Source organism: Diplotaxodon limnothrissa, linkage group LG10, assembly GCF_057381915.1.
Source record: "Diplotaxodon limnothrissa isolate DT_005_m linkage group LG10, D_limnothrissa_male_GT1.1, whole genome shotgun sequence".
Lineage (NCBI taxonomy): Eukaryota > Metazoa > Chordata > Actinopteri > Cichliformes > Cichlidae > Diplotaxodon > Diplotaxodon limnothrissa.
The window spans coordinates 15,166,810-15,310,988 of record NC_140605.1 but is presented as its reverse complement, the minus strand read 5'-3'; the positions used below and the strand labels follow the sequence as shown (position 1 = coordinate 15,310,988).

Below are 144,179 nucleotides of genomic sequence, written 5' to 3'. Positions count from 1 at the left end.
TATCTGCCTTTTAGTGTATAGTTATCCTTTGTTTCCTTAAGAGCAAAGATTATTTTCAGCTTTAACACTTTCCCCCATATAGACAGCGTTTTACAGCCCTCAGTGTCACCTTAATGACAAGTTTTGTCATTTATATCAATGAAGAAGTGGTTAAAACAGGCTGCAGGGTTTTATAAGCGTTTCCCTAGTAAGTCGATCCCCCTGACTAATTTCCGATGCAACCCAGGTTGTTTTGTTGTGGGAGCAGGGCCGAAACCACTCAGTTAAGAAACAGGAGTCGCCTGTCAAGTTCAAATGTTCTTGTGGCTAAGCTAAATTAGCATTTTTCCTTCTTTTCTATATTGGCAGGGTTTAATGAGTTCATCCTAAACACTTGCCTGCAATAGATAAAAGGTATACTGTCAGAAAATAAATGTGCACTAGATCATTCCTGAATGTAAAATCCTCAAGATTTAAGAGCCTGAGGATTATTACCAAACACTAACACCTAATATTATTCTAAAAAAAATCTAATTATTAAATAAATAATTCAAAGCTGTTTTTTTTTTAGTTTTCTTTGAAAATATATTTGCTGTTCATTTAAAAAAAAAAATCTTAAAAGCTACCTTCAAATGTGAATGAAAGCACTGCAAGGGGGCATTATCTTCCTGCAGTTCTCCATTTGAGTGAACAGACCGTCACCGAACAGCCATATTACTCTCTGACAAGGAATCGACATTACAGGGGTTGTCAGGACAACCAGCCATGATTCACAGAGCCACAGATAGGCCTCCACCTTGAGCTAAAAGCACTAGCCATGAGACTGAGCAGATGCTGTGCCAGTCAGCCAATCACAGGTGAGATAGAGGAAAAGGATGACATCATAGGCAAATTAGGGCAACTGCAGCGACAGTTTTGGTTGTCGTGTTCGCCTGCTTTTGAACTCAGAGACTCCGGTTTCACTACCTGCAAGTGTTTGGTGGATTTATCTCAAATTTCAAGGTGTAGGGGAACAAACAAACTAAATGAATGTTGGTAAATATTAATATAAAAAAAACAAACACTGTTATGTTAATTTGTCATTAAAACATGTTCTCAGTTACATTAAAATAGATATGATAAGAGCACTAACCACAAAAGCAACTTTATATATAAACATTGATACAGAAAATTAAATGTTATTTTGTTTTTTTTTGTTTTTTTAAAAAAACATGGGGAACATGCAAAGTAGGTAGTTTATCCTTGCATAGCAACAGCAACTAATTTGTTAAATAAGCAATATAAAGAAAACCCATTAGGCTGAAAGTAGCAGTAGTTGTAGTATATAATAATCAATCCATCTATCTTCTTCCGCTTTGTCCGAGGCTGGGTCGCGGGGGCATCAGCCCAAGCAGAGAAGGCCAGACCTCCCTCTCCCCAGCCACCTCCTCCAGCTTATCCGGGGGAACACCAAGGCGTTCCCAGGCCAGCCGAGAGATATAATCTCTCCAGCGTGTCCTGGGTCTGCCCCTGGGGCCTCCTTCCAGTGGGACGTGCCCGGAACACCTCACCCAGGAGGCGCCCAGGAGGCATCCTTGTCAAATGCCCGAACCACCTCAGCTGGCTCCTTTCGATGTGGAGGAGCAGTGGCTCTACTCTGAGCCCCTCCCAGATGGCTGAACTTCTCACCCTAGCTCTAAGGGAGAGGCCAGCCACCCTTCGGAGGAAGCTCATTTCCGCCACTTGTATCCGTTCTTTTGGTCACTACCCACAGCTCGTGGCCATAGGTGAGGGTAGGGACGTAGATCGACCGGTAAATTGAGAGCTCTATTATAATAATAATAATAATAATAATGATAATAAAAATGTTTGGATGCATTTGTTTTCTTTTTACAATTAACTGTAAAGTCTCTACTTTTCTTGCAAATTAATTCTCTCTGACTTTGATGCTATTCTAGCAGAAATGTTTGAGAGGCTTTGCCAGTTCTGATTGTTTATATGAACTCACCTGTGTTAAGCTGTTCTGTTCTTATTAAATCTGATGTTTTTTGAAGTTACAGCGGCATGTACTCACAGCTCAGGTTAGCATCGTGTTTAGTGTCTTCCGTGTTTGCAACAGAAACAGTCTTGAGCTTAATGTGCAGCATAATGCCATCCTCCCATCATACTCCCTCTGCAGCTTTGAGCTGTTAACCAGAAAACCAACTGTGTCTGCCTGTTGTCTTTCCCCTCCCCTGGACCAGCTGCCTGCATTAATATTCAACCCCTCAGCCAATCAGCAAACCAGGGTGGATGACATCATGGGCTAGGGAACAGTGAGCAGCCAGTGAAGCATCCAGCCTGCCGAACAAGCTTGCTTTTAGGGTCAGGAACTGGTCTGACAAGAGAATGGCAATCCTGCCTTTAAACTGTCATTAGGACTGTACGGTCAGCGATGAATCTACCACTACTCCGGGCCCAAAGGCGTAACCTGAGCAAGAGAATGTGAAGACATATTTCAGGTAATTCCCTCTCTGTGTGTGCAATAAGGGATGTGGAAGGGGGAGGCAGAGGAAGGAGGAGAGGAGGAGGGGGCTGTGTATGTAGGGGTGCTTTGTAGCCTTTTTTTCTTCCTCCACTCTGCATTCTGCCCTGCTAAGGAGGCAGCTGTTTCATCAGCAGTCTCTCAGTGAGGGCGAGATGGAAATGGATGCCTGCATCAGATGGCACGGGCATGTTTTATATCATTATATACCATCCTGTGCATCACATTGTTTCTGTGTATACTCCCTTTTGCCTCACAAATAGCATCTTTATTGAAGGAGGGGTGCAAAAATCAATGGTGGCATTTGTACAGGCCTTGTGGGTTTGTGTGTGTGTGTGTGTGTGTGTGTGTGTGTGTGTGTGTGTGTGTGTGTGTGTGTGTGTGTGTGTGTGTGTGTCAGTCCTGGAGAAATGCAGCAGCTGCAGCGGCAACACTGAAACAAAAAAGAAGCAACGCTATTTTGGGTCTGTAAACCCGCGGCTTATGGATGGATGTGAGCTGTATATGCTTCGGAGGGTACGTGGGTGTGTGTGTGTGTGTGTGTGTGGGGTGGGGGGGGATGGATGGTTAATATGCTGATGGATGCTCTTTTGTTATCTCTGCACCGCCTCACGTATGGCCTCTCTAGAGTGGGCTTCAAGAAGAAATGAGTTGTATTTCCATTTGTGCCTTTCAGTGATCTCTCACCCACACAGCGGTGAAGTGCCTCCGCTTCCTCGCTTTAACATGGATGTGTGTAGCAGCTTCATGGCGGCTGTGGTGACAGGGAGATATACAACATCTGGTCACCTGACTTCACTGGGGATCGGAGTGGGGGTGGGGGCCGGTGCTGTGAAAGCTGAGCTATTCTACCTCAGATTCTTCTACAGCTCTCGGTGGTAGAGGATGATGGAAGAATTGGCCACAGTACAAAGCTGAATGTGTGCCTCTCCATCACCTGCTCCGATTTTAATTTTGCTGTCCCGGCCAATGTAGAGGAAGGACAGATTCCTCTCCCAGGAAGCACAGTCATCCCTTGAGAAGCAGGGCCTGATGGGAGACCTGTTGTCTGGCTTTAGTGTGAAAGAGGAAGATGTTAGGGAGTCATATCAGTGATTTAGGGAGGGTGAGATGATTATAAAGTGGATTGGGGGAGGGGTTACTGAAGCTGTTGCTCGCTATGAACATTGGCCTTTTACATTGAGATCGATGTCTTGCATGCCCTTTCACACTAATCCTCCTGTCCACACTTCAAGCAAATATGACTGCATTTCAAGCAGTTAAACTACATCTTTTACTACATTTTTGCATTAAAATATTTAAGGTGTCTACTATATAAACTCCTCAACACCAAGGCAGAACCATTGGCTTTTTTCCCCCCATCACAATTTATCTAATATACGCCTAGAACTCTCTGGTTGGTCTATTAAATATTTTTTCTTCCCAGTGTAGCACATCACCCAGCTCCAAGCTTTCCAGAAAAACGGCCGGATACAGAGTGGTAATCCAATGCAGCGTCACAATCAGAAGGCGGCGAGACAATCAGGTTTTGCTATACCATCAGAGTAGAAGTGTTTAATATTTATGCATCCCTCTGTCGAACTGATCTGCGAAGCTGTCGCTGGAAAATTCGTCTCCACTGATCTCTTGGCTGTGCTTCACACCAGTCTTAGATGCTCTGCTTCACATGCCACATTGCATTATATATTCATCGCACCGTTATCGACACAGGTCTATTACACGCAAATGGGCAATTAATAGCTCTCCATTTTGTATCTGTGCGTGTAGCTGTTTACCATCAACAGAGCGCGTTCTTACCTGTATGAGCTTTTTTCTGTGAGTTGGTTACGCACCTCTTATATAAAATAGATATCTCCACTCAAAGTGTTATACTCTTGAATTTTCTGACGAGTGCAAAGTATGCTCAGTTTAACTGAAAATCTAAGTGAAATTATAGACTCGGGCATATGTTTGTTATGTAAACATGCACTCTGCTGGCAAAATGGAAGCATATTGTGGCTTGACTTTAATGCAAATGATTTCCCCACTTGTGACCAACTGACCACTGTGTAACTTTAGTACTTTTCTTTTACTTGTGATGTTCATTGATTCATCTGCCCAGGCCCGAGTAGCCAAAATAATGCAGTGTTTTTATTTAATGTGATCTTATCAATAACACAATAGGAGCAGCACTTCATTAGTGTACTGAAATGATCCTTTATTTAAAAAAAACATAACTATGGCAGCCAGTTTGTTTCCATGTGTATTATGTGCTCTTCTGGGTTTCCCCATGTTTTCCATTGCTCAGTGTAACCCAACACACTCGGCTTCTCTTACCTCACCTCAGCTAACAAAAGCAGTAGACACAGAACCTCATCTTGGCCTGTAGCCTGCTAACTGGCCTGCCTGAAATATGATAGCAGGACACACACACACACACACACACACACACACACACAAAACACATACAACTAAGCCTCCATCTGTTGAGGGCTTAGTCTGAATGAGTTATTCTGCTATTGTTAAGTGAAGTTATCGTTTGGGACTCATGCTGAAAGTGTACTGGCCCTGTGTGTGTATACATGCGTGTGTGTGCTTAAGGGTATAGATGTTGAGAGTGGAGTACTGGTCTTATGGTAGGTGTGTCAGAGCTACAGTCTGTGTTGTGGATTAGCATGTTGGATTGCAAGCCATCTGGCCATTTTGTCTCCGAAAGGGGAGGGGAGTAAGCAGGAGAGATGGATGGAGAGAGACAGAGGAAACACTCACACACTGACACATTGACACAGCTCCCTGTGTAATCTCCCTACTTGATGTCTGTTGCTACTTAGACAAATATACAAGCAAGCTTATTCTATCTGTTTATGTGTTGTTTGTCTGGCTGCGTTCATTAAAAAAAAAGATATTGCCTGCAGTTTATAATGTTTCAAATACACACCGCAAATGTAGCCTCATGATAGATATTTCAGATGTATTTAAGTTCTAATGCCTTAACAGTAAGATGGATATTCCAGATGGATGCCGGCTGTGGAGAATATAGGGATCAAATTTTGCAGGGGGAGTGAGAGGGTTGGGGGTGGGTTAACAGATTAAAAAGTTTCTCTTTGTCATGGGTTTGCAGAGAGTTGGAGAAGTGAGTGAGCTTGAATAAGTCTGAAGATGAACAGATAGAAAAATATTAAAGGCCATCAAGTAGGAATAGTTTCCAGAGAACGAAAGGACTCTAGATGATCTGCAGATACTGTGACCACAAGGTGACTGTTTAATCTCCTCTTTTATAAGATGTAACTCCCTGATCGTTTGAAATTCACTTTTCAGACCTTTTCTTATTATTATTCTGGTTGTATGTGCTTTGCTTCTTAATGAGAGAACTTCACAGTTGCTCCATCTTTCATGATTGTATATCAAAGATTCTTAGTGTGTTTGGAAAACATCTGGAGAGCCAAAGAAAATTCAGGGCAGAGTTTTAATGGAAAAAGTTTTGCTTTTGTCCATATGATCTTAGCTTTGTGTCTTCAGGTAGAGGAGACCTTGGAGCAGTGTTGACGCACTGCTTTGCCTCCAGATGAACTACTAGTGCTTCAGTTTGTGGTCTCAGTTGCATCGAAGTAGAGTGAGCGTGTCTCAGCTGATTCTCTTGTTGACACAAATATTAGTCCCATGCTAGTGTTTGCCTATGCAAAACCACAATGTAGCTCTGTGCACTTAGCAGGGGAAAGGTTATTAAAGTAGAGCACAGTCGGCTGTAGTGAGAGAACAGTAAGGCTATGCGATGAACAAACAGAACACACCACAAAGCTTTTTAACGCTTCGCACAGTTTCAGGGGAAACTATTTAGTGACCTTGAATACTTTGCTGGAATAAAAAAAAAAAAGAAAGCACTTGGGGAGACTGTTTCCACTCTTTCCTTCAGTCATTACAATTGGTACATCTTAGCCCTTTCAGTGGTACTCGGAGCAGGTGCACCAGCTGGCTTAGGAGGGAAATCATGCCCCTTTCTGCCTCCAGATGGCCCTCGGAAAAGCTCATCCATCCCACAATAGTGGATAAAACCCTGTGGTACCTTTTTTTTAAAACCTGACAATAATAAAACATGTGATGCTCACCTGTACTTAGACATGCTATGGGTTGTATAGAAAGTCAGGTCAGCAGTCTTTGAAGAAAGAAATGAAAGTATAGTTTGATTCTAAACTGAGACAAATTACCTGTTAGTCATGAGACTTTTTACCTGTAATAAGCCTGTAAAATGAAAAACTAGGTGTGTGAATGCTGCCTCTTGTTATTCTTTTTGGAATTCATGTTGAGGTTATAATTTACATTTAAAGATTCATGAATTTCATATAAATAAAACAGTGGATTACAACCATGTGCTCTGTTCAAGGATTTGAGGGTTTCCTACCTCAACCTCATACCAATTTGTAAAATGTTTTAGACATCTTGAGTATTTTGCAGTTTATACATTTAAGAACATAACAAATCAAGATTTTTGTTTAAATCTGTCGTATTGCTTTTACAGTAAAACATTTTCTCAGGTTGATCTGATATACTTCTATTAAGGATGAACATATTATACTGGGCATTTGAAGGTTTTCTTTTACTTTTATGGAAATCATCATCTTGGTTTTCTGAGAGCAGATGTAACCATAATTAGAAAAGGGGATGGAGTGCTAAGTTAGCAGCTAACCTTTACATGCTTGGTTAAATAACTGCATCTATAACCTTGACTGGACCTCACAGTAAGCCATAATATTTGTTTAATAATCATGTTTAAAATGCTGGATTAACAGATCCAGTTCACTGACTCAAATTAGTGGAGGTAAGACAGGTGCCCACATCAGTGTCCCCATTCAACCAATGTAGCCAAGCCCCAAATTTAAATCTTAACCTTCTGTCTGTTTTATTGTTGTTGGATTTTTTTGTATCAGGCCATTCCCGTAGTTTTGTCATTTTTAACAAAAGAAAGTATTAGGATTTGTTATTGAATTGCAGTGGGCTTCAAGTGGTTGCTGGATATACTGCACTTTTAGCACATGCTTAATCTTTCAGCCCTGGAGTGTACTACTAAGTGTGAAGTAATCACTCAGTTGAAGATCAAAAGACCTGGACTGGAACCTCTCAAAAGAGATGCTCTCCGCCCTTGTCCCATTCAACTCTGGAAAAATTTGTTCATGGAGAGAACATGATCTCACCTGGATGCCATCCAATTGCCAGCTGTACTGGGCAAGTTTGAGCTAAATGGTTCCTGTAGCCAGGTGAACTTTCTATTCTCGTACTACTAGCAGAATTGAGCTGAGGTTTTACTAGTAATTTTTCTCTAGCAGATTTATAAATTAGTCTGGAACACAGTTCTTCTATCAATATTCCTTCTTACTCCCACTGTAGATACATCAGACCAATAAGCAGAAGCATTTGAGTTTGATTTTTCTGTCAGTGTAAAGAAACTGATCCAAAGTTAACCGATGGATTTGGAGCAAACATTAAAAACAGTTGCCTATTGAAGCAGGATTTGCTTGCTTCGATGTAACCTCATGGTTAATCAATAACGATAAAGGTCTTAAATGTCGATTTTCAGTCATCAGAAACTCGTCTATTGCTAAGCTAAGTCTATTCTCTAAGTGAGGCTCATGCATCAAAGAAAAGCAGACTCTGACCACAACACAATTTTACCTGGAGGTGGGCTGTCAGGATGGGCTAAGAGAGGCTTTTTTGAATATGAGGAATGAGGAAGCTCATCCTGTTAGGGAAAGTATTGATCAGTTTGCTCTGTTATGTCATAAATGCCCATAAATAAACTACTAGTCATAGAAATGTGCTTTGAATACAGTTAGAATTTTCTGTCAGGAAGGAATTATCACATGTTAACAATGCTGCTTAGCTCATTTATACTGCTGGCAGTTCAGATCTGATAGAAATTTACCACCTGACAGGATAAACTGCTTCAATTAAAAAGTACTTCTGTTCCAGCTCATACAGAGAGAGCCACTCAAACTGTCATAACACACAGGGAACGGTAATTTTGTCAGCTCTGGCTGTTCACTAGTACTCGTAACTATAGTTTATTCAATTATTTTAGAAAGTGTCTTCTAACCTAATATTTTTTGCAATATTTACACAAAAATCTACAGCCAATGAGAAAAGCAGCACTGCAGGTTTAAGACATGACATGGTGTGTGTGTGTGTGTGTGTGTGTGTGTGTGTGTGTGTGTGTGTGTGTGTGTGTGTGTGTGTGTGTGCATACACACACTTGAGGGAACAGCACTCGAGCAGGTTCGCCAGAACTAAATATTAAATGACAGAGTGAGCTCTCAAGCCTCCCCAGCAGGGGAATTTGGGAAAGGATGGTGCTCAGTAAAATGAGAGTCATGCTGGAGTGTAGACTGTGGGGGTAAAATGAGCCTGCAGTTTCTGCTTTGTTTTAAATATGAGGATCGGTGTACCCAAATCTGTCAGGAGAGATTTGGTAATACCACTGAATCCTTTGAATGCGAGGGAATAAATTGGCTACTGAAGAGAAAATAAGGCAGGTTATATCATCGTGCCTTTGCAATCTAATCAGTGTTGTGCTAATTGGAATCAATGTATTGGACAAGATCAATGTAAAACTTAACAGCCAAGCAAAAGGGTTCATTGCAGTAATCTAATTTAGCAGCATAGGTGAGAATATTGTGCAATATTTCTTCAGTGTACAAATATAAGCACCTCAAAACTGAGTGATTTTATCTTCTTAGTTTTTATCTAAATGGTTTAGCTACTGGAACGCTTAATTTATTCTTGTCATTTGCAAAAAGTCAGATATGTATGATACGCATACTGTCCAATTTACATTAATTTAATTAATAGTGATTTAATTTACACTGATTAGATACAGTTTCAGTTCAAAGTTGGGAATCCTTTGGAAATTTTTACATTTCTGCCTAAATGTGACACAAACCGTGAACATAACTTTCATATATTGGAAAAGTAGCAAAACAACCCAACTAAACTGTGGTGGGGCGTGGTCTGCGGTGCCGTGCAGGGAGGGCTCATGCACCTGCGCGGCATCCCCAATTACGCCCACCGACCTACATAATTGTGTTGTTGTGTGTTAGTTTTTTGTGGTGTGATTTGCAGCTGACAGCCGAGAGCTGCAGCTAGAATAAATAGAATGGCTCTAACACCGAATCTGTGGTCCTGCCGTGTCTCAGTCACGCCACATAAACAAATGAAATGCGAGTAGAAACAAAGCAAGTAAACGTCAACTGTTGACCGTTAGTTTGATGGTAAAAGTAGAATCAGGTGTTAGGGTGCTGCCTGTTTTTAAATTAAAACAAACATGTATCTAAGTCTGATCTTCAAAACAATCAAAGGAATAAATCATGGCATCAACAAGTGAGATTTATTGATTTTCATCAGTCTGAACGGGGTTACTTAATAAAACAAGACCAGTCACATTTCGTGTGACCTTGACATTGATCAGATTTTCACCAAAATTAATCAGCTCAAGCTGTTATTAATATCTGCCGTCACACAAAATTTGAACTTGATATCTTGAAAACTGTGGATGCTAAACTGCTAACAAACAGACAGAGAGACAAACATATTGCATGCTCCCTCCCTTCGGGGAGAGAAAAAACATTTGGAGCAAGGTTATTATAGTTAACTGAAAGCTAAAACTTGATGTGAAAAAAACATTTGAACTCACTAAAATAAAAATTAAAACTGCTTTCAAACTCAAGACCACTGTTACCCTCCACAGGAGTGGTTTAATTTAAGAAACCGTGGGTAATCTTTAAGCAACTAAAAGCCTCTCTCAAGTTAGCTAATGGTCATATTTGAGTCCACTATGATGAGAAGACTGGATTAAATGGTATATCTGACAGGGTTGCAAGGAGAAAACCCAGAACTTCACTAAAGGAACAGTGGTTTTCATCTTCTGTCTGTTAAAGATCACATGAGAAAGCCAGAAACATATTGGAAAGCCTTTGTCGACAGATGGGAACGAAAGGAAAACGTTGCATTTCCTGCAAAAGAACCTCAACCTTGGTGGTGTTAGTGACATGGGTTGGGTCTGATTTTACTGCATCTGGGTCAACGTGGTTTGGATTGTTCCTAAAGAGGAATACGTGAAATTCTTGTTCTTCTACCAATAGATATATTGTGAGAGGAACCTGAAGGGAAGAGTTCATGTCAGGAAAACCCCAAACATCCCAAATTTGAATGCGCCCGAGCATTAGAACAGGATACAGTTCCTGGAAGCCAAAGTGCAAGGCTGCATTTAGTTTAACTGCACAATAGGACATACAGTACTCGACATACTAAAGAGCTATTCTTTTTCTGTACATACATATGTATATAAGTAGCATTTCCCACAATTGATAAATGACCGGGTGTAATATTTTCATTTAATTTGTTTAATATTTATAATTTCTTTCCTATACATGTGGTTTTGTAGACTATGATCGGATGAAACAAGATCATACTCTGGCTCGTGTCTAATAATAGGTCAGTGATCAGAGATATTTCCAAACTGTGCTGTGCATTTTAAAAAAAGAAGAAGAAGGGAACAGAGAGCTCTATTACAAACACTGGATTGAAGTAAAACACCACGTTCTGTCTTAGAAAAGCTACTTGGATAGAAAAATATACTGTATGTGCATCAGCTGTGTTTCAGACCTCAGATCTCTGTGTTAATGGACATTTGAAGTGCTATTTCAAAGTGTATTTGAAAGCTGTTTCATTCATTTACTTTTTCCTTTGATATTGTGTAATCATGCTCTAGTTGGCATATTATGAGCGGGTATAAGCCTTTTTACTCACACGATTAAAAGATGTTCATAGCTTTCCCCCAAGGCGCGTGTATCCCCTAAAAATAGATGTTTTTTTTGTTTGTTCCAGTGAAACATGTGATTCTTTTTACCCTGGAAAAATAAACAAATGAAAGAAGTCTCACTCTTTGTGCAGGGAGGCATACTTTTGAATATGTTGTAAACCTGTCATCAGGCTCTTGATCAGGTATGGTTATTATATTATGGAACTTATATTAACTGTATTGGCATGACTATTAGAAGTGTGACAACATCTTTCTACATACAGCCAAACTTCCCCCACTGAAACATGAAACGAGGAATAAATTTGCACACCTCTGTCTCACCTGCCACCTGTTACAATAAAAGTGTGTGAGGCAGCTGTGACTTGTCCCTTTCATGAACCAGACGTTGGAGCTGTATGCAAAGCAGAGTTACAGAGTGTTGCAGTAGAAGCTTTAAACCAAAGAAGTGAAGCTTCATTTGACAAAAGTTGAAATGTCAGAATTTCTTTTGTGACTCGGGAATCAAGTCGCTGTCATGAGTTTTAGATGTGCTTTTGATGCTTTTACTTTTTCTTTTAAATGTTGAACAGTATTACATTAAATTGTAAAATTCACTTTACTAATGCAGAACAATAGAAAGTAAGAGCTGTAGTTTGAACATTTGCGAGCTTTAGAGGTGCTTGTGTGCGCATTTTGTTACTTTTAAGAGAGTGCACCCACTATCAATTCCAAGGTTTTACATATCACACATCATATATCCATTTTAATACAACCATGTCATTCTAAATTCAGTAAAAAGCCAAAATGCTGAAACGGTGTGTGCAAAAAATCAATAAATGGAACAAAAAAGAATATTTACCTTTACTGTTTCAGATGTCACCACTTATATTCTCTGTTTGATTTCACCAAACATGATACTGTGCTATATCCAAACATCTCGTGCCAGCTCTCAAGCACGGTGGTGAAGCAGTGATGATTTGAGCTTGTTTTGTAGCCACACGGTACCTTGGATGATCTGATATCCTCGTGTTGGTGTTGTTCCCAGACCATCATGAAAATGTTGTTCCAGGTTCAACATTGCAAGTGACCAATCACATTTTTGTGACGTTATTCTTTTGCGCACCAAGCCATTCATGCATTTATGAAATTCCAATGTTGCAAGGACAATATCAATTCTGCTTACTGTTTATTAAAGGGTTACGGTTAGGGTCAGGGTCCGTTGATCGGCGGACAGAGGCGGTTTCACGCAGCTTTATTACAGTTTTTTGTTTTACGCCGGTTTTTCCCGAAGTCGCAAAAGTATGACGTCACAACATTCTGATTGGTCACTTGCAATGTTGATCCTGGAACAACATTTAGTATGATGATCTGGGAACAACACCAACACGAGGATATCAGATCAACCCGGTACCTTGCAGTCACTGAGTCCATGAACACTTTTTACCAAAGTATTCTAGAGCCTTACAGCTAAAACTTAGCTCGAGTTGAGTCATAACATAGGCCAGTGATCCCTCAAACACTAGCAACTGTACAAAATGATGGCTGAAAAGGAAAAGAATCAAAGTGGACCGGTCAAAATCTAAACCTCAACCTGATTGAAATGCTCCCTTAATAGAGCTATGTATAAGCACGTGCCTGTAAACCTTAATGAACAAAATTCCCTTTTTTTCAAAGACTGGTTCTGCAAGCAAGGTTTAGAAGAGTGTGCTTACACACATCATTTCAAGTTGCGTTTACCTTATTTTAAGACCTGGTTAGGATGGGATCATTTGTTAGGTCCTGATATGTAAAACCTTTGAACTGACAGATGCCGTACTGTGTTTTTACCATGACTGTAGCTGTGTGCCTTTGCTTCCTGTGCTTATGTTGAGATAAACAATCTGCTGACTGCATTATCACATGTCCCTGTTCAGACATAGGAGTGGCACCAAGCTTCTCATCTGTCTGCAACAAACTGTCAGAAAGTGTTAATGTGGATGACAATCCAAGAACTGCCAAAAATAGGTTTTTAACTGTCAGTGTCAGTGCCTGAAGAAATAAGGATTTTCTGACTTACCTATTTACTGAAATATTGTACACCAAGTTTCAAAGCATAGTCACAGCCTTGTATTGATAAATGAAAACAGCCATTAATTTAGTTTGACCACGAGTCCTCTTTAACAGACATGAATGTCAGACATCGCTTCCCCTGCCCCCCAGTTGAAATGCAAGGGGATGACATATGGAAGCGGGCTACATGACTGCGGGTTTTCTTCTGATCTTGAGGGTCCAGCCACGGGGGAGACGGGCATTTGTGTAGTTACATGTTGACAGCTGTTATTGTGTGACACTGTGTGCGTCTGTAAAGTGAAATTTATCTGACCCTGTGTTTATAAAATGCAGAGTAAAAGTTCTGTACAGATGGAGCAAATAACAATGATGATGTGCAGCTTCGAAGTATCCCTCCTTCCTCCTTATCTTTTGACCGTCCTCAAGCTGTCTATCCCATCCCAAGTAATCAGCATCCTTCATAGAAGGACAGCCGAAGCCAAGTCAACCAGAGAGCGTGTCCTAATCAGGGGCATGGAGAGCTGAGCTTATGGAGCCCTCCCCCCACTGTGGGGCCATTACTGGGCTGCCATGGGCTCAAGATTAGAGCCTCTTCCTGTGGTTAGCCATTCAAATTCAGCATTAATGTTTGAAAGAGCAAGGAAAATGCCTACTCTTCATGGATATATCAATATTTTATAGAAGAGAAATGTGAAAACATCTCCAGTAATGTCTGTGCGGGTTTAGTGTTTTATCTTATTTCTTTTTAGGAGGCTTGCACATTTGTATATCGCTGTCAAAATGTCACATTTTTCTAAAGCAAGTCAAAAAGGATGACGCTGGGGGTGTAACTTCTGTCAAATTAACACGTCATGGATCATTGTTACAGCTGCACTTCTCCTCTTCTGCATTTTGACTCAATTAAAAGTGAAACGATGGAAATCTGTCTTACAATCCTTTTTTCCCCGTTGCTGGTGTAGTCCAGCCTCGTACCAGTAAATTCAGTATCGGTAAAAGTCATTTGTACACTTGATGTATAAGAGACTGGGCTGTGTGTGTTTCAGAAATAGTAGCTGCTTGTTTCAGGGACAGTGTACTTACTGACTGCTTGCCTGCCTGTCAGTCTGCACAGTAAATAGGTCAGTGTTTTATGTGAGTGAAGAATCGGTAATGTCTGGGCCTTCATGAATCTGCCATCTTTAGCCGTTCAGCAGAACTGCCGGCAGGAAGGTGATAAGCTAAACAGCCATACAGCATTAGAGACCACATTTAGATTTGTAATATCTAACTGTGATGCTGCTGCTGCTGTTTTTGTTTGTTGTGCTCACTCACGACTGCCTGTCATTAAAATAAACAGAAGCATCCCGAAGAGGGTTTTGGGGATTTTTTTTTTAGCCATCATTCAGCCACGTTGCTTTCTGAGGACAGTTCTTTCCTAACGTTATCATATTTATGAGCACTTCAATGTTTTTATATAAGTGGTGTGTGCTCTCGAGGAGGACACGAGTATTGATGAAGCAAAGGAGCCCTTTCAGACAGGTACTCGTTTCTAATAATCTGACAATATGTCAGCTTCACGTGTGACCGTGCACCTCTGAAAATTTGCCACAGTAAACCCACTTTTACTTTTGTGACATCACTCTGCCCAAACTGCTCGCAGAAGTTCCTTTAAATTGGTTTATTATTGTGTGCTGGAAAAAGTCTGAACAGATTCATCAGCTGTTCCGTAAATTGTCATCATCAGAGTGCAGACGACCCCGCTCATGTGCGTTTTAGTCGTCAGAGACACACCGACCTCTCCAAAGCCACCTAACTCCATCCATATATGTTGCTTTCTCCCACTCGCTCTAAAGCTTCACATCTATTACAGTGACATATTTTTTTTAACTAAACCTTTACATTACAGCAGGTATGTGACGGGTCAGGCTAATGAGACATAAGTAGTGACTGCAATCTGAAATTGGACAAAACATTAAAAGGAATAAGTCAGTGTATTGCTTCCAGCTGTTTCTATAAATATGCATTCCTGTGACTGTGTGTCATCCATGCTGATGATCAAAGTAACTATTAAAATAGTTTCACCAACACTTTTTTATATCACTGATGGGGACTGTGTAGGGTGTACCCAGCCTCTCGCCCTCTGACAGCTGGGATAGGCTCCATCCGCAGCCTGCCACTGTGAATTGCATAAGCGGATGGATGAGTTGTTGGGTAGAAGTCCATGTAACTGTATGTATTGTGAGCCCAATGCATCACGCATGCGTCATGGCTCCTTACTCCTCTGTTTAATAACAGAATGGCTATTAGAAGCCAACAGTTTTACAAATCCATGTCTGAAAAGGGGGAACAACTAACCCGACTAAACCTCAAGAACTCATTAGTTTTATATTTGAAAAGTTCAAACTCTCCTGTCGTTGTTTGATGTTGTAACCACCGATTCTTCCCTCCATGTTTTCAGACCAGATATTGACTCGACAGATTAGAGCCCCATCGCTGTTGGCAGGTCTCGCTTGTTTAATGCGCACGTTACTGAATCCACTTCTGTGCGTGACAGTAAAAGCAGTGTGACTTCTATCGAAGCAAAACTGATAGCAAAAAAAAAATGATGTTAACGGATTAACAGAGGCTTTAGTCGCAGCTGTGTGAGTCTTAACAGGACAGGGATGTTTGTGTTTTTGCAATGATCCATAGACAAGGTAGACAGACAGCTTGGATGCCACTTTGTGACACTAAATCACTTATAGTGCTGCACTTTTTCACCGATTATAAAAAATTATACCCCGTGAACTCTCTTAATAGGATAGATGACAGACAGTCAGCCGGTCTGGTTATGGATCATTTAGAAACGATCAGTAACTGTGATTGAGAAGCAAAGAAAAGGATATGAGGAGGAAAAAATCAAAAGCTTAAATAAAAGTTTAGATGTCAAGTTCAACAGTATTTCCACACTCGCTGTAAGCCTGGTGCCACAGTATTAAGCCATAAAGCTTAATAATCCCTGCGATCCTTCAGCTAAATTTGGCTGATTGTGTCAGATTGCATACAAAGGTTACCAAACCTTGTCTTCCTTATTGCCTGGACAGCCGTGCTGTATACACGCCCTGTTTCTTTAATGTGTCCACATTGTGAATTTCCTCTGTAAATAGCAGAGTTTTGTTGGGTTTTGTTGTCAGTGACACGCCCAAACTCCAACCTAAGCAAACCTGTTTTTTGTTGTCGTCTGGAGTCTCGCATGGAAAGCGCCAGCATAGTGCTCCCCCACCAGCAATATATCTCATAAGATCTTTGAAATGCGGTATTAAAATAATAGCAACGACATAGTGGCGTTTTAAAATCATAGTATGTCTCTGGAGCTGACTGGTTATTCAAAAATAGTCGGTGCCTTCTAGCTAAGCCAGATCAAAATCTAATTTCAGTTAACCGTGCTGTCAGGAGTGAGTCACTTTTTTTTTTTTTTTTTTTAACAGATCATTCTTGGGAAAGGGTGATTTAAAGGTTTCTCAGGGATTCAACTGATGTAACCTCTGTTAAAGGAAGATGCTGCAATATTATTTTTATCCCTATCTTCCAGTGGTGGAACGCTTCTTGTTTTCAGTTCTTGTTCATGTTCATGTTTTACATTTCAACTCTACATTCATCTACAGCGAGCTGGGCTGCTATTGAATGCCAGCAGTGCGCATGGGCTGATATTCGCCAAATAATTTCCGGCAGTCGTTGTTGAATAGTTAATCTAATTGAAAAGATCGCAGTGCGAGCTATCACGTCACTAGCAGAGGAGAATACCAAATGCTGTCTAATTAATTAGACATAAAGATTATGTTGGCAGCTTTTATCTCAGATCCATGTTTAATCTCCAAGCTTTTATTTAATGTAATATAAACTTTCACATATTTTGTAGTTTGTTTCTTACGAGTCATAAACTCAATTCCTTACACATTAAAGCATATTGGTAATGTTATGCAACGGAAGAACATGTTTAATGTTTAAATGGAATAATGAAATCTGTTTACTGAATCCGTTGGATGTTTACATTCAATCAGCAGTTAACAGGGAAACAGTTAATGATGATGTTGTTTTTGTGGGGTTTTTTGTTCTTAATCTGACATGTTTCTGAGGTAGTTACTGCACAGTTAAATAAACAAACAATGAGCATGTTTTGAGAAGCCTTGATTTGTGGTTCTGGTGTCCTGCCCAAACAGGTTTATGATGAAATGACACATTACTGACAAATCCCTTTCACAACAAGACAAGAATTTGAGGCAGCAGATGGAGATAGCCAGAGGTATTGTGTAATAACGCTGGTAACTGTCAAAATCTGATGAAACGGTGGCTTCTTATCATGTCGCATCGTTCCACTAATCAAGTTCTTTTATTCCAAACCAGTTCTTTTGGGACGTTAGGGAAGAGTGCAGCGTGATCTATCAAACTGTGCCTAGTGGAGGAGGAGATGGTTAAGTACAATTGTAAAGGCCACCACGAAGGCACGTGTGTGATTCGTCAAAGGCAAGGCTCGCTGTGTAAAAGCTTGAGAGCGTGTCTTTGTTCGCTTATGTAGGTCTCAAGCAAGGGGGCGGCCCACATGGATGGCCCGCTTTCTGGGATGCCTGTGCTGCACATCACATGATGGGCTTGGCCTCAGGGTGCGGCACTCAAGGAGTCTAAGATGTGTAGATGCAATGGGTAGATGGAAGATTAGAGCATGAGTGATGGAAATATTTACTCTTGCCAGATTCTCTGAGAATCAGTTCTTGGTTGTTGAGTCAACCTTTAAATCTAAATTAGATTTAAATCTGCCGTGCAAAATATCAGCCGTGTCCACATAGGAAGAATTAAGTGTACTAGTACTGTTACTTATATTTAACCAGGAAGTACTCCTGAAATCAAATCTCTTTTACAAGGGAGAAAATCAGAAACATAATCAGAATCCTTAAGGAAATTATATGGTTACAGTTGCTCCAAGACAATAAGGACAGTAACAGACTGAACTAAATGAAATAATACAATAGATTACAAAGCTACAAAATATAAGAAATAGCTGTAATATATAGAAATAGAACTTTTAAATATCAAGAAACATTGTGACTCCTTAAACCCTCAAGAAATTAATCAATTAGTTTTAATAATTATTACCTTATCCATCACTTGAAGGGCTGATGGTTTGGTCCCGCAATCACTCCACATACCGAAGTTCTGCTTACCAAGACACTGAAACTCCTGATGGCTGTTGGACTTCTTGCATGGCAGCTTAGCTGTTACTATAACACTATAGCACTGTAAAGTGCTTTAAGTACCACTGAGGTAGAAAAATGTAAGTGCACACCATTTGCATGAACATATTAATATAAAATACCACTGTGGATTGTTTTTTTTACTGTGGCTTTTCTACTGTAAAACTGCCCCTTAAACTCCATGGCTTGCTCCTGACCTTAATAAAGATCAATCAGGCATAGCTTCTTCATGAAGTCATGCGCAGCCACAATCCTGGCAGATCAGCTGATCTCACTGCCAGTCCATATTAGATGGGGTGTGAGCCGATGGCCTACACGACCTACAATTTTAGCCTGTCCACGGGTGCTGTGCATCAGCAAACCGCTTTGCAACCCACCAGCTCCTTCTTTTCATGTTGTATCTGACTTACTCATTGTCATTACTCATTGGTGTTACTGATACCTGCTCCCTTTTACACAGCAGGTCTTGGTGAACCAGAACACCTAATATGTACTACAAATGGAAATAATGCTTTTGTGTATAAAAAATGGTATTCCTCAGTTTAGCAAACTTAACATTGTTGTGTATTATGCATAGGGCTAAGTGCAAGTGAAATTCAAAGCTAAGATCAGTGCAGAGGGTTTTTGTAGCTTTCATCACCTGCTGCTGTTTGAGTTCTTACTGATCTATACATAGACTTTTTCACACTGAGCTCCTACACCTCTCTCCTTCTCTCTTTCCCAGGGCATTGTGAGTGCTACTAAAGATGTCTGATAGTGTTGATATTGAAGAGAAACCACCAGCCCCCCCCTTGAGAATGAACAGTAGTTCCCGAGACTCTTCATCAGTGAATCACGCATCCAAACCGCTTCCAATGGCTCCTGAAGAGAAAAACAAGAAGGTCCGCCTGCGTTCCATCTTCCCCGGGGGAGACAAGAGTGAGTATCCTTCTCAACATGTCGCCTTCAGGCTCAGCAGCACATTGGATCACATGGTTTACTTGTTTCCTGTGTGTAAAGAAAAAAAATAGATGTTATAAATGAGCTTGTAAGCAGATTTTTGTCAATTTCCTTTAGCAAACAAGAAGAAAGAGAAGGAACGTCCTGAGATATCCCTACCCTCAGACTTCGAACACACCATTCATGTTGGCTTTGATGCTGTAACAGGAGAATTCACAGTGAGTATCGCTTTCACCCGATGATCAGGCATATAAATGAGGACAGATGTGCTTCTAAAATTCACCTCTCATTTGAAAGCAAACTTACAGGCACACATTTCAAAATTCACATTTCCCTAAATTGATAGAGTCAGCTAGTAATTAAATTTCCTCCACATAGGTTTGGTAATACAAGTGACCCGAATGACAATCACTCGAACCTATCAAGTGAAACCTGCACTTGATTCCTTCAGTGTTTCCTGGTAAATTACATTTTAGGTCCAGGTAATGTCTTTGGCATTACCTAGTTTGTGATTCAGTAGAGCAGTTCCAGCACAGATTTTTAAATGCAAAGGTAATTATTCTAATTATTTAAAGCTTTACAGATGTATGAATACAATTTACTACTCTGTGGTGAATTTTGAACAGTAAAAACTACAGTCTTGGGTAAAACTAAGTTCACCACATTATTCAATAACTCGGGGAACCACCTGTAATAGCAATAATGTGAAGTAATTGTATGTCTCTCACATCATTGTGGGGGAATTTTGGCCCACTCTCCTTTATGTTCCTTCATTTTACTGAAGTTTGCGAGCATTTAATTAAACGCAGCTCTATTAAGGTTCTGCAAAAGCATTTTATTCAGGTTGAAGTCTAGACTTTGACTTGGCCACTGCGACACCTTTTTTAATTTTTTATTTTTCAGCCATTCTCTTGTAGATTCATTGCTGTGCTTGGGATCATTATAAGATAAGATAAGATAAGATAAGATAACTCTTTATTGTCATTGCACAGTCATACATAGTACAGTAGTACAATGAAATTGGAAAAACTGTCCTACGTCGGCACTACATATAACACAACACGACACGATATGACACATCACAACGTAACAAACAACACAACACAGTATATTAACTTAGTATAAAAAAGAAGAATAAGTGTATGTGTATTGCACACTGTTATTATTGCACATTAATTATTATTGCACCTTGTTATAAATATAAATATTATTGTTATCGTTTTAAACATTGTTACCTCCCCCTAAAAAGTCCAGGGAGGTATCCAGTCAGGTCAGCTATTTACATTGATCAGGGCTATTGCCCTGTTGTAAAAGCTGTCCTTGAGTCTATTTGTTCGGGACCTCAGCAGCCTGAACCTCCTGCCAGACGGCAGCAGCTTAAACACCCGGTGTCCTGGGTGTGTGCAGTCCCGTAGGATGCTGCGTGCCCTCTTGAGACAGCGAGTGCTGTACAGGTCCTTCAGGGAGGGAAGAGGGAAGAGGATGTCCAATGATTTTTTGGGCCATGTTGATGACCCTCTGGAGTGCCTTTCTGTGTGCTGTGGTGCAGCTGGAGAACCACACACCGATGCAATATGTCAGCACACTTGTCCTGTGCCATGACCCAGTTTCTGTCAGACAGCCTCACATTTGACTCTAGAATATTTTTTGCTATACCAGAGAAGTTTTTAGTCGAATTAATGACTACAAAACAAGCCCCAAATGTGGTGCTGTGCATTATGGCCAGGCATCTCCACGTTGGTTTCCCTTGTCCAAAGGACATTGTTCCCAAAGTCTTGTACTTTGTAAACCTAAACTATCCCGCCGTGTTCTTATTAAAGAGAAAAGGATTTCTCCTGGCAACCTTTCCAAACAAGCCATACTTGTTCAGTCTTTTTCTGATTGTACTGTCATAAACTTTAACATTTAACATGCTGAGGCCTGTAGAGTCTAAGATCTAGCTCTTAATTTTTTGTATGGTCTGACCTTGGGATGAATTTGCCAAATTGTGGGGCTGTGTTAACACACATTTGAATGCTCCAGACCAGCAAACTGCTAAAACTTGTGTTTTTTTATAGATGTGCTCACACTGGCTGATAACCAGCTCATCAAGTGCACTTTATTAGCAGCACCTGGCTGCATAACAGTTCTTTTGGAAGCAGTAAGGGTGTACTTATTTTTTCACAGGACCATGCGGACTCCTGTGTGTACAACAGTTGTTTTTATTGCACTCTTTGCATTTGGTTAGCATCCTTGGTGAGATTCTCGTTAATGGGAAAAGTATTAAAAAGATGCAGTAAACGATAAAAACAACATATTAACATATTCGTACACCCACTCACTCATAATAACAGAGATACATATATTGAACCTAGACTAGTTTGACAGTGCTGGGAATAAACTACTAATGCAAAGTCTAGTCTAGTCTGTCCTATACTAAAAAATAATTGTAGGAAGTTTGCGTCTTATCATCACAACCCTATAAAAACGTCCTTACACTAAGGATTACATATTCGGGACTATTTGACTACCAAATGTGCAGCACAGGACCAGTAACAAATAGTTCCTTGTTCATTTAAAAGCTATGTGCCTGTGACACACAGAGCTCTTTTAAGAGTTTTGAAGCAGCCACTTTTACTTGTTTCAGGGTTTTCAGGGAGAATAAAGTACATCGCTCTCGATTTTTCCCTTGATCTCCCTCCAAGTATGATTTCTTTTTTTTAACCTCCATTGCCAGCCTTTTTTCCTCCAGCAGCTGATTTGCTTTTAATAGTAAAAATGTGCATGAGTTTACAAAGCTGGCATGAAAGAAAGCCATTGTTGACGGATATTCACTTCCCATTAAAGATAAAAAAGAATTGTCTCAAAAGATTATTTTATGCTCCGAGTAAAGAAAGCAATAATGCTTTTATACTAACCAATTAAATACAAGGATAAAGCTAGCGGCTTTCTTTTAAAATTCATTTCTTATAAAAAGCTAATCAATTTTTGTTGTTGACTGGCAATATAAAGAATATTTATTTACATGGAATATTAAGGATCTTTTTATTTAATCGATGTGTTTCAAATTGTTGATCACTGAGCTTTAGTGATCAAATATACCATGACGTTAAAAAATGTGAGAAAAGCCTACATAAACATTTTGTGTTTCTCTCAGACACAGATTGATCCTTTTGTCTCGAGATGCTTTAACCTGTGGCCTCTGTCTCTTTGTAAAGGGCATCCCAGAGCAGTGGGCACGGCTCTTACAGACCTCGAACATCACCAAGCTGGAGCAGAAGAAGAACCCGCAGGCCGTGTTGGACGTCTTGAAGTTTTATGACTCCAAAGAGACCGTCAACAACCAGAAGTACATGAGCTTCACTTCAGGAGGTAATCTCACCTAAATACTCATGGAAAATGTCAGTTAGCAATATAAAAGGCTAAAAGATCTGCATCTAATACAAAAGATTTTCAGTATGTTGTTTTAAAAAAAATGTCTTCTTTTCATTTCAGACAAGTCAGCACATGGGTACATAGCAGCAAACACTCTGGTGAGTTCTTGTAAACCTTCTTTGGTCACTGTTTGTGGTTTTCTATGACTAAATAATTTATTTAGAAATCATAATCTAACAGAGTTTATGCCAGTTGCTCTCTTCATATCCCTGGACTTATTACGATGGTATATCAAATCTCTGACCCATAGCCAGAGCCACGATCTCTGCAACATTTTATTGCTTTCAAAAATGTCTGATTAATGGATGCAGGCAAATAAATTCTTATAACTTATCGAACAGTGTAATCATTTAACAGGTAAGTTGCAATATTAGGTGGTTTATTTCTTTGTCCTGATGCTCAGAGTATTAATGTGCCTCTCCACCTACACCCCAGTAAATCTTCATCACTTCACCCTCGCTGTCTCTTTCTGGGATTTTCTAGAATAGACCGTGTTACTTTAAGGCACGTTCTCTTCACACAGCCTTCTCGCTCTAATGGACAGAGTGTGCGTGTTCCCCTCTGGAGGCTTACTGCCATCACTATGTGGCATAATTCCCTGATTTTTGCATACATGACAAACACTCTTGCAGCTCCCGCATAGAAACGATGGCTGCTGCGAGAGCCACCACTGAGCTTTGTTTATTTTTCCAATCGACTTAACCAGATTTTGAAATAGACGGAGCTTCAACTGCATCTAGAAGGACTCCCGCTGTGCTGACCTCATTCCTGACTTTGACCAGAGCAATCTATGCTTTCTGCACGCTGGGTGAAGAAGTGGAATCCGAGTCTGTTTAGTAGGATTTGCTGCCCCGGGCAAACTACGCTGGGATCTCTTCATGCAAAGCTATTGCTTGATACAGCTGTATGCCTGTGAAGGGCAAATGGGTGTGGCAGTCCATCTAAAAGATTGTGTGAGTGAGCACAGTAAGGCTATTCTAAAGCATCTCAATCTTGGACCGTCACAGTGCTCAACAGCATGCAGAGGTGACTCAGCTATCGGTCATAGTGCCAATTTTAAGTCTTAAGGAAACAGAATTACAGGAACGTTGCCAAAAACTCCTCTATTGAAGAAAGTCCTCATCAGCTACAGTACCTCATATTATTTCAACATCACTTTATGCAGAAAAATATGTGAAAACTAATGTTTTGTTTGCTGTAAGCAGCTCTGTCTACAGCCAGAAGCGACCATGTTTAAATGGGTGCACTGCACAGATACAGATGCCTCTAATTACTGTGAAGTAATCTCTAATAAAATGACTAACTGCACATTGCTACAACAGCCTTTGTCTCCATCTAACTGTCAGTCAAAGCAGCTGCACTCCTAACTTTGGGCGTAAACAAAAATCCAGCTTCTTTTTTTGTACCAGGTTGTAAACATAATTATTTCTGCTGTAATGTTGAGCATTTTAATGTGGAAGTGTGCAGCAATTTACTTTGCAGCCTCAAGTGGTGATTAGAGAAACTGCAGCTTTTGCTATGTTGGTTTCATATTTTAGCACGTAGAGGTTGCTACCCATAATAATAATAATAATAATAATAAAATAAAATAAAAACCCTATTCAATGTCTATATCTAAGATTTTCATTTGAGCTCTTTGAACTTCAGTTTGAGCCCGCGGTGTCTGCCTGACCTTGACTTTCGCTCAGCATACATATATAGCTGCATATTTTGGCAGTACAGACATCGTGCTGCATCCAAATCCAAGATTTGGTCAGGCAGAAATTCACGAGGAATTTAAAGTGCCAAACGTTATCCCCAGAGTCCTCCTTTATGAGACATTAGATACACCCCAGAGATTATTTTGGCAGCAATGATTACTTTGTGCTTTTTTTTAATTGTTAATAGAAATTACATTAGTGAAATGAAACAGTCAAAATAATTTGACACATTCTCAGGAGACATTGCCTGTCCTCAGTTTTCTTGGCTCTTAATTGTTGCTTTAAGTGATTCATGTTTGGGTTTTCCTTCTTTATTGGAGCTTTTTAGGAATCTCTCCCAGTTAGCCAACCGTTGAGTCATATGGTATAAGGCCACTTCACCTTAGCTTCCTTTTATTACGAGTTTGTCAACAAATACCTGTCGCTAAACCGCTGTTCGTGTTACTACATTCATAACAGGAGCGTGGGTTATATCTCACATTGCACTGGCTGTTTTCATCACTTGTGTATTGATGTTGTTACTGTAACGTCTGATACTTTGAAATCCAGCATGGTTGGTGCATGGGTCTTTTTTTTTTTTTTTTTAAATGAGAAGAATAATATTTCATGCAGTTTGGTTGTGCTCACACAAAACGTGCATTCTGTGGATGGTTAATTGAGAGAAGAGTTTCCCAGAGGCTTTGATTTTTATCAGCAGCGAGTAGTGATTATGCTCGAGTATCTACAACAGTTACAAACTCCATCGACATTCCTGGCTGCCAGCTAGTGCAACATGACTGCGAAAAGTACTAGTCGTTTACTTAAACACAGTACTCTCGGGTTTCAAAGTAAATATAGTGGAAAGACATATTTTTGACACATCACTCTGCCTTGTGTGTGTGCGTGTGCTTGACTAGACTGGGTGTCATTCAGCTGCGATCTCATTTTAGTTGAAAAGGTTGGTTCATCACAGAATCAGACATTAGGCGCATACATGCATCTGCTCAGGATAATGTTATTGTCAGTACTGTAGTGTCCAAATATGATGGTTATATAACATAAAAAATAATAATAAAAAGACAAAGATTGTTCAGGACTTCAGTGCCATGGACAGGTCTCAGGTGACGTAGTATATCTCTATCATGTCCTTTCCTCTTGCTGGCTGTGGGATATAATGCACGGACATGACGTCCACCTCTGCCCCCTCCACCCTCTCCTAAAGTTCACATAGTCTTACACATGTGTGGGTTTGTTTTGAGTAAATCCTCCCATTTTCAACCTTCACATTCAGAACCGGCTGCTGTCATCTGGGCCTCCTGTCAGCCTTAGAACCTGCAGCGCATTATTTGACAAGGTAACTCCTCCATATTACTATCCACATGACTTATCTCTGCATTGGCCTTGAAGCTAAATTCAACTATTTGACCTCCTACTATTGACTATGCCATCTGGCTAATGCAAAATGCACACAATATTTCATTATGAAAGCATCATCACTCTCTGCACTGAGATTTCACGGGGGATTGATTGGATCTTTTTGTTTTTGATGTTCCAGATATATTTGTCATCTACCACAAAGAGCATCTGTTAATTCTTTTTTGACTGGATCGTGTAGCAGAGCAGTGGCGCATGCCACAGAGGGTTGTGATGACTGTCAAACTGCATGTATGAGCTCATACTCCTGAAAATTTAATCCAGTAATTTGCCTGTAACTTCATCACCATTGTAGACATTACCGCATGGCTCCCTTGCTGGCTAACTGCTTACAATTAGACAGACAGCCTTTCCTGTACTGCAGTCTTGGCCCAGCCCACTTTGGAGCAGGTCAGAGGCCCAGTATGTCTGAACGAAGGACTGAGACTTTTCCCTCAGCCAGACCCTTTCCCTTTAATCACTAGAACTAAGCTGCACTGCTTCATTTATGCATGACAAGACTTGAAATAGATGAAGTGTTTCCATTCCATAAGAGGAAGATGATCCAAGGCAAGTAGAGTTTTGGATTAGAGGGGGAAAAGGCTGAGCATTAGACATAATAAATATGTCTGGGGCTTATTAATCACACTTGTTAAAAGGTAACTCCCACATCAACGGTATGTCTGCAGCTCACCACCATGCTGCACACTGCTGCAGTATGCTATCTCTTACAGTCAAATATTTAACAGTTTGTTACTTAAAAAATTCATTCTCATGGCACACCTTACCAGTCCCCACAACTCCAAATGCTTCTGATAAACTGCACTGGATGCCACCTCACTCTTCTCTCTTTAGCTCACACCTGACTTATTCTTTCCTTTGCTATTAACTTTTTTTTTTCTGACAATTAATCCTGATTTGTTTTTGCTGCTTTCATGTGAGTGACACTGAAAATTGTTTTGGCTTCATGCTAATCGCAAGCTAACTTAAAATCAGTTTTGAATGCTATCTTTATTAGTCTCGGCGTACTTTTGGCCTTTAGTAATCTGATTATGTATGTATGTTGCACAGAATCATTTTGAACCTGAACTGGCCAAGAATCAGATCCTGCACTTTGGCTGGTTTGGGGTCTACAGACTGTTCACAAATAGCAGTAACAAAGAAAAACTGTAAAAGGAAAAAACAATGGATACGTTTAAGAATCTGCACTTTTCTTTTCATTCTCTTACTTTCATTCACTGGCACATACATCTACATACATCCACACTGACTTCTAACTCTACCCTCCAGGGTGCCAAAACATCAACAACAGAACCCCCGATTGCTCCGCCTGTGTCAGAGGAGGAGGATGAGGAGGAAGAGGAGGAGGAAGAAGAAGAAGACGAAGAGGACGACGACGATGAACTGCCCCCAGTCATTGCCCCTCGACCGGAACACACCAAATCTGTTAGTTGGCATCGTGCGCTTTGCAGAATTGTTGCGCTGTGATACCTCTGCAACTCCTTTGATATCTTGCCTCTCTTGCAGATCTATACGCGCTCCGTCATGGATCCACCAAAGCCTCCCACCCCCGTGAAAGAGGTGCTGACTCCACCGGAGTCACAGGTCCAGCCGGAGAACACGCCCAACACAATGTATCGCCATACCGACCGGCAGAAGAAAAAGTCCAAAATGACGGACGAGGAGATTCTGGAGAGACTCAGTATGTACAGTTACAGCTCCATGTTCTTACGCTCTGCCCTCTCCACACTTCTGTGGATAAATTTAGGAAAGACAGCCTCATCTATTTGCCCAAAATCAGTCGCATTCAATGTCATTGTCAAGCACAAAAATATAAAATATAAACTCCTTTGAGGTTAAAATCTGTATATTCATTATAACAACTCTGAGGATGTGACCATTTGTGTTCGGCACTAGCTAATGCTCTGATGTGTATCTGTGTCGATTTGTGTCAGTGTGTGTGGCCTGAGCTGTGCGCTGTACTGATTTAAAAAGAGAGGCTGAATGTTTGGTTTCCAGTAGCTGTTTTCCATATATTACATCTAGTACACAACCTCTATATTTGGTAGAATAATTCAAAAGAACATGGAATAGTGGATTTCTCCCATCTCTGCAATGCAACTTTAGCTGAAATACCCAGAAAGCTCTGTGTATTAGATGTGAGTGTACATAAGCTCTCTGTGCAGGGTCTGCCTGAAATGAAAGGCCATAAAAACATTTCCTTTTTTTCTTTTTTGTGTGCCTGTGTGTGTTTGGATGAAGCGTCTCCTGACAGCGTGCACTGACACACACAGTACAGGACAATCATTATATATCTGCTTTCTCTCTGTCTCAGGGAGTATTGTGAGTGTGGGGGATCCCAAAAAGAAGTACACACGCTTCGAGAAAATAGGACAAGGGTAAGTCTTTCCATGATCATCAACCAGCCGTCACAGTTACTGAAATAGAGCAATTTCAGGAACAGCCAGCCTCTGCAGGAGATGGGGAGCTGTAGTGACCACTTCAGGGGGGCAGAGGCAGAGGGGAACTTGGCTGAATTACTGGAAGAAAAATAAGTAGAGAGGAAATGAAAACTCTATCCCGAAAAGGCCAAGAGCCAGATTAGCTCTGCCATTTTGTGTCTCTCCCTTTATCTCTCCTTGTCTTTTGTTCTTTTTAACACTGTGGCTTTCTGTCACTCTCCCTGTACATATGCACAGATAAAAGTGGTGTTGCTGTTATCGGCTCTGACGCGCTCACCTTTTCCATATTGGATCAGGAAGCTTTTATTTAAACAGTAGATGATTGTATATTTATTCTTTGTCAGGCTGACTTATTATTCAGAGTTGTACAGGTGTAGCTGACAGCAAGAGACAGAGGGGGAAAAACAAAGCCTCAATTCACAGTGGAGGTTTTTTCTTGTATTACAAGTTATGCTTCCTAATAAGGACAGATTGGCTGCATACCATTCCTTTGAGCAGCTATTGGAAGCAAGTGTGTGTGCTTGTCATTGCTAAGGTTTAAATTAGGAAATCTAGCTCATTAAGAAGAAGAAAAAAAAACATCTCTGGCATGAAGTGTGGACTTTTCCCCCTCTATGTTAATTCACAATTTCATAACATCATTAGAATACAACTTAATTTGAGACTTCTCTCCATATCAAAAGAAAAGGAAAAGGGAAATTTGGTCATATTAACACACTACAGTTAGCATCTGCTCATGCAACAGTGCAAAGGTCCAGGAGATAGTGACTCTGAACATGAGATCAGTCTGATGTAATGCAAGTAAAACCTGATTTATATAAGTCTGCCCTCGGGGCTTCTTTGTCACACCTCATATTTTAATCCTGAAGGTCTCTGAATAATGTAAAAAGTCACCACTATTTGCAGTGCTGGTGTAATTTTGATCTTGTGTTTTGCAGAGCGTCCGGGACTGTGTACACTGCCATCGATATAGCAACCGGCCAAGAGGTATAACAGACTGTAAACTGCTCAAAAAATGTAAAGGAACTCTTTATAATCAGAGTACAGCATCAACCCCCAAAACAGGAATCGTTTTACAGGTGGAGGCCACTGACATTTTTCCCTCCTCGTCTTTTCTAACGTTTTTTTTCCCACTAGTGTTGCATTTAGAATGAAGTGATACCTGAACCCTTCATAGGTTGCACGGGTAATCCCCCAGGATGACACATCAGTATGTGCTATTAACAGTCTTAAGAGCATGGAGGAGATTCCTGGACATAGGCAGTTCCAGGATGTAGGCGAGCTGGACAGGGCCGTAGATAGTCCCAAACCTAACAGCTGGACCGGTATCTGCTCCTTTGAGCAAGGAGGAACAGGATGAGCACTGCCAGATCTACAAAATGACCTCCAAAAGGATGCTAGCGTGAATGTCTCTGACCAAAACAATCAGAAACAGACCATATTGTCAGACCCTATGCTGGTGCAGTGGGTCCTGGTTGCCTCCTGGTGCACGACAAAACCCAGCAAGAGTATGCAGGCAATACCTAGATGAATGATCCCACGTTTGCCTGACCTAAATCCAATTGAACACCTCTGGGATGTTATGTTTCAGCCCATTCAATGCTGCCAGGTTGTACCTCAGACTCAGTGATGCCTTGGTCCAGATCTGGGAGATCTCCCGGGACACCTTCGTCTCATTAGGAGTATGCCCCAGTGTTGTCAGGCATGCATACATGCACGTGGGGGGCACACAAACTGTTGAGTAGCATTTTGAGTTTCTGCAGTGACAGTTCAGCAGAATAGATTAGCCTGCCGCATCAGTGTTTCACTTTGATTTTCAGGATCTTTGATTTCAGCCGTCTTTAAGTTGATAATTTCCATTTCCGTCAAACGATGCGGCATCCTTATCCAGCAAGACGTTTTGTTTTTGAAATGTTCCTTTCATTTTTTGAGGAGTTTATTTAACAACATTAACATTCTGTATATTGTTTCTTTTTCCTTACCGAGCCATCGGGGAACTTATTGTACACCCAGTATATCTTGTCTGTTTTCTCAGGTGGCCATTAAGCAGATGAACTTGCAGCAGCAGCCCAAGAAAGAGTTGATCATCAATGAGATCTTGGTGATGAGGGAAAACAAAAACTCCAACATAGTGAACTACCTTGACAGGTTTGATTTCACCTGTAGAGTCACAGAAATAAGTAGAAAGATTTATGCTTCTGTGTTAAATCTACACCGTAGGTGTAATGAGTTAATTATGGTAATTAATTATAGTTGTTAATTTCTTCATTGGACACAGTTAAAGCTTGATGAGCTGAAGAGTCGTAGTGGAGATTTTTTCTTCTTATTCCAGCCTCACGTTCTATGCAGTCACCTGCTTACTACATATATGTTGCTAGTTCCAATAACCAAACATTACACTACAATTTAATATGGATTTACTGTTATTACTTAAGTTTGCAAGTAAACTTACCCAGTGTATAAATATAACTTTGCCAGTAGCAGCTGATCTGTGATCAGAACAAAGTTGATGCAGTTGACTGTAGAGTGATTTTGGCCTAGTGTGTATTATAGTTACCTTAATGACATTGAAAAATCCTCTCAGCCTTCTTTTCTTCCTCATCTCCTCCTCTTTCTTGCTGTTCTTCTTCTAATGGTGGTCTCATTTCATCTTAAGACATTACTGACACCTAGTGTTGTAAAACCGTATAAGCATTCAGCAAGGGCACTCAGCTCATGCAGCTTTCGAGCATCTGTTCCACTCGGCTCCTTTTTTCTTTTGCTTTATGTCCCTTTGTCCACAGCTAGCGGTAACGTGCTTTAGCTCTTGCTTCTTGTCATAGACTGCTCTGTCATCTCATTTTCTGGGCAAGGCTTGAGACTCGATTTGCCAAAGAAATATTAAATATGTGTTTCTCACTTTCTCTTTTATTAGTTACCTGGTAGGAGATGAGCTTTGGGTGGTGATGGAGTATTTGGCTGGAGGCTCGCTGACAGATGTAGTGACTGAGACCTGCATGGACGAAGGCCAGATTGCAGCAGTCTGCAGAGAGGTAAGAAGCCAAGTTTAGATCAGCAGTACTGCCAGATGACCCTAATATTAAGGTGGACTCATGTAGACAAGTTTACGCATTTTACCCAGCCTAGAGAAAAGGACCGTCTACGTCTAAATTTTTCCTGAACACGGACTTTCTTTCGTAGGTGAAGTTAGTAATGGGTTTTTTTTCTCTTCAGTGTCTGCAAGCTTTGGACTTTCTACACTCCAATCAAGTTATCCATAGAGATATAAAAAGTGACAACATCCTCTTAGGGATGGATGGATCCGTGAAGCTGAGTAAGCATTTATTCATTTTATTCAATAAACTTTGGCTTTGGTGAGGAGTATGATCAGGTTTAGAGACACTGTGTTGTGTTAAATGAAAGACTGCTGGGATCAAATAAAAAGAATAGAAATGCACGACTCAATGTTAAAACACCCTTGCGTCTCTCTGTCTCCCTCTCTCTCACTTCCTGCAGCCGACTTCGGCTTCTGCGCTCAGATCACTCCCGAGCAAAACAAGCGCAGCACGATGGTGGGAACGCCCTACTGGATGGCACCAGAGGTGGTGACTCGGAAAGCGTACGGCCCGAAAGTGGACATCTGGTCTCTGGGAATCATGGCGATAGAGATGGTGGAGGGAGAACCACCTTATCTGAATGAGAATCCACTCAGGGTAAGAGACAAAGCACAGCCACAACACGGAGGCTCAGTAGCCGTCTATGGTTCTTACAGTTTACGTGGAGATAAAATATTCGTATGTCTTTTTTCTGCGGTCCTTGCATGTTTGACTGCGATCATCTTTCCAGGCGCTCTACCTGATCGCAACCAACGGGACTCCAGAGCTGCAGAATCCAGAGAGACTATCATCTGTGTTCAGAGACTTCCTCAACCGCTGTCTGGAGATGGATGTGGACCGCAGAGGTTCTGCCAAGGAGTTGCTCCAGGTAAAAACAGAGACTTGAGAAATAAACAGTATGTAGACACGCTACCATCTGCTGCACTTTGACGAATATATCCAACTATGTGAGTGATGTGGTGTAAACGAGCCATAATTCTTACTACTGCACAAAACCAAATTGAGCTCAAAGTGTTGCATTTTGGCGTTCATCATCTTGTTCTTTTAACAAAATTATCTTTTTGGATAGGCAGGTCATGTACTAGGTTATCAACTTTTGTTAGTTACCCTGGAAACTGGATAATGATTCTTGGATAATGATAATAATAATTTCTCTCACCCCAACCGGTCGCAGCATATGGCTGCCCCTCCCTGAGCCTGGTTCTGCCGGAGGTTTCTTCCTGTTAAAAGGGAGTTTTTCCTTCCCACTGTCGCCGAAGTGCTTGCTCATAGGGGGTCATATGATTGTTGGGTTTTTTTCCTCTGAATGTATTATTGCAGGGTCTACCTTACAATATAAAGTGCCTTGAGGCAACTGTTGTTGTAATTTGGCGCTATATAAACAAAACTGAATTGAATAGAATAATATGATTCTAAGCGTACTATATTAAATCTACTCTTATGCTTGTTTTAATAATCATAACTGTATTTTTATGATATTGCAACACTCTTTGGATTCATAGGTACATTTTAAAAAATGATTTTTTGCATTTTCAGCATTCTTTCCTCAAGTTGGCGAAGCCTCTATCCAGCCTGACGCCCCTGATTGTAGCTGCAAAGGAAGCCATAAAGAACAGCAGTCGCTAAGGATGTGCTCTCTGTCCGCACCCGAGGCTGGAGCCCCGCCTGCGATGAGTGCTTTCATCACATCCAGGGGCTTGGGTGTATGGGTGTATGGGGGGCGGGTGACGTGACAGTGACAGCACAAGGAGGGGTTTGTGTGACTTACAGTGACAGCACAAGGACAAAAGACCCCCAGGCCTCAAATGTAGGATGGACATCTGGCCTTGCAGCGTCTCGGCCCATGCTGCTGAAAAGACCTTGTCTCCCCGTTTACTCCTCCAGCACTCTGTACATGTAGAGCAGTCTATCACAAGTGTGTGTGAGTGTGTGGGTGTGTTGGCCTGCGTGCGCGTATACAAACTGTGCACATTTCTTTGTGTCGTACGTCCTGTTTGGGAGGCGGTTGCGTCCCAAACCGAAAAAAAAAAACCATGAGAAAATTGAAAAGAAAGCGTGCTCATTTTCAAGAAGAGGCTCCAAGAGCGACGAGGAGAGACAAAAAAAACTAAACTTGAAGAGCCTGAATTTCCTTCCCTGGCAAGCTTTAGGCTTGATTATCCCTCCTCCAGTCCTTCCCTTCATGGTGCACCATCGGGCCACACCTGCACCTGCAGGGACTGGCTGATGTGAGAGCGTGATTCTGGACCCAGCCTTTGCCTGCATGACTACGGCTCTGTGGAAAAAACATAGCTACTCCTCTGCAGACTGTCACATCTCAAGGTGGAATATTTTTGCATTTTCTGTGTGTCTGTGTGTGTGTTTGTAAATGCGTGTAGTAGGGGTGCCACTACAGGGGAAAAAGTCAGGAATAATTTCACATGACCTATGCCAGCTTTAAACACCCTTTATTAATCCATTTCATATCGGTGAAGAGTTGGAGTTGGCGACGGTTGCCTGAAGTTTTGGCTGTTTCCTGTTGCAGACACACATGATCACTGATGCCAGAGCCAGAGCTGTGTGCTTGAGATGTTTATATTATGGAGATCTGTCATTTACTCATCCTAGAAGATGGTCATCTACAGTAAGTTGGAGGTCCAGCACCACACTCAATCACACCCAAGGATGCCCCAAGAATCACAGTGTCCTTAGTCAAAATACACCCAACAAACAAATGCTGTGAACAAAAAATATCTTTATCCAATTGAAACTGACAAACACGACATAAAGGGAAAGTACTTCAAATGCATGTGTTGTGTCCAATGAGCCACTGACCACCAGCTGCCCCTCCTTCCTTCCCTCCTTCCTTCCGTCCTTCCTTCTTCCTTTTTGTACTTATGATGCTGCTCATTCATTCTTTTTTCCCCCCTCATTTAATTGGATGTTATGCAAATTCTTTCCGTGATATTTACATTTTATCACCTTGTGGGTGTGCGTCAGATCAAAAAGAGGGGGATGTTATCAAGGGAGTGAAGCAGGAAGCAGGGAGTGCCATTTTACGATTGTACCTTGCCCTATAGCGCTGAAAACCCTAGCCGAGGTTCACATTGATCGCCATCATTCCTTCCATACTGGGTTTGCTTAAACTCACTCCTCTGTACAGAAGTTTAGATTTTGTGTCTGTATTTGCTGCCTTCATTGGACATTTCCCATGTAGCATCTCCCCCCCCCCCCCGTGTGTGTGTGCGTGCGTGAGTGTGTGTGTGTTAGGGGGCTACCTCAATCTGCACTAGAAGATGCCTCACTCGTGTTGTCCACCTTGACTTTGAGGTGCAGGGTAGCTGCTTAGTCATATTGTACCTCCACTGTCCAGCGCAGAAGATGGAGTGACGTGAGACAGGAGGAAGCAACAGAATCCATGCATGTAAAACAAACTATACACTGTATGTCATCTTCAGATAGGTTAAGATTGTTAGGATATGTATGTATGTATGTAAATACGACGGGAACCCCCACTTTTTTTTCATAACTATGTAACTTAAAATGACAATATTCAGGTTGCTCTGTGGTATGTATCAATAATTGTTTTGCACCCTGGAAATAGAAGAGAAAAAAAGAGAGAAAAGCAAACACACAAACGCCGTCTCTGCACTCCTGGATCCACCTCTCCTGTTTGGGCTTTATAGGACACTCCTTCATCCGGACAGAGAGCCGATGAATGCAGCACTCTGTGTGCGGGCCCACACAGTCTGTCCTGAATACCACTGCTGAGTGTTTGTGCGTGTGCGTGTGTGTGCGTGTGTGAGTGCGCGTGGTAGGTGTGGGTGGCCTGTTAGGAAGCTTCGCCAGCCCTGGGACATCTGGCCTCTGCCCCATGTACAGGTCTGAACTATGAGCACAAAGGTGAATTTCGGGATGAGAGACACCGCCGACGTGCCCCCTTTTCTGTGGTTGCTCCTGTACATTCCTATCTTCTGAATGTGTAAACCTGTACACGTGGTGTGAAAATTCCTCTATTAATGTCTATCAAGAGAATGGAACAAAGACAAAAAATGTTACTTTTTAAATTATTATCTTTATTATTATTATGATTATTATTACTACTACTCTTATTATTGTCTAGCTTTGTAAAACTGCTGATCCATCTGGCATACCTCAGCAGGCCTTCCCCCATCTTTGGAAAAGGACAAATGAGTGAAGGGGAAATGAGGTTTTGGATAAACTATTTTTAATTGTGGTTGAAGCAATAGACTTTTTGAACTTTGAATTGTGCATGGCTGTGTCTTGAGTGTCCAAAAAACAAAAAAAAAAACTGAAGGAAAAAAAACCAACAAAATATTGCAGTTTGGGAACTGGACTGAAATAAAAAGAGGAAGAAAACCAGAGTCGTAGCAGTGTTTGGTCTTAGGATTTCTTTTAATTTTTGTTCCATTGAGGATTTTCTTAGTACTCATGAGAACGAACCATGATTGTAAACTGCTGGAGGAAAGAAACAGAAGAGGAATGCATACGTGTAACACCAGGTGTAGCATGTAACACGTTACTCTGCAAAAAGGCGACTGTACAGGCCGCGATCTTGGTAACTGTGAGGCCTGAAGGACAAATACTGCCATGTTTCTCACAGTGTCGTATCAGAATAATCGGGGTTACAAACACATCAAAATAAAAACTTTATATATAAATTATAAAAGCATGAATTAAAAAAAAAAGATCAAAAGTAACGAAAAGGGAGAGATTTTCAGTTTGTCCCATAATTCCCTGCTCACATAAATTCACCTTCATACAAATGCATCCCGCTGCTGGTTTTGATGCTTGTCAAATAAGTCAAAGCTGAGAAAGGATTCAGCCCTCTCTCCGGTCATATGGCAGTCAGCTGAACCGAGGTGACGATCCTTAGGCCGATGGTGCCGGGCATCTGCCGTCCTTGATCTGTGAGCTGAAGCCTCTGAGGTTCGGTGGGGTCGTTCACTGACCCGGACAACACGACTTGGCCCATAAATTCATCCTTCACTGCGTTGCTGTTCCACACCTGAGGAGAAACAGTCAGTTTGAAATATATTTATCTCCACACTCTAAAATGTAATGGCAAAACAAATGTTTTCACTCATTAAACAGATTAGGAATTTAAGATTTGCACACGCAGGATGAGACTTGGTCCAATATGCAAATTAGGCTAGTGGTGTAAAAAAAATGTATTGTTGTTGTTTTGGCTTTTATGAGCAGAGACGGCACTTAGTTTACATTTGATGCAGAATTGTGTGTAAGACTTCAGGTAAATTGAAAGTTTATTCACTGTTAAAAGCTGGGAAATTTGTTTTCTTATGCTCTTGAAACCTTTTACAAACTCTTTAATGAAAACTTTACAGTCTTTGAGATTAAAATAACGCTGATCTCTGAAAAGCACACATGTCTGAGAGACATAGTTTCAACCGGACAGAGGTGAGAAATCCCTTTGCTCCACCAGTCACTGAGAATAATTCCATTAAGCAGGACTAATGAGATAGACTGCATATTACCTGCACAGTTATGGGCTTGCTCAGCTTTTTCCTGTAGAAAACACCACTAGTTGCAAACTCTGGGTTTAAGGTGTCCTTGTGGATGGTGGATTTGACTGACTTGCCCTCACATGATATGATCACGTAGGGGTCTGCACCTGCGTGAAAGAGAACCAGATTTGGTGGATTAAAGACTCATCACGCTGAACAGAAGTGTTATAGCAGGAAGTTTAACTTGTGGAAAGTCTTCTAACCTCCTGTGCGGTCCTGATTCTGCAGCCCCTCAGCTGAATGTACATAGACATGAGTCACAGCTTGTGGGTAACCAATGATTGAACTCCAGCATTTTACCTGAGGCTTGTCCACTGTCAGCTCCCTGTGAGAGTAGAGAAGAGTTAAGAGTTGGCAATGTGGCCTTGTTCTTACTAGAGGCAAACTGAAAGAGTGGAACAGTAACATTACACCTATGATTCATAGACAAGGCTGAGTGGATGACCTGTATTATTAATTTGTGACTATGAGTTGCTGTGCCAAAAAGAAACAAAACAAAATCTGGCAAAATAAAATATTTGGCCAAGAAAAGCAATAGAAGTTACTGTAAATCACATTTAAATGGTCCCTATTTCCCAAAACACTAATTTGAATGTTTTCTTGGACTAAAAACGTACAAACAGCTGCCATGTCAGTCACTTTCCCAGATAAGTGCGTTATTTTTGGAGTTATTGATATTACATTTTTGTCTGACAAACTCAGCTACACACTGTTGTTGGCTTGACCTCACATCTACGGCACTGTCCTACCTGCAGCCGGACTCCACATCAGTGAAAACCCGGAGCATGAAATCGCCCAGCGTAAAAGGCTGGAAGGTGGTGGGGAAGATGACATATCGGCCCTGAGTCAGACTGATCCTCATGAACACTGTCCGAGCATTGATGTAGGTTGACGTATTTACACACTTTTGGGTCAGGATGTCATGTAAACGGTACTTCCTGTTCAGCTCCACCTAGAAAAGAATTTGATATTTTGTGAGCATAATTTACCAAAATCCTGTGCAACACAGTTTGGAGCTACTTCAATAAATTTCAAAGGAAATGCGATTACAAGTGACACATGAAAATATCACCTAAGAAGCATATAGTACGCTCAAAATGAATGCAGCTTGACATACAGGGTGAGCTTGACTGCAAGCTTAGCTTGCAAAAACAATTGATCAAAATAATACGACGTAGCAAAAATATACAAGATTACATAAATTACGTCTACTATACAAACAAATCTGGGTAGCAGAATTTCATTTTTCCCTGTTTAATTTATAGCCATCTTACTTAAAGGTGACTTGAACTCTAATGAACTGCACTTTTTACTGCATGAAGGAGCAAAACCTTCCGCTCCACCGCAGTCAGCTGCATCAGTATAGCAGCAATCCGAAAAAGTACCTGGGCAGAAAAATGACTTTTAAACTGCATTTTGCTAATTTTGTACTTAATTAAACTACATTTGAATTCGTGCCAGAGTCAACGAATACATGTTCTTCTTGTTCATCATAAACTTTAATTGATGCCTTTAAACGGCGTAGTAAAGAGAAGTGGAAAAGAGTTTTCTGCCTCCTGGTGGCACAAAATAGAAACAATAATTGAATTTTAACACGCGCATTACTGTGTTGAAATTTTATGGTGCTGATATTCATTCCTGTCCAGAGTTTTGGCAGCACTTCTATCAGCGTGTTAATAGTGCACAGTGTGTGTCTGAACTTTGCCATGTCTCTGTCAACTAAAGTCTCATTACAGGAAATGGGCCGTCAGTTTTGTCACACTGGGTTTCATGGTCTCATTTAAAGGTGACAATCTAATCGCAACATGCAGGACAACATCAAGTTTTAAACCCGTTTCTGAAACACACCCCAGGTTGTAGTGATCGGCACTTATTGTATCTTGTGTCTGTTTCAGAACTCAGTGTATCCATGTATTTCATACTTTTCAGCTTTTTTTTGGCCTGGTTATGATTTAGCAGACATAACACGTGAGTCCTAAATAATCCCTGCACACTGCTGCACAAGAACACAGGCATCCGAGCCGTCTGAAATCATCACAAAGATTTGAGTTTGGTGTTCGGTTCCACGCTGCTTTTCAGCCTGAAGCAATCACAGAAAGTATGTGGTACCTTTTTGTGTTTAATCATTTATGGTTCAGGCTGCTGAAATGGTCTGTTTTGGTTCTGATAAAACACTCAAGGGGTGTAAGTTGTTGGAAAAAACAAACTTATCACTGTTTGGTCATTAAATGAGAAGAGAAAGTCAATTCAAGCCAGATTTTTTTGACCAAAGTGATGCAGGATGGGGTGAAAAGGCTTTGCTTTTGACCAAAATAAACTGAACTTTGATTAATGTTTTCATTCCAGACAAGAATAATGAGCCGTTCACTAAATGTGGGCCTGCACCGTATTATTATCCCTCATTTCTAGTCCTGCATATTGAGACAATTTGACACATTTTCTTTAGACTTTAAACATTTACAATAGCTGTGAAGCTGTGAAGAAAGTCCCCTCAAACTCAGCACACACAGCAGACATTATTCTGACAAATGAGTATGACATGTTTGGCTATATTTTAAGCATTTCACATCTCCCACAAACACAGTCTTTCCCACATATGGAAGGGTTACATGACACTGTGATACCTTAAAGATGCCAAAGCCAATGGTAAGGTTTTCTCCGTGACCTTGAGGTCTGTGGATTTTCATGTCTCTCTGTTGCAACGAGATGAGGACCTCATCAGTCTCCTTTGTCACATCAAATAAATACTGCAAAAGAAGTTGAAATGGAGTCATCACAGATGTGTACACATACATGAACAGAGGCGATGTAAGGAGAGAGGTCATCCAGAGCCTGCTGTACCTGTGGGTTCTGCAGGAATGTCCGTTTGTGGTTAGCACAGCCCCCACAGCGGTTTAGAAGTGGGTCAGCATTTTTGGACCAGCTGCCAAAGTGCACGTACTCATTCCAAGTCTTATGGACGCTAATCAATGAAGTATTTATGACACGGCACACGTCTGCATCAGTGAAGAACTTGCACCAGTCTGTAAATGACATCCTGAAGATTTGAACAGAATCTATTATTAAAATCTGGAAAAGTGGGATAAACTGTCCTGAAATAGTGCTGTGATTGAGGAAATTCATCACTTACCAGAACTCTCCATCATCTTCCACTGTGATGCCAAGCTTATGCCTCTCTGTGTCACCAACCTTTGCCCATTCCTCAGAACTGGCAAACAAGAATAAAGCAAGGAAGAATGTTTAATGCGCTTACAAACAGCGCACAGATCAAAAGACATTTTTTCATTTTTGGACAATTGCCTGTCTGAGCCAGTAGCAAAAGTTTCCACAGAGACTTTGTAACACTGAAAAAATAAAAATACCTGAAACTCCTTTTATAGATCTCTGTAAAAGTCTGTAAATAGTTCAATCTAAAATGCTGTAACATCCCCGAGTATTAGCCAACAACTTGCCCTAACATTAAATTACATTACAAATTTAATTTACAGACAGATGGAGGTTTTGCCATGAAGAAGTCATTATTTGGCATTATTAGGCTCAGTCATTGTAATTCATTATTATCAGGCTCTCCCAAAAACTCCCTAAAAATGCTTTAGTTGATCCAAAATGCTGCAGTGAGAGTACTGACACAGACTAGAAATAGAGAGTGTATTTGTCCCACATTGGCTTCTCTTCACTGGTTCTCTGTTAAATAAAGAATCAATTAATTCAATTAATTCAATTAATTAATCTTCTCCTGTTATACAAGGCTTGAATAATTATTCTCCATCTTATCCTAAAGACCTTGCATTAGTGTATACCCCATTAGAGCACTTTGCTTTCAGACTGGGGGCTTACTTGGGGTCTCTCAGGTATTTAAAAGTAAAATGGGAGGAGGAGCCTTCACGCCACTGTGGAACCAGCTCCCAGTTTGGACTCAAGAGACAGACACCCTCTCTACTTTTAAGATTAGTATTGAAACTTTCCTTTTTGATAAAGAATTGTTAGATTATTCTGTTATTATATGTTACCTTATATATGTAATCAAAGTAGTTGAATTAGAATACTGCTGTAGATCACATTATACCCTTTAATATAGAGTGTGTGAGCTGTATGTAGTTTAGTTCTCGTTATACTTTTGAGTTAACAGAACATATTCACATATTAGTTCATTAGATAAATGTGCATCACTCTGTATCCTTGATCTGCTGGGAATGTGTTACACTGTTTTCTTGACATGCTTAATTGTTGAATCATGAAGAGAAGGTTGTAAGCAGGTTGTCCCAAAGCAGGTTGTGAGCATTGATACACCGAGTATTGTCCCTCCTTCAGCCCAAAGATTCAAAGAATTGGGAGATTTCAACAGAATATAGATAAGGCTGGGTCTGACTGTTAGGGTCTTTATGGCTTCTTCATCTTCTGATGTAAAGTGCCTTGAGGCATCTGTTGTGATTTGCTACATAAATAAAATCAAATGTGATTGAACTATTTGAACCAACGAACCACGGCTCTGTTTTCCATATGAATCCAAAAAACACAAAAACAAGTTTGTAAGGCAGACAGCGTTCCATTTAAAAAGGCTTTTTTTGGCACAGTGTCTGCTGAAATCAGAACACATAGCAAAGACAAAATTAACTATAACAAGCTTCCTGCTCACCTGTCACTCCAGGCTCCTTTCCATTCAATCTTACCCCAGGGGTTTCTCATACGGATCAGAGGAATGGTTTCATTCTTGAAGTAGGCCAGCAGCCCATGACCCAAACGAACCCTCTTCACTGCAGTTACTGAGTACGCATGGCCTTTCACGAGCCCGTTTATCATCTTGAGCTCAATTTCATGAGGCTGTGCCTGTAATATTTTGCAAACAATTACTATCGGCATGTTTAAAGTGCTTAAAACACAAAGACGTGTATATTCAGAAACAGCACAGACCCTGATGGAGCAGCTTATGATTCCTCCTCGGTCGTACACCTTCAGCAGGTCATCAAAAAGCTTGTCTTGTTTTCCTTGGTCCTTATAAAATTGCCCTTCTTCTAGGCTGATGGCTTCAGATACAGCTCCACTGAAATCCACCACAGCATCACCAGTGTTTCCGCCCTCAAGGGACTGATAGCAGCCAGAGAGCCTGGGCACAGATGGTGTAAGAAATGCAGAAGTTTAGTTCAAAGCATTATAAATGCAGACGGGACCTAAAACTAAACCAAGTAAGAGTCTCCCCCCCAATCAGGCTATTTAAAGTATACTGACTTTGCATAGGCCTTTTCCAGCAGAGCACTCCAGAATTCGTTGGGGTCTTTCGAGTGGCAGTAGATGAGTTCTTCATTGATCGTAGGGAGTCGGTCATCGACCACCACGTCGATCCACTCACCAAAGATCCAGAACTGAAAGTGGAAGATTCCTGCGTAGTTCTCGGGGTGTTTGTCATCCCACTCCTGCTCCTTCCAGTCAGGAATCACCTGATTTGGCATGCGACATCACCCAAAATGAAATGTGCCCACAACAGATAGATTTGAACAAAATCACCAAAACATAAACATACTATAGTTTAGTATACACTATAACGAGTTCAACAAAACCCTTTAAATTACATCTTTGCTCATAAAGCGCTGAGTGCACGCAGAATTCAGACAAAAGATCTGCAGTTCTACACAGTATAGTGGAAGCATGCCTATTTAGTTCACATTATCTCATGACCAATAAATGCAGGTGTTGTAGTGTTTTATGTGTGTTATAAAATCAAACGTTTGCAGTGGATGGAACATACATAACGCTGTAATAAAGAATTGGCCATTAAGTTCTCTAGTTGTACCAACCCCAGGGATTTGAGAACATATAATGTGGAGTGGGTAAGACAAAATAAGTGACATAGAATGCATAGCTGACGTATCCTCACACTTTCAGTTTTTCTTCCTCTGCTCATTTCTTGCAACTAAAATGTGGAAAAAAGGTGAAAGATTTCTACAAAGGACTAAAACTTTTTGGTTGACATTTATTCTCCATCGCTAAGCCCCTCCAGTTCCTCTTCAGGTTTCCCTCTTTTCCCTCTTCTTCTTTGATTTGTATTTTATTTAAGAAAAAAAGATAAACCCAATACAGTCAAGTTTCACAGACAATTTTCTAAATAGCTGAATTTTGTATCTCTCAGGTTTCATAGTCCCTTTGCCCTTAGTTATTAGCAAAGTTACAGTACAATATAATATGTTTGTCTGCCAGATATATTGAATATATCCATGGGAGAACTTCCTTCCTGAAACGAATACCCTGCTGCTATAGTTACAGTATTTAAGTTTTATTAATGTACAGTTATCAACTTTAACGCACCAACTCCTCGACACCCACATTAAGAATAAAGCAACAAAGTTAACACACCTTCTGCCAGAGCTTTGGCTTCAAGGCCAGACAAGAGCAGGCTGCAACAAACCAGCAGTTTCCCACAACTCCCTGGTTCAAATCATGGGAGCTGATGCCCTCAACAAACAGATGAGGTTTTTTACTTATCTCCTACAACAGAGAAAATAACATGACAGACTGTTAAGACTTTAACAGTATTGAAAAAAAGTATAATTATAGGTTTAGTTTTTTCCTTTTCTTACATGCTGTCTTAAAAACAAACATGTGGCTTGATGGATATTAGCCTTGGCCACTTACCGCAGGTCGTTTCCACTTTACCCTACCAGGAGGTGGTTTGTTATAATAGAGTGAAGCGTTGGTGGCTGGAAACTCTGGATCCTCAAACAGCGTCTTGTTCCTGATGCAGTCATTCTTCAGGTCAGCGTAGTGCTGTTTTTTGTACGGCTTCACCGAGGAGACCATCGTGCTGAAGCCTCACAGCTGCAGATCGATGAGAGACACCAGACATTTTCAGACTATGTAAAGGAGGAGGTCCCAAAGCTGATCGCTATTGGGCAAATCCAGCTGAAACTGTTCTCGGAAATCTCAGCGTTGTTTCATTGCCAGATCATAGCAGACTGACCTTTGACCCAAAGTCCCTTGAGACAGTCTAGGTTTACTGATGAGCATACGATGTTTACATAGCAATATGCAACTTTCTTATTAACTATATTCTAAAACAGGAAATGAAAACTTTACAGTTAGAACACAGATTAAAAAAATGAAACATTTGATGTAAAGGGATTTTTAATCATCTGACGAGCTGCAGTTTTCTGATTGAATCAAGTGTTTTACACTGATTTAGATCCATCAATAGTGTTTGAAATCTTAAGAGAAAGTAAATAAAAATACATCACATATCATTCAAAGATCAACAGCAGTGACAATATTTGTGGCCAAAAGACTTTATGTAAACTGGCACGTATTGTGAGAATAATATTAATTATATTAAGGCTACATTTTACTTTGTGACAGAGGGAGTGATCATCATCACAGCTGTTTTCTCCAGGGAATGACTCTTGAACTCTTCGTCCCACTCATGTCAACTTCTGAGTGCTGTGTTTAGTCAGCATGAGCCAAAATAATTAGTTTTGATAAAGCTTGATATTTCATTTTTGCCAAGAATAACACACCACAGTGTACCAAATATCCTTTACTGGAAGCAACAAGCATTGAATTAAGAAACACTTTGTAACTGTTTCTTTATAAAATCAAACAAGTTAAAAAAAAACAGGGCAGGACAGGACAGGAAAAATGATTTAGAGTGTGCACAGATCTAGCAGACAGACAGAAAGAATCGAGCTAACTCCAAAACGTAAAGAATGAGAATTTTCAGATTTTTCTATAAAGTTCAAAATCATTACAGATAACTCATTGAAGACAAGAAAACATATCTGCACTATACCTCTCAGACGGCAGGTGTGCACCTATAACTTCCTGGTCAACAACAAGGAAGTTTCCAGGTGTTGTACTTGCCTGTGTCTGAGAGCCACACCCCGGTTGTTATTGTTCTTACTGCACTGGATCTTATCGCCTTGGCATTTTACTGTTTGACCCGAATACTTTGTGATGTCATGACTCCCAGATTTCTGAAATGGATGAATAAATCATTCTGTGTCTGTGGGTAAGGGAGTACACAGAGTTGTTGGTGAGTTTGTGCTTGTGTGACTGTTATCGGTTTGAGAGTTCTTGGCTAAAGCGCTCAGACAGGCTATTTTTGGTTGGTTATTCCATTTACTCTTTTTTTTTTTAAAGGAATATAAGTGTTTACGTGATGAAAACATTTGTTTCTCAACAGCACTTTGCAAGATTATGTCTCATACTGTCCTTTTAATCTGTATAATAAGTGAATGGCAGTTGACATTCCCCCCATATCCGGCATATCTGCCGGCACGTGACAGTGTTGTTAGAGATACAGTTCAGTGTTTTAGTTTCATACCACAAAACCCCCCCAAAAACTAAAGCATTTTATAGTCTGAGTTTATGCTGATTTGTGCCTGGGTAAATGTAATTATTATATTGTTATAAAAATTACTTTTAAATGGTATCAGTGTGTTACACAGTAAAAATGGCTGCTGGCCAAAACAAAGATAAATCTGAGCCATTCAGTAAAAAAAAAACAAAAAAAACAAAACAAAAAAAAAAAACCCAGATGCAGTAAATCCCATGAATCCACAGTAAACCACATATACTTGTTGAATGTTAAAACTGAAAGCACTTAAGTGCTTAAAATCTTAAGAGCAACACTCACCTGTCGTCTTGTCCTTGCAGTGATGGGCTCAAACACATCCAATCGTCCCGTGGGGGCTCCTGTGAGAGCTGTTTAAAGATCAGTCCCAAACTCGACACTGCAAGTTGTCCGGTCCTTTCATAAAGTGTGCAATCTGGTTTATCTTTTTTTCAGAACTAGATGCCGTTTCTTGAGTTTTAACTTGTAGCACCGAGCGCTTCCGTAAAGAGTAACACATAACACAGTGCCTGAGAACTGGTCTGACGAGCACCTCTGCAGCAGGAGGTGTTAGGCTGACATGGTGATTGGAAGGTGGGAGGGACGGTGGGAGACTGAAACTGAATACTTTCGGTACTACCACCCAGCCCCACTAAGGTGCAGCAAGTATGAACCTGCCCTGTTTTTTCCTTAAACATTAAAACTTAGATTTAACAAACATCCAAACACTGTGTCTCCGTGATGTAGTGTTGCATATCTCTGCTAAGAAACAAAAAAAACAACAACTTGCATTATTGTTCTTTAACTTTTACCATGTCTAATTGAATAAACATAACTAATAAGCCATATGTTATCCTTGCACTTTAAGTGAACTGTGGTAATAGGACAAACTGGCAGGCACTGAGTGTTCTGGGTTTAAAAAGCACAAGAAACACTTTGACTTCCCCTGACTGAGAAAAATCTTGAGTGGCTAAATCCAGGCTCGAAACTGAGGAAAAACTGAGCCAACATTAATAAGGTAAATCCACGAAGGAGTAAAGGAGACAGGCCAAAAAAGAAACTGAACAGATTTTCAAAATAACAATAAATCATCTGGATTAGCTGTGATATGAGAAAATACCAAACATGAGTTTCTGATGTGATAGATAACGAGAATGAGTGTATCAGTGAGCAGGGTGATATCTAGACACACACCATATGACATGAGATTGTTTGAAAAGAAGGAAACACTTCCTGTGGTAGAAACGGGGGGCCAGATCGACGCTGTCATAACTTAAATAGTGAAGATTTTAATGAGCGCCGTCTCATGGTTTCTTCAGTAAATGAGTCACGAGGTCAGCGCTGTCAAAGCCCTCTTCCTCGTGGGAATGTATAACCGTCAGATATAAACATTTGTTTGCCACAGAAAACACGCATGCGAGGGTGGAGTAATCACAGAAGTGTAGTTACATATCACCACTTAAAGGAGAGATTTAAATTGATCTGTTTTATCTACATCATATTTACATTGTGTCATAAAATTGGAAAAATAAAGCCAGTGAGAAATAATCCTTTCTGGAACGTTTTCACAGGTTCTGTGAAAACTTAAGTACACCCGATGACTCAGCAGCTTGTAGAACCACCTCAAGCAGGGATGGATGTGGAGCTTTACTAAATGACGTGTCCTTTGTGGTGTCACAGAGGATGATGTTATGCCAATTACAAACTAAGATGGACAAACCGTCACACCCTCTCCGTGACGTGCTGGACGGTCACAGGAGCACATTCTGCAAACGACTCATTCTATTGCAATGCACTACAGAAGCTTACAGGAAATCATTCCTACCTGTTATACAGCTCCCCCTCTAAGGTAGCTGCACTGTTTTTGCTTTCAGTATCTTGTATATATTGAAAGAGAAAATATATGGATATTGTGTGTTGTTCAACTTTGGAGCATTTATTTAGACACTTCCCCCCCCCCCCCCATCTTATATTTTAATTAAGTCTGTGTAACAAAGGGAATGATGGAAGGGATTAGTGATGTATTATTTTCTGTATGACTATCAGTCTCTAACGTCATCACAGTGACGTTAGAGACTTCACAACATTGCAGGACATCACTCTTAAGGTCCTGCTGCAGCATCTCAGTCTGCTGTGGCCTCAACTCTTTTCTGGGCTTCTTTTCTTTCTTTTTTTTAGCCATTCTGTTGTAGATTTGATCACTTCAAAATATCAACAAACAAAACCGGGGCTCCATACATACTTTGGTCTATAGTCACAGTCCTCTCAGGATGACTCTGACCTGCTGAAACGATCTCAAAACTGTAATAAAAGTACAAACGTGGCGCAAAGGTTTTTTTGAATTTTTGCCGAGTGCAATCATGTTCTCTTGAGAATGGCTCTTTTTACTTTAAACTTTACATTTACAAGCCTATTGCTGTGGCTCCAGAAGATATTTCAGTGTTTTACAGCTTCCAGTAATGTAATATTGTGAAGTCTGAAGAGTATCACAGCTGCTTAAACTATAAGAGCAGATTTTTGTGTCTTTACAAAAGCACTCACCATCAGCCCCACCCCCACAGTACATGCCATAAATAGTCATCCTTTTCGCAAACCAGGCACATATCTACATTTGAATTTCTTTACTAAGGAAGCTGCTTACAATAGAGGATTTCTTGTTTAGTCTGATCTGAACAATGAACAACCCCGATGGATCTTGTGACATTACGCAGTTTCACTTCTTTGGCAAGTTTTAGAGTCATTACACAAAAATCTTTTCTGCGGGTTTTACATTTTTAACATTCTTTTTAAGGAAAAAAAAGAACCTGTCAAACATTTACAGTCGTTTTAAAAGGTGAGATAGTGTAAATGATACGTTTCTGTTGATCTTCCTCCTCGTTCTGAAACATGCCCATTTAAAAGTCAGAGTGGAATTCAAATGTTTATTTTTGTGGGGTGCCTCTTGAATGAACCTTTAACTTCATTAGAGCAAACAACAGCCAGCAGATGGCAGGAGATTCATATGGCAACAAACGACAGCCAGCATCTCAGCAGGTTTTGTTAAAAATCTGTGTTTGTAGTGCCATTCTTGAGTCTTACAGAAGAGAGCGCCACTGTAGAGTCTTTGATGCTGGGAGGCGGCCACGTTCTCCAGCACAGCACAAAAAAAATTCTGTAGTCATGATCCAGACAGAAGCTGGTGTAATGGCTTTACATTAAAAACCTTTAATATTTAATATAGTTTTATAGTGTGGATTAAAAATTAAATGCACTTATGTGACTAAGCAATTATTGTACAGCACTATCATTAAATTCCATAGTTTAGATAGGCGTAAGGGTGAGTGGGTGTTGTTGCAAGTATAATGAATGCACAAACGGCGCTTGATGACAGTGACAATTATGGGGATATGTTTGTACCAACTGTGAAAATCTGAAGCAGTCACTTTTGCATAAATCCAGACTGTTTATTTATGGCCAGTATTTCAGAGTTATTAAAACCTGACATGCACTCCCTGGCCCATTTTCTTAGGCACATCTGTTCAATTGCTCCTTAAAGAAAATGTTGAATCAGCCAATCACATAGCAGTTCCTCAGAGCACACAGTCAAGATAACCTCCTGAAGTTCACACCAAGCATCAGAATTAAGGAAAAAGGGTCATTTAAGTGACTTTGAAGGTGGCTCAGTTTTTGATACCAGACAGGCTGTTCTGAGCATTTCGGAAACTGATCTACTGGGATTATCCTTCATAACAGTCTCTACGGTTTACAGATAATCATAAAACAAAAATATCCAGTGAGCAGCAGTTCTCTAGGCGACAATACCTCGTTGATGCCAGAAACCAGACTGCTTTGAGCTGACTGGAAGGTAAAAATAACTCTGGTAACTACTGGTTCCAACCAGGATGTATTCAGAAGAGCGTCTCTGAACACACCAAAAGCATCAGATGGTCTACAGCAGCAAAAGACCACACGGGCAACACTCTTAAGAACTGAAACTACAACAAAATTTGCACAGGCTCACCAAAACTGGACAACAGACTGGAAAATGTTGCCTGGTCTAATGAGTCTTTGCATTTGGATGGTGGGATCAGAATTTGGCATAAGCATAAAAACGTAGCCTTGTGTCAATGGTTCAAGCTTGTAGCATCAGTGTGGAGGATATTTTCTTGACGAACTCTTAAGTATTGTTTAATTGCCACAATCTACCCAAGTACTGTTGCTAACCATGTTCATCCCTTTATGATCACAGTTTGCCCATTTTCTGATGGTTGCTTTCCACAGGATAACACGCCAAACCTTTGAGATGTGGAAGAACGGGAGATGCACATCATAGACATGAAGCTGCAAATCTGCAGCAATTGTCAATATGGAACAAAATCTGATGACCAACTTGTTGGATCGGTACCATGGAGAACAAAGGGCAGCTCTGAAGGCAAAAGGAGCATTGAAGCCAGCGCTAGGAAGGTGTAACTAATGAAGTGGCCGGTTCTTTCTCCACAAATATTTGACTCTGTCCAGCTCACGAATTCTGAAAAATCTTGATGACTACAACACGTATACTAACTTGCCAGCCTGACACTACTGGCAGCTGATCAGCTGTTTGATATATTAGGGCACAGCTGACAATGAGAAAGGCATTTCTTGTTCCCATGGTGATGAAAATGCTTATGGAGAGGGATCCACAATGAGAACAATTACTATTTTTACATTAGTCCTTTATTTTTATGTCTCCCAGCACACACACACACTCCACTTTTCATATTTCCTATTAGTTTTCTGCTGTTACAGTAATAAAAAGAAACTCAACAACCAGAAAGGTGAAATACAATCGTTTTTAATTGCAAAAAGGATACCGGTTAATACATTGAATGAAGCACTGAAACAAGCCACTGTGACATTGCAAAATACCACTAAAAAGGACATTGTAAAATTTCAGAGAAACAAAATAAAGTCATTCATTCGATCAGAAAGGCATACATATGAAAGAGCGAACAGGAGGGGAGCATATTTACACCACGACCGAGAGTCCTGTGTCTCTACAAAACAAAGTGTGTTTGGAGGCCTCCTCATTTAAGACGTTTAAAAATGTTTTTACAAATGGCCGTTAACAAAGTACAAGCCTGTTATGTCCCAGTTTAACTTTCTATCAAAAGATGTTAATTTTAAAAAGAAAAAAAGAAGAAAGAAAAGACGGGGGGGGGAAAAAAAGGCACCATCCATCTTACATGGCGGCATCTGGTTTACACAAGTCAACCAAAGTACTGTGGTAAGCGTTTTGTATGCTGTAAGTATTAAGCTGCAGAAAACTCAAGCTGACGAGAACAGTATTAGCACGTTAAGTTTTACAGAACTAAGTGTTTGAGAAGACTGACAACAAACAGGGTCTTTTGTACAAAAAAAATTAAAAACAATTGGTGAAGTGAGGTGTCCCTGCTGTTGATTAGCTGATAATGTTACAGTAGCTGTTTTGCTGGTTTAACAGCGCTCCCTGCAGGAGAAAGAGTGTAGGACACAGCACCAGATAGTGTTGCTTTAGCCCATTACAAAGCTGCTATTTAAAGCTCATCTACAGGGCAGGCACCAAATCACTCCAAAGATGTGCAACTTTGGGAGTGCCGCTTTGTCACAATAGAATAACTACACGGAAATGTCGGGGTTTTGTTCGTTTGTTGTTAAGGTTATTTAAAAAAAAAAAAAAAAAAAAAAAAAGCCATGTACAGAAAGAAAAACCAAACTGATTTTTTTATTTTTAAAAACCATTCTCGATTCCAAATGCATAGATATTAATTTAAAAGAATGCTACATATGCAGCACGTCATCTGTATATTGAGAAATTGGTTGTAGTCACACCTTGTAATGCTGGCAAGTAGGCAGTAAAGTGTCTGTTGCTGTGGTGAATAAGTAGCTCCCTGCTTTGTGCTTCACCATAGTCCAATTTAGAGATTTCTCAGGCTCGATTCCCTGCAAAAATCTGAGAAAACCCCCTTTCAGTAGATTTGCTTGACATACGATGCGAGTCCAAGTGATAGAAAAAGGGAATATGGCGACAGAAATAAAAGATTGCACACAAAAGCTTGGGGGGGGGGGGGGGGGGGGGGGTGTTTAGAGCTCACGTGAGCAAGGAAAGCTAGGAAATAAGTCCTACACAAGTACCCTCAATATAAATTAAACTTTATAAAAATTTAAAACCCACACATCGATTTAGACAACTGTTATGTTTTCATCACTCCTCCCCTCTTAATTGGAGAACTATGCTGAGCCATGCAAGAAAAAGGGAGATATCCCACTACCGTTAGCGCCCTGATAAAACTAACCGCCTCAGATGAGCATGATTTAAGCATGACATATTTGGATGCTTTTCAAAAGTAACATGCATAAAACTCCAGGTGTGCTTCTTCCACAATATTTTTATTTTAAATTGCTTAAAATGAAATACTCCCACCTTTTTTTTTTGTTTGTTTTTTTTATTTCTTTTTTATTTTATAAGTCTTGGTCAAAAAAAAAAAAAAAAAAAAAAAAAAAAAGAATACTTTGGCTTTGAGACCTTTATTTTTATTTATCATTTCAAACTATAAAAATGTCACCACTACTTGCTGTGAAATCACTTCTAATAAGTACACTGTAAGATGTGATAAACTGGTTTTAAAAAGGGATTCTTCAGACTGTCGATAAAAACTGTATACTGGATGTGCATTGGCTTTTTTTCTTCCTTCAGAAGGGCCTGTTGGATCTTCCTTTGGTTGTTTTTATGCACAGTTAGGTCCTTCAAAACAACATCATGTGCTGCCGCTTGTGACAATCTAAAAAACACAGGGTGGGGGGGGGGGGGGTTGTTATGCAGCATGTAAAGCCTACTGTCTGTATAGAAGGTCAAAACAGAGGACCGGCCAACTTAAAGAGGCGTGGGATGCCTTTTCTTTACATAATCGTCCCTGCGCCTGATTGGATGAGATGAACAGCAATTAAAAAATGTGAGGTTGAGGGTTTTAGATCTTCGTTATTACATACATCAAGCCGGCAATATGAAATGTTATTAAGGAGGCGCAGTCAGGACTGCATCCCACACGTCCTCTGTCAAGGGGACTTCATTGTATTTTTTTGTCCCACTTTACTTTGACCGTACCCTGTATCATGTTAAGCGAATGCTAGACATTGTAGTGACATTACGGAAGCACAGCAATGGACATTGGGCGAGATGTTATGATGGATAGCTATACACAGTATTTACAGCAGGTTAGAAAGACTAAAACTGGCTTAACAGACTTCCTCTGACAAGAAACCTTTCACTTAGAGGGCAGAAGGACACGGAGGAACATCACAAATACGATAAGTGATACAAAAGTTTTGTCATTTCTGACCAACACCCCTAAAAATACCCATTTGCTGCTTGGAATTCTGTGACTGAAATGTTTAAAAGTTAGGGTGCGTCCTTTATCAAAAATGTATGTATTCAAAATGATTTTTTTCCCTTCAATAATGAAATCTGTATGACAGTGATCAGTGAGAACCTTTGAGAAACAGTGCCCATCCCACATAGAAAAAGCAAACCTGGAAAAAGTGAGCTGATTGTGAGAAGAAAAATGATTTCTCTGTTCTGTTTGTGCCATTCTCAAGCAGCAAATGGTGTCGTAGCCCTGTTGGCTAAGGCCTTTAAAAAAAGAGACAAAGAGTGGGTTATGCTAAACAGGTGGCACTGTGAGTGAAGGTGGAAAGCAGCAGAGGTATAAAACTTCTGTGTATCTGATCTCAAAGAAAAAAAAAAATAAAACTGGAGGGGAGGGTGGCAGCAGGAGCCAGGAGTCTACATTGATTCACCAAGAGAATCATCATCATCCAGAGATAGGGGCAGGTAGAGATCCTGCGGAGAACCAGAGGAGCACAATTACTTTTGTAAACTCAAACTAAAGAGCAAAAAAATAAATAAAACACAAAAAGACAACAGGCAACAAGATGAAAGGTCAGGAGAGGAGGAGAGGTTAGGGTACCTTCTGCTTGTTGTTGAGGCCTGGACTGGTAGGGGTGGAGGTGGGGGAATGCTTGGAAATCGGGGTGGACAGCTGGCTGCTGGAGGCTGTCCCGTTGGCTGGGAGAGCCAACGCAGAAGTAAAGAGTGGGGAGGAAGACAAAGAGGGATGAGGGAGGAGGAGAGGGGAAAGAAGTAGAAGAGGTAAAAATAGAGTGGATTAGAAAGTTTGCAAGAGAAGCAAAAAGGAGAGCAAGTCCTGAACTGTGGCCTCATTTGGCCGTGATGTACAGGGACCCTGCTGGTCCAGGTTTTAGGAGGCTGACAAGTTCTGTTTGTTAGGTGACGTTTTATTCACTCGCTCTGCGTCTCCGCGACGTTGCTAGGATTCTGTGTGTGGGGAACACCGTTTATATCTAAGAGCAGTGTGATGTGATGTAGCCGTGAGTGTTAAGTGGCTTGAAAGACTTTTTGTCTATAAGAGATGAAAAGAGCTTGAGCCAGATGGCCGGTCTAAGTTTAAGCCAGCGACTGTTGGAAACACAAGGTGGATAAAGCTTCATTGTAAAGCCGCTGGCTTCGTTTAAACACTCGGGCAGATCGACAGAAACCCCACAGCCAAACAGAGAAATCACAAGTCCCATTATCCTGGGCTCTTTAAATAAAATAACTGCACTCTCTGCTCAGTCTGTGTGGGAGAGCTGCTCGTGTTTAGATGTACTGATTTTTGAGACACTCAGCTGTGAAAAGGGCCAAAGACATCAAACGAACACAGAAAGTTGCCCGCACTGCCACGGTTTGGGTCTCAGATTTCTACATCTGGAATATTTATTCGGCTTCCGCAGAAAACCCCTCGCATTGTGTGGTTGTTTTGATTGCAAATTACTGCATGTCATTGTGTACTTTAACGCTGGCACAATGGCAAACGCACACTAATACAAACTGCTATTCAGTATGTCATGGTATGTGTGTTAAAAGAAGCAGAAAAAAAAAAAAGCAGAGATGTTGGTGGTAGAATAAACTAATCCTCCATTTCAAATGAATAAAAAAAGAGCAGTACTGGGATTTCTAAATACTGTAATACCTCAATACTGCCCAAGTCTGCTGTAAAAGAGCCGTATTAGGACACGAATTCTGTAAAGTGCGAGTCTTGCTATGATCACGCCGTTTTTAAAGTGTACAGATTCCCTAGTAAATCCCTGAGACTGTTCAATTTTTCATAACATTAAAACATCCGTTTCTATTAAGGATTCAAAGCATAACTCAAAACATTACTGTTGTTGGGTGGAAACACCCGTTTTATATGGTTGTTTTAGTTTAAAGGCTTTTTCATTTGAATATATTAAGGTGTTAAGACTTGTTATGCCATAGCAAACGGCATAAACGACAATCATTCCAAAGCATAGAAAATCTAATTTCATTAAACTCATCAGTACTATTGATTAACTGACATAAATATGCACTTCCTTTCATGCCTCACGGGAATTACAAATGTGCTTAATGGGTAAATAGTTTACTGCCTCCACACGATGCTGGCCCACCACCTGCTGTGTTGGAGTCCAGACATTTACCATTGGTGATCAATAAATATCCATGACAGCCAAATGACTGAGGAAACCTGTAGAGAGCAGGAGACCTCACCTATTATGTAATGCAGCAACAGTACATGAAGAAGAAGAAAAAAAAAGAAGGGGCAAGCACTCCATATTCCTCAAGTCGTTTTGTTTGCTCGTTTTAAATCATGCCGACGATTTTAATAAAAACTATTCAGCCGCTGAATGGTAAAGCTATGTAAACCCGGATGGTACGATTTTCCTCACATGAAACATTTAAGCGTGAACCAGCTGTAGAGCCTCCATGCTCTCTCGCCTCCTGGATGTTATTATTAAATGTTAAAAAGTGCTTGATCGTCAAACAAACAGCTCAAAGCTGTTTAAATTGGCTTTGTTTACTTTTCATGTTTTATTCATGCTTTTAAAGAAACTACAGCAGAAAGATTATACTAAAGCTCAGAAGACCCACAACAAAGAAAAGCTATTAACTATTTACTGCCTTTTAATCAAAATTACACAGAATAAAATTCAGGTAATATTTAAAGAAAAAAAAGGTGTGATTAATGATGTCATGGCATATTTTTCCTTTCAGATTAAGTCAAAGGTCAACATCAGTTACGTGAATCTGCTACAGTATCATCTTGTAGTTTCATTCACTTAAACAGAAAAGACCCTGTTTTAAATTTTACACCAGCTTTGATTTCTAAGGTGTGGTCGGCTGCTTTTAAAAAAGGGAAGGGCTAGAGTGTAGGTGAGATGTATCGGGCTCACTCGATTCAGCAGGAGACTTGCAGCGCTGGATTGGACCAGGACTCTTGGCTGAACCTCGCTGAGCTTTGGGTCCCTTCATCACTCTGCATTCTGTAAAGAGAGAGAAAATAAAAAGCACAAAGAAAGTAGTGAATAACATTTTTTCCCCTACCAACAGAATAATTGAGCTGCTCATACTCCCCAGTAGAAGGTTTTTCAAAATGTCTGAAATGAACCCACATGAACCCACCGTTCATGCCTCGAGTTCAACGTGTTCATTTCTGTTACGTCCTTTTTTTCCTCCAGCAGCTTTTTCCTTTGTTGCCAACCTCACATTTTAAAAATTGTGTGTAATCAATTATGATACATTTCTTCCCCCCCAACAACAATTTGGTGTTACAATAAACACAACATGCATGTAGGAATGTGCAGTCCATTCTGGGTCACTGTATTAATCAGGGTAGACAGACTCCAGACACTGCTACTCCTCCCGCTGCATCTTCCCCTCTGTTTGTACCGTCAGGCTCTCTTCCCTCCCTTCCTCCTCTCTTCCACTTTTGATGCTAATTATACTATCTGTCCTCCCTTCGTCTCCTGAGATCTCGCCACGTCTGTCTTGTCTCCTTCTCTCTCTCTCTCAACCTTCACACACCGTTGGGTACAGGCGCACATTCACGTGCTATTGTTTCCAAGGTGTGCCACCACGCATCTGACAGTACCTCAGACTAGCAGCTTGTCAAATCTTCTCAGTGGTCTCAAAGCAGAATAGAGTCTGTTAGAGTCCCTTTTGGCTTTTGTTAATGTTGCAACTGCATAAACAGACCTGCAGGTACTCATGCACTCCTTTCAGTCGGCATATTTATCATAAGGAGTGTGAAAAAATAAATAAAAATACTCGGGCGATATTAATCCATTTTGGTAGCAGTAATCATGTGATTGAATATATTTTTCCCATGTAGATCTTTCAAAGGTCATCTCCAGCCCAGAAAATGTTAAAGAAATATTTCATAGCATATTTGTCGTGTGTCTTTCTTGCCCGTACAGATTCTTAAATTTGAAAAAATGTCTGCTTGATCTCTATAATTTGTTATAGATACAGCCATCCATACCGTGATGAATCACAGAGAAGCCAGTCTCATCAACTCCACTGAAGCCAACTCAGAAATGCCTGCTTGAGCCACTCAGCCATTTTATTTAGCATTGGCCCCAAGATTATTATAGGCTGAATGAAATGATTTAGCTCGAGTTCAGTGGGGGGAGTACACAGTTAGAAAAAGAACGCAGATCATTATAAACTAACCGGCATCTCCATCCTGCCGAGAATCTTACAAGAAACGAAAAGAGACGAAGGTAACATAATGATGGTTATGAACCCTGCATCAGCACTGCGTTAACATAAAAAGGCAGACTGAATGTTTCGAGGAGAGCACATTAGGTGGAAGTAGGTTGTTAAAAATAGGGATTTCAAGTCTGCGGGGAGAAACTCAGAGGGTTGGCTTTATATTTTCTCTCCTTGACTTCTCAGCAGTATCACCACCAACAGATCAGCTGGCCTAAACCTGTCACAGGACAGATTAATGGCTCTTCTTTTTCCTGCCTTTTCCCATCCCTGCTGCCGGGTGCAGATAAGACTTCTCTCAGCCTCCTTTTTAGCCTCCCTCACACATATACAATTCCATCCACAGAGCATTGTACATGAATAAAACCTGATGAAAAGGATACATTTCTTCATCTCTGTAGACACACACACACCCCCCCAAACAGAGTACACTTTTTGGATGCTCATGTGCAGCGTTAATTCCATCTTGCACAACTTGCACAAGAACTCTAGAAATTGGTCATAAAATTGTGCAAATGAAGCCGTGCAGAGGATTCATGGACAAATATGTTAACGTCATTTGCAGTTACAGGTCATCTCTCTATACAGCTGATATTACTGCATGATAGTTCAGTCTCAATGTATTTTTTAATTTATATAGCACCAAATCATAACAGCAGTCGCTTCAAGGTGCTTTATCATGTAAACTAAATATTATAAAGTAGCCCTACAATACTAGAGGGAAAACCCCAACAATCCAATGATCCCATTTGAGCAAGCATTTGGCAACAGTGGGAAGGAAAAACTCCTTTTAACAGGAAGAAATCTCCACCAGAACCAGGCTCAGGGAGGGGCAGCCATCGGCCATGACTGGTCAGGGCTGAGGGGAGGAAGACAGGATATAAAAACACTGATCCAGCCCAAACTATAAGCCTTTATCAAAAGGAAGCCTAATCTTAAGAACAGAGAGCGTGTCTTGTCTCTTGAATCCAAAGTGGGAGCTGGTTCCACAGAAGAGGGGGCCTTAAATGGGAGGCAGAGCCTTCAGCCTTAACTTTTAAACACTAGAGAAACCACAAGTAAGCTTTCAGTCTGAGAGCAAAGTTCTCCAGTGGGATGATATGGTTCTATGAGGGCTTTAAGATAAGATGGGGGCTGATTAGCAAAGCCCTTACATGTCAGGAGCAGGATTTTAAACTTGAGTCTGGATAACTGATCACTACTGTGGCTTTTTTTTTTTTTAAAAAAAGGGAGATCATAAACTGTTCAACCCCTCCTCCGACAAGCTGCATTACAGTGTGTGGCTACTCGCTTAAGTTGATTCCATAATGGGATGCAAAACAGACCAATTCAATCATGCTTACTAACCATTCTCATCCAAAGAGAAGTCGTCCTGTGCGTAGCGGAATTTCTCTGGTCCGCATGCAATGAAGACGTCATCCTCGCCAAAGAAATCTTGGAGGCAGGTGACCTATTAAGACACAATACAGTAAATTTGAGAAACTGGAATATAAAATATAAAAGTAGAGTCTACTGGCTCTACCGTTTTACTACAAACATAAGAGGCTGTGGACTCAAATATCCCAAATTAATTCCACAATACCAAACCTGATATTGGAAAGCATGCAGGAACTATAAAATAAAGAAGGCATTAAAAACCTCACTTTGGGACCAAGTCCCAGATTCCAAGGTATAGTCAAAGTGTGCTGCTAATCCATGGGCTTTGGCTTTAATAACATTCCTCATGTGTATATGGTTAGGCCTTTGAAGAAAGCCTAGATATTTTCTACAATCTATGACAAGGACTAAGACTACCAAGATTCCAAGGCAGAAAAATAAAGCCAAAACCCTACATTGACCAGATGTCGATAGTTGTGGTTCCAAGTCATCAGGTACTATAGAAAGAGTACCCTCATGTATCTTTTATACCGTCCATGGTCGTGGCTGATTCGTGCCAGCCTGTCTAAAGAGTTTAAGTTGCTTTGATGTGGCCACAGACCAACTAATTTGTCCTGTCAGCCATCAGCCTTTTAAATAACTCAATGTGCTTTTAATGATGTTTATCTTATATCGTGCTTTGCTATATTGTTGCGCAATTACCATTGATGGTTGACCACATACAGGAGCTGTCAAGTGGGTGATACTGTCCTCTAGGAAAACACTGATTCGAACACACAGACAATAGAAAATACTTTACTGAACACACTCAGGCACAACAGTGCTTTGAGCTAAACTAAGAGCAGCTAGCATGCTAACCTAGTTAATTAGCAATAAAGGTACAGCAGAATGAGAAAGCATGGAGGCTCAGGCATTTAGCCCCTTTCATTGCACCAATGTGTTCAACTGAATATTGATCCACTGCCCATACATAAAATATAAAGACATTCTCAATTGTACTCCTGTTCCCTCCATTTATCCTGGAGTTAATAGGAGTACATGCCATAATGGCAATCCATCCAACATATTTAAAAAAAAAAAAAACAAAAAAAACCCCACACACAAATCTGTACCCGATTCTAGTGTCAAGGAAAGTTTCAGGGACCACCAAGTCCTTCATATTTTTCTTCTCCAAGGAGCAGAAATATCTGCACAAATCCAGCAGTTGCGGAGGTGTTTTAATCTGAATAAAAGACTGACGGATCTAGGTTAGGAGCATGTCACTAGCAAAAGTAACGTTTAAAAGGCCAACTGAAAATCAGAATCTTACTATAGAAGCTACGATTATGAGTTTGCCAAGAGGACTGCCAGCTCAAATGTCTATCACTGTATGTTAGATATGCTAAATGAAAACACACACACACACACACACACACACTCCGGTTTACGTGAATGAAATCACTAAATAAAAACTTCCGATCTTCAGGTTGTAGCAGACCTGTGTGTTTTGCTCGTCTTGTTTACATACCTTTAGATTCATGTAACAAAACATTAACACAAAAGGCACAAAAAACCCCAGACAGATGATAATGTTACACCTTTACTGTAATGTTTAAATGATTCGACTTCCTTCCCCGGGGTCTTTTCACTCTAAAGCAGCTGTTGACACAATATGGCTTACTGTATGGACAGATGTCTTTGTGCCACACCTTTTCCCCCGTTCTCCATTATACGGACTCTGTTACCAGCTCAGACACGCCTATTAAAGCCATTCAAGCTAAACACTGCTCTTCTTTCTTGTGCTGATGAGATCTGTTACAAAGCATATCAGTCAAATTTCCACTCTGCCTTTCAACACCTGTTGAAATCTCTTCCTTCTCGTTTAGAATTATAGGATCAAAGCACTACTACAAGTGAACTACAGATAACTTGCCCTTTATTTAAAGATGGAATTTGCTTTTTTTATTTAAAAGCACGTCAGTTTTCACCAACGCAAGACTGTTTAGAGATCCACATGCTGAAAAACAGCCCCATGTTGGGGCCCATGCCAGGGTCAAGATGCATCATGGGTTGCCACTGTGATACACATTCAAACTATGAGCTCTGGATAATTTGGGATCTCACCACCCCAGCAGCTGCAATGTTGGTTCTCTGTCCTGCTAGACAAGCTAAAAGTGTGTGGTGGTGACTTGTTGGCGTGGCATCCAACAGCTGTACCCTCCTCTGTGCCCCACAATATTTCCCCCCCCATCACAGGCCTTTCAGAGCCCTGCCGAGGTACAGAGATGGTGCTTCGACTCCAGGGATCAAAACCTAATTGGTTTTTCAGCTGGGGCTAATTTACAGGCTACACACTTGGGTTCTCTTTAGTGTTCGTTATCAGGAAATTGGATACATACATACTACTTTCATTAGGTTAAACTGTTGTATGGCAAGAAGGGCACCTGACAGTTAATCATAATATGGAAGCATTAGTAGGTGTTCTTTCTACCCTTAAGGCGAGTGGGTGGAGGAAAGGAGATGAAAATGGGCCGAAACAGCGTGGGTGGGTAGACGCTACTGCATGTTTTTAATAGCTTTAGGAACAGAGATGATTAAAGGGATAATGTTTTAATCCTATAGTCTGCTACTTTATTCTTTAACAGATCGCTACTTAAATTTAAGATTCTGGCTGCCTGGCACGCAAGACCACTTTAACTTCCAACAACATGTCTAATCTCTGATGGGAGAATTCAGTATGAATGCTTCAAAACAAAAGATACTGAATGGGATTAAACATTGAAATGTCTGAACAATTGTACCGCTGCAAAGAAATTTAACTCATACTGGCTTCCAAAGCTAAACTCCTCACCCGTTCTCTTATCAGAGGCTGAAAGGAAATTAGCCTTACGTTCAAGCTTCCATAGTAAAAAAAACACCCAAAAACCCACCAAATTTCCTATCAAGAGCTTTGGACTTTTAAATGGTTTTCAAAGTCCTAAATCCACATTGTATGATTACAGTGTCAAACTCTGCCCAAACCTCCATCTTGCGTCAAAGTCAGCAAGCCTGTTGTGTATTAATAGTGACTAACACGCCATAAAATTGGCCTGATAAGTTTGTACAGTTGGCAGAAATTTGTGAGGAAAAAACAAAACAAACAACTGCTCTGCATGTGATTAGATCAAATGTAAAATGTCAGAGTCCATTTAGAAACATGGCATGAATGAGGAAGGCACATGCCGGCTTGGGAGCGCTTAGGTTAGGAAGCATCCTCCCTCGATCTGAAAAGGTCAACCTCACCCATCTGGCAAAGGGGTCCGTGAGGAGGACAATGAGCCGACCTGATGCCATTTTACTTAAATGGATCAAAAGTGCTGTCATACTGCATTTATACATATTACGCTTGTACTGCACATGTCAGGGTGAGTGTACCCATCTCTGCATTTACTGGGATGATATGGGCGTATTTTTTCTGAAAAACTGGCTCTTTACAGACTCCAGGTGCCCTCCACCCTCTGTCCCACCAAGCCCATCCCTAATCTCTGCCTCACCAGCTGTCAGGTCCACATGACCCCCAGGAAAAAAGGGAAGAAAAAAAAACAAAACAAAAAAAAAAACCCCACCAGCAAGCATGTAGGGAACCTCCAATAACAGCAACTGAATTATTCAGAGTTTCTTTAACCCAACTTGGCAAGGGCAAACGCCCTTTAACTGGATGATGGTCTTCAGTTCCCCAATGCCAATTAAGAAGTGGGTGGAACCACGGTACTTAATTTCTGCAAAACAGAAACCTCCTGGGGTGAACAGTGGTTTTACCTCTCAGAGGTAATTTGAGAAATTTGGCTCCATATGTGCAGCACAATACGATCTCTATGAAACTATTTGGAAAAAGCACTGTAGGATAACCGTTTTAGCCATTGTCATAAAACACGACTGATATTAATAACATAGCAAAATAAGTGCTGTACTTGCACAGGATCAGAGCCACCCTTTACCACAACTGGAGGTAGTCTGTACCCTCAGCTTTCCAGCATATGGCATGCTACACATTCTTGTTTCAGGTGCAACTAAAATGCCTTTGTGCAAAGCAGCAGGGAGCATTTTCAAACAAAGCTATGCATCCTTTGTCTTCCCCCCCCCCCTTTTCTTTTAAGGACAGCTGGTTAATATTGACTTCAGCTCGGCCATTCAGCTGCAGTCTGAGCAGAAATGATTCACAAAGACTTGCATCCATCCATTTGTAAAAATAGTCACAATAATTCCTGTCAGTGCAAAAGTAAAGCTACTCAGTGCTGCATTCCAACAATTTCACTAACCACTACTCACCTTACGAACAGTAACGACTGAACATAAGCTTTAATGAGTCAACAGAAGGTTAAACACTGGAATAGAGTAGTGCGTAACTGATTACACACATCTGATGTGCTCTGCAAAGTATTCTCATATCAGCCTAAGGAGAGAAAAAAAAAAAAAAAAAAAGGGACCTTGCTTTTTTCAGCCTATGGGTAAAAACGCCCACAGTCTCTTCACTGAGCACACAGACCTGATCAATATCAGTACCTCTGCACTGAGTGGAATATTCCTCCAAAATACACACTCTCCAGTTTGTTCATTTCAGACAAGTATAAAAAAGCAGCACATCAGATTATCTTTTAGGACAGCAGCAGCTCAGGTACTGAGAATTTCAGGACAAATTTAGTAAATTGAAAAAGAAAAAAAAAAAAAAAAAAAAGAAGGGGGGGTGCATTTGGACATCAGTAATTGCTTTACAGGAAACTGCTACCAGTTGCCTTTCTGACCCATCTATGACCTTCATGCACCAGCGTACTGCTTGTGCGTTATCGTAGGTGCTCTGGATGCATTTGGAGCACAGATGAGCCAGTTAGTGCAGATATCTGCACAGTCATGGGGACCAGCTGGTGCCTGATGCCGTTTTAACCCCACCCCTCTCGACCCCACGGAAGCAGGCTTTCCATTTAGCTGACTGATGTGGCCTTAACATTATTAAACAGTGCTTCCTCCTCTTCTCCCCCAGGTCATGCTCACTTGTTGATGTGGTGCTCATTGCATGAAAGTGGGGCTGTTAGAAGCTTGTACATGTATGCTTATTCCCTCTATGTCTGCTTGCAGTGCTTCATCACGAGGGACCACGCCCCTCCGTCACCCTGCCTGTCTGCTTGACTCAGTTTAGCTGCATTTGCGTGCACGCAAATGCAGTGAGCTTTTGACGGATGAGGACTAGAGGGCAGGGCAGGTAAGACCCAGCGTAAAGAGCACACTCAGCGCATTACAACCATTGTCACAAACTGAATCCATCACGGTGGAGCTTATTGCCATGACAACTGCTTCTGCAGTATGGCAAAAGCAGACACTGCTAGAGCACTGATAACCAGGGAAAAGCAGGCTTTTCTTGCCCGGTAGCAGATGTATTTTAGTCGTTAAGAAGCTTTGAACCCGAGCATACATCCGTCTATTAATTCAGTGAATAATTTGTTACCATAGTTATTAACCGCTAAAGTGAACTGGAATCTTTTGTTCTCTGACAATAACAGCGCGACCTTGTGCCTGAAGCATCCATCCCCCCCTCCCCTCTGATTGTTTAACAAATTCATTTTAAATGTTAAAACAAAAAAAAAAGAAAAAAAACAAACAAAAAAAAAACATGAAATTACTGTCAATGCAAAAAGAAAAGCTGATTTTCTGCCTGTGACTGATTCGGTCATAAATGCAATGCAGCCTCAGAAAAGAGGATTTTTTTAATTGAATACTTCCTCAGTCACATCTTACTTTCTCTTAATCTCAAGCAAACCTTAAAAACTAAAGATCCCAACCCGAGTCTTAATATTAAACACTCAAATCTGTTAAAGCTCTCTGCTCTGCTCCAGACTTGTGATAATGCACCAGGACAAAACGACACAGCAGCACAATGCATCATCAAGACGTTTCACAAATGATATTTGATTATGGCGTCTGTTAGACGATAACCTTTTCTTAAGTGCAATTCAAATGAGCAAGCAGTGAATCTTAAATGCAAATCAGAGCCAGTCTCCTCTGCAGACACCTCTATCAAAGAGGAAAGAATACAAAATGGCTGCCAGCAATTAGATAGACGCTCTCCAACCTGATGTAGAAGCAGTGAGGGCAAATGAAGTAATGCACTTTTTTTCCCCCTCCATAGACTCAGGGAATAATTAGCCCCCCCATCAGTGCAAATAAAATGATTCTAATTTGCTGTAAGAATGGTAATCCTGAAGCCACTGGCCCCACCCTTCCTGATTGGGCTGCAAAGCAGCAGCATTTGAGGGAAAAATGGGAGTGATTTTGTTCACAGCACTTGCAAAGAGGGGCGAGCGGGCTGTCTGCAGAGTCCATTAAGGAAAAGAGGAACGTCAAAGCATGAAAAGCAGCCATTTTAAAAATGCCAGGAAGACAACCTGCAACGCCTTCTCAAATTTTGGGCACCAGCAGAGCTGATAAAAAAAAAAAAAAAAAAAAAAAAAAAACGCACATACATACACACACGCTAGAGTGTGCTCACACAAGTCACACCCAATGATGGAATGCAAGCAGGTAAAATAAACATGACATGTGGTCTTTTTTTTTTTAATATTTTCAATACTAAAGGGTTGCTTTGATAGTAAACTCTCACACCCACTACAGGATGTGGTATCTGACAGACCGGTCCACACCAGCTGGGCTCTCTTTGTGCCTGGGATGTGGTCTCCTAGCAACCAGTCCCAGCAGCTATCGCAGCGGAATGGGAAGAGGAGGATCGGCGCAGAGTCAGGGAGGGGTGGGCACTGCATCAATATTGCTTCTACCATATCACCTCCACCACAGAGCAGCTGCAATGTGCCTCTGCACACAAAGACGCCATAACGTGCACTGCGTTTCTCACATTTCTGTGCATTAATGTGAAACGGGGAGTCGCAGGCAGGAGCAACAGATCAGCAGACGTGAATTGTGAAAAAAAAAAAAGCTAGAGCTACCATGATGGCAGCACAATCAATATGCACTGATTGGAATGCCTGCAATATGATGGCTGTTGATGGTGTGACCACAATTCATTTATCATTACGCATGTGTGTGAGGGAAGAGGGGAGGGATAAGGTGATTTCCATCTCCAGCAGGAGCGGCCAGACTGCACCCAAGGGACAGAGCATTAAAATCAAATAGCCTCCCATCTATCATTTCAGAACACCTCCCCTCCTCCAAGACGCATCGCTTTCCAGCATTATTAATACAAAAAGAAAAAGGCAGTTCAACATGTAAGAGATACCCCAGTCAGTAATGCATTTGTAATCAATAAGACAGGAAAAGAGGGTTTGCGCCTAAGAATAGGCAAACATTTAACCATATCAAAGAGAGGATTGAGGAACAGATGCGCACACACACACACACACACGTGTTCCTCATCCCTGCATCTGCCAATTTGCAGCGCTTCACACTAGTCTGGAACTCACAGGTATACAGGAGTAACGTTATCATGAGAAAAGCAAGATCAGTTATACTATTACGGTTTAATAAAGTCAAAAAGATCACCTCTGCAGACAAATCTGAAAGCACAATCCTCTCCATAGCCAACCTTTTTTGTAATGCCACACACACACACCTTTACAGTGACATCTCTTGATATTAAGGAATTAGTTAAGTGCATCATCTCAAACCTTTCCACAGCCTTACAGCTGGGTGATGCTGTATGGTTGCGGCTGCGCTTTAAAAGTATCCCAATAAAGTGTGAGCATGAATAATATATTACCGGTATGTCCTTTTAGCTTAGCTGGTGTGTCGAGTAAACAATAGCATCCCCAGGGAACGACTTTTAGGCAATATTAAAATGTGCGTGTGGGCGTCTCATGCGGACATTTTTCTTGGTTTTAGGTAAATTCATATCGTTAAAAACGGCAGCTCGGTAAACTAGTATATATGTGAAATAGATAGACTTAAATATAATATTGGTACAGTGACCATGTCCCAGTCTAATGGATTCTCCCACAATCGGCAGCCAGTTGGGTTCAAGATCAACAAATGGCTGATAATTTTACCTGGTTTGACAAACTGAGCTAGTCATATAAAAAGACCAACATTGCAGACTTTGAGATGATAGACTAGTAATCCTGTTACTGTGCAGGTTTGTCTATACCTGCATTTTTACCCTACACATGTGCTGTAAGGGTAGAAATTTAACCAAACGGGTAAAATACAAAAATTCAGAAAATAAGGCAACCTCTTGGCCAGTAAGGATGTCAAGCATTTATCTTAAAATTAGAACAGATGAATGTCAGCACTTTCATTCTGGAATCATTCTTCCAAGCACGAGAGGATGTCTTGACTGGTTGTTCGAACAATGGTCATTCGGTGTCACAATGTTTGCCTCCGAATGGGAACAAAATGGCAACAATACAGGGCCGGGCCCTTTTTGCACACTATAGTGGGAAGACATCAGAACTCCGCAGGACTTTTAAGCTTTTCAAAGCCAGATGGGACTCAGAAATACCAGTGGCCTAAAACCAGCTGAGCAACAAAAGGTTGGCAGGCAAGACTCTAATGTCTCTGACCACAACACAGGTGACTAGGTAGCATCAGAGAAAAAAAGTCTGAAGACAAACTGCTGACAGCGAAGGTCATACAAAGGTTGTTCCCACAGACGCTTGGAGTTCTCATGGAGCGACTAAGTCATTGTTGGCTGAGGTTATGACAGAACAATAGGATTTTGTGGGCATCTTGTGTCACTTTTGAAAGTCATTGGAGTTAAAAGGAAACCACTGATGAGGCAACAAGATCGTTTTGTCTGGTTTTTTACATTTCTAAGCTAATTATTCTGCTTCCTGCTTTCTCTTGATCCCGTTCATCACTGCCTGTGTGGGGGCAGATGTATGAATGACACACTGTCCTCAATCCGACCACAAATTTTCCTATTGTGAGACTTCGTTTACATACAGTACTGTACTGCCTTTATTTCACTTATTTCTCAAACAGAGGGCTCTATCCCAAATTAAACAAATGCAGACATAGAACTCCATCCGCAGCATGGTTCATTTGAATTTTAGCAGGTTAGACATTTTCATATGCACATCACATGCTGTAAAGTCAGATTTTCAGCAGCACGTGTGAGCCAATAACTTTATATCACGGCGTAAAGTGACAATACCTGCTTGCCATCCAGAGTGTAGATCCTCTTAACCACGCCACTCTCCAGTTTAATGGCCTCCGTGATGTCAGTGAGCACCTGCTCAAAGGAGTGTGCGGTCTTCTTATTGAGCAGGAAGCGGACAGCTTTGCGTGGCTTCACGCCGCTACGCATGACCGTTACGAGCTTGGGTCGAATAAAGTCCTTGGTCTCCCTGGACTCACCGGCAGCCTTGGCAGCTAAGGACTGCATGTTCTTCTGGCTTGCTGAGGCCTTTACATTCACAGACCAGTTGGGGTTGACGTTCTTTGTGTAGTCAACTTTCTTGTAGAAGTTCTCTGATGCGCAAACATAGCTTTCCCCTGCAGAGTCAAAGAGAAATTGGGTTAGTGTGTCGTAACACGCATATTATTCAACTTTGGCACCTGAGAGTCCCGCAGCGTCTCTCTACTCAAAGATTTGAACCTTCAGGAACTTTCAAGACTAGTAGGAGGGAAGAAAAGGTTTTTAAAATGACTGAAAATCACTTTATAGACATTAGCATGGCTGCTGAGGTCTTGTTTGAAGTTCACAGACAGGCTTTGAACCACCAGGCTGCGTTGCCATGAATATTTGCAAAATTTGGATCACTGGATTGCCACAAACTTACCCCATTTTACTGAGATGGTAGCACCATTACGACAAATACCATTAGAATTAACCCCTCTCCACTCAGTATGGAAACAAACTTGTTTCATGCTTTACCACTTTGGATCAGTCCTTGCTTTGAAACCTGAGGTAATAAGATAAATGTAGACTGTTTAATAACCATGTGTCAATGATTGCTCTTCATATACCGAATGATTGCCACATTTTCCTAAAATATCTGCTGTATTCATCATCAGTTCATAGTTTTCACTGCAAGCTAGACTTTAAAGACAAAAGGCTGCTGGGGGACAGAGGGAGGGGAAGAAAAAAAAATCTGGCAAAAAGGAGGCAATCCAGAAGGCAACAATTAGGCCAAATGTGGAGAAATTGCAGAAGAGACAAGAGGAACAAAACGGGATTACACTGTGCAGAGGAGATTGAACAATTAATTATATCTCACAAAAGGAAGCACAATGAAATAGCCCCGCCACCCACAGTGCTAACTCTGCACCCCTGCTCGACACACATATACACAAAGATAATACACACACACACTCCTATCTTTCCTAAGCAGCTCAAGCGGCAGAGATGATCACCTCATTTTAGACAAATTAAGCTGCAGTTTATCTTCCAGCTTTACCCAAAACTCACCCTGTCTACCTCATCCCTCAGCAGCCTTAAAGGAATCTCGCAAAGTCAAGTCTGTGTGCGAGTGGAGAGAAAGAGGGGAGAAGAAAAAAAAAAAAAAAAAAATCTGGGATGTTTTACTTTCTAAATATTATACCTGAGAAACCCTCATTCAAAAAAAAGAAAGGGGGGGGGGGGGGGGGGGGGGAGACAGGACTGGGGTTTAAGCAGCATTTAACTAATATCGTTGCTCTCACTTCATCCATCTGACTTTCCCCCTTTTCAAATTGCATTATCCCTCTGACACATCCCATGTCGCAAATTCAGCTTCAGGCTGCTGCAAATAAGCGACAATTTGACTGGAACAGCAATTTGCGACAAGCAGGTCAACACATGGATCATCCGGTTTGATGTCGAGCGAAGATTTCCTTCAGTCACCATGTTTGGCAACTTTCACTACATAAATTTTTGGAGGCAAATGAATCACTTCTTGTCCTAGTCGGTGTTCTGGTGCCAAATGGAACAAGAGCAATCACGGTGGCAGCTGCTCTTAAGGGTGTCTACACTACTCCAGCTATCAGACAGAAATGCAAGCTGAACAGCTCCCCAGATTCTTACAGTAGCTATAATAATCGTGACTGCTGAATCAGAAAAATCCGAAAATCATAAAAAGGTGTAACTTCAATTTATTTGGATTTCTTCTCACTGTTGCTATGGGTACTGTGGGAAAGGTTTAATAAATATGCATAAAGAAATGTGGCTGGTGGTTTCTTCAATGATGAGATCCTAATGATTTCAATTAACAAACTGCTCTCTCATGCTGAGTGTAAAGATCCAACTTTAAAGTACAGAAGGAAGCCCTCTGAGAGTCTAAACTTAACACTGAATCCCATTAAGATCAAGACAGAAGACCCACTTTCAGCTTTATTAGCTGCAACAGGAATTCCCCAACAGCAAGATGCTAAAATACAATTTACATTTAAGAAATGAAAGAGCATGCATGTGGATGTTTAAAACAGATTGGCTCTCTCACTGCATTTCCCCATTTGTCTCGGTTTTTTTGCCTTTGTCAAAAGAAAAAAAAATGTTTTAAATGTTTTAAACAACTTCCGTCAAACAAAACTGCCCAACTACCAAAAAAGTAGACCGATGTCAGTCAACTGCATAAACACAACTCTTTAGCCTAGAATTTAATACATCATATGGGAGATTAGAGAAGTCTAGACTTGTAATCTCAAAAAACTGCAAGTTTTATGTTTCTTTCTAATACTTCTCAGCAAAGAAACTGGCGGGTATCTTGAGGGCCCACCTTTTCACAGCGGTTCTACCTTTACTAAAACCTTACAATGCACCAATATTTCATGGTGTTAAATCATACATTTGCTTGGTCCTGCTGGAACATTTTTACCTTCCTCTAGGTCATCCAAGGTTGTGATCTTGCGTGCACCATCAATAGTGAAGATGAAACGCACACCCTGTGGCAAATTGATGTGGTCGGACAGCGAGCGCGTCAAGTCGGCCAGGAGGGCATCAAAGGTGCGGAATCGGTCGTTGGCTACAGCGTACACGATGCCTTTGAAGAAGCGGTCTCCGTTGCGATAGAAGCGCACCTTTTTGGCTTTCTTCTCATTGGTGAGGGCCTGCAGAGTGCGTGTGCGGTAGAAGCTGCAATGGGCGCTGTGAGTAGGGCTGGGGAGTCCATTCATACGCCCGCCCCGCGGGGTACGAGAGGCCTTGTCTCGCTCATCAAAATGTCCAAAGTCTAGCTCCATGATGACTGAAAGTTATGGTGGTCGTGACAGATGTGTTGGGGTGGTGACCAGCTCCAGAGAGTCTAGGGAAAGAAGGAAACAAGTGCTTGTAATGTATCACCAGATACTGCAGTAGTATTAACGGTTAATGGTCGTATGTTCATGACATTTCACTCAGAGCAACATTTAATTCCATGATTGTGACTTATTCATAAATCTGCATCTAAATAAACCAAAATCCAGAGCTAGGTGAGGATTAGGCACAGGAATGAGATTAAGATGATTAGCCAATTGTATCGCTAATATTAAAACTGGAAACCAATAGTCATTGAAGTTAAATTTGTACAGTGCTGCCCTGGCACTGCCCGTTAATTGTTTGCTTCTAAGACAAGGAGTATGTGTCCACTCATGGCATCTGAGGAACTTAACACCCAGTGGATTCGCTATTTTTAATTCCCCTGATATTTATGCAGTATAAAACACGTATCCAATATAAAGTCAGTATAAAAACATGGACATGTTTTATAAGAAATTAAGAAAAGAAAAATATGCCGATCGGAATTCCACCAGGTGATAATTGTTGTTGCAAAAAGACTTGAGAAAACAGCTTTCTGACTTGACCTCCATCAACACTTTCCTATGAATTTATGGGTTAGACACTCATTTTGGGTCATACCAAATTAAAAAAAAGAAGAAAAGTCAAGTCAGTTTTTAAGAACCTTGGTCATACCATGTTTCAGACTTATGAAACCACACATTCTTCGTTAACAAGGCGGAAACAATAATGCTGAGGCTTCAAAATGGGATTTGAGAAATTAATGCATGACATCTTGGTAGTAACGTTCATGCCCCTGTATTTATCCCACTGTTAGCAGGGAGCACAGCTAACAGGCTAATGTTTGCCTCCGTTTTCTTCTCTCCTAGACTGTCCTCACATCAACTATTTCAATAAAGCTGCTCTCATTTAAATCATTTTCCTTTTTTGTAGTTAAACAACATAATGAGCATTACATCATTATGACACACGGAGCACATTCATGTTAACCAGCTGTCATTTATAAGCCATTTCCAAAGCTGGCACTGTGCGCAGCTAAAACCCTGATTTAATCATGATATCTAAAAGGAAAAACAAACAAACAATGCAAATAATTCAGAGACAGCTGCAGGTTATATTTACACAGAAAATAGTCACTCAGACACAGCAGCAACGGGACGCTTTCTCACATTCACTTAAATTAATTGCATAGCAGCCATATTGGTACTGCCTTGTTTTAGCCAAGGTATCCATGGCAACAGCCGGCACACCATTCTTCCTGAAAGAGGCGTGGCCAACCGGTGCATTTAAAGCTACACGTACTAAAACCGCTGGTCATCAATCCTGCATGTCAAACTAAAACTTTGTCACGCATGCATTAACATTTTAAAAATGATTTTTAAAATGTTAGTGCAGACTCTTTGAATTTCTACACATAAAATAGTATGACCCTAAAATACTCCAGATGCAGTGAGTGTGCAGCAGTACGTCTCACTGACTGTTACCACACTGCTTTATGTGGCATGTAGCACATGATAGCTCCCCCTCTTCTTCTGAAGTCCGCCTACAGACACCTCTGTGCAGCTGTCTCACTTGGCCAGATGAATCAGTAAGTGATGAATCAGTAAGCTAACCACTAACACAAAAGGTTTTGTAAATAATGATGATGTCAACTTGTATATTGTCCTATTAGATATCTGAGATATCAATGACATCAACGGAATCACAAGGAAATTATACGGCTCAACAACTCAAAAAAAAAAAGCTTATTCTATGGAGGTTGACTGCCCAAGGTTTTATAGCAAAAGTAGTAGTCTGCTAGTTAATCTTCCACCTGATGACCACAAATAAACTTGCCAAAGCCACAAAAACTCATTGAAGAGCATCTTCAAACTGATACTTTTTCAACAACTGACACACAGACACCCATCAAACGCCCACACCCATTCACATGAAAGGGGAAGTGCAAAGTTTAAAGCCCCGATCTATGAGCAATGTCTCCCCAATTTAAACTTTAAAGGAGAGTATTCTTTTTAAAAACATATTTGACGAGACCGAGCCGAATAGCACAAATGTGAAGTGTCACATTTCTGTCACTTCTACGGGCCCCGATATCCTCACAGGACTTGTCATTATTGACTGAAAGGTCACTGGTCTTTGAACACAACTCCACTCCGAGTGGCATTTTAACAACTCAAGATTTGACTTTGACATTTTTCAAGTCACTGAAGACAGAATTCATTTGGCATCTTCTGCCACTGAAAGTCAATCTTGCGCCGTAATATGAGGCGGAGGTCCTCCAAATCATCAGGGAGTGTTTCAGTGGATGTAGTGAGGATATGAAATTTTAGGTGTCATTGTTTTGCAAAATTCTCAAACTAAAACTAAGCTTTTCACTTCCTTCTTCACATGCGAGTCATCTGATGTACAAAAAAAAAAAAAAAAAAAAACACGGTTCGCTGCTTTCAGTAGACCCAACATGGTTATATGAAAATGAAGAAAGAAAGAAAGAAAGAAAAAAAAGGAAGCAGCTTGGAAAACAATAAAAATTTGAGGCCCCACCTTTTAACAACAAGCTGTTGTGCTGTGATATTCATTGCAAACATATATCCAGCCTTGGTGCTAATGTTAAGAAGGCCTAAACCAATTAGTCAAAACATGCACACAAACTGGTGAATGACACAATGTCACAGCCCATAATCCTCCACTATCCTGCCTCTTTTAGTACCACATGATTACAGCACTGTATATAGTATAACCATACTGACAAACGGGGGGTGGAAGAGATCACCACCCATCCATGTGGCAGGTCGACACCCCCCTTTCCCCACCAAGCATGCTAACCTTTGGCTGATCTGCTGACTGGTGTTTTATGATAAGCACACTGACAGGGGAGGGACTTCTGTGGACTGGGTGCTCCTTAGCTGACAAAGGCCAGGTTTCAAGCCCATCTGCTGCACTAATAAGCAGAGCGAGCAGTGACCCTTCCCCAGAAAAGCAACCACTAGGACAGTCCATTGTCTCAAACGGGGTGCCTGCCTTCAGAGTGACATCACCATCGCTGCTGCTCCTGCTGCAGCCGGCTCAGTCTCTTGCTCAAGTCCAGAAAATACATCCTCCCACAGCTTTTTAGTGTTAATCTGCACGGACACGACTGTTTAAAGATCACCTCTCTTTGTGGCTGACACACTTGACGTTATCAATCAATAAATCTGGTTAAAAATATGCGCGCTTTCCCCACTTCCAAATTAAGCGCAAACCTGGACATCAGGCAGCACTGCGGTATCATTGTGTGGTGTCATTGATATATTTGTCTGGTTCTGTGTTCCTGACTGAGCCACCCACACCCACACACACTCCTGACAAACCAGCACCACATTATGACTCTCCAGTCCGCGTCAGGAAAATTGATCTGCGTGCGGTATGTCTCACACCAACACACGGAAAGGTAGGTATTAAAAAAGAGAGAATGAAAAATAAGAGCCACGAAAGGAAAAGTTTCATGACACTACTCTTTTCATTTATGATGGATGGCGTGTGGCCACATGGCAGAGACAGCAGCTTAAAATGCAAGTTCTGCTTGAAATGAAAGGGGAGGGTTGGGCGTGTGAACGCCACAATCCACCTGCTCAAGCCTAAATCTAAAAAAAAAAAAAAGCCTGATATAATCCCCTTCCAAAATGCAAAAAAATAAAATAATACAGTGATATTCAAAGTTGCCCCCTGAGAGTCAAAATCACTGCAATGTAATATATACTTTCTTTAAAAATCACTGAAGTCTGCTGATTATCCCACCCAGTAGCGGACTCACCTGCGTCGCTGATTGCGGAGTGTGTGGGGGAGTGGATGTGAGTGTGTGAGTCGATGCTGCAGGATAGCGGCACGCCGTCTCTCCCCTCGCCTTTGTCTGTTTCCGTCTGAGTGCCGGAGTCACTCCTTGCTTGAATCGAGCAGCCACTGGGTCCTAAAGAGCAGTGGACCCGCCCACTGAGGAAAAAAACTGTAGGTGCCAGTCAGTGTGGGCTGGGGTGGAGCTCCCATCAGGGTCACCAAAGGTAGTTCTAACGAGCAAATGAGCAAGAATTAAAGGTGGGGATTATTTACAAGTCATGGTTGAAAGATGAAAGCGGCTTTTATCATGTGATGTGTGAGGCAGATCTTTCTGTTAAGATGGGAGAAGAAAACTTATTCTTTTTTATTTAATTTTTTCCTGTAAGAATTTCAGCTATTTGTTTTATTTTGAAGATTGTGGCTTTCTGTGAGTGAACTGTGAGAGCTGAAGCTAAGGCATCACGAGTGCGTCCCTTTCAGACAAACCACAGTCTGATGCCTTTGGTCTGGTGGAGCTCTTTGTCAGGAGCAGATAAAAGCTTGACTAACTCGCAGTGATTGTATTTGGCTTTTTGTGTGTGTGTGTGTCTTCTCCTAAAGGAGGATTTCATTGTCGGTGAACTGTATATTAGTATCCCAGAAGTTGATTAAACATCAAGACTGCCCATGTTCAAAAGGGCAGCTTGCATTCAGCCAACTTGCTTTCTTGCAGAACATGTGCATTGTGAACATTTCCCACAGCTTCAATGGAAGGTGATTGTTTTCTGACTTGAATTCTACTTTTCAGTTGCGTGTTTGCTCTAGTGGAAACAGGAAAAATAAAATACCTGATAATGGGTACGTTGACCCTAATGGAACAAAAGTTTGACTTTGCTTATGAGGCAGTTTGTGCGATGCAATGTTACACAGAAATCATGCTGTCAAACAAAGAGGAACTCGTGCTGCAGAAAGCAGTTACTATGCTGCTCGACAACAAAAAATAAATAAATAAATAAAAATTAAAGGAACACTTTGAAACCGCAGCTGATCTCAGTGGGAAAAATCATGCTGCATATCTGTAGTGATGTGTACTTGTTAATGTGTTAGGAATGAAAGGATGCCACGTGGTTTGATGGAAATGAAAATTATCAACCTACAGAGAGCTGATTTTAAAGACATTGCATAGAGCAGAAGGCGACTCCATATTGCAGAAATGTCATTGCAACAACTCAAAAATGGTACTCGGGAGTTTGTACGGCCTTCCTGACATTGTCATGTACGCATGCCTGGCAACATCATGCTCCTAAGTTCACAATGGATGGTATCCTAATCGATCTCCTCGTGGATCTGGATCAGGGCATCACTGAGCTCTAAGGTGCAACCTCTTGGCAAACTAACCATAACGTCCCAGAGGTGTTCTATTGGATTTAGGTCAGGTGAGCATGGAAACCAGTCAGTGGTGTCATTTCCTTCCTCCTCTAGAAACTGTCTGGATACTCTCACCACTTGAGGCCCTGCCTTTTTATGGACCAGGAGAAACCCAGAACTGACTGCACCATTGTAAAGTCTGAAAATAGGTCCAAGAATTTCATCCTGATGTTTAATTGCAGTCAGGATGCTGATGCCTAGCCTGTAGAGTTATGTGCATCCCTCTATGGATATGCATCCCCAGACCATCATTGACCTCCACCAAACCGGTCATGCTGAATGATGTTACAGGCGACATAGCGTTCTCCACAGCTTCTCTAGACCCTTTCACGTCTGTCACATGTGCTCAGGTTCACCCTGGTATTCTATAGCGAATTCCCATCAGGCTCCAACTTGCTGGGCTGTGAGCACAGGGAACACTAGTCAGCCTCTCAGGCCACCCTCGTGTAGTCTGTTTCTGATTGTTTGGTCAGTACATTCACACTAGCGGCCTGCTCGAGGTCATTTTGTATATCTGGCAATGCTCATCCTGTTTCTCTTTGCACAAAGGAAGAACAGTGGGCAAAGCCACTCTGTTTCACAACGATATTAGTTGGCAAGTAAACGGTTTTAACCCTTGTGGCTATGAAAGTTGCTATGATTTTATTTTTAAATCTTTGTGCCAGTTATGTTGGTGCCGTATCAATATCACTGAAAACTCTGTTGGCCTAGTAGAGGCTTCATAGCTAACACCATAAACAGGGGAAAGGTGAGCTGCAGCGCTTTAGAGTTGTCACTTAATACTCCCAACAGGAATAAATGTAATATCGAGCCAAACTTCACATAACAAATGTGCACCATTGTTCTGAAATTTATGGACCAGAGATGACTTCTGGGGCTCAAAAGTAGGCCACAAAACAAGCGTATAGAGTTCCACGAACGGCATTTTTCCAATAATGCCTGAACAGCATTAAATTTTTAACACCTCCAGGTTCGCTAAAAATCAGTCTGAGCGCTCCTACACCATATTTTCTTCTTTATGAGCCTAAATGTCTCAAAGTTCTGTTTTTCAAATCCTGTTCTACTCATGAGTTATCAAATCTTGGGTCATATTATTCCATTTTATAGTTTAAAAGGCAACTGAGTGCATTCTTTCAATCTAACTTGCACTGGATTTTGGATGTAGATAGAAAACGAGTCATAATCAGCTTAACATACTGTAGAGTACAGTCAAATTTTGTAGATTCTGACTCGATTAGACATTCATGTGCATGTTTGCATGTGGGAATTTAACTGCTCAAGGCATCAGGATGTTAATTAGGCCTGCAAATAAGGATGGCCTTTTTTATACTGTGGCAGCCATGTTCAAATTGATGCAAAAAAACACACTGTTAAGTATCCCACTGTGTTAAATGAAAAGACAAATGAATAACAGGTCTCTGTTTTTTTTAAAGAGCCAACAAAAGAAGTTGACTCTTCTCACAGCAGACTTCGGTGTCTTTGTCGTCTATTCCTCTCCCCTCAGGCAGAAAAAGCTTCACTTTAAAACTCAGCTGTTGTCACATTCTGGAGCCTCTCCTTTGCATGTCACACATAACTCTAATTCACTCTGATCACTGGCTGTGCCACACCTCCCTCAGTGAGCTCCCCAAGGGCTGTGGACCACTGCCTGCAGTCTGACAAAAGGGACAGAGGAGAAAGCGGCAGTGCAGGAGGTGGTTTATTCGGTTGTGGGCATATGGGGAGAAAGCAGATTTGGGGGTTTTGGCTCTCAGCTGGGTGCTGTGTCACACAGAGCCACATGCCAAAAGTGAACATGTACTCAGCGACTTTCCAAATCTGGTCACATAATTCCATTTTTTGGCTATTAAATCAATGTCTGTCTTTCTATCTGACTTGAATATTATTTTTTTTTAAATGGGCCCCAAAGTTATACTATGTTGGAAAAATTCCAGTTGATTTCTTCGTTTAGAGTCTGATTCACAAGGTTGCTCCATCGTCTTAATCTTACACTTGATTCCAGTGTTGAAGCTCAATAATTCACAAGTTAAATCAGTGGGTGGGAGAAACCACTCCTGCCTTGAATTATTTTTATTTCAGTGTGTCATCTTCAGCCATCACCTCATGTGGCGTCCCTCAGGGTTCAATACCTGGGCCCATTCTGTTCTCCCTTTACTCCTAATAGGTCATATGCAACTTACTAGCTGATTGGGAAGATCGAATTGAAAATCCCATCCAGTTATTTGTTTTTTGACAATCAAATCACTTTGGTTCCCTTTTCACTGCATTGTGTTAAGTGATGAAATGGCATCCATAAAAAAAGGATATATGGATGGCAACTAGAAAGTTCTGAAGGTCATTCTAGTTGGTCACCAGTGTAGTAAACAAATAACAAGGAAGAATTCAAGACTATATTTATCTCTTTACTATTTAACCACAGGTACAATTTCCGATATCTAATTTGTTTTTATACATCTACATGGTCACATTGAATTTTAGTGTGCTTATTTAGATATTTCTGGGTCAGCAAACATAGAGCAAAGCACACTGGCCAGAAGCACTCCTGTCCTTGCTGTCCTTATCACAAGGCTGAACGAGGTTGACTGCAGGATAAGCATAAGTGGTTCACAGCTGGTGTCTGGGGGAAACACGAGAGAAGGGCGGAGAAGGGCCGATGGCAAGGGTGGGGGTGTGTGGTGGTGATAGTGGGGGGGTTGCAACCATGACGACTGATGGAGGAGGAAGTAAACAGATGTCCACAAGCTGGCAGACCAGGCCCAAAGTGGTCAAGTCACTGAGAGACAGGTGGGTATCCAGAAAACACAGGGGGGCTACAGCTTGAGGGTGAATGCAGAATGCAGAACAGAAACAGTGTAGTGTCCAGGAATAAATCTGCCATCAAGCAACAACATAAACTAGACTCAGATCTTACTGTTACTGGATTTCTCTTTCATTTAGAAGAAATGCAGTATTCACTGACACCGCATGACTCCATCTGGTGTAACACACTACAGCAAAGTAATTACTGAGATGATCTCGAGTCAAAATTTTCACCCATCTGATGACAACCGATGACACTAATCAAGCAAAAACATCCTTCTTATCTTATTGATCCCATTTGTCCTCTCTCCACCTTTATTGTAGATTGATGTCTTGCAGTGATGCAACAGTGATGACAGTGCATTTCTCAGTTCAGCACATTTAACTAATCTATAACTTTCCTATTCATAAATCATTCACAGTGTTTTGCTGACTCACAGTAACAGACTTGACTATAGACTTGAAACTGGAAAGCCATCAGTTTAAATCCCCTGATAAGCTTCTAAATCTGAGTGCATAAAGTAAAGGAGACATGCTGTCGACTCCCTCAGCATTAACTGTCAACATGACCTTGAGCAAGGCACTTCAAACCCAGCTGCTCTGAAATGAACTGGATCTGACTGTGATGACAGAAAAGAAAAAGAAAAAAAAAGGAGGAAATGCAAGTTGAGGAGTTTGGGGTTCAGGGTACTTTTCAGGAAATCCTGCTGCTCTTATAGTTGTGATGGGCAGAAATCGTTAGTGTGCTGCCATGTGTCATTAGTCTTGAGATTTAACCAGGAGTGACAGTGATGAGTGAAATAGGAAAACAATCCAAAGGGGATGAATAATCCATGGGGGATTAGCCACAGGATAAACACCTGGACCTATAAATGAAGAACTTAGGCAGTTGAATGATGAATGAAAAATGCTGAAGGTAAAAAATCCCAGTCCTCATTTTGGTTGAAAGTGACAAATCTGAACAACTGTAGATTGAATTGCTACAAAAGTGTACATTCATGTTTCCAGGAGGATGAATCACTATGACACAGATGATCTCCTGACTTTTTCTATCCTTTTTTGTTTTTTAGATTTTAATTTTTAATTTTTTTTTTTTTGCTTCATCTCATTTGTTGCTGCATTATTTTAATCAAACATAATGAAAATCCTCTACACAATAAAGGAATAAACTAATGACTGTATCCGAGTTAAAATCCCTGACCCGTGACGATTTAAAGGGAAGTAATTTATACACATCTGCTTCCACGGTCTGACTCCAACAGGACTCCTGATGATTTAATGGTGGTGTTACGGTAAAGAGATGAGCAGGACGCACTTCTTTAGTAATGGCAGCATCATTAAACGAGACCTCGTCAGTTACCATAGAAGCTTATTCATACCCAGCAAAACTCTGAGAGGCTTATTCTGAGTCTAATCAGCTGCAGCCACTCCACGAAGACAGTGATGAGCAATAGAGGATGACATCATGGGACAAACAGTTAAAGAAGCATTTTTTTCCAAGACTCAAAGTCACTTTTAACATTGTTATGAATATAACTTATATAGCATGCTGAATGAGACATGGGTGTTCTTTTCTCCATGCTCTGTCTGCCCCTTTTCTAATTTTCATTTTATCTAAACATTTATTTATTAGATTTGTGTATTTTTATCATGGCTGTTGAACAGCCATGTGATGTGCATCCATGTTGTGGGAGTGTATATAATATACCTAAAGGTTTAAAACGGGATTTAGACCAAACAGACATTTTTTTTTATAGGTGGGTGGCTGGGTGGACAAGTTACAATTAGGGAGAGGATCCAAAAAAGAAATGCATGACCTGGATTCCCTTTATGCTCATTTAAATCACCATGTGGGGAGTCACCATTGTGCTGTCTCAAGTAGCTTTGTCTGCTCGGTAGATTTTCTAATGAGGGGCTTTTGGAGGAGGATGACAGAGCACTCTGCCTGTTCAGTCGGGGAGGAGGGGCGTTTAAAGGAAACGAGCAACGCTCTGTCCATGGATATGCCTAATACTAGATCCCCCCTACTCAGATGCCCTGCTGGCAGCTTGGCAGTGCCATTAGGACTGAGAAGGGTGGCATTAGTCTGAAACTCTCATTATGTCAGATACACTGAAAACCTGTAATCCAGGCAACAAATGATAGGGGTAGAATTAAACCCAAATGGGCAGGAAGGCAGCAGAGGTGTAATTCAAAGTACTCCGTTTTGTTTGTACTTTACACAAGGCAACTTTAGTTAGAGAAAAAAAATCATGTACTTAAAATATTTGTACATCCATTATGTCTTTTGTACAAAATAAATAATCAGGCTTGGATGTTGAAAGTGTGTAATGCATTTCTTCAAGTGGCAAAACTGTTAAAAACCAAAAATAATGATAATAATTATCATGATAATATATATACACAAATGTAATCAGTGCTGCAAGAAAACTATTTTTCTTGCAATTTTTCTCATGGAGCAGGTCACATTCAAGGTGGAAAAAAGAAAGAGGAAATGGAAGTATAAGCTGCCAAAGTAGGTCAAAACAACTGGTTTAGCACTGCTGATATCATGTGAGGCAGATGTTTGACAGTTTTTTGGTCAATAATTTGCTCAACCAAAACTGTGTGAAGGTCCAACAAAATTCAATCACATCTACTCCCTTTCCTTTTATCTTTTTTTGCATTTTTTGTGGAATCAAGTAAATCGGTCACTTTAACTTGCTATCTGCACCATGTAAGGATAGTAAGCATCTCTTGTTCTTGTTCTTGTTGGTGTGACAGTGGAAGCAGTTGTTAGAATAATTGCACCCTGCTCCAGCACTGTAACAGTGGCAATATGTGAAAACACTCTCACCTCCACTGTCTTACCTCCATCTTTAGACAAACTTTTGGAACTATTCAACTTATTAATTCCGAAAAACTTCCTGCAAGCACGGCCTCACCTTGGAGTTCATACCCTGCAGTTATGCAGTTCACCAGAAGATGGAAATATATCACAAGGCATATGGACTGAAGAAGAACCTCAACATGATCAGAGGAGCAATCCTTTTTCTTTCAGAGAAAATAAATGCCTCAGTAAAACAATATTGCCTTAAATACATCAAACATAATATCAAAAATAAATACAGGCATTAATTTCTAAAACCAAACACACACTGATATCTTTTACTGTTTAAATGTGTACTTATTTTTTGCATTGCATTGCATTCGTTTCTTTGTTTATTTGTGAGTGTGGGAGTTTTGTTCCTCTCTAATACTGTATAGTTAAATCTCATTTTACCCTTGTCATTTAATTTAAGGATTTATTAGGTGTTTGTTTTTTTAATCTGCTGCTGTTTATGGACGATATACAACGTATGCGTTTAGACATGGATCATTGAGGGATTGTTTTACAAAAGAGGTTAAAAAAATTTCAGAGAGCTCAGCCTACACACTGAGTGTTAGAAGAGGCCAAATCAGGATTAACAGAAAATACCAAGAAGCTGACAGTCAGTTCCTCTGTTGCACTGTCACAACAATTCCCAACAAACACAGGATTTCTGTGGTCAGCCTGTGCATAAAAATCCCTCTGTTGGTCTTTCTAAAATCAACAACACAAAGTGTATGAAAGTGGTGAGAGCAGAAATAGTTTTTGCTAGAGAATGTCGCATGTGTGCCCTCTGCTGGATTATTAAAACATCACAATATTTGCTTTGGTTTATGGGCGATGCCAAAAGGGGCAGCTCGCAATGTGATCTGAGGTACTTTCCATTCACGAAAGCTAATGCAGATATACACAAACATTTATAAAATAATAAAAATAATAAAAAAAACTATTTTAAATCCCAACTATTGTCTAAACTCAGGCGGAGGAAATCTCTGCATGTTTATCAGAATCTGCCCCTTTGAAGGTGTCATTGTGTTACTGTTTAGTCTGTTTAGTCACTCTATACACAAACCTACTTCATCCTACTGTGTTCACTGAGTTTAGCTGAGCTTTAATAATGTCGTTTCTTCCGCCTTGCTGTATAATATGTATAATGTGTTTTTCAGCATTTAAATCCTTCTATTGTGTACACAGAAGAAAATACTTTTTTCGACCACTGCTTTTGAGAATTTCTTTATTTTTACAAACTTGTTGGGCGCCTGACAACAAACCAATCCACAAAGATCTAAAACAAGTCTGAATACGATGACTTGCATTTCAAAATAAAAGCACAGACACTGACACTCGTGTATCTCAGGAGGAATACTATAGGATTTATGTACTGAGTTCACGAACTGACAAATAACAAATAACAGTTAAATGTGGTTTTGTCTTTGTGTGTCTGTTTATTTAGAGATTTTATTTTATTTTACTTAATTTTTTTCATAGCTAAAAAGACAAATAAATAAATGGCATTCCACTTTACACTGCAACCTTTTTTCTTTGCGATCATTTACACCAGGGATGCCAAAATTGTTTTAGATTGAGTCCATATGCAGCTAACTTTGATCTTACATGGGCCAGACCAGTAAAACTATGATAAATGTCTAAAATCACAGAAAAACATTTTGGTGATTCATTGCTTGGGCTGTTTCCATGAATTAATTCACAGAGAATATTCTTTACTATGAACTATAAAAGCAAAACAAATAGAAATTCAATTAAAAAAAATGTTAGAGTAGATAGTAGAAAACAATTTTTTTCGTCATTACTTGTTCATTACTTACTTTGTTTTTTAGTATGAATGGCAATGAGTTGGTGGAGTCTTTATTATATGTTTTTATATGTAAAACATACGAAAATTTAGTCAAAACTCCGGATGATCGGGCTGGAGTCTTTTCTGGGTCAAACATTAGGCCCTTGGCCTAATGTTTGACACCCCTAATTTATACAAAGAAAGTTAACAAAGCAGTAAATGTAACCTGAAAATAATAATGTAATGTTATCAATCACTATACCAAAAATACTGCCAATATAATATAATATAATATAATATAAACCCATAAAATGGATTATTTTGAAAAACTGATTCAACCGGATGTCTCCTGTTAAACTGTTCCAGCTGGACACGCGTGGAGCAGTGAGGGCTATGGTGGGAGAGGAAGCACGCAGACCTCCAGCGAGTTTAGTAACTGTGACCGACGTGCTGCCGTGTACCCTGTGAGGAGAAGATGTCCGTGAACGAGGTGTACGTATTCCGACCCTTCAAGCTCATCGCTCTGCTGTGCGTCTTCCTGGCGCTGTGTCTGGACGTGGTGGCTCTACTCAGTCCAGCCTGGGTCACCGCGGAGCATTTCTCCCTGTCTCTGTGGGAGTCATGCTCCCAATCGGTGGCTCGGCATCCCACGGACGAGCCCCAGTGGAGCTGCTTCTCCACCCTCACATCTGGTAGGAACAGTGTGTTTTGTTTGTTTAACAGTGCGCTGTTGCTCTTGGAGCCCGAATGCTGTTTTGTTTGTTGAAGAGGTTGAAAACCCACGACCAAGTTTTTTGTTGTTTACAGCTCAGATTTATCCTATAAACACGTTTTCGATCTGAAGGGTGGTTTTAGTGATGTGGTGTTTGTAATTATGTCATAGCGCACAGGATATATCCTGTTTTGAAATAAACAAAGAGGATACTGGACTGCGCAAACAGTCTGACTACAAGCTCTGACCACCATCCCCTGGGCAGACTTTGTTTTAGTTGGCTGCTGGTCAATAGATGAGGCATTCAGACTTCTCGCGCAGCTGATAAATTTCCTCTCTACATTCCAGATCGATGACGTGGTTTCACCGTGACAGCCTCACACACTCTCAGAAATAGGGGTACCAAAGTGTACCAAAAAGGGTACAAATGCTTGTCGCTGGGGGTGTTCCTTTTTGAAGGACATTTCTGTACCCTTTAGGCTTGGTACATTTTTGTACCTTATGAAGTTGTACCATCTGAAGTACAATCATGTACTTTCCTAAGACATAAATGTACCTTGAAACTATAGTACAGAAATGTTCCCTTGAAAAGGGTACAATAGGGTACCTATGAGGGTACCCCCCCAGCGACAACCTATTTCGTACCTAAAGAGACAAAAATGTACCCCCAATAGTCCAAAATATTTGGTTATTTAACCATTTATTTTCGATAATAGAATCACATCAAAGCACTTAAACAACCACAGGAATACATCCTTGATTACATTCGTATATTGCCATAGGACATAGGTGTCAAACTCTGGCCCGCGGGCCAAATTTGGCCCGCAGCCTAATTACATTTGGCCCGCGAAGCCATACCAAATTACTATTAGAGCTGGCCTACTGGTATTATACAGCTAATATATACATTGTTTAGTATTAAGCTTTGCTTGTTCCACATTCAGTTTTTCACCAAAACTTGTTTGAGTCCATAAGAAGAGATTCATTCTTATATCTGGAGGAAGATATTTTTCAATAAATATTAATGTTAGCCCGCGACCTTGTTCTAGATTTGAATTTTGGCCCACTGTGTATTTGAGTTTGACACCCCTGCCATAGGACATGTCAAGAAAAATACATTCATTTAAAAAAAAAAAAAAAAAAAAGTAAACAATCACATAAAGACATTAAACACCTGAACACAATGTTTTGACGGATCACAGAGATGGCATGTATTTAAAAAACTGTCCACACAAATGTTTTGCTCTACTTCAACAAGCACGCACATACATACGCACGCACGCACACACACACACACACACACACACACATACATACATACATAAAAATGTTCTTGCAATCACATCACACAGAATACCTCAAGGACACAAACCGCCTATCATCAACTTAATAGGTGTCTAGAGCTTGAAAGTCTAATTCATTTCCTGGATTGAACAGGATCCAGTCATTGTCAACTGCCACTTGGTAAGCATGGAAATGACATTCACAAGTGCAAGGAAGTAACAGTTTCCCACACAATACCCAACAAGTATCAACATTCAAAATATACTTGATTTTAAAGAATTGAGGTATGGCTTCAGTGTGTACATGGCCAACTACAAAAACATCCTCAAGTTCATATTTGACACTGCTGACAGATATAGCAGACACACGCTGAAGCACTTTATCCTGAAAATGCACATCTGTAAAACTTTTGTTCATTTCCAGAGCATTCTGTAAGTCACCTGGCAGAGATGAAAATGGCACACTGACACTTGTGCTGAGTGAATGTTCAAAGTCAACAAGCAACTTATCTGAAGAAAACTCCCAGCACTGTTTCATTTGATGACGATTGCTAAGAGTTGCAGTGATGTTTACAAAGTTTTTGCATTTACTCGCTAGATTTTTGAAATATTGATGCTTGCTTTCATATCTCATACACCACAAAGGGCGAAGAGGACCATACATCAAAATCAGCATTGGGTAGTCAATAAGGTAGTGACACTTGGGTGGGGGCGTATTTAATAGAGTTGGTTAAGTACCCTGGCGACACTTACTGGCAGGGGTTTGTCTCCCTGGTCTCCTATGTTGACAATGCAGTTCTGAAGAAAGACAAGTGTTTTCTTGAAGTATGCAGGGTAGGTCATGTTGAACACGAAGAAGGTGGAGAATGCTGAGATGTAGGCCTCATCCAGCGAGCGGCACGAGCAAACATCCACTCCTTCAACTGTCACAACACGGCGACACTGTCTTAAGAGGGCAGTTGTCCAACTCTTATCCTTCATTCGAATGGTTGGGTATGGACTCGTGGGAGTATTCTGCAGAAGAGGAAGAAAAACATTAGTATACAGTATGTTTAAGCAATATGTGCCAAGTGGATTTTCAACAGATTCCTCAAATTACCTTCTTTATTTGCTAGAAAACAAAACTGTCTATTCTGATAACCTGTAAACATGGCCCATACTCCAAACAAAAAGCTTCTTGACCAATGACTGTTGTGGTAGTGTTTGATAAGCTGCTAAAGTTTGACATAATATTCAAGGGCAAAAGCAATCACCCCTGACAGTGACAGTACCTGTGAAGAAGAATTTCCCTAAGGGGACAATAAAGGTCTATCTATCTATATAAACACCAGACAAAACCCAAGAGCACAGCAGCACTGTGGATTAACAGCAGTGTTTCCCCTACATTAGCTTAGCTGTGATGCTGAACCGCAGCTGAATTCAGCTCCATGCCAACAAAACACCAAGAATGAAACTTGTGGCCAAAGGCTATGCATTGCATCATGCATTTACCTCTCCAAGGATGATGAAATCTTCTATCTTCTCCTTGAAGATGGATGGCAAGAGAAGTGCCCCCTTGAAGTCAATTCCTAGGTCATACAGATGCAAATGCACTTCATTAGATTTTGATAGCATGCAAATTCCCATTAACATGCTCTTCACATGACACTATGGTACATCAATTATCTTTGGAAGAGAGAGCAAATGAATTGTCACAAAATTTACTATTTGTATGAGGTCAAATTAGCACCTGTAATGTCTTCAGCCAGTGCATTCTCTCTTGCCTCCATGTAGACCTTCTTCAGTGGCAAATCCTTGGTCATTTGAAGAACAGCAGTGAAGTTTTTGCTAAAGCGGCGACAGATGTTGTCTTGGCAGGGATGCATTAAATCAACCTCATCACACAACTGGAAATGAAAAGAGCAGAATAGACAAAAGAATGACATTTTACATTGAGGATTTAAACTTTTGACATGTTTAAAGACACAGACTGGAGATAAATGTAAAGTGCTTTAACCCTTGAACAAAAATTCTAAAGCTAATAAACAGATTGATTAATCAGTTAGTACAGAAAATAATAATAATCAGATTTAGAGACAAAAAAAAATCATTAGCTGTTTCCCCAATCATCTTAACAATTCTTGGGTTGCAGACAGTGTCCCTGCGCAGAGCTTACAGTTCTCATATTCGAAAATCCCACTAAGTAGGTGGAATGGTACAAATGTGTACCTTCCATTGTTTAAAATCCCTTTGAGCGGGAAACACGTTAGATGGGATGAATTTTGCTTAGAGAACGATTTTGTTAATACCTATATTTACATACTAGCATGTTTTGAGAAATTATTGATTTTTTTACATTGTTGTACACGGTTAGTGACTATTTATTGATAAAACACTGGAATACGGCGGGCAGACAGACGTTGAACATTCCACCAACAGTCTAAATAGTCCACATTTGTACCTTTCTTTGTTTAAAACTTAGCTAACTGCTAGCATTCACCCATGTTAAAGCTAGCTCTTCGGACTTTTGCTAACTCTACTGTAAAATTACACGTTGTAATTTTTATAAAAACACAAAATCACACCCGACTTACCTCTAAACCTTTGCGCCTCGTCGTCTGACATCAATGCCTTCTTCCATCAACTTTTTAAGGAGCTCCTCCGTGTCGATAACCCCCTGAGAGTCATTTTCTGCGTCAACGCTAGTCAGCGCGGAGGCGGAGCACTCATCGCTGCTGGCTTTTCAGCCTTTGGGATTAATGCGCGTTGCGAACTTGATACATGGACATTGTGGTATTAATGCGTTTGGAAACCGTTATGCTGTCTTGGCGAACTATATTTGTAACTTACAAAATGTAGTCACCGTAACATAAAAATCTGCTTGACATTTTAACTTCCAAAGAACCTCGGTTTAACTTGATGTTGCAAATTCCATAAAAACCTCCCAATTAATGAACAATTCTAGGATGTAGTAAAAGCGAAAAAGTAAATGGCCAAACATAACAGTAATATGATTTCACGTTTTTGAAGGCTACAACCAAGATTTAAAACATTAAAAATTATAACTGAAACTTAATAAAATGGAAATGGACCAGTTTTTTTTAACATCATTTGGTTGTGCCTGCATGTCATTGTGTGTGTTTTTAAAATATAATTTAACATAACTTACACAAAGGTAGGTTACAGATATTCTTTGCATCATAGGATAATTTATGTACAGAGGAGAGGACCAACAGATTTGATTATAACATGTAGCTTTTATGAGCACACTCACATCTCATATGAATTTTACAATTAACCAGGCCCATCCAGATTTTCCCATGCTGACCCATTACCACATTCTGCCACTGTCACTGCAGTACAGGTCAAAATGGTACAGATTTGTACTTTATTTCAAATTGTACCTTTAAAGGGGCATTTCTGGACTTTTAAAGACCAGTATTGTACTTTTAAGGGAACATTTTTAAAAAATGTACCTATAGGTACAAAAATGTTCTTCTCTCGTACCTCTATTTCTGAGAGTGCAGTGATACTCAGTGACAAAGCCACACCTGACCAAGCTTTAACTGTTGATTTTTGTGACAGCTGGATGAGAACTATTTAACAAAGGGCTGGTGCTCATTGTTTTCTAATGCTTTAACTCTGTGCTTAGGTAAAGTGTTTATATGCAAGAAAGCTATGCATAATCCCTCTGGCACACAAAGAGTTAACCCACCCCAGCAAGCAGAAGGCTTTTAGTGGATTTGGAGAGACACATTCAGCATCTTCCCCTTCATCGACCTCACCAAGCCAGGACCCCCTAAGTCGCCTTTTGTCAGGCAGAAAAGCCACGTCCCCCGACCCCCATCCTTTCCCCCCAGGGAAGCAAATCCGCATTAAATTTACTAGATTTGGGAACAGTTGACTTTTGTCCTGTACAGTAAGGCTATTAGCAGGAGCTTTCATCTTTATTAAACACACAGTCGCTCACTGTTACTATTGAAATAAATAAAGGAAGACTTCAAGGATAAAATTGGACCGTTCCATTTAAGTTTCCTCATTTTGTGGCTTAAATGTTTAAAATATTTAAAATTTTTAGCTGTTGATCATTTTTCACAGGACTTTGCACATGCACCCTTGGTGTGATTGACCTCTCTTTGATATTGTGGAATGTGTTGGGGTGAATAGGAGGCGGGTTTGTTGCTCTGAGTGTCTGCAGAACTCATTAAAACAAGAGCGGATGGGTGTGTTGAGGTTAAAGGTGCAGTTCATCCAGTGGCGAAAGAGACTAATTAGGCACGTACAAAGGTTCTCACCCTTGTTCTTGAATTTCATCTACAGTGGCAGTTCCTGATAGAAAAATTCACCATAGCTTTTTACCATCATTATGACAAATAACCAGAAGCTCAGGGAGAGACACACCCAGCGAAAATTGTGCGGTGAGCTTGTTAACCAAATGCAAATTCTCTTTCCGAGCCAAGTCGTTTAAGGTAGGGCGGGAGATCAAAGAGAGGATGCGCAATCAAGGTCGAGCAGACAAAAGATTTTCTCCTGAATGTGTTGCTGGTTTCAGTCTCTGTACCAACACTTGCTTGAACAGAGTTAAGCTCCATTCAAAAAAGGCCACGTGCTGCTTTTAAAAGCCTGGTGCTGTGGAGGTCTTTCCAGGAAAGAATGTGACGCGCAGGAAGATTTTAGTTTTACTTTTCCAACAGGAGCAGTTTGTTTGGAATATGTTAAGTAAATGTGGCATTAAAAAAGCCACTGTGGCTGCAAGAATTTGGAAGAAGCTGGCATTCACAATCACAAACTCCTGTTTCATAACCCAAAGCCTCCAAGGACCAAGGAGACATATACATAATACATAACCATAGACTGTATTTGGAAAATTTTGATTACAAACTCAGTTCCAAGAAAGTTGGAACCCTGCATAAAATATAAATAAAAATGAGTGTAATGGTTTGCAGATTTCAGAAACCCATATTTGTATTTGCAGTAGACCATAATAAACATATTGAATGTTTAAACTGAGACATTTTACTATTATATGATGGATACATCAACAGCACATCTCAAGAAAGTTGGAGCACAGGCATTTTGCAGCTACTTAGGAGCAGGTCGGTAACATGACTGGGCATAAAAAGAGACCAATTGAAAACTAGAATTTCACCCATCAAAACTGGAGCTGGACGTGCCTGGAATGGAATTAACCATGCATTTCACTGACTGAGTTTGCAGACAGGTGGAGGTAACAGCATCTACCTGCCAACCTCCTGCTTTGAAGCCTTAATGCAAGTTAAACGAGCATTAAAGAAAATAAATGGCAGAATTGTCACAAAGCTGTATATTAGTTTTAAAAAACAGATGTGTGTTTGTTCTTTTTTTTACCAGATTGCAAAAAAAAAAAAAAAGTTTTATTTTTCTTGCAAAGTTTAACATTTGAACATAGGGCTGCTGATTTGTCTCCATTTGTATGCAGTTCTTGACATTTCTGCACAGGCCTGATTTTTTTTTTAATTCCAGAGGTTGCCACATGATACTGTCTTAGGACTAAAAATGTAGTTTGTTGACATGCACAAATATGAACAGCTAGAAAAGTAGGGCAAAAATGTAGCCAACCAGCAGGACAACTAAGATTAAATAACGTGAGATTCAGCCTTGGATTTTTGCATCTGTTCTCATTACAGGGACTTTGAGTCACTAATTATGTTCTTGACAGTTGCATTCCTGATGCGGGCCTGATGGCTCTCTGCGTCATTCAGTTCTCTCTGCAGGATTAGCTCTTGTTTCGTGTTTGTCAACACAGCGGTTCAATTCAGCCGTGCTCAACTGTGAATCGAGCTTTTGTTGATGAGTAGGATGCTCCTCTTTAACCTGCATGTGTCCTGTTCTTGCAGACTGGCAGATCGCCACCCTGGTGTTGCTAGGTGTCGGTGCAGCCATGACTCTGGTGGCCTTTTTGGTGGCCGTTATTTCCCTGTGCAGGGGCACGCAAAGACAACACTACCGCACTGTGGCAATATTCCTCTTCACTGCAGGTATGTCACCTTTCCCATATATTTATTTATTCATTCATTCACTTTTTATAATGTTTGGCTAATAACCCAGTGTTTCAGCAGTTTCCATATATGCCTGTGTTTGTGCTCCACTGCTCACATTAAATAGAAGCATGCAAAAGACACAGGCGAGTGAGCCTTGCAGGCTGAGCTTGTTTTCTCTGTGGTATTGCCTTTGGAGACCTGCAGGCTGATGTGCCAAGAAAAGGCAGCCACAGAATTTGCAGACTTACCAACAAAGTGAAGTCACTGAGAGGAAAAAAACAAAAAAAAGCCACCACAGACTCCTCGCCCATAACTGCCTCGTAGTTGGACTGCTGCTTCTTGCGTGCTTTGTAAGAATTGCCCTTAGGGTAAAAATAAACTGTGACACTGATGAGAATGAATATAGATTAAAAGCGTATAATTAAAACGAGCGGTCAGAGCATATTGCTCCAAATGGTATACGGCACCAAAGTGACTGACTCAAAGATTGTGCTCACTTTACTTTCAAAACGGTGATGAAGCGCAAACCACTTTCTGCTACTTCACTCGTGCCAAGTTCAAGTTTTCCAGTTTGCGAAATAAAATTATATAAGGAGCAGACAGTTTTACACTGTGCCTGTAGACCAAACCTGAAGTAATAACTGTCACATTTTAAGAAATCTACAACCCCAATTCTAAAAAGCTTGGATGCTGTAAAATGTAAATGTAAATAAAAACAGAAAATTATGTTTTGCAAACAGCATAAATCTTTATTTTATTTTATTTAATAAAGGAAACGTATTTGAGAAAGTGTCCCTTTTTTTTAAAAAAAAAAAAAGGAAAAATTAAGTGTAATGGCGGCAATATGTCTGTAAAAAGTTGGAACAATGCTATGTTTATCGCTGCTGAGTGGAATGATGTCCCGGTCATGTCTGAAATTGGATTCTGGGAGCTTTGAGTGCCGACGGTGTCTTTCTAAATATGTACGCAGCCATACCATCAGAGATGCTTTTGGACTGATTGCTGTCAACAAGATGGACAAGATCTCTTCTCCATACAGGGAGTGCAGAATTATTAGGCAAATGAGTATTTTGTCCACATCATCCTCTCCATGCATGTTGTCTTACTCCAAGCTGTATAGGCTCGAAAGCCTACTACCAATTAAGCATATTAGGTGATGTGCATCTCTGTAATGAGAAGGGGAGTGGTCTAATGACATCAACACCCTATATCAAGTGTGCATAATTATTAGGCAACGTCCTTTCCTTTGGCAAAATGGGTCAAAAGAAGGACTTGACAGGCTCAGAAAAGTCAAAAATAGTGAGATATCTTGCAGAGGGATGCAGCAGTCTCAAAATTGCAAAGCTTCTGAAGCGTGATCATCGAACAATCAAGCGTTTCATTCAAAATAGTCAACAGGGTCGCAAGAAGCGTGTGGAAAAACCAAGGCACAAAATAACTGCCCATGAACTGAGAAAAGTCAAGCGTGCAGCTGCCAAGATGCCACTTGCCACCAGTTCGGCCATATTTCAGAGCTGCAACATCACTGGAGTGCCCAAAAGCACAAGGTGTGCAATACTCAGAGACATGGCCAAGGTAAGAAAGGCTGAAAGACGACCACCACTGAACAAGACACACAAGCTGAAACGTCAAGACTGGGCCAAGAAATATCTCAAGACTGGTTTTTCTAAGGTTTTATGGACTGATGAAATGAGAGTGAGTCTTGATGGGCCAGATGGATGGGCCCATGGCTGGATTGGTAAAGGGCAGAGAGCTCCAGTCCGACTCAGACGCCAGCAAGGTGGAGGTGGATTACTGGTTTGGGCTGGTATCATCAAAGATGAGCTTGTGGGGCCTTTTCGGGTTGAGGATGGAGTCAAGCTCAACTCCCAGTCCTACTGCCAGTTTCTGGAAGACACCTTCTTCAAGCAGTGGTACAGGAAGAAGTCTGCATCCTTCAAGAAAAACATGATTTTCATGCAGGACAATGCTCCATCACACGCGTCCAAGTACTCCACAGCGTGGCTGGCAAGAAAGGGTATAAAAGAAGAAAAACTAATGACATGGCCTCCTTGTTCACCTGATCTGATCCCCATTGAGAACCTGTGGTCCATCATCAAATGTGAGATTTACAAGGAGGGACAACAGTACACCTCTGTGAACAGTGTCTGGGAGGCTGTGGTTGCTGCTGCACGCAATGTTGATGGTGAACAGATCAAAACACTGACAGAATCCATGGATGGCAGGCTTTTGAGTGTCCTTGCAAAGAAAGGTGGCTATATTGGTCGCTGATTTGTTTTTGTTTTGTTTTTGAATGTCAGAAATGTATATTTGTGAATGTGGAGATGTTATATTGGTTTCACTGGTAAAAATAAATAATTGAAATGGGTATATATTTGTTTTTTGTTAAGTTGCCTAATAATTATGCACAGTAATAGTCACCTGCACACACAGATATCCTCCTAAAATAGCTAAAACTAAAAACTACGTCCAAAAACATTCAGCTTTGATATTAATGAGTTTTTTGGGTTCATTGAGAACATGGTTGTTGTTCAATAATACAATTATTCCTCAAAAATACAACTTGCCTAATAATTCTGCACTCCCTGTAGTTTTCCAAAAAGAATTCCAGTTTCCGATTCGTCTGATCTCAGATCAGTTTTCCACTTTGCCTCAGTATGTTTTAGATGAGCTTAGGCCCAGAGAAGACGGCAGAGTTTCTGGATCGTGCTCACATGGCTTCTTCTTTACTTTTGTGGATAGCACGGTGAACTGTGTTAACAGACGGTGATTTCCGTGACAGAATGATTCCTGTTTTAATGCAGTGCTGCCTGTGGGCCCGACTATTACGGGCATCCAGTAATTTTTTGGAATTTGCCCTTGTGCGTGGAGATTTCCCAGATTCTTGAATCTTTTGAAATAATGTACTGTGGACATAGAGGTATTGAAACTCTTAACAGTTGTAGATTAAGGAATATTCTTCTAAATTTGTTCCATCACTTATAGATTGGTGGACCCCATCCTTTTTTCTTTTTCTTTTTTTAGTTCCACTTATTTTTCCAGGCTTTTGTTGCTCCTGTCCCAACGTTTTTGAGACTTGTTGCTGCCATCAATTTTAAAATGAGTTCATTTCTTTCATGAAACAGTAAGGTATGCTGCTGTGTGGGTGTCGAATGAGCTGGTAGGTGGATTCTGTTACCAGTTTCCTCTTGTTACAGTCTGTGTGATTAGCTAACCGAGCCTGGAGCAGATTCATGTTCAGTGTAGAAACAAGACTTGTATCATCTTTCAAAGTCACACACTCTGAATGAAAGTGTTTCTTTATTTGTTAAAGTATTTCTGTTGCAAGTTTTCTGGTTTCTGTTGCAAGTACAAACAGTATGCATTGCCTTTTAAATACAGCATTAGATAACAGTGTGCTGCTGAAGGGAAACTGTAAGGGATCTTTGTCTTGCTCTGTATCTGAAACCTCACTCACAAAGGACCACTGTGGTTGACTTAATGGCTGTGGTTTTGACTGTTAGCCACTGACGGAAAAGCAGGGGAATGCTGTGTTATCCTTTCCTATGTGTAATTACTTTAAGAGCCTTGCAAGAATACGGCCGCCACACAGGCACGCAGTCCTCGACGGAGCAACAGCAGAAGGACTGGACTGTTAAATACCCCTTGGCTTGACTGTGAGGTATTTACTTTCTGTCCAGAAATATGACCTCAGCAGGGAACAAGCTCAGCCTGGGCTCCATCAGCAGCACCGCAGTCTCAGGCTACAGCCATTCCTCCTTCACACCCATTGCTTCTTCCCATAGGAAGGAAAGGCGGAGTCATACTTGCACAAAGACCGTTCCTCAGGCGTCACCTAGCATGCGTGAAAACGAACTGGAGCCGTTTGTGAGAGAAGGCCACAGTACCCTTTTGAACACCGACGCCTGGACTTCTGCATCCTGCGCGATGCAAAGGAAAATGATTCACAGCCCTGGAAGCTGTTTCCTCGTGTGATACCTCGTGTGTCATTGAGATGAAAAGAATAAAGATGATTGTTCCACGCTTCACCAAAAAGACGAGAGAGTGTGAGAGAGAGCTGGGAGACTGGTTTTAGTTTAAAAGCCAGAATCTGCTGTTAACGTCAATCACTCTGGGGGAATTACAAGACAGGCCACTTCAAAAAGCTTCCAGCTTCCAGCGAGCAAGAAACCCACAGGGAGGGGTGTCACACAAAGATTGTTCTCTTCAAAAGCGTCTATTTATGGAGATGACAAACTAGATAGAAAACACAGAAGCCCATGAATGCTGTAACACACTTTTTTTTTCCCTCTCTTAAAGCGCTTTTTGATCCTCGCAAGATAAGTGAATGCTATAAAAAGCTAATTCTTGTTATGCACGGATTGAGGCTAGATATATTGTCCTTAGATTGCGCGTCAGCCAAATCATTTAAACAAAGGACAGAATTATTAGAGTAAAACAGCTTTTCCAAACAACCTACTTTTACTGTGGATGCTTAAATCATTTTACTTTGCACATAAGAAAAAAATAATAATTTCACTTAAAATAAACGAACATTACCAAGGTCAAAATTATTAGCACTCCTGATGCTAACAGTCAGTTGTGTGTCCTTTTTGCTGGATAACAGCCTGCAGTTGTTAGCTGTAGTTTTCAGCGTGTCTCTCACGCGTCTGCTGAGCAATCCCAGTCCATTCTTCTTTGGGGAATCTCTCCTCCAGATGTGATGGTGTCCTGTCATGGACCTTGGTCTTCAGTTCACTCCACAGATTTTCAGTAGGATTCAAGTCAGGGCTTTGACTTCTGATGTTGATCTTCTGGAGGTCGTCCTTCACCAGGAGTGTGAAGTGTGTTTTGGGTCGTTGCGTTAGAAAACAAAGCGATCACCCAGACCCCGTTTAGCTGCTGACTGCTTGAGGTTTTCTGTCCAAATCTTCACATATCCTCCTTTTTTATTCCTTCTACCTTGATGAGATTCCCAATTCCAGATGCACTGAAGCACTCTCTTAGCATAATACTTGCACCACAGAGTATGGTGTGGGTTGTACACCTCTTCCTTTCATCTCTGTGGCCAGAGAACACTAGTTTTGTCTCATCCATCTCATCTAATCTTTCTCCAGGTTGTCCTTGGCATATTTAAGTCTAGCCTGAATTTGCAAAATAGGAATTTTCTTGGTCTGCTGCCTAACAGTCTTTACTTTAAGACTACACTTCCTGATTTGGCTCAGTCATTCACATGTCTTTGCAGTTGTTCTGGGGTCTTTAGACACGTCTCTCGCTAGTTTTCTTTCCCTAGGCTGCTAGGCTTGTTTGGTACTTTGTAGCTCGCTTTGAATTTCTTGATGATGCTTCTCACTCCAGTTTTTGACACTCTGTGATAACTTTGTGTATACATCTCCTGCTTTGGGAACACCAGCAATTCTTTTTCCCAAGTCTAAATTGATTTCTTTTGTTTTTGGCATGATGCTTTCTCCACTGGCAGCTCAAACCCTTGCTGAAGTTTTTATACTGTACTGAAAGAAAACAAGCTCTGACTTTGACTCAGTAAAAAGTTATTTTTTTTCCTCAGGATGCTTTTGTGTGTGAAATAATACTGTTATAGAGTGCAGACAGAACAAATTTATGCTTTATGATAATTCCGTCCTCGTCTATAAACAGGACGAGGCTTATTGGGGAATAATCAGAATGTGTTTGCATATAATTGTTTTCATCTATGGCTCCTCAGGAGACATCAGAATCAGAATCAGAATCAGAATCAGAATGGGTTTATTGCCAGATGTTGAGGTTTACAACATTAGGAAATTGCTGCGGTGCTTCAGTGCAGACAATAACATTCATTTATAGTTGTTCCTGCTAAATCTTAGGCAGCTCATTGTGACGAGATCACCTCACGGAACAGAAAGGCAGAGAAGAAAATCGCTTTATATAACCATTCTCTGCTTACCTATACTAGCTGCCTCCTCACTTCTTACACTTAAGCCTCTTTTCACAAGTAACTTTTTGCCTTTACAGCCATCTGTTTGCTGTCAGATTTGTGTTTCGCCTCGAGGAGGCCCTTTAATGTCACGTTTTTGACTTGAATCATGAATTTTGGGAGAACTAAATGGCTTTCACCTTCTGAAAGCACGAGCTAGTTATGTTATAAAATGATGTAGAAAACATTAAATGGATGATTAATCTGAAAGGCTTTACTTGTAGCAGTGATTATTTTAATGGTGTTGGAGTTACTGGGTTTGTTGATTAATCGCTTGGACAAAGGACAAATGGACGATTTTAAACAAACAGTGTCTCATGATTGTCTCTGGTTTCAGTGGTTCTGCAGGCCTGTGCTCTGGTTCTCTACCCGATCAAGTTCATCGATGGAACGGTCCTGCAGACTTATCACGAGTTCAACTGGGGCTATGGGCTCGGCTGGGGGGCCACCATCTTCATGCTGGGTGGAGGAATCCTCTTCTGCCTGCGGACGGACATATACGAGGATGCAATGTACTGAACTTTGTCAGCCCTCTCTGCTCTGCTGGAAATACTTAAGAGGAGAATACAGACCCTACGTGTCCATTTCCCTTGCTGTGTTATTCTCGCTGTTATTTTTAGATAGGCCAGGGCTGTAGGAGTAGACTGCCCTCCCCCCCCCTGCACCACACTGCCCCAGCCCTACCGGTATCGGGGGCGAGGTGGTAAAGCTAAAGCGCAGAGAGCTTTCTGGACACGCTCGAGCCACCGACGCTGGACGTTTCCACTGAATCTCTATTGTTAGAGAGGAAAGCAGATTCTCAGCACAGGCCTGGATGTGCAGTGAATATTTAATAGGACTGACTGATCACGTTTCCTTTTATTTTTGTAGCTTTTCATGAGGATAAAAAGCTAGTTGTCAGTTTATTTGTGGCATGATTTCCCACTTTATAGGAACAGTGAAAACCTCACTTCCTCTCGTGTGTTAGCCGAAACATATCTAGTAACTGTAAATTACTCAGCTTTGACGTATGCTATTGAGTGTTCATACTTTTGATTTTTTTTCTTTTAATGACACCAGTTTGTCTCAAATGGAAAAATGTAAATGTGTATAAAGTATTTCTACATGAAGAATTCTGAATAAATAATTGTAGTTTTGGGAGCATTTGGAGTGTAAATTGTTGCTTTCAGTATCAAAGGTGACATGCGGACACTCTCTGCTTACACGCTGACCTTTGACTCACTTTTTTTACCGCCCCTTTTTAGACTGGACAGCAGGGAGACAAAAATGCAAACCACTTTCATTATCGAGAGGACACATTCCTCAAAGGAAAACATCCCAGGCTGTTTAAAGAGGCAGCACCAGCTCAGAGTTATGATGGGTTTTTTATTTTTTTTATTTTTATGTTTTTAGTTTTTAAGTCCGTTTAGTTTCAGTTAGTTCCCAGAGCAGATTTTCTTGTTTAGTTTAGTTTTCATTGTTTCAATGTTTTGTTTTTATTAGTTTCTGTGTTTGTTTTAGTCTTTCCGGTGATTATTGAACGGAGGCGATATCTCAGAGCGAACATTCACATTTCTTCTAATATTTAGTTTCTTAATAGCCTTCTTAATGTCTTGTCTGGCAGCTTCTGCAATCAGAATCAGAATTAAGAACCGAATGCACTGCTGTGACAAACACATTTGCTTTTACAAGACGAGCTCTATAAATTCTCTATGGGCTCCTCTTGTTCATGTTTACTGTTTATTTATTCATTCTCATTATTGTTATTTTTATTATTACTCACAGTGGCTAAAATAATCATGTCAAAGCTGAAAGGCAGGAAAAACACAAAAGTCAGAAAAAAGAAACTGGGAGAATCAGGAGGAAATCTAATAAAGAAGACAGAGAACTGGATGGTCTCCTTTGTTACTTGTACTCAAAAAAATTGCTAAATTGAACTAATTTAAAAATATATAAATTTTCCATTTAATTGTATCCATTGTAAACTGTTACATGTAATGGAATCTGGTCAAATGAAATGTACTTGATTGGTAGATTAATGGAAATATACTTGGTATAAACTTAATGATTAATTATTTGAATAAATAACCCTTTTTAAAAATATATTTCAATTGCATTTTTCTCACAATTGCTGCTTTGTGGTTATATAGGGTCACAAATGGGATTTTTCTGAGTGCAAATTCAAGAAAATCAGCACATAGATTAGAGTAAAAACACTTTTTAAAGGCAGCTGACTGTCTCAGTGAACCCATGAATGCCTCATCAAGCAAGATGTCTGCAAGATCACAAAATTCTAGTTTTTATTGTAATTAGTTGAAATGTTTTTTCCACATCTAGTTTGGGTTTTTAGTTTTATTTTAACTATAATAACCTCACACCAGGTTGCATGTATGTAAAGACATTATGTGCTGGTGCAGACATGGGCAGCACGTCCTCCTGTATTTGTATTCATGACATGCATTTTCTATACATTTGCAAGAGACTTTTGCACTGCTCTGTTATTTTACTTATAATGGACAATAATAAGCTTTCAGCTGTGTTTTTGTGCTTAAAACCTTAATATTTTGATCTTTTACATTTTTAATTCGACATGTCTGACAGTGCACGAGTCATAGATGTTTATTAGTGCTAATGAAAAGCATGTTTAAGAAGTCCTGTTATTTCTCAGGGTGTTTGGGAACAGAAGGTATTGCCACACTTGGAACATCCTGCTGAAGTCTTCGTTTACCCTACAGATTACAAAATGCAACAGCTGCTAAGGACTCCGGAAAAGTTGATAAATATTTTTTCCACAGCTGCAGAAGCGTGAAAACTCCCCAGCTGTGGACAGCGTGTACACAAGAATCAACAACTCTAAAAGGGAAAGGGTTCAAATCATTGCATTGTGTGAAGCTGATATTTTGCCCCTGTAAGCTGTGACGGGTGGAAGATTTTTCCTCGTCTCATTACCTCCCAGGAATCTTTGAAATATGCTACACAGGTTAAAAGGTGAGGCGTCATGTGTCAGGCTAAAAGAGGACACGCCAAGTTTTACCAAAATATCTGTCAGGTGTGATCCAGTTTTAGTTTAATGTCCCTGATGCATGTAAAACCTTTTTTTTTTTTTTTTCTTTAGCTAAAAAGTAAATTTTAACTAAAGAAAAGTCCTTTGGCTGTAGAGCCAGCAGAGCAAAGAGACTCTTGACACTGAGCAAGTGAAATATTTACTCAGGACACTAAAAAAAAAAAAAAAAAATTTCTATGGTACAAGAATGTTTTTAAGCATTAATGTTAGATATGCACCCACAATATCCCAGCTGTTTCACATAATATGCACGTCTATCTCTTTGGCAGGAGGAGGTTCTGAAATGTTTGCCCACTCGTGTTAGAGGTCTCAAGTTGAAATGCCAGTAGATCTTTATGCTTTGCACTCCACCCACACAGTTGCTGTTCTCGCATAAAACGTTTCTGCAAAGTAAATTGACATTTTCACTAAAAAAGAAACCAAAAATATCAAGAATAAGAGTAAGTGCCAGATACCAAAGTCTCCTCTATATTTGCTGCATTTTCTTGAGGATTATGTTTAACCAGCACCTCAATAGTAATCATCTTGCCCCACCTAGTGGTCATGCCGAACATGTCAGGTGCTGCAGAGTGAGGAGGGTCACATTCAGGCACATTCTGGTGTAATAGTGAGCTCCCCCCCCCCCCTTTTCTCTATGTGCTACAAAGCTTTTAAAAATAGCAGTAGATTTTACAGTGTTTTTCCTTTTTTTTTATAAAAAAAAAAAGAAAAAAAAAAGGAAAAAGTCCAATAAATGAATAAAACAAGAAATACCCACATGCAAACGTCCTTTATGAAAGCCATTGGGACATAAATCACTGTTATTTGTGTGAATTTGTTTGCATCTGCTTGACGATAATCTGGCTGCGGAGAGTAGCCTGGCCCCTCGGTGCAGTAACCAGCCAGGCCCTGCACACTTTTACCACGCAGGGACAGATTCCAGTTACTGAGCCTGGGGGACAGATGAAAAATTCACCCCTGGTACCTGTGGAAGAAATTTGTTTTACTGATACGACTGATTATGCACAGATGTTCTAAAAAGCTGAGAACATTTTAAATCCAAACCTGAAGTTGTCCAGCTTATGTGTTCCTTAACAGTGGAAGTCCTTGTGAACAAGGGTCAGCGCACTAGTAAGTCAGATAAATGGACTGGACTGTAACAGCCGGGCTATACATTACCCTCCTCCAAGTCCTCTGTTAAGACTGGCTCCACCAAAATTACACATTAACCCAAGAGCATTTCTCATCTTTCCTTGTTATCACTGCTGCCCTGCAACTTCTTTGGGTCCCATTGAACCCAGATGCAAAGGACACAGCAGGGTGTTAACGGGGAGCAAAATTCAAGCGTTTTATTGCTTGATGCAAAAGACAAATGCAAAGTCTACAAAGTAACAGCATGTGAAACATGCACAGGGTTGATTGAATAAGACGATACAGTTGGAATCAGCTGAAAACACTTAGGAACAGGTGAAAACAATCACAGCACCGTGAACAAGACAGGAAATGAAAACAAGAGCAAATGTGAAAAGCAACAAAAAAAAAAAAGTAGGATCAGCAAGTAACAAAGAGAAACACCTGCTATCACATAAGAAGACACAGAAAAACACAAAAACCAACACTAAACATGATTACACAATCTGGTGCAGACAAGCCAACAGAACACCAGGACTATAGTAAATAAATAAACAGTCACTGTGGATGGGGGCAAACTTTAACAATTGCTCAAGTATCTGAAAACCATCTGTTATGTCATTTGTAGTTGTCCACACTTTCAGTGCACATGTACACAAAAATAAAGACATGTTTCATATGGACACACTTTAATATATTTTCCTCTACCGGTATTAATTCTCTCATTAAGACTGTGACTGTGTAAGAAGTCCGAACTTTACCACCAAGCTAAGTAAGTAAACAACAGAGACACAGCTATCCATGGGAAGCAGCCAGCTGCCTACCTGACCTTGTGGATGTCACTGAATGTTGGATCAAACACTGAAAGCTGCGGTCAGCCCGGAGCCAGATGGTTATTTTCCCAACAAGAAAGCAAATATCTTGCAGCTGAAGCTCTCCGTTTAATTGCGTTTCTGCTATAGACTCATTCGTTTTGGGGTTCTATAGTATACACATAAGCTTCAAGAAAATGGTGTAATCATTTAAACAGAGCGTGTTAAGATGTTTGACATGTTTTTCAACACAACTCCAGTCTTTCTCAGGCAAATCTGCACGAGTGTATGGCAAGAAACATGCCATGCTCACGTAATCTTAACAGAGTTTAATTCAGCTATTTGTTTACAATCAGTCTATCCACGTTTCACAGGAGAGTCAGCTGAGAAACATCCAAAAAGACTTATTTTATTTATGAAATGCATATGCTACAGATTATCTGGGCAGTAGAGGGCAACAAGAGCTGATGATCCATCAGACCATAAAGCATATACAGTACTCTTGAACGCATGAGGGAGCTGGGTGAACTTCATAAGAGATTATTTCATAATGGGTTTTGGTGTTGAGCCACATGCTACAGATACAGTACAAAGACCATTTTCATGTGATAAATAACGAGGGTGACAGAGATGAATAAAGATCAAGACATTGATATATCAAATCAAACCGCTTCCCAACACCAGTTAATGAGCTGTAAGAGAAATAATAAATAAAATCACTGAGATTAGCATATGACAGATTATCAACGTGAACCACTAAAGCAAACACAAACAAATCAGACACCCATGTGGGAGCTGAGGGAGTATTACACTGACTAGCCACGCTTCCACTCTGCACTCCACATTTAGAAAAGTCAGGGAAAAAGGCTAAGAAGAGTCGAAAAGGCAGGCTGCATTTAACAATGCATTTGTTTCTTTTAAGGTCAAAAGGCACAGACTTTAATCCTTTAGCCTGTCTTTACAGGTAAAGCACAACAGGCTTATTCTCCTTTATCAGCTGAGGACTGTAAAGATCAGCAGAAAGGCAGCTTTCATGCAGGTATATGAGTTAGTTCATGTAGGGGGATTGGCAGACAAATATGTGGAACTTGCACTGGATTTATTCATACACTCCTCAACTTTTACAGTCAGGGAAAAAAATATTTGAACCGCCGCTGATTTTGTACATTTGCCCACTAACAAAGAAATGATCAGTCTATAACTTCAATGGTAGATTTATCTGAACAGCGAGAGACAGGACAAACAAAGAAATCCAGAAAAATGCATTTTTAAAAAGTTATAAATTTACATTTTCATGAAGAAAATAAGTATTTGATCCCTTTTGCAAAACGAGTTTTAGTACTTGGTGGCAAAACACACACACACACACACACACTAGGATCTGGAGACTGGCTTGGCCACTCCAAGACCGTAATGTGCTTCTTCTTGAGCCAATCTTTTGGCTTAGCTGTGCGTTTTGGATCACTGTCATGCTCACGACTCATTTTCAATGCTCATCCATCCTCCTTTTGATGTGGTGCAGTTGTCCTGTCTTCTTGGCAGAAAAACACCCCCAAAGCATAATGTCTCCACCTCCATGTTGACGGTGTTCTTGGAGTCACAGGCAGCATTCCTCCTACTCCAAACACGGCAAGTTGAGTTGATGCCAAATAGCTCAATTTTGATCTTGTCTGACAACACTTTCAGCCTGTCTACCTCTGAATCATTGATATGTTCAGTGGCAAACTTCAAACGGGCCTGTACATGTGCGTTCGTGAGCAGAGTGACCTTGCAGGCACTGCAGGATTTCACGGGGTAGTGTGTTACTAACTGTTTTCTTGATGACTATGGTCCCAGCTGCCTTGAGAACATTGACAAGTTCCTCCTGAGTAGTTCTGGGCTGGTTCCTCAGCATTGTAATTATCACTGAAACACCACAAGGTGAGATCTTGCGTGGAGCTCCAGAAGGAGAGAGATTGGCAGTTATTTTATGGTTCTTTTGTGAATTATTGCACCAACTGTTGTCACTTTCTCACCCAGCTGCTTGGCAATGGTCCTGTAACCCATTCCAGCCTCGTGTAGGTCCACAGTCTTGTCCCTGACATCCTTGGACAACTCTTTGGTCTTGACCATGGTGTAGAGCAGGGGTCCCCAACTCCAGGCCTCAAGGGCTGGTGTCCTGCAGTTTTTAGATGTGTCCTTGATCCAACACAACTGATTCAAATGGCTAAATTACCTCCTTAACATGTCTTGCAGTTCTCCAGAGGCTTGGCAATGAACTAATCATTTGATTCAGGTGTGTGGATCCAGGGTGAGATCTAAAACCTGCAGGACACTGGCCCTCGAGGCCTGTAGTTGGGGACCCCTGGTGTAGAGTTTGGAATCTAGATGGATTTATTGCTTCTATGCACAGCTGTCTTTTATACAGGTAACAAGTTGAGAAGGCTCAATGTCAGCTCATTACCTGTATAAAGTACACCTGGGAGCCAACAATCTTGCTGATTGATAGGAGATCAAATACTTATTTTCTTACTGAAAATGCAAATTAATTCATAACTTTTAAACAATTCATTTATCTTGATTTTCTTTGTTATTGTATCTCACTGTATTAATGAGCACATGTCCCATTGAGGATGCTGTTCTCACTGATGACGTCTTTAGTGAGAAATACAAAGACATGGCACTGAAATTAGAATCTTAGTCACCAGATCAGAAATCTTATGAAGGTAATGATCCAGATATCTATAATTATTGCCATAAGAAAGGTAAGTGAAAAAAAAAAAAATCAATTGCAAAAAGAAAAGGGAAAGATGTGCATTTTGCTAATTTGGCTGAACCAGTAGAAACATCTTAGATCAGTTTGAGTTATGCTTCATTCTCATATTTGTCATATTTGTGGTACTTGATACTGAGGAGAAAGTTCCAGCACAATTTTTACAGGATTCAGGAGCATCCCATACTTTCAAACCTGAAAGCTGTGTACAAGTCAGAGGAATGGGTCTGCAAACATGTGCCTATGCATAAAAGTTTGTGTTTTGTGGCTGGTGAGACTGGTGTATGTCCAAAAAACGTTTCCATTGTCAGTTCCAGCTGATCTGTCTGCGTCTTGGTCTGATATAGGAAGACACAGATGGCTTAGTATTGCTTGCATCTTAGGTAGGAAGTTAGACGAGGTTATTTTCTACAGAATTGCTTCTTTATTGCAGTTTTATAAAAAAATGTCTTCTGAAATCTGTGCTTCTCCTTAAAACGCAGATTTCTCTGCACACGTAAAGATTGGCCAAGTTGCCCAGATTATAACAAACCTCAATAACAATATAACTGCTACTCATATCTATCTAGTACCTCCCTCAAGCAGTTTGAACATCCAATTACTGACCGTATGAGTCCTCTTTCTCATTATAAATTGTGTTGTGCTCTTATTTGTTAACACTGATGCACCAGTCAAATAGATATCCAGCTGTGTTCTATCATTGCAACATCTGGAGTCAAGGCCATGAGCCAATTCATCTGCTCTGAGTGACCGAGACACGGTCAAAATACCAGATAAATGGAAGTCTTCTAAAAGCTCCCATGGTAGATTGCCTAAACCTTATCATGTGTGTAATTCCACGTAAGGAAACATTGGAGGAAGGTGAGAATAAACTTATAGAAATGCTAAATAAAACACTGGGGGATTTAGATGGGAAAAATGTAAACTTGTTCTTTTTAGACATGCAAACTCACACAAATGTGTAAGAATATGGTCTTACTTGAAGCAGGTAGCATATATGTTTAAATTAGTATTGCTGTGGGTACTTCCTCTAATTGGGCCTTCCCTTGTATTTTTAGAATTTAAACATGTGTTCACTTAGTAAAATCAGTACAGGGCATCTAAGGCAAAAAATATTAACAAAACCAGATTCTTTTCCCCTACCAAGGAAGGAAGATTGTGTTGACTAAATAGGGATGGTAAAAATTGTGGGTTTGCTCTTGGCAGGTTGCCCTTTCAAGAAGAAGAGCAGCATCTGTGTTTTTGTAACCCTGTCAAAACATATATTCTTACAGCATCATGCTGGTTAGACAGTGTAATGCAGCCCGAGAACAAAGTGGTGTGTGGGCTGCATTTTATTAGGATGGCATGGTGGTGAACATGGGCACATGGTCAGACCCCCTGAAGAGAGTGCAGGCAGCATTTGACAGATTAGCAAAGTCACATTTAGTCTGTGTAAATGTGAGTTTGCAAAAGCACCAAAAGCCTTGTCTCATTAATATAAAGGTTTAGGCAACACTGGGAATGCCTGTATTGCTGAAATGTATCACTGGTAACATTTTGGTTCTTTTTGGTAACACTTCTGCTTCTGCTGAAAGCTGATGCTGAATATATCTGGTCTCTGTTTGCTGGGAGGAATCTGACAGCATAAAAAGTCTTTTGTGCTTTGCTCCTGTGCTTGTTCCTCACCTATTTAGACCTTTTTCCATTCTCAGGTTGATGTTCAGTGCATTTATTTGGGCTTTTCAATATTTTGATATTTATTCTGGGTTATGTACTCTTGTACTGTTAACCTTTTGGCAGTCAATCCAAACTTCTTATCGCTGATTTCATATTTGTCACATACACCTTGTGCTAATGTTGTGCTTTGCTACAAATGCCTCCCCATTATATTCAGTATATTCCAACGCTCCTGTTTTTGATAAGCTCTTAGAAATGCTTACTCTGGGTCCAAGGTTGCTGTGTCAATGAGACTAGAAGGGAAGGAAATATTAGGTCTACTGTGATGCACGAAGTACCTGCTGACAATGGTTACATTTGTGAATAATAAAGGGCAAGAACTTTAACCATAAAAAGATCCAGATTAAATTCAGACTGAAAGATCAGGGGAAAGAGAGGAAATGCCTGATTCAAACTTGGCCTCTGCAGTGGACCTTTAGAATATGAGTTGCTCAACTCAGTGAGTCACACTAGTGTCCAGAAGTGATGGAAGACTATTTTGATTTGCTCATTTAGAGTGAGAAGCTAATTCCTTTCTTTTGACTGAGGATTTTTAAAGATTGGGACACTGTAAATGCGCCTGAGTCGCTCGTTTATAGTAACGTCTGTCACCTGGATCGATGGTTCATCTGAAGGCTGTCGTGGTCCCGGGTCAGCTGACCCAGTCTTGAGTTTTACGGGCTTTCCAGTTTTTTGTTTATTTAATGTGAGATATTTGGGTTGTGTAATGTCTGTATTATTTTGTGTACTCATCCATGTTCCAAATTACTTTAGAGTTTAGTTCTCCCCAGTGTTTCATCCTCTCCTGTCAAGTCTGTGTTTAGTCAGTCTTGTCTTATTTATGGTTTCCGTGTTCTGTCACCCATTGTTTTATTGTGAGAGTACTTCATCTCATTGCATTCTGTTAAGTGTTATTCCTGATTTATCCCTGTTGTGTTCCCAGCTGTATCCACTTCCCTAATTACACCTGTTCATTGCCAGGATGCTGAGTCACCTTCCCTCCGGCTCTCCCAGATCCAGTGTCTCTATCCCCAGTGTTCACAGTTTAGGTATGCTTTTTTTTTATGCATTATGTTTGTAGGGTTAACACTAACACCAACCCTAACACAGTAATGTTTACATATGATTTTATACTTAATAACATACCAATTTGTGTCAGAGACACACAGCATAACAATCCCGAGCACAGGCTGTTGGGTGGTGGAGGCCATGAGAGAGGGGCCAGGTGGCTCTCATTTGGTGGTTAAGTACTGATTGATCAATCCATTATCCAATCTTCCATGCCACATAAACACGCGCACACACAACCCACATGATCTTGGGTCATAACATAATACATGCTTACACTTCATCCCACCATCATTATTTTAATTTTTTTATTCTGTTGTCTGAGCAAATCATCCCCAGATCACTTGCAAATGCTTCTCACCCAGTCTTCTGAAAGGTCCCACATAACAGGTTTCTTCCTTCTCACTGTCACTAAGTCCTTGCTCATAGTGAGTCATAGACTGTCGGGGATTTCTTGTATTATTGTAGGGTTTGTTTACAGTGTAAAGCGCCTTGAGGTGACTCATGTTGTGATTTACCACAATATGAATTGAACTGACACTGCCTCTCCATAAGGTTCAGTGTTCAATTCAAGATTTCGTTGATCATTTTAGGGCTATTCAAGGTCAGCTGTTTCCCTATATTAGTAAAGTACTATATCAATTCGTAATCACTACGTCTCTGAAATCATCTGCTCAGTACTTGGTGGTTGTATCTTGGTCCAGGTTAAAGAAAAAGGAGATTAAGCTTTTGAGATTCTGCCCTCCCAAGATTTTGGTTTAGTTTTGATTATGAAACACTTTCTGACTTTTGTTCTTGAAAGGGCCATATAATTATATGATGATAAAATCACATCAGCACTTTCATATTACAAAATATGAATATTACAAAAGTGGAGTTTGCTGAGGTTCACTTAACAACTACACTGCAGAAGTGGTTTATAAAACTTGCAGCAATAATTTTCAGTCATCATGATCACTATCATAATTTCTGTTAACTAAACAAAAGCTTCCAGTAGACCAGTCCCTTTCCCAGCTGGGATAGGCTCCAGGCCCTTTTTTTGTTTGGATGGGTAAAAAAATACAATTAAATCAGATTGGAGCATGAACAAACAGGAAAATGAAAACAAACAAAAGATCAAAACACAATGTGGGAGCTGGGGGAGTATAGGCAGTCTGAGCAGGCCGGGCGGTCCTCATGCATAAACATATGCTTTATGTATACGCACTTTATGTGCATGCACAGCTAAAACAAACAAGTTAGTTTATTTTTTTATACAGCTGTAACGAGGAGCATCTGGAAGTAAAATGTCAGAAATAAAATATTCCCCCGCCTTTATGTTTTGTGTAGGTTGCCACGTCAATGATCTTGAGGTATTTTAGCGGTTTTGCTCTATTTGGTGTCCTGCTTGACTTTAACACATCAATCAGATTCAGCTGAGTGGGAATGAAGTACCACGACCAGCCAAGTCATTCAGAACATCAGGAATGTCCTAATAGCTACAGACAGATGACAGTACTGACAAGCACAGTGAATGAGTTATGACTTGAAATTAATATTTCAAGTTAAAAAACAATCAAATCCAAATAAATACCTTTTGCACAGAAATGATTAGAGCATTTCTAGAAATAGAGGTAAAGTTAGAAGTGTGTGGTTATTTATTTTTCTACAGTGCTTTTCCCACTGTTACATCCACACAAACCCACTCAAACCAAATCTAAAGACTCTTTGCACAGCAAGCTTGCTGGGGGAAAATGCTCTTCTGGTACAGATTTGCCTTAGTGTTTAAAACAAAAATAACAAGGTATGTGTTGTATAAACCATTCCGATGATTCTTTTCCGTCAGGTCCCTCAGGAGATTTTACCCACCTTACATCCTATTGCCCAAATCCTATTTTGTTTTCCAGATACAACTGTGATGGATACATGATGAAAAAATTAAGATATTCATAATTTATATTACAAGAGTGGTATGTTGTTGACTTTGCTGAGGTTGGCTTACAGAGTACACTGCACAAGCATGTACAAAACATGCAACATTGATTATTATCATTATTTCTGTTGGATTACCACCACCACCATCTATCCCCCATGATAAGCAGTTAAAAAATGAATGAATGAATGAATGAATATCCAAGAATGCATGATGACACAGATGATGGAAAGACAAGGTTATCTGTATTTTTAGTGAATCACAGACATTTTAATAATAATAATAATGATGATAATAATAATGGATACTTTATTGATCCCCATGGGGAAATTACTTGTTTTTCTCTGCATTTGACCCATTCACTCAGTGAAGCAGTGGGCAGCCCACTAAGCAGGCGCCCAGGGAGCAGTGTGTAGGGACGGTACCTTGCTCAGGGGTACCTCAGGGTAGCCGTTAAGTGGATTCGAACCGCCGACCTTCCGATCATGGGGCGACCACTTTACCTACTGAGCTATCCCTGCCCCATTTAGGGCATTAATGTTCATACAGTATTTTATTGTTCTACCTGAATGCTTGTTTGTTCTTTGGCGTTGCTGGGAGGCCCATGATAAGTTGAATGAGGTTCAGAAAGTTGAGCTGATGTTATCAGTTTCAGCTGAAGCCTCACCCTTGTCCTGAATAACTCATAACTCGTTGGCTGCGTTACTATACTCACTCAGTATTCATTAATAAACTATGTAGCTTCTCTGTGTGACAAAGTGGGTGAGAAGACCATTTGTCTACATTCTTAGTTAACATTCTTGTTTTGATTTAACCATATTTCACATGTAATCTGCAATAGGCAAACATCTACTATCCCGGGTTTGTTTATGTTCTGCACTTTTACAGATTATATAATATAACATCTTGGTTTAAATCAATTCATACAAGTTTGTTAAGTTAACGTGTTATTTATTTCAACTGTTAATTTGTATTGTTTGAACTTACCTTTACCTACCTGTCTTCCAGAAGCAAAAGGAGGAAATGTAGTTCTACTTCCTGCTTTATACCTTCTGGGTTCATCTGAGGTCACAGGAAGAGACCAAGGGCAGGAGGGGAAGAATTCTTATAATTTAATAAAGTTGATTTTAAAGGGTTTATAAAGAAATATTTAATGTTGTGATATGTATTGATTACACCAGAGTTTATGTTGCCAGTCAAGAGGAGTAGTAGAGGATGAATATAATCATGTTCATCTCACCTACCTACTGAATGGAATAGTCCAGAGGAGAAAGTGTTTGATTAAGGGGACTATTTAAGCAGACGAACTCAGGTGTTTCAGAAGAAGGGTTCAGGTCAGTGTAGCTGTGTGCAGTTTGACCTTAATTTCCGTTGATTTAAGTTCAGTTATGTTTATTTGAATTGAGTTTATTATAGAGTTGAGTTTCTTATTTGTTTCTTTGTAAATATTCTTGGGCCACAGAATGGTGAATAAATCACTTGCTACACTGGACAGCATCAGTCTCCTGCACTTCTTTGACCGCTTAAGTCGAGTCCTACCACACTCTGCAAAACCACGTCTCACACTTATTTGCGATCTGGAGTGAACAAAGCGTTCTCCAGTGCGCCCCAGTAATCTTTGCCAATGAAAAAAAAAAAAAAATGGAGTATGTGTTTGCTTCCTACAAACTTACATTCTGTTAAAACAGAAAATCCCTTTTCTCTTTTTTTAGTTTATATTTTTTTAATGCGAAGATGTAAAGAAGAGACCTTGAACATTATTCTTTATTTTAATTAGAATTAAGCACATAATGAAATACATCAAACCCAAATAAGAGCATAAAATACATTCATTACAAGCACTATTATTCCATAAAATATGCTTTAACATATAAAAGCTGGTAAGAATAACACTCAACACCAACTTGATAGCCTAATTTTATAGTATATGTTCTATTGCTTTCTAAAACCCACCAACCCCAACAGGATCAGAAATCAAAAAGATATATGTGATCCATTAATTTAAAAATTTAAACATTCATTATTTATTTGGACTAAATGGATGGCAGCCAAAAAGCACTTTCAATGTCATAAAAATTGGATCAACTCTATGATTTAATACAATAAATGGTGTTTGGCAAGGGTTGCACAGAAATAGATGTAACATTGTTTGGCAGGTTAGTTTGGATAAAGTTCAAGCCTCCAAAAACGGGGGGGGGGATTAAAACTGGCAAAGACATGTGGCATTTGAAACAACTAACTGGTTCAATTTCTCCATTTAATTCATCCATAGGTGTCAGCAAAGTTCCTTGACTCCAAGTATTTAGTAATAACTTTGTTGAAATCCATTTAACATTTATGAAACACATATTTTACACTTTACACAAAAACAAAAACAGTCTTTATTGTGTGAGCTGACTGGCAAGAATTGAGGCATGAGGTAAACAACAAACAGATTTCACTAAAAACGTTATTTCTCCACAACATCAATACAAATCCATGCGAAATGAACCAGATAAGAAATCATAAGTAGTAAAAAAACATATTTAAAAAACGTAATCCCAAAGTAAGTTCTCCTCCCTTAACAAATAGGCAAGTGTCATAGCTAAAAAGTAAACAACGATAGGATACTTTCTGGTACAGTGAAGCAGTCCAGTTAACAGGCCAGTTCAAACATTTATATAGAAAGGTATACACAAAAATACAAAAAATATAGTATATTGGAATAATATGTAGTTATATGATATAATACAAACACAGACAAACCAGAGGTGGGACCAAGTCATTGTTTTGCAAGTCTCAAGTAAGTCTCAAGTCTCATCCTAGCATATTTATATGCATATTTATAATTACACGGTTCTTGGAGTGAGTGCATACACTCATGAAGTTTAGTAACTTCAGGTCACTGCAACAAGCCCAGGTACAGTTTACCGACGGATGGGTACAGGACCTTGAAATGCACCGTGTAGAACGAAAGACCATCGTACGTATCATAAGTTTACCAGTCTCACAAATCGTCGTCATAAATACACATTCCTTAACAGTTTATTAATAGGACCTTTGAGCTCAACGGTAATTAATTAGTAGTGGAAATAATTTCGCAATATTGTGTCAGGACAATTCACTATTTATGCACAATAAACAAAGGAGCATAGCGCGACAATTTCTGTTCAGCGCCAGACTTGCTTGTAACCTATATCACCAATTATGTTAAGAAAAATGACGTATTAACTACTAAAAAACACTGACCTTCGTGTAAATGCTTGGAGCAGACTAACCTGTGAGCTGGAGGGTTCTGGGACGTTATATTTGATCTTTGAATGGCTGCAATCCAGGCCATCCGTCGCGTCTTTGTTACTTCGGAAACATGGCTCGAACAATTTCTCTTCAACGACGTAATCCGATAACAACCGATCTCTTTACCCGTCGGCTTCCCGTGGCTGTCATGCGACCGGCTATTGCAGTTAATAATACAACGGCTTCTTGACATTTTTGTGTTTCCTTTTTATCGCTGTATAACTGATTTTAATTGAAAGCCTGCGTGCGCTAGTACCGCTTGCCACGAGTTCCCAGAATCCTTTGCGGTTCTACCCGTGAATGACGTCACATTTTCAATCTCTATATAATATGCATGTTAAATTTTATATTTGGGGTAAAATATCAAGTCTTTTCAAGTAAACCGGTTCAAGTCCAATTCAAGTCCCAAGTCATTGGTGTAAAAGTCCAAGTCAAGTCACAAGTCTTAGAACATTTTTTCAAGTCAAGTCTAAAGTCATAAAATTAATGACTCGAGTCTGACTCGAGTCCAAGTCATGTGACTCGAGTCCACACCTCTGAGACAAACTATGACCTTCAGTCTAAATGTAATATCTTCTGAAACATGTGATTACAATCTCACTGTCTGCATGCTATGCCATCTTTGAGTGCTTCATTGTGCCTTTTGAAACTACAGAACCTAAACAATGACTGAGGAGGAGTGCAACAGTAAAATATTTATATGAGGTCCTCTTTGCGTCGGAGGAAGGTACAGCTTTTCTTGCCTTTTTAGGCTTGTGTGGGACCAAGAAGGGGACGCCTGGCAAACAGGGATGTAAGCAGAGACTCCACTCTTTTCTCTTGCACTGGTTTCTTCCTGAGATCCAAAGGACAGCTTAGTGCTCTGTTTGCTTTTTATCTGCATGTTGGCACATTTTGTAATGGGTGTGAATATACTTACAGTTTGAACATTGCCCACGCACACAGAGACAGCACTAGCAGTGCAATAATGGCAACAGCGATGTAAATGTAGACAGGTATGGCATCCCATATGGCATCTGGTTCAGGTGTCACGTCTTTCTGCTCTATAATAAGCACACAAAAGTAAAATCAGGTTGGAGAACAGCTGCTCATCTTCGATGAAACACATCAACAAAACGCTATAAAGTGAGGTCAACTGAAATCTGTATAACTACGAATCAGCACAAACAAACTGTCCAATATATAAGATCTGTATTTGCACGGTTTGCAGACAGAACACGTTCTCCATGCATTGTCCAAATTTTAAATTTCTTGTTGCTTGCTGTAATGGACTGGTGGACTATGAGAGTTGGGATAGGCTTTAGCCCCACCTCCTGCCTACCCGTGACTGGATTAGCGGGAAATAAATGGACTTTTCTGTTGAAAAGCATAATTATCAGAAGTTGTTGTAGTAGTACAATGAGAGTAGTAGTAATAGCACTATACTAGAAAGTCTGATGTCTTTGTCTAAACCAACTCCAGGCCTTATTAAATGGTTAAATGATGTCCTCAACATGTCTTGCCTGGTAATGAACTCATCATTTGACTCAGGTGTGTTGACCCAGGGTGATATCTAAAACCTGCAGGACCCTCGAGGCCTGGAGTTGCCCACCCCTGGTCTAAACCAACCAACTGGATCTCAATGAAAGACTCACACGAGCACACCAATAAAAAATTTTATTCTGTGAAACTTCATAGGCCAAAAATACAATCGTATCCTGCATACTAATGCTTACAATCATAGTCTGAACAAATGTTTCTAAGTAGCAGTTGAAATGATTTAAAACAGGACAAGGGAAGGTCCGTTTTATGGCATGGTTCAGCGACTATTTACTTTATAGAGGCCACAATAAAAAGTTTGGGACACAACTGATCCTCCACATTGTACACCACCGCTCTGGCCTTAAAGTGCCTTTCAGATGTAGAAAAATGTTACATCTTACAAGATGCATTTTATTTACAACCTGTTGCTATGTTGAGATATCAATCATTACATTCACAACAGAAAGAAAAAAGAATTACACAGAAAATTAACACAACAATCTACATAAATTCTAATATTCCGTCTTTCATTGGATTAGACTGGAGATGTTCTTTTTTGTGTTTTGGATTTTGGACATTGGATTAATACTTTTGCAACATTAATTTGTCCAACATGTTATAAAATATTGTGCCGAGCCTGGATGAAAATGATCCTTCAGCTTTTCCTTCAGGGGACTTTCCAATCGTGGCAACATCGGTGGCTACAAAAAGCAAGAAAAAGAAGAAATCAGAACATTGTTATGCATATTTCGCTACATTGGTTGTATTGACATAAATTGAAGCGTACTGCATGCTTGAATGAGATAATCTTAAAACTTACTATTTCTTGGTGGCGTCAGGATCTTCCAGCTTGAAATCAACGAGACTACTATGAGGGTTTAGCAGGACTTGTTGCTAACAAAAGAAATGCTTTACAGCTTAGTTTGTAAATCCTTTACTTACAGGAAACACACTTTGAACAGATCGCTTAGGAATATGAGATGAAAAGTAACACTCAGGAATTTAAAGCCTTAATGCTGAATCGGTCAACTAATCACTTTGTGTTATCCAACATCATGTAGTAGCTGGAAAGGAGGGGCAGAGAGAGAAGGGGAAAGACACGCTGCAAAGGGCCGTGGGTCTGACCCGAACCCGGACTGGCCACTGTCAGCCGTGTGGCATGTGGCCGACTGCTCAAAGCACCGAGCCAAACTGGCGCCTAATCTTTTGTTTTTTAGTATAAATGTCTTTATTTTTTCCAAAACAGGCAGTTCCAAGCTTTTGGCTTTTGTTATGTTTAATGGGGGGGGCTTTTTGTATTTTGATTAGTTGATTGTATTTTGATAAATATTCCTACTGCCCTAGGAAACCAAGAGTGCCACTTCCCAATATCAGTTACAAACTCATCAAAAAAAGAATGGCTTTTTTGTGTCAAAAGAAGAAATTATATGGTTTTTAAATGAAAACCTGAAAACATCCAGTACTCCAGAGAGCCAAAAAATAAGACGTTTTTGTGCGAAACATTCTTACCTGGTTGGCATACTGGATGGCTCCAGTCACTCCAGTAGCTCGTGCTCGCACAGTACTTATGCACCTTAGACCGAACCCTGAAGCAGTGGGTCTTGTTGATGTCGATGGACAAACTCAGGCTTGTCCGCCCTCCTGGCAGAGATTTTGTCTGTCAATGAAAAAGAAAGTAAATAATTACTACAACAACAGAGTTAACAGACCCAAAAAGTACTTAAGTTTTGATGAGTTTCGTCATCTTCATTTCGGTTTTATGACAGTTTAACTCACTCACCACTTTGCTGTCTAACAGTGTTAAGCAGCTGTTTTTGATCTGGAAAACCAGATTTACACTTCTTGTAAGTACTGGGTCTTTAATGCAGAGTTCTGGGCTAATACCCAAGCTTAAGCACTGGGCATCTGACCAATTAAGGCTACACTGCTTTGTCAAGCAGACAGCTTTCAGCTGCGTCTCAAAGACTCGTAACCCTATTTTATTTTGTACTTCATGGTACACTTAAATTCCCTTTGTAACCTCATTAATCTCCACTCAGTGATGGTCATGAGGATTTGTTTTAAAATTTGAGTTTTTACTTATTTTTTTATTGTTCTATTTACTTTAAAACACATCCATCATTTTTTTCTTGACCTTTTACTGTGGGATTAAAAAAAATAATTGCATAGCAAAGCAAAACCACAGACTCTAATAGTTTCCACTTTTTAAAGGTCTATAAAACCACAAAGTCAAATTGTTAGCAGCTTTGTTATTAGCTGCCCAAAGCCACAGTGCCTGAAGTAATGTTAAGGCATTCCTTTCAATAAAAAGATATTTGATGAATGAAAAAGTTTGCATGTTTAATAAAGCGTGCACAGCTAAAACAAACAAGTTAGTTAATTTTTTTTTATACAGGTGTAAAGTGGAATGTCTGGATGTACAACAAAGGAAAAATGTCAGAAATAAAATGTTCTCCCACCTTTATGTTTTGTCTAGGTTGCTGTGTTAATACCAGTGATCTTGAGGTATTTTAGTGGTTTTGCTCTATTATTGTGTTAAAGTCAAGTGTGACACCAATTAGATTCAGGTGAGTGGGAATGAAGTACCATGACCTGTCAAGTCATTCAAAACATCAGGAATGTGCTAATAGCTACAGACAGCTGATAGCAGTGGCAAACACCATGAATGACTTATGACTTGATTCATTTTTTCAGTTAAAGAAGACTCAAATCTAAATAAATATTAATGCAATTAAGCTTTTGCACAGAAATGATTGGAGCATTTCTAGAAATAAAGACAAAGTGAGAACGTGAATTTTTAAGGTGGATTTTTTGCAGTTTGAGACATAAAGCTCTTCCCTGAATGTTTACAATCTCAAATCCTGTGTTTACTTGTTTTTATGCAATGCGTTCCCCACTTTTACATCCCCACAAACCCACTCAAACCAAATCTAAAGACTCTTTGCACAGCAAGGTGGAAGGGAAAATGCTCTTGTGATACAGATTTGCCTTAGAGTTAAAAATAATATTAATAACAAAGCACATGTTGTATAAACCATACCGATGGTTTTTTTCCATCAGGTCCTTCTTGAGTGTGTTCCACCTCATATTCTAGACAGTGGCCAGGAACCTTTCCATCTGGATGTTCCCAGTGTAGTTCAAACTTGTCAGGACCTGTTTGCAGATGCAGTTTTTTTGTGGCTGCACACTTCACTGCATAAATGCATCAAGAACACAGGAAAACAAAATCAGCAATTGTGATAGCATGCAAGGAGGTATTACAGATGTTGCGGATCTCGGTCAAATCAAAGTTGAGCAAGCGGTGAGTCAAAACTGGAGCAGGAAATGTATTTACCATGGTTCTGGATTTGCAGGGAGGCAAACGTTGGTTTTAGTGGCCCCTCAGGAGAGCTTCCATTTAAACAGAAGTTGATATCAGTGAATACAGGAAGCGGTACATCTGCAAATGTGCACCCTATCGTGACACCGCCTGATGTCTTGTACTTTGGGCATTCCTCAGCCTGTCCAAGTTCTTTGTGCCTGCAGAACAAACAGATCAGATAAGCTTCTGTATCCACATCCTGCTTTACATAATGTGACAACATCAAATCTTAACTAGAAAAATTTGCATTTCCTGCGAAAATGCAGTGTGGATGCTTAAAGCTGAAGCTGTATGCAAAAACTAGCTGAAAAAGCTGAAAAGTTGCAGAAATTGTAAAAACTTTGCAGAAGCAAAAGAAGTTTGCTAAAATGGAATAACTTAGCAGAACTGCAATATCTTAGAGGAAACATAATACTTGGCAGAAATACAATAGCATAGCAGAATTTAGCAGAAATATTGTAACTTACCAGAAACATAACTTCTCAAAAATACAAGAATTTAGGAGAAATAGTATAAGATAACAGAAAGAATATATTTAGCCAAAAATACTTAAACATTACAGAAACACTATGATTTAGAAAAATAGTACAACAGAGCAGAAATATTGTGATTTACCAGAGACACTGTGATGAACTATGAATATTGTAATTTTAAATTAAGACTATGTTTTAGCACAAATATTATAATTTGGCAGAAATACTATAATTTAGCAGAAATACTATATTAAGCACAAATCCTATAAAAAGCAGAAATGGTATGATTAAGCATAAATACTACATTTAGTAGAAATACTTTGTTTTAGCACAAATCCCATAAAAAGCAGAAATACTGTACTATGATTTAGTAGAAAAACTATAATTAATCAGAAATACTATAATTTAGCAGAAATACTATATTAAGCACAAATCCTATGAAAAGCAGAAATAATATGATTAAGCATAAATACTACATTTAGCAGAAATACTATAAAAAGCACAAATCCTATAAAAGCAGAAATAGTATATTAAGCACAAATCTTATAAAATAGCAGAAATAGTATGATTTAGCACAATAGTAATAAGTTAAACAGAAAAATTGGAAAAGCAAAATGGACAGCTGAAAAAATGCTGAACATGCTGAGGGTCCCTCAAATATACTTGTTAAATGAAAAAATCAGCAAAAAAATGCACAGGGAGAGAGAAGTAAGTTTCTAGGTCAGCCTGGGAGCTGCTGAATTTGAATCCACCAATCAGAGAGCCTGTGTACTTTTTCCCGCCAAAACATGTGCCTCTTTTTACACAGAGAGGCACAGGATTATTGCAGCCTATTTCTCATAGTGAGGACTCCCCTCAAACAAATGACCATAATTTCCAAACCGTAGGGGCTAGAGCGGTCATTCTTACACCGTTTTGTTCAGAAGAGATGGGGGAATCTTCCAGTGTTTACAATTTATCATTAAAATATGAATTATTAAAGATATTTGACTTCTAATGCACCATAACTGAGTAGAGCGAAGCAAAAACTGGCTTGACTTGCCCTCAAACAACGCTTTGTGACTTGAAATCTATTTGGAGTATCGATATCATTCTTTCACCGTAAGAGACAGCAGGCTTTGGTGAACAATCATGGAAATTTTCAGGTCTCTGTGGAAATCCAACAAAAAGTTATGACGAGAGAAAAAAGTGGTTCATTTCTACAGTTTGAAATCTGAAGAAATCTGAGCGAAGGACGAATTTCCTACCCTCAAACAAGTCCAACTCATTTCAGAACGGTAATAGGTGAGAAAGAAATTCTTGAATTGTGAGCGTCAGGGGTGTCTGAAGCTATTCGGGGACAAGCCTCATGTCTTAAAGTCGCTTCGTTAAGGAGATATGACGATTCGAATATGCCTCTCATTACAGAAATCCAGCGATGATTTTGAACAAGCTCTCCATTGACTTTATATGGAGAGTTTTGAGACCTTGTGTTGGTCTGAGGAGATTTGCAAAAATTCTATAAATCCCACAACAATGATAGTGACATTTTCTGAAAGCCAGCAAAAATACCTACGTTTTGATGTATAATTTGTGGAAGCAAGTAGCAGGAAGTTGTTCGGACATGAAGAGAAGACTGCAAAACCTTCAGTGACACACTGGAAGCCAAGAGCATAGCAACCATAACAACGCATGTATTTTGTGAAAAATCACAATTTTGCAACTCAAAACTTTAAGAGGCATAAAAGTAAAACAGTAGAAGATTTGAAAAAGCTGAATCATACCTGAATAGCCCAATAATTTGTGAACATTTTAAAATTTGAATGGTTGTTCTAGGTGAAAATATGAGGAAGTAGTTAAGTTTCAAAAACAAGCAAAATTTAGCAGAATTGCAGAAGTTTCCCATTCATTTCAATGGGACAAATTAAAGGAAAAAAGTGGAATATTTTAAAAAGTATAATAGTTAAAAATAGCAAAAGTCATAGCCGGAAAGAGCAAAAATAGCTGAATAGTTTAAAATTTGAACGGTGAAAATCGGCTGAAAATTGTGGAAGTAGTTTAACGGCGAAAAGTGTACGGAAGTCCTAAGAATAATAATAATAATAACTAGAAAAATTTGCATTTCCTGCGAAAATGCAGTGTGGATGCTTAAAGCTGAAGCTGTATGCAAAAAGTAGCTGAAAAAGCTGAAAAGTTGCAGAAATTGTAAAAACTTTGCAGAAGCAAAAGAAGTTTGCTAAAATGGAATAACTTAGCAGAACTGCAATATCTTAGAGGAAACATAATACTTGGCAGAAATACAATAGCATAGCAGAATTTAGCAGAAATATTGTAACTTACCAGAAATATGATAACTTCTCAAAAATACAAGAATTTAGGAGAAATAGTATAAGATAACAGAAAGAATATATTTAGCCAAAAATACTTAAACATTACAGAAACACTATGATTTAGAAAAATAGTACAACAGAGCAGAAATATTGTGATTTACCAGAGACACTGTGATGAACTATGAATATTGTAATTTTAAATTAAGACTATGTTTTAGCACAAATATTATAATTTGGCAGAAATACTATAATTTAGCAGAAATACTATATTAAGCACAAATCCTATAAAAAGCAGAAATGGTATGATTAAGCATAAATACTACATTTAGTAGAAATACTTTGTTTTAGCACAAATCCCATAAAAAGCAGAAATACTGTACTATGATTTAGTAGAAAAACTATAATTAATCAGAAATACTAAATTTAGCAGAAATACTATATTAAGCACAAATCCTATGAAAAGCAGAAATAGTATGATTAAGCATAAATACTACATTTAGCAGAAATACTATATTAAGCACAAAGCCTATAAAAGCAGAAATAGTATATTAAGCACAAATCTTATAAAATAGCAGAAACAGTATGATTTAGCACAATAGTAATAAGTTAAACAGAAAAATTGGAAAAGCAAAATGGACAGCTGAAAAAATGCTGAACATGCTGAGGGTCCCTCAAATATACTTGTTAAATGACAAAAATCTGCAAAAACATTTATTACAGCCACACAATCACAAATATGTACACATGAGGAAACACACATGCACAGAGAGACCCACACACAAGATCCAATTCAGTCAACCAGTCTAAATATATTGAATTTAAATCTTAGAATGAGATCATCCCATTAAAAGCCTTTCTCTCTCTCTCTCTCTCTCTCTCTCTCTCTCTCTCTCTCTCTCTCTCTCTGTCACACACACACACACACACACACACACACACACACACACAGGGAGAGAGAACTAAGTTTCTAGGTCAGCCTGGGAGCTGGTGAATTTGAATCCACCAATCAGAGAGGCTGTGCACTTTTCCCCACCAAAACAGGTGCATCTGTTTACACACGCAGCAGCACAGAGAGACACAGGATTTTTGCAGTCTATTTCTCATAGTGACGACTCCCCTCAAACAAATGACCGTAATTTCCTAACCGTAGGGGCTAGAACGGTCATTCTTACACCGTTTTGTTCAGAAGAGATGGGGGAATCTTCAAGTGTTGACAATTTAATATTAAAATATGAATTTTTAGAGATATATGACATGGATGACTTGTTGACTTAGAAGCCACGAATTCCCCAATATGCAAATTTGAATGCCTGAGACCACATATGTGATTGGCTGGCTGGGAAGCTGTGCAGGCCCTGATTTGTGGATTTGAATTCCTCAGCCCTCAGATATGATTGGCTGGCTTAGAAGCCACGAAGGCCCCAATATGCAAATTTGAATGCCTCAGGACACTTATTTGATTGGCTGGGAAACTGTGCAGGCCCTGATTTGAAAATTTGAATGTCTCAGTCCTCACAGAGGATTGGCTGCCTGGGGACCTGGCAGAAATATATAGAAATACTATTATTAAGCATAAATACTACATTTAGTAGAAATACTATGTTTTAGCACAAATATTATAAAAAGAAGAAAAACTATAATTTAGCAGAAATACTATATTAAGCACAAATCCTATGAAAAGCAGAAATAGTATGATTTAGCAGAAATACTGTATTTAGCACAAGTACCGAAAAGTACCAGAAATACTATGATTTAGCAGAATAGTAATAACTTATTGAAACACAAATGCACAGAGGGACACACAAACACAGGCTCTAATCCAGTCAACCAGTCTAACTATGTTCAATTTAAATCCTACAATGACATGCTGTCAAATAAGGGCAGGGTCCTCTCTCTCCCACTAAACACACACACACACACACACACACACACACACACACACACACACACAGGGAGAGAGGACTAAGTTTCTAGGTCAGCCTGGGAGCTGCTGAATTTGAATCCACCAATCAGAGAGGCTGTTTACGTTTTCCCGCCAAAACAGGTGCCTCTTTTTACACACGCAGCACAGAGACATAGACCTGCTTCTTTCAGTTTATTTCACATAGTGAGGATTCCCCTCAAACAAATGACCATAATTTCCTAACCATAGGGGCTAGAGCGGTCATTCTTACACCGTTTTGTTCAGAAGAGATGGGGGAATCTTCAAGTGTTGACAATTTATCATTAAAATATGAATTTTTAGAGATATATGACATGGATGACTTGTTGACTTAGAAGCCACGAATTCCCCAATATGCAAATTTGAATACCTGGAGCCCACATACATGATTGGCTGGCTGGGAAGCTGTGCAGGCCCTGATTTGTGGATTTGAATTCCTCAGCCCTCAGATATGATTGGCTGGCTTAGAAGCCATGAAGGCCCCAATATGCAAATTTGAATGCCTCAGGACACATATATGATTGGCTGGGAAGCCGTGCAGGCCCTGATTTGAAAATTTGAATTTCTCAGTCCTCACAGAGGATTGGCTGCCTGGGGACCTGGCAGAAATATATAGAAATACTATGATTAAGCATAAATACTACATTTAGTAGAAATACTATGTTTTAGCACAAATACTATAAAAAGCAGAAATACTATAATTTAGCAGAAATACTATATTAAGCACAAATCCTATAAAAAGCAGAAATAGGATGATTAAGCATAAACACTACATTTAGTAGAAATACTATGTTTCAGCAAAAATCCTATAAAAAGCAGAAATACTATATTAGGCACAAATCCCATAAAAAGCAGAAATGGTATGATTAAGCATAAATACTACATTTAGTAGAAATACTATGTTTTAGCACAAATAGTATAAAAAGCAGAAATATTGTAATTTAGCAGAAATACTATATTAGGCACAAATCTTATAAAATAGCAGAAATAGTATTATTTAGCACAATAGTAATAAGTTAAACAGAAAAATTGGAAAAGCAAAATGGACAGCTGAAAAAATGCTGAACATGCTGAGGGTCCCTCAAATATACTTGTTAAATGAAAAAATCAGCAAAAAAATGCACAGGGAGAGAGAAATAAGTTTCTAGGTCAGCCTGGGAGCTGCTGAATTTGAATCCACCAATCAGAGAGCCTGTGTACTTTTTCCCGCCAAAACATGTGCCTCTTTTTACACACGCAGCACAGAGAGGCACAGGATTATTGCAGCCTATTTCTCATAGTGAGGACTCCCCTCAAACAAATGAAAATAATTTCCTAACCGTAGGGGCTAGAGCGGTCATTCTTACACCGTTTTGTTCAGAAGACATGGGGGAATCTTCCAGTGTTTACAATTTATCATTAAAATATGAATTATTAAAGATATTTGACTTCTAATGCACCATAACTGAGTAGAGCGAAGCAAAAACTGCCTTGACTTGCCCTCAAACAACGCTTTCTAACTCGAAATCTATTTGGAGTATCGATATCATTCTTTCACCGTAAGAGACAGCAGGCTTTGGTGAACAATCATGGAAATTTTCAGGTCTCTGTGGAAATCCAACAAAAAGTTATGACGAGAGAAAAAAGTGGTTCATTTCCACAGTTTGAAATCTGAAGAAATCTGAGCGAAGGACAAATTTCCTACCCTCAAACAAGTCCAACTCATTTCAGAACGGTAATAGGTGAGAAAATAATTCTTGAATTGTGAGCGTCACGAGTGTCTTAACTTTGCTTCGTTAAGGAGATATGACGATTCGAATATGCCTCTCATTACAGAAATGCAGCGGTGATTTTGAACAAACTCTCCATTGACTTTATATGGAGAGTTTTCTGACCTTGTGTTAGTCTGAGGAGATTTGCCAAAATTATATAAATCCCACAACAATGATGGTGACATTTTCTGAAAGCCAGCAAAAATACCTACGTTTTGATGTATAATTTGTGGAAGTTGAGTGAAAATTGAGCAAGTAGCAGGAAGTTGTTCGGACATGAAGTGAAAATTGCAAAACCTTCAGTGGCACACTGGAAGCCAAGAGCATAGCAACCATAACAACACATGTATTTTGTGAAAAATCACAATTTTGCAACTCAAAACTTTAAGAGGCATAAAAGTAAAACAGTAAAAGATTTGAAAAAGCTGAATCATACCTGAATAGCCCAATAATTTGTGAACATTTTAAAATTTGAATGGTTGTTCTAGGTGAAAGTATGAGGAAGTAGTTAAGTTTCAAAAACAAGCAAATTTTAGCAGAATTGCTGAAGTTTCCCATTCATTTCAATGGGACAAATTAAAGGAAAAAAGCTTAATATTTTAAAAAGTATAATAGCAAAAAATAGCAAAAGTCATAGCCGGAAAGAGCAAAAATAGCAGAATAGTTTAAAATTTGAACGGTGAAAATCGGCTGAAAATTGTGGAAGTAGTTCTACGGCGAAAAGTGTACGGAAGCAACTTGAAGAATAATAATAAAGAATAAAGAGAAACAGGAACTCAATAGTGTGGATGCTTAAAGCATCCACACAATAACTAGAAAAATTTGCATTTCCTGCGAAAATGCAGTGTGGATGCTTAAAGCTGAAGCTGTATGCAAAAAGTAGCTGAAAAAGCTGAAAAGTTGCAGAAATTGTAAAAACTTTGCAGAAGCAAAAGAAGTTTGCTAAAATGGAATAACTTAGCAGAACTGCAATATCTTAGAGGAAACATAATACTTGGCAGAAATACAATAGCATAGCAGAATTTAGCAGAAATATTGTAACTTACCAGAAACATGATAACTTCTCAAAAATACAAGAATTTAGGAGAAATAGTATAAGATAACAGAAAGAATATATTTAGCCAAAAATACTTAAACATTACAGAAACACTATGATTTAGAAAAATAGTACAACAGAGCAGAAATATTGTGATTTACCAGAGACACTGTGATGAACTATGAATATTGTAATTTTAAATTAAGACTATGTTTTAGCACAAATATTATAATTTGGCAGAAATACTATAATTTAGCAGAAATACTATATTAAGCACAAATCCTATAAAAAGCAGAAATGGTATGATTAAGCATAAATACTACATTTAGTAGAAATACTTTGTTTTAGCACAAATCCCATAAAAAGCAGAAATACTGTACTATGATTTAGTAGAAAGACTATAATTAATCAGAAATACTAAATTTAGCAGAAATACTATATTAAGCACAAATCCTATGAAAAGCAGAAATAGTATGATTAAGCATAAATACTACATTTAGCAGAAATACTATATTAAGCACAAATCTTATAAAAAGCAGAAATACTATATTAAGCACAAATCCTATAAAAGCAGAAATAGTATATTAAGCACAAATCTTATAAAATAGCAGAAATAGTGTGATTTAGCACAATAGTAATAAGTTAAACAGAAAAATTGGAAAAGCAAAATGGACAGCTGAAAAAATGCTGAACATGCTGAGGTTGCCTCAAATATACTTGTTAAATGACAAAAATCAGCAAAAAAATTTATGACTGCCACACAATTACAAATATGTACACATGAGGAAACACACATGCACAGAGAGACACACACACAAGATCCAATTCAGTCAACCAGTCTAAATATATTGAATTTGAATCTTACAATGGGATCATCCCATTAAAAGGCTTTCTCTCTCTCTCTCTCTCTCTGTCACACACACACACACACACACACACACACACACACACACACACAGGGAGAGAGAAGTAAGTTTCTAGGTCAGCCTGGGAGCTGGTGAATTTGAATCCACCAATCAGAGAGGCTGTGCACTTTTCCCCACCAAAACAGGTGCATCTGTTTACACACGCAGCAGCACAGAGAGACACAGGATTTTTGCAGTCTATTTCTCATAGTGACGACTCCCCTCAAACAAATGACCGTAATTTCCTAACCGTAGGGGCTAGAACGGTCATTCTTACACCGTTTTGTTCAGAAGAGATGGGGGAATCTTCAAGTGTTGACAATTTAATATTAAAATATGAATTTTTAGAGATATATGACATGGATGACTTGTTGACTTAGAAGCCACAAATTCCCCAATATGCAAATTTGAATGCCTGAGACCACATATGTGATTGGCTGGCTGGGAAGCCGTGCAGGCCCTGATTTGTGGATTTGAATTCCTCAGCCCTCAGATATGATTGGCTGGCTTAGAAGCCACGAAGGCCCCAATATGCAAATTTGAATGCCTCAGGACACTTATTTGATTGGCTGGGAAACTGTGCAGGCCCTGATTTGAAAATTTGAATGTCTCAGTCCTCACAGAGGATTGGCTGCCTGGGGACCTGGCAGAAATATATAGAAATACTATTATTAAGCATAAATACTACATTTAGTAGAAATACTATGTTTTAGCACAAATACTATAAAAAGAAGAAAAACTATAATTTAGCAGAAATACTATATTAAGCACAAATCCTATAAAAAGCAGAAATACTATAATTTAGAACAAATAGTATAAAAAGCAGAAATACTATAATTTAGCAGAAATACTATGTTAGGCACAAATCCTATAAAAAGCAGAAATACTATAATTTAGCAGAAATACTATGTTAGGCACAAATCCTATAAAAAGCAGAAATACTATAATTTAGCAGAAATACTATATTAGGCATAAATCCTATGAAAAGCAGAAATAGTATGATTTAGCAGAAATACTGTATTTAGCACAAGTACCGAAAAGTACCAGAAATACTATGATTTAGCAGAATAGTAATAACTTATTGAAACACAAATGCACAGAGGGACACACAAACACAGGCTCTAATCCAGTCAACCAGTCTAACTATGTTCAATTTAAATCCTACAATGACATGCTGCCAAATAAGGGCAGGGTCCTCTCTCTCCCACTAAACACACACACACACACACACACACACACACACACACACACACACACACACACACACACACACAGGGAGAGAGGACTAAGTTTCTAGGTCAGCCTGGGAGCTGCTGAATTTGAATCCACCAATCAGAGAGGCTGTCTACGTTTTCCCGCCAAAACAGGTGCATCTTTTTACACACGCAGCACAGAGACATAGACCTGCTTCTTTCAGTTTATTTCACATAGTGAGGATTCCCCTCAAACAAATGACCATAATTTCCTAACCATAGGGGCTAGAGCGGTCATTCTTACACCGTTTTGTTCAGAAGAGATGGGGGAATCTTCAAGTGTTGACAATTTATCATTAAAATATGAATTTTTAGAGATATATGACATGGATGACTTGTTGACTTAGAAGCCACGAATTCCCCAATATGCAAATTTGAATACCTGGAGCCCACATACATGATTGGCTGGCTGGGAAGCTGTGCAGGCCCTGATTTGTGGATTTGAATTCCTCAGCCCTCAGATATGATTGGCTGGCTTAGAAGCCATGAAGGCCCCAATATGCAAATTTGAATGCCTCAGGACACATATATGATTGGCTGGGAAACCGTGCAGGCCCTGATTTGAAAATTTGAATGTCTAAGTCCTCACAGAGGATTGGCTGCCTGGGGACCTGGCAGAAATATATAGAAATACTATGATTAAGCATAAATACTACATTTAGTAGAAATACTATGTTTTAGCACAAATACTATAAAAAGCAGAAATACTATAATTTAGCAGAAATACTATATTAGGCACAAATCCCATAAAAAGCAGAAATAGTATGATTAAGCATAAATACTACATTTAGTAGAAATACTATGTTTTAGCACAAATAGTATAAAAAGCAGAAATACTGTAATTTAGCAGAAATACTATATTAGGCACAAATCTTATAAAATAGCAGAAATAGTATGATTTAGCACAATAGTAATCAGTTAAACAGAAAAATTGGAAAAGCAAAATGGACAGCTGAAAAAATGCTGAACATGCTGAGGGTCCCTCAAATATACTTGTTAAATGAAAAAATCAGCAAAAAAATGCACAGGGAGAGAGAAGTAAGTTTCTAGGTCAGCCTGGGAGCTGCTGAATTTGAATCCACCAATCAGAGAGCCTGTGTACTTTTTCCCGCCAAAACATGTGCCTCTTTTTACACACGCAGCACAGAGAGGCACAGGATTATTGCAGCCTATTTCTCATAGTGAGGACTCCCCTCAAACAAATGACCATAATTCCCAAACCGTAGGGGCTAGAGCGGTCATTCTTACACCGTTTTGTTCAGAAGAGATGGGGGAATCTTCCAGTGTTTACAATTTATCATTAAAATATGAATTATTAAAGATATTTGACTTCTAATGCACCATAACTGAGTAGAGCGAAGCAAAAACTGCCTTGACTTGCCCTCAAACAACGCTTTGTAACTCGAAATCTATTTGGAGTATCGATATCATTCTTTCACCGTAAGAGACAGCAGGCTTTGGTGAACAGTCATGGAAATTTTCAGGTCTCTGTGGAAATCCAACAAAAAGTTATGACGAGAGAAAAAAGTGGTTCATTTCCACAGTTTGAAATCTGAAGAAATCTGAGCGAAGGACAAATTTCCTACCCTCAAACAAGTCCAACTCATTTCAGAACGGTAATAGGTGAGAAAGAAATTCTTGAATTGTGAGCGTCAGGGGTGTCTGAAGATATTCGGGGACAAGCCTCATGTCTTAACTTTGCTTCGTTAAGGAGATATGACGATTCGAATATGCCTCTCATTACAGAAATCCAGCGGTGATTTTGAACAAGCTCTCCATTCACTTTATATGGAGAGTTTTCTGACATTGTGTTGGTCTGAGGAGATTTGCGAAAATTCTATAAATCCCACAACAATGATAGTGACATTACCTGAAAGCCAGCAAAAATACCTACGTTTTGATGTATAATTTGTGGAAGTTGAGTGAAAATTGAGCAAGTAGCAAACAGTTGTTCCGACATGAAGAGAAGACTGCAAAACCTTCAGTGACACACTGGAAGCCAAGAGCATAGCAACCATAACAACGCATGTATTTTGTGAAAAATCACAATTTTGCAACTCAAAACTTTAAGAGGCATAAAAGTAAAACAGTAGAAGATTTGAAAAAGCTGAATCATACCTGAATAGCCCAATAATTTGTGAACATTTTAAAGTTTGAATGGTTGTTCTAGGTGAAAATATGAGGAAGTAGTTAAGTTTCAAAAACAAGCAAATTTTAGCAGAATTGCTGAAGTTTCCCATTCATTTCAATGGGACAAATTAAAGGAAAAAAGTGGAATATTTTAAAAAGTATAATAGTTAAAAATAGCAAAAGTCATAGCCGGCATTAGCAAAAATAGCTGAATAGTTTAAAGTTTGAACGGTGAAAATAGCACAAAAATTGTGGAAGTAGTTCCACGGCGAAAAGTGTACGGAAGTCCTAAGAATAATAATAAAGAATAAAGAGAAACAGGAACTCAATAGTGTGGATGCTTAAGCATCCACACAATAATAACTAGAAAAATTTGCATTTCCTGCGAAAATGCAGTGTGGATGCTTAAAGCTGAAGCTGTATGCAAAAAGTAGCTGAAAAAGCTGAAAAGTTGCAGAAATTGTAAAAACTTTGCAGAAGCAAAGGAACATTGCTAAAATGTAATAATTTAGCAGAACTGCAATATCTTAGAGGAAACATAATACTTGGCAGAAATACAATAGCATAGCAGAACTTAGCAGAAATATTGTAACTTGCCAGAAACATAACTTCTCAAAAATACAAGAATTTAGGAGAAATAGTATAAGATAACAGAAAGAATATATTTAGCCAAAAATACTTAAACATTACAGAAACACTATGATTTAGAAAAATAGTACAACAGAGCAGAAATATTGTGATTTACCAGAGACACTGTGATGAACTATGAATATTGTAATTTTAAATTAAGACTATGTTTTAGCACAAATATTATAATTTGGCAGAAATACTATAATTTAGCAGAAATACTATATTAAGCACAAATCCTATAAAAAGCAGAAATGGTATGATGAAGCATAAATACTACATTTAGTAGAAATAATTTGTTTTAGCACAAATCCCATAAAAAGCAGAAATACTGTACTATGATTTAGTAGAAAAACTATAATTAATCAGAAATACTAAATTTAGCAGAAATACTATATTAAGCACAAATCCTATGAAAAGCAGAAATAATATGATTAAGCATAAATACTACATTTAGCAGAAATACTATATTAAGCACAAATCTTATAAAAAGCAGAAATACTATATTAAGCACAAATCCTATAAAAAGCAGAAATACTATATTAGGTACAAATCCTATAAAAAGCAGAAATACTATATTAGGCACAAATCTTATAAAAAGCAGAAATACTATATTAGGCACAAATAGTATAAAAAGCAGAAATACTATAATTTAGCAGAAATAATATGTTAGGCACAAATCCTATAAAAAGAATAAATACTATAATTTAGCAGAAATACTATATTAGGCACAAATCTTATGAAAAGCAGAAATAGTATGATTTAGCAGAATAGTAATAACTTACAAAATTACAAATATGGAGGCATATTGAAACACAAATGCACAGAGGGACACACAAACACAGGCTCTAATCCAGTCAACCAGTCTAACTATATTCAATTTAAATCCTACAATGACATGCTGCCAAATAAGGGCAGGGTCCTCTCTCTCCCACTAAACACACACACACACACACAGAGAGGGAGAGAGCTGCCGAATTTAAATCCACCAATCAGAGTGGCTGTTTACGTTTTCCCGCCAAAAAAGGTGCATCTTTTTACACACGCAGCAGAGAGAGGCACAGGATTATTGCAGTCTATTTCTCATAGTGACGACTCCCCTCAAACAAATGACCATAATTTCCTAACCGTAGGGGCTAGAACGGTCATTCTTACACCGTTTTGTTCAGAAGACATGGGGGAATCTTCCAGTGTTTACAATTTATCATTAAAATATGAATTATTAAAGATATTTGACTTCTAATGCACCATAACTGAGTAGAGCGAAGCAAAAACTGCCTTGACTTGCCCTCAAACAACGCTTTGTAACTTGAAATCTATTTGGAGTATCGATATCATTCTTTCACCGTAAGAGACAGCAGGCTTTGGAGAACAATCATGGAAATTTTCAGGTCTCTGTGGAAATCCAACAAAAAGTTATGACGAGAGAAAAAAGTGGTTCATTTCCAGACTTTGAAATCTGAAGAAATCTGAGCAAAGGACGAATTTCCTACCCTCAAACAAGTCCAACTCATTTCAGAACGGTAATAGTTGAGAAAGAAATTCTTGAATTGTGAGCGTCAGGGGTGTCTGAAGATATTCGGGGACAAGCCTCATGTCTTAAAGTCGCTTCGTTAAGGAGATATGACGATTCGAATATGCCTCTCATTACAGAAATGCAGCGGTGATTTTGAACAAACTCTCCATTCACTTTATATGGAGAGTTTTCTGACCTTGTGTTAGTCTGAGGAGATTTGCCAAAATTCTATAAATCCCACAACAATGATGGTGACATTTTCTGAAAGCCAGCAAAAATACCTACGTTTTGATGTATAATTTGTGGAAGTTGAGTGAAAATTGAGCAAGTAGCAGGAAGTTGTTTGGACATGAAGTGAAAATTGCAAAACTTTCAGTGGCACACTGGAAGCCAAGAGCATAGCAACCATAACAACACATGTATTTTGTGAAAAATCACAATTTTGCAACTCAAAACTTTAAGAGGCATAAAAGTAAAACAGTAAAAGATTTGAAAAAGCTGAATCATACCTGAATAGCCCAATAATTTGTGAACATTTTAAAATTTGAATGGTTGTTCTAGGTGAAAGTATGAGGAAGTAGTTAAGTTTCAAAAACAAGCAAATTTTAGCAGAATTGCTGAAGTTTCCCATTCATTTCAATGGGACAAATTAAAGGAAAAAAGTGGAATATTTTAAAAAGTATAATAGTTAAAAATAGCAAAAGTCATAGCCGGAAAGAGCAAAAATAGCAGAATAGTTTAAAATTTGAACGGTGAAAATCGGCTGAAAATTGTGGAAGTAGTTTAACGGCGAAAAGTGTACGGAAGTCCTAAGAATAATAATAATAATAAAGAACTAGAAAAATTTGCATTTCCTGCGAAAATGCAGTGTGGATGCTTAAAGCTGAAGCTGTATGCAAAAACTAGCTGAAAAAGCTGAAAAGTTGCAGAAATTGTAAAAACTTTGCAGAAGCAAAAGAAGTTTGCTAAAATGGAATAACTTAGCAGAACTGCAATATCTTAGAGGAAACATAATACTTGGCAGAGATACAATAGCATAGCAGAATTTAGCAGAAATATTGTAACTTACCAGAAACATGATAACTTCTCAAAAATACAAGAATTTAGGAGAAATAGTATAAGATAACAGAAAGAATATATTTAGCCAAAAATACTTAAACATTACAGAAACACTATGATTTAGAAAAATAGTACAACAGAGCAGAAATATTGTGATTTACCAGAGACACTGTGATGAACTATGAATATTGTAATTTTAAATTAAGACTATGTTTTAGCACAAATATTATAATTTGGCAGAAATACTATAATTTAGCACAAATACTATAAAAAGCAGAAATACTAAAATTTAGCAGAAATACTATATTAAGCACAAACCCTATAAAAAGCAGAAATACTGTACTATGATTTGGTAGAAAAAACTATAATTAATCAGAAATACTATATTTGGCAGAAATACGGTATTTGGCACAAATCTTATAAAATAGCAGAAATAGTATGATTTAGCACAATAGTAATAACTTAAACAGAAAAATTGGAAAAGCAAAAATGGACAGCTGAAAAAATGATGAACATGCTGAAGGTCCCTCAACTATACTTGTTAAATGAAAAAAATCAGCAAAAAAATCTATAACAGCCACACAATCACAAATATGTACACATAAGAAAACACACATGCACAGAGAGACACACACACAAGATCCAATTCAGTCAACCAGTCTAAATATATTGAATTTGAATCTTAGAATGAGATCATCCCATTAAAAGCCTTTCTCTCTCTCTGTCACACACACACACACACACACACACACACACACACACACACACACACACACACAGGGAGAGAAAAGTGAGTTTCTAGGTCAGCCTGGGAGCTGCTGAATTTGAATCCACCAATCAGAGAGCCTGTGCACTCTTTCCCTCCAAAACAGGTGCATCCTTTTTACACACGCAGCACAGAGACACACAGGATCATTGCAGTCTATTTCTCATAATGACGACTCCCCTCAAACAAATGACCATAATTTCCTAACCGTAGGAGCTAGAACGGTCATTCTTACACCGTTTTGTTCAGAAGAGATGGGGGAATCTTCAAGTGTTGACAATTTATCATTAAAATATGAATTTTTAGAGATATATGACACGGATGACTTGTTGACTTAGAAGCCACGAATTCCCCAATATGCAAATTTGAATACCTGGAGCCCACATACATGATTGGCTGGCTGGGAAGCTGTGCAGGCCCTGATTTGTGGATTTGAATTCCTCAGCCCTCAGATATGATTGGCTGGCTTAGAAGCCATGAAGTCCCCAATATGCAAATTTGAATGCCTCAGGACACATATATGATTGGCTGGGAAACCGTGCAGGACCTGATTTGAAAATTTGAATGTCTAAGTCCTCACAGAGGATTGGCTGCCTGGGGACCAGGCAGAAATATATAGAAATACTATGATTAAGCATAAATACTACATTTAGTAGAAATACTATGTTTTAGCACAAATACTATAAAAAGCAGAAATACTATAATTTAGCAGAAATACTATATTAAGCACAAATCCTATAAAAAGCAGAAATACTATAATTTAGCAGAAATACCATATTAAGCACAAATCATATAAAAAGCAGAAATACTATATTAAGCACAAATTCTATAAAAAGCAGAAATACTATATTAAGCACAAATCCTATTAAAAGCAGAAATACTATATTAAGCACAAATCTTATGAAATAGCAGAAACAGTATGATTTAGCAGAATAGTAATAAGTTAAACAGAAAAATTGGAAAAGCAAAATGGACAGCTGAAAAAATGCTGAACATGCTGAGGGTCCCTCAAATATACTTGTTAAATGAAAAAATCAGCATAAAAATGCACAGGGAGAGAGAAGTAAGTTTCTAGGTCAGCCTGGGAGCTGCTGAATTTGAATCCACCAATCAGAGAGCCTGTGTACTTTTTCCCGCCAAAACAGGTGCATCTTTTTACACACGCAGCAGAGAGAGGCACAGGATTATTGCAGCCTATTTCTCATAGTGAGGACTCCCCTCAAACAAATGACCATAATTTCCTAACCGTAGGGGCTAGAGCGGTCATTCTTACACCGTTTTGTTCAGAAGAGATGGGGGAATCTTCCAGTGTTAACAATTTATCATTAAAATGTGAATTTTTAGAGATATACGACATGGATGACTTGTTGACTTAGAAGCCACGAATTCCCCCAATATGCAAATTTGAATGCCTGAGGCCACATATATGATTGGCTGCCTGGGAAGCCGTGCAGGCCCTGATTTGTGGATTTGAATTCCTCAGCCCTCAGATATGATTGGCTGGCTTAGAAGCCATGAAGGCCCCAATATGCAAATTTGAATGCCTCAGGACACATATATGATTGGCTGGGAAACCGTGCAGGCCCTGATTTGAAAATTTGAATGTCTAAGTCCTCACAGAGGATTGGCTGCCTGGGGACCTGGCAGAAATATATAGAAATACTATGATTAAGCATAAATACTACATTTAGTAGAAATACTATGTTTTAGCACAAATACTATAAAAAGCAGAAATACTATAATTTAGCAGAAATACTATATTAAGCACAAATCCTATAAAAAGCAGAAATACTATATTAAGCACAAATTCTATAAAAAGCAGAAATACTATATTAAGCACAAATCCTATTAAAAGCAGAAATACTATATTAAGCACAAATCTTATGAAATAGCAGAAACAGTATGATTTAGCACAATAGTAATAAGTTAAACAGAAAAATTGGAAAAGCAAAATGGACAGCTGAAAAAATGCTGAACATGCTGAGGGTCCCTCAAATATACTTGTTAAATGAAAAAATCAGCATAAAAATGCACAGGGAGAGAGAAGTAAGTTTCTAGGTCAGCCTGGGAGCTGCTGAATTTGAATCCACCAATCAGAGAGGCTGTGCACTTTTCCCCACCAAAACAGGTGCATCTGTTTACACACGCAGCAGCACAGAGAGACACAGGATTTTTGCAGTCTATTTCTCATAGTGACGACTCCCCTCAAACAAATGACCGTAATTTCCTAACCGTAGGGGCTAGAACGGTCATTCTTACACCGTTTTGTTCAGAAGAGATGGGGGAATCTTCAAGTGTTGACAATTTAATATTAAAATATGAATTTTTAGAGATATATGACATGGATGACTTGTTGACTTAGAAGCCACGAATTCCCCAATATGCAAATTTGAATGCCTGAGACCACATATGTGATTGGCTGGCTGGGAAGCCGTGCAGGCCCTGATTTGTGGATTTGAATTCCTCAGCCCTCAGATATGATTGGCTGGCTTAGAAGCCACGAAGGCCCCAATATGCAAATTTGAATGCCTCAGGACACTTATTTGATTGGCTGGGAAACTGTGCAGGCCCTGATTTGAAAATTTGAATGTCTCAGTCCTCACAGAGGATTGGCTGCCTGGGGACCTGGCAGAAATATATAGAAATACTATTATTAAGCATAAATAGTACATTTAGTAGAAATACTATGTTTTAGCACAAATCCTATAAAAAGCAGAAATACTATAATTTAGAACAAATAGTATAAAAAGCAGAAATACTATAATTTAGCAGAAATACTATGTTAGGCACAAATCTTATAAAAAGCAGAAATACTATAATTTAGCAGAAATACTATATTAGGCATAAATCCTATGAAAAGCAGAAATAGTATGATTTAGCAGAAATACTGTATTTAGCCCAAGTACCGAAAAGTACCAGAAATACTATGATTTAGCAGAATAGTAATAACTTATTGAAACACAAATGCACAGAGGGACACACAAACACAGGCTCTAATCCAGTCAAACAGTCTAACTATGTTCAATTTAAATCCTACAATGACATGCTGCCAAATAAGGGCAGGGTCCTCTCTCTCCCACTAAACACACACACACACACACACACACACACGGAGAGAGGACTAAGTTTCTAGGTCAGCCTGGGAGCTGCTGAATTTGAATCCACCAATCAGAGAGGCTGTTTACGTTTTCCCGCCAAAACAGGTGCATCTTTTTACACACGCAGCACAGAGACATAGACCTGCTTCTTTCAGTTTATTTCACATAGTGAGGATTCCCCTCAAACAAATGACCATAATTTCCTAACCATAGGGGCTAGAGCGGTCATTCTTACACCGTTTTGTTCAGAAGAGATGGGGGAATCTTCAAGTGTTGACAATTTATCATTAAAATATGAATTTTTAGAGATATATGACATGGATGACTTGTTGACTTAGAAGCCACGAATTCCCCAATATGCAAATTTGAATACCTGGAGCCCACATACATGATTGGTTGGCTGGGAAGCTGTGCAGGCCCTGATTTGTGGATTTGAATTCCTCAGCCCTCAGATATGATTGGCTGGCTTAGAAGCCATGAAGGCCCCAATATGCAAATTTGAATGCCTCAGGACACATATATGATTGGCTGGGAAACCGTGCAGGCCCTGATTTGAAAATTTGAATGTCTAAGTCCTCACAGAGGATTGGCTGCCTGGGGACCTGGCAGAAATATATAGAAATACTATGATTAAGCATAAATACTACATTTAGTAGAAATACTATGTTTTAGCACAAATACTATAAAAAGCAGAAATACTATAATTTAGCAGAAATACTATATTAAGCACAAATCCTATAAAAAGCAGAAATACTATATTAGGTACAAATCCTATAAAAAGCAGAAATACTATATTAGGCACAAATCCTATAAAAAGCAGAAATACTATATTAGGCACAAATAGAATACAAAATTACAAATATGGAGGCATATTGAAACACAAATGCACAGAGGGACACACAAACACAGGCTCTAATCCAGTCAACCAGTCTAACTATATTCAATTTAAATCCTACAATGACATGCTGCCAAATAAGGGCAGGGTCCTCTCTCTCCCACTAAACACACACACACACACACACACACACACACACACACACAACACAGACAGACACAGAGGGAGAGAGCTGCCGAATTTAAATCCACCAATCAGAGTGGCTGTTTACGTTTTCCCGCCAAAACAGGTGCATCTTTTTACACACGCAGCACAGAGAGGCACAGGATTATTGCAGCCTATTTCTCATAGTGAGGACTCCCCTCAAACAAATGACCATAATTTCCTAACCGTAGGGGCTAGAGCGGTCATTCTTACACCGTTTTGTTCAGAAGAGATGGGGGAATCTTCCAGTGTTAACAATTTATCATTAAAATATGAATTATTAAAGATATTTGACTTGTAATGCACCATAACTGAGTAGAGCGAAGCAAAAACTGCCTTGACTTGCCCTCAAACAACGCTTTCTAACTCGAAATCTATTCGGAGTATCGATATCATTCTTTCACCGTAAGAGACAGCAGGCTTTGGTGAACAATCATGGAAATTTTCAGGTCTCTGTGGAAATCCAACAAAAAGTTATGACGAGAGAAAAAAGTGGTTCATTTCCACAGTTTGAAATCTGAAGAAATCTGAGCGAAGGACAAATTTCCTACCCTCAAACAAGTCCAACTCATTTCAGAACGGTAATAGGTGAGAAAGAAATTCTTGAATTGTGAGCGTCAGGAGTGTCTGAAGATATACGGGGACAAGCCTCATGTCTTAACTTTGCTTCGTTAAGGAGATATGACGATTCGAATATGCCTCTCATTACAGAAATCCAGCGATGATTTTGAACAAGCTCTCCATTGACTTTATATGGAGAGTTTTCCGACATTGTGTTGGTCTGAGGAGATTTGCGAAAGTTCTATGAATACCACAACAATGATAGTGACATTTTCTGAAAGCCAGCAAAAATACCTACGTTTTGATGTATAATTTGTGGAAGTTGAGTGAAAATTGAGCAAGTAGCAGGAAGTTGTTCGGACATGAAGTGAAAATTGCAAAACCTTCAGTGGCACACTGGAAGCCAAGAGCATAGCAACCATAACAACGCATGTATTTTGTGAAAAATCACAATTTTGCAACTCAAAACTTTAAGAGGCATAAAAGTAAAACAGTAAAAGATTTGAAAAAGCTGAATCATACATGAATAGCCCAATAATTTGTGAACATTTTAAAATTTGAATGGTTGTTCTAGGCAAAGGTGTGAGGAAGTAGTTAAGTTTCAAAAACAAGCAAATTTTAGCAGAATTGCAGAAGTTTCCCATTCATTTCAATGGGACAAATTAAAGGAAAAAAGCTTAATATTTTAAAAAGTATAATAGCAAAAAATAGCAAAAGTCATAGCCGGAATAAGCAGAAATAGCAGAATAGTTTAAAATTTGAACGGTGAAAATAGCACAAAAATTGTGGAAGTAGTTCTACGGCGAAAAGTGTACGGAAGCAACTTGAAGAATAATAATAAAGAATAAAGAGAAACAGGAACTCAATAGTGTGGATGCTTAAAGCATCCACACAATAAAGAGAAACAGGAACTCAATAGTGTGGATGCTTAAAGCATCCACACAATAAAGAATAAAGAGAAACAGGAACTCTATAGTGTGGATGCTTAAGCATCCACACAATCAGCAAAAGACATGAGTAACTCAGTACTGAGGAAATCCTTCCCACTAAGAAAAGTAAAAGATGCATTTCAGCGTGAAGTGATCTTAAATGTTTCCGCTGCAGTTTCCAGATAATTGCGTGGGTATGTGCCTTAACAAGATTTATTCTCATTAAACACTATGCACATAAAAGTGTTGCCCAGTTTTCTTCCGCTCATCAGTGGAAGAAGACAACTGGATTGTTTTCTCCTTTTATTCTCCGGAGGAAATTAACTGGAGCTGTTCTTTGTTTTGTGGTGTTCTTTTATGAACGTAAGCCTCATTAACAATTAAACAGTGATGAAAACAGCACACATTATGAAAAGAAGCAGGTTTTACAATCACTTTAGTTATTACACCATTTTTTTGATGTACTGCCCTTTTTCATATCTTGTTAACTGGTGAATAGAAATCTCATCAAATATTAGAGAAAGTGGACAGATTTGTCTCAGGAAAAATTAAACAAGCTGATTATGTCATTAGCCGTTCCAAATGATAGTGGAATATTTTGTTATGGACCACAACACGAGCCAACAAAGCTCTGACATGGCAGACATACCAGAAATATAGCTTTTGCAGGGAGTTGTCTGGTATCTTTTCACTTCTTCTCCACTGGCACTCTGTGTACTCCATGTTGTGGAATACACATTTAAAATCCAGGACTTCAGTACCCAAAACACCTAAACATGAAAAAAGAAAAGAATCAAATTAGCTATGATCTTACTAATACTCCTTTTCTGTAATCACAAATCTTATAAGCCTTGGAAGGCTGACCTGTGCTGGGAGATTTCTGGATGACTTCAGTGTAGTCTGTGCTCTTGATCATAGTATCGTTGGTGCAGGTCCCACTCAGCAAGGTGTAGATTCTCACTCTAACATCTTTCATCAGGTCAAACTGAGCGGTGTAGGTCCTTTTACTTGTCCTGATGCTCTGCAAAAGCACAAATGAGTTACTACATGCCAAAGTTTCCTGATCTACTGAGTTTTTTCTTATTTCATTTAACAAAGATGTGTAGACAGTTTTCTCCCACAAAACTTTTACCGTATTACTGAGGCTTGTGTAAAAAAAACAAACAAAACAACAACAACAACAAAAACACAACTTATGCATCAATTTTTAGTAAGTCACATTATATCTGCTGTTTCATATTTTACTTGAGCCGTTTAAAGGATATAAAAGAGCTTTGCATAGTTGTCTAGACACGTCTCATTATCAGGCACAGTTATCATAGGCGCAGATAAGCTCGTTCTTTCACTCATTGTAAGATAATGATCAGTGCGTCATACTAATTGTTACTGAGACATAACAGCATTGCCTCACCCACATTAATTGGAAAAAGTATCAAGAATATGTTCTGTTTTTATCTTGTTTAGACATAGATGCTTGGGCAAAAATACGTGGAAGTGCAATTAGAAAATCCCCACAAATTTGGGTTTAAAATTACAGAGACACGAATCCCATCATGATGAAGCAGCTTTAAGAGGCTGTATGTTTGTGATCTCTGCAGAGTTACAGTCCTGCTGAGGTGCTTTTATACTGTAAAGTCACTTAAGATATCATTTCAAGTAAACATTTTATTGCTTGTAATTACGGCTATTAATTGGCCCATTACCAGAGCAGGTCATGTTCTTGAGAAAATCATTCTGGGAGGAGTTCAGGCAGGTTATGCACTTCAGTGTAAGATCTGATAAAAAGACTAAGCACTTACAGCCCAGCTCTCCCGGTAGGTGTTGTACTCCAGCTGATATCGTACTGAGCACTCTGTCACGTTAGGCAAGCTGTCTGGGGGATTCCATGTAATCTCCAGTTGTCCAAGATGCCCCGGGTCTGTTATTACAAGGTTCTTCGGAGGACTCACTGTAAAGGAAACAAATATTTGTAGAGTTTGTGTTTATGGAAAAAAAAAAAAAAAGCTTCTTTTATATCAACAGTATCCAGTGGAATATCTCAACAAACTGCTGCCAAATGTAAAAATAAATCTCCTTCTGCATCATATTGCAGGATAGGCTCTTTCCTCAGAACTCCAGTGGCAGAGGGCCATATTTAAAAACATTTCATATTAAAGGAGAAGCTTCCGTTTGTGTCATTTCTATCAAGCAAAGTCTAAGTACATGAAAAACGTCTGGGACCAACCTGTAAGCCCATTGCAATACGTGCTCTCCTTCCAGGTTATTAAAAGCAGCATCAGTGTTGCTGTGTAAGTCAGCCTGCATTTTCTCGCCATCAGTAGTTTATCGAGTGTATATTCAAGACTAAAGAAAATAAAAATTAATTAGGATTAAAAAAAAAATACAAAAAGAATTCTGATAAGTGATCTCACTTCATAAATGATTTAATTAATTTTTTAAATGTCGTGAATAAAAGTAAAATAAACACAAATGTCCAGATTAATACTTACGTGATCGTTGGCTAAGAGCGCTGTTTTCCTGCTGCAGCAGGTTCGGGCAGAGCACAGCAGACTGGCACGGCGTGGGTGGACTGATGCATTTGTAGCCTCCCCGATTAGGAAAGTTTAAGACTACAAGTGAGGAAACAATTGAATAATAAACAGCGGCTGATTACTGTAAGTAATAATATCAAAATGAAGATTCTCTTCAGTGGAAGTGCAAAGTAAACACAGATAGGGAGGAGTCTGTAAAACGATTAGATTGAACCTGTATGTAACATTTTGATAGAGATTAAAAGGTACTCATTACGCGCGGCAGGAAGGGGGGAGAGAATAAAACCTAAGGATCTGTATGGCTTCACTTTACATGTCAAAGTTTATTTTAATTAAAGCGAATCCTTTTCCAACCTGGGCTAACAATGACTGGTCTCTGTGAGCACTTGGATGTGAGACGAGTGTGCAGGGACCGTCTACAAAGCGCAATACAGAAAAGAAAGAAAGACATAACATACATAGAGGTTTTCCCCCCCACAAAAATTACTTATCCTGATCACCTCACCAAGTTTTTGTTTTTTTGTTTTGTTTTTTTTGTACAAAATACTATTTTGTACAAGTGGTCTTATTGTGGTGATATTTAGTATTTAATGTGTTTTTTTAAATTAGTAAAATTCTAAAGTTACAAACTAAACACTAATAATAATAATAATACAGTGAACTTTTAATAGTATTTAATCATAAACATCTTTTGTTTTTGGACCATTGGTTTCTATTTTGTTTATTTGTTTGTTTTATTCTATATTTTCAATTTTTGGGAGGTAACAGTAGCCAAGCAAGCGTAATACTGCTGGGAAAATGGAAGGGTTTGGGGGAGGGGGGGTTGGCTCAAGAAGGGGGTGGAAGTAAAATCTATACCACTTTAAAACATGTGGCTCATGACCAGTGACAATTAAAGAAGCAGTCAAAAGTACCTGTATGGAATTTACAAGATGGCACACAGTTTGGGGTTGGGTTCTTTACGTGTGTGTGTGTGTGTGTGTGTGTGTGTGTGTGTGTGTGTGTGTGTGTGTGTGTGTGTGTGTGTGTGTGTGTGTGTGTGTGAGAGAGAGACAGAGATGGGGGGGTTAACAGAAAATAGTATAGCCAAGAAGAAATTTATAAGAAAGTCATTTGATTAATGCTCCTGTCATTGCCATTACCAAAATTCTATGTTTAGCTTAAACAACAAAATTAACATTTTGACAGTGAATGCATGGCCAGCAGTGCTTGCCAAATGGCATACATTATACATACTTATATTTATTTCCCTACATCTTAAACAGTTTTCTGTCCCACAATCTCATTCAATAAAACAACTAGATGTTACAAATCCCTGATATTGCATTGTTTCTAGTGCAGAAAGTCTTGAGGCTTGGTTACTTTGAGGAATGTCTTATTCCTGCCTATTAGACTCCATCCCCAGATTTCACTCCATGTGAGTTTTCTCTTTTCAACACACTCCCAATTCATCCGGCGACCCTGCTTGCCCAGCACGTCTGGCTGCTTCCTCCCGTCAACGCACCATTGCTCATTGTTCAGTTACAGATGCCTGTTGCCAGAGATGTGTTACTGCTCCAAGATAAAATCCTCCTCTGCCCTGTTGGACGTGACCCACCACATCATGATGGAGAAGAGCAGATTCGGCCTGTAGCTGTGACTGGGATCCACTTTCTCCCTGTTGCTGGTTGGGAGCACCACCTCCCACTATGGGCTTTCAGGAGTCCACGAGTGACGTCTCCAGCCTCACTTTTGCACATTTAAACTCTTCTACCAGGCCAGGGATGGGCAATGACAGCATCCCGTCGCTGTAGAGTTTAAGGCTGTTAAGGCATTTCGAAAGTACAAGGCACTTCCTCATGTAGACCTCAGCCTCTCCAGTCAATTTGCATGATTAAGCATGATTAAGCAAGACCTCGTACATCATCAGCAGCCACAGTAGTTTGGGTAGCAACCCAAACTGCATGTTCTCTTTCACTACATCCATGAATCTTGTCTGTGATCTTCCTCTTTTCATACTGCTGTCAGATGAGCACAATGTATATACACAGATGAGTGGGAGCATTAGCAAGTAAACCACCAAATTACACTGTGACATAACAGATAAACTGGGTCTTGAAGTTACTGCGTACTGTAAAGAAACTTCTTTAATACTACAATAGTAGTGAAACACTACTATTGTGATACAGTTCCTTGTTTTTTCATGTAAATTTGTGGATTTATTCACATTGCCTTCTCTTCATTGATTTTGTTGTAGTTTTCACTTCCCTGTGCCTAGTCTGTGCTTCTGTTATGTCACCCATGTTTAGTCAGTTTTGTCTTTGTGTTTACTTTGGTCTGTCAAGTTTGTGTCTTAGTCTCCGTCTCATTGTTTTGGCTTCCTGTTTTATTTTGAGTCTCTCATCTCATGTGCATTATGTTCATTTCTGCTTCCCCTCTTGATCGTCAATTGATTTTGTTCACCTGCGCCTTGTTTTCAGCAGCTGTGTCTCGTTCCCTGATTACATCATGTGTATTTAAGCCCTCGGTTTTCCTTGTTCGTTATTATGTACTGCTTGTCTGTTAGAGTGGGCCCCTTATATGTTTCCTAGTTTCTTTCACCGACTAGACTTGCGGCCTCATGTAAATAAAGGCTTGGTTTTTGCTCATTTAAACCTG

At 39.5% G+C, this 144,179-nt stretch overlaps 6 protein-coding genes across 9 annotated transcripts; 2 read left to right on the top strand and 4 right to left on the bottom strand.

Moving 5' to 3' along the window:
- The first annotated feature begins 19,251 nt into the window (after window positions 1-19,251).
- LOC146624088 (serine/threonine-protein kinase PAK 3) lies at window positions 19,252-33,183 on the top strand. 3 transcript variants are annotated; one of them, XM_085363675.1, is made up of 15 exons: window positions 19,252-19,423; window positions 19,562-19,662; window positions 22,642-22,795; window positions 22,919-22,956; window positions 25,829-25,891; window positions 27,241-27,396; window positions 27,478-27,652; window positions 28,286-28,349; window positions 29,351-29,399; window positions 30,448-30,560; window positions 31,327-31,444; window positions 31,626-31,725; window positions 31,908-32,104; window positions 32,238-32,375; window positions 33,044-33,183. In XM_085363675.1, the coding sequence occupies exons 1-15, from the start codon at window positions 19,252-19,254 to the stop codon at window positions 33,131-33,133; spliced, it is 1,728 nt and encodes a 575-aa protein (XP_085219801.1). In that variant the 3' UTR covers window positions 33,134-33,183. The 3 variants fall into 3 exon arrangements, with proteins under 3 accessions (XP_085219801.1, XP_085219802.1, XP_085219803.1); XM_085363676.1 differs by having other exon boundaries at window positions 27,478-27,653; window positions 28,281-28,349; XM_085363677.1 differs by lacking the exon at window positions 25,829-25,891.
- Window positions 33,184-36,344: 3,161 nt separating this feature from the next.
- On the bottom strand, window positions 36,345-45,690 carry LOC146624087 (calpain-5-like). Its single transcript, XM_085363674.1, has 13 exons — window positions 45,653-45,690; window positions 43,660-43,842; window positions 43,381-43,512; window positions 42,259-42,467; window positions 41,944-42,136; window positions 41,669-41,859; window positions 40,163-40,240; window positions 39,874-40,069; window positions 39,657-39,779; window positions 37,782-37,984; window positions 37,236-37,357; window positions 37,003-37,139; window positions 36,345-36,515 (listed from the first exon to the last, which is right to left on the bottom strand). Exons 2-13 carry the CDS (start codon window positions 43,822-43,824, stop codon window positions 36,345-36,347), a joined length of 1,920 nt encoding a protein of 639 aa, XP_085219800.1. The 5' UTR covers window positions 43,825-43,842; window positions 45,653-45,690.
- Window positions 45,691-53,129: 7,439 nt separating this feature from the next.
- LOC146624086 (neuronal migration protein doublecortin-like) lies at window positions 53,130-70,427 on the bottom strand. 2 transcript variants are annotated; one of them, XM_085363673.1, is made up of 6 exons: window positions 70,064-70,427; window positions 67,423-67,763; window positions 58,281-58,383; window positions 55,616-55,705; window positions 53,314-53,411; window positions 53,130-53,186 (listed from the first exon to the last, which is right to left on the bottom strand). In XM_085363673.1, exons 1-6 carry the CDS (start codon window positions 70,425-70,427, stop codon window positions 53,130-53,132), a joined length of 1,053 nt encoding a protein of 350 aa, XP_085219799.1. The 2 variants fall into 2 exon arrangements, with proteins under 2 accessions (XP_085219799.1, XP_085219798.1); XM_085363672.1 differs by having other exon boundaries at window positions 53,314-53,431; window positions 55,621-55,705.
- A 13,064-nt stretch (window positions 70,428-83,491) lies between these two features.
- On the top strand, window positions 83,492-98,975 carry LOC146624084 (transmembrane protein 47-like). Its single transcript, XM_085363671.1, has 3 exons — window positions 83,492-83,812; window positions 90,971-91,111; window positions 97,402-98,975. The coding sequence occupies exons 1-3, from the start codon at window positions 83,596-83,598 to the stop codon at window positions 97,581-97,583; spliced, it is 540 nt and encodes a 179-aa protein (XP_085219797.1). The 5' UTR covers window positions 83,492-83,595; the 3' UTR covers window positions 97,584-98,975.
- LOC146624085 (uncharacterized) lies at window positions 85,410-87,824 on the bottom strand. The gene is made up of 4 exons (XM_085363670.1): window positions 87,689-87,824; window positions 86,845-87,001; window positions 86,607-86,683; window positions 85,410-86,129 (listed from the first exon to the last, which is right to left on the bottom strand). Exons 2-4 carry the CDS (start codon window positions 86,978-86,980, stop codon window positions 85,833-85,835), a joined length of 510 nt encoding a protein of 169 aa, XP_085219796.1. The 5' UTR covers window positions 86,981-87,001; window positions 87,689-87,824; the 3' UTR covers window positions 85,410-85,832.
- Window positions 98,976-113,258: 14,283 nt separating the features above from the next.
- Window positions 113,259-141,563, bottom strand: il13ra2 (interleukin 13 receptor, alpha 2). The gene is made up of 10 exons (XM_085363669.1): window positions 141,501-141,563; window positions 141,236-141,354; window positions 140,811-140,959; window positions 139,876-140,032; window positions 139,661-139,781; window positions 117,591-117,775; window positions 117,297-117,448; window positions 115,766-115,913; window positions 113,655-113,778; window positions 113,259-113,570 (listed from the first exon to the last, which is right to left on the bottom strand). The coding sequence occupies exons 2-10, from the start codon at window positions 141,324-141,326 to the stop codon at window positions 113,483-113,485; spliced, it is 1,215 nt and encodes a 404-aa protein (XP_085219795.1). The 5' UTR covers window positions 141,327-141,354; window positions 141,501-141,563; the 3' UTR covers window positions 113,259-113,482.
- Window positions 141,564-144,179: the final 2,616 nt, after the last annotated feature.

Coding starts and splice junctions, on each gene's coding strand:
- LOC146624084 (XM_085363671.1), top strand. CDS start 83,596: ATGTCCGTGAACGAGGTGTACGTATTCCGACCCTTCAAGCTCATCGCT. Junction 83,813..90,970: donor CTTCTCCACCCTCACATCTG/GTAGGAACAGTG, acceptor CTGTTCTTGCAG/ACTGGCAGATCGCCACCCTG. Junction 91,112..97,401: donor AATATTCCTCTTCACTGCAG/GTATGTCACCTT, acceptor CTCTGGTTTCAG/TGGTTCTGCAGGCCTGTGCT.
- LOC146624085 (XM_085363670.1), bottom strand. CDS start 86,980: ATGCATCCCTGCCAAGACAACATCTGTCGCCGCTTTAGCAAAAACTTC. Junction 86,684..86,844: donor ACTGGCTGAAGACATTACAG/GTGCTAATTTGA, acceptor TGTATGACCTAG/GAATTGACTTCAAGGGGGCA. Junction 86,130..86,606: donor ATTTCATCATCCTTGGAGAG/GTAAATGCATGA, acceptor CCTCTTCTGCAG/AATACTCCCACGAGTCCATA.
- LOC146624088 (XM_085363676.1), top strand. CDS start 19,252: ATGTCTGATAGTGTTGATATTGAAGAGAAACCACCAGCCCCCCCCTTG. Junction 30,561..31,326: donor ATAGTGAACTACCTTGACAG/GTTTGATTTCAC, acceptor CTCTTTTATTAG/TTACCTGGTAGGAGATGAGC. Junction 31,726..31,907: donor GGATGGATCCGTGAAGCTGA/GTAAGCATTTAT, acceptor CACTTCCTGCAG/CCGACTTCGGCTTCTGCGCT.
- LOC146624086 (XM_085363672.1), bottom strand. CDS start 70,427: ATGGAGCTAGACTTTGGACATTTTGATGAGCGAGACAAGGCCTCTCGT. Junction 58,384..67,422: donor ACACTCTGGATGGCAAGCAG/GTATTGTCACTT, acceptor GTGTCTTAATAG/GTCACCTGCCTCCAAGATTT. Junction 55,706..58,280: donor CTTCTCTTTGGATGAGAATG/GTTAGTAAGCAT, acceptor CTCTCTTTACAG/AATGCAGAGTGATGAAGGGA.
- il13ra2 (XM_085363669.1), bottom strand. CDS start 141,326: ATGGCGAGAAAATGCAGGCTGACTTACACAGCAACACTGATGCTGCTT. Junction 115,914..117,296: donor CTGATGGAAAAAAACCATCG/GTATGGTTTATA, acceptor TTTCATTGACAG/ACAAAATCTCTGCCAGGAGG. Junction 113,571..113,654: donor GCGTGGGCAATGTTCAAACT/GTAAGTATATTC, acceptor TTTGGATCTCAG/GAAGAAACCAGTGCAAGAGA.
- LOC146624087 (XM_085363674.1), bottom strand. CDS start 43,824: ATGGTCTCCTCGGTGAAGCCGTACAAAAAACAGCACTACGCTGACCTG. Junction 43,513..43,659: donor TAAAGTGGAAACGACCTGCG/GTAAGTGGCCAA, acceptor TCTCTGTTGTAG/GAGATAAGTAAAAAACCTCA. Junction 42,137..42,258: donor CTGGAAAAGGCCTATGCAAA/GTCAGTATACTT, acceptor ATCTGTGCCCAG/GCTCTCTGGCTGCTATCAGT.